Source organism: Miscanthus floridulus, chromosome 19 (genome assembly GCF_019320115.1).
Source record: "Miscanthus floridulus cultivar M001 chromosome 19, ASM1932011v1, whole genome shotgun sequence".
Classification (NCBI taxonomy): domain Eukaryota; kingdom Viridiplantae; phylum Streptophyta; class Magnoliopsida; order Poales; family Poaceae; genus Miscanthus; species Miscanthus floridulus.
Genome location: NC_089598.1, coordinates 91,261,162 through 91,405,340, shown reverse-complemented (window position 1 = coordinate 91,405,340; position 144,179 = coordinate 91,261,162). Strand labels below are relative to the sequence as shown.

Genomic DNA, 144,179 nt, shown 5'->3' with positions numbered 1-144,179 from the left:
AACCAATTCTTTCAAAGTTTTCAGCTTATTGATCGTTAATCAATAAATGAAAGGAAAGAGTACACAAGAGGAAGCAAAAACTCTATGGTAAAGTCTATTATTGCTTCTTCAACCATTATTGACACAAGCAAAGACATTAGAGTAATTAGTATGATGTTTCTAGATAATTTTATGAATAACTAATATAATATAAATGTATATTAGAGTTGAGAATTACTCAAGTTGGTGATTCAAGTAATAGAAGACATGCCTTACCACTCATATAAAGGTATTGTGAGTCAATGTTTGTATGATGCTACTCACGGTCAGGCTAAGCTACATTGAGACCCTTCTGTTTTGACATTTCAGCAGTTGTGTACTCTCATCTTACATATTCATGGTCAATTCAAGACAGAATTGGTGCCATACCACATCACAAATTTAATCTTTTGGATTATGATTCTTTTCCAACTGTATATGTATTTGGTGGACTAGTGCAGTTCAGTCAATAGGCTAAAACAACAGCAATATATAGAACTAAGATGAACAAGCTTCTTTTGGTGTTTTCTTCTTTCTTTTGTGTTCTTTGGTCCTTGTCCTCTTTGGTAAGCCCGGCGCTTACCATTGTAGGGGTAGCTTGTAATGTTTCTCTACTTCCTCTTAATAAAATAAAAGGCGAATTTTAGACACAGGTATATCAGTATATGCAACTGCATGCATGCTACTTCACATATAGTTCTATTGGTCATCATATGTTGCTGGTTTGCAGATACACATGTGAAACAAGCAGCATCTTATATACTACCATGGACAAAAAAAATAAGACTGTAAATTTATAAAGTGATTAAGAGTACATTTATAAAAAAAAATAATGAAGTGTAAGAGTGCATGTATGGATACAATAGTACTTTTTCGTCTCTAATGACAAGAAGCCAGCCATCCTGGGCTACTGATTTTTAATAAATTAAATGGCCTAGCTTGAAATAAAAAAAACTAGCATCCCATGGAGAAAAATAGAACTATTTGATACGAAATTAGCTTGCATGGTCTTAAATTCAGTTCTTAATATTCTAAGACAACCAATTCCATACACTTGAAACTGCACACAAACTACGGTTGTGCATTCTCATGTAATGGTTTCATTGTCTGCAAATACCGTATACTCCACTAGCTAACATGGAGAGCAAATTGTTGTAAATCTTGGTTACATGCTAGAATTATCTCAATTTCATAAGACACAGTGGTTAGCGAAAATAAAAACCAACCAAGTTGTATATTCTACAAATCGGCACCTCATTTTCCCGAAAGAGAGACTCAGATGACAGTACTTGAAAGCAAGCAATCCATTCTGTGTACTCAACAACAGATGCTAACAAATGGGCTTCTCTCATGAAATGGTCTTTCTATGCTCAAATAACTTAATTTCTAGCCATGTTTTGGGTAAAACGAGTGAACTTTTAAACGAAATGTTGCAACATATCAACATCCAAAGCTCCAACATAACTTCGTCCATCAAAATTCAGTAAACACTTTCCCCAAAAAAAAATTCAGTAAACACATGCAACCACTGTAACAAGCTACAATCTACTAATTTATATTGAACCATAGAACTTTATATATCCTCAGAGATAGCATTAGAGCTCATGCCAGTTAGCTAGTAGAAAGAAAAGGGTCTGTGCATGCATACCTTGGTCAAGTAAAATTTGCAAATGATGTTCCCCATTAATTCATGATGCTCAAATCCATATCCTGGGAAAGAAGACGACGACGATGGAAGCAGCAACAGCACATGAGTCACTGAGGATTCAAGAATAGGCGAATAGCCATGGACCACAAGAAATGCATTGTGAATAGGTAGGTCACTCACTGTGAAGTGAAGCCATGAAACCAATGAAACAAAAGGGCAATGACTCTTACCAACAACCCTCTTCATCAGTAACGAGCAGCAGCGTTGTTCTCTCTACCCCTGCGTACGTGCATCTGAGAGGTCGAGGAAGAGAGGCGAGGATATGTTATGAGTAGTAGAGAGAGGAGATGAAAATTCGTGCAGAGGGGGGCAGCCCAAACCATGAATGAAAAGACCAAATGTGTGGACGGTGCGTAGAGAGAGACAAGAAGAAGAAGGTACTCACTCCAACCTTAGATGCAAACCAGATCTGGCAGAAGCAAGTCGAGTCCAGGGTCTTTGCCAAATTTGGGTCATCACATGGTGCCCTCCACGCTCCATTTTTGAGCCAACAGAAGCTTATTAATTAGCACCGGCGGCGCAACAACCACCTGGATCGCCATGGCCGCAGGAGGAGGACCTATCAAGAACTCGAGACGAAGAACCCGAGCAAGCAAGAGCAGAAACAGCGCGAGCTAGCTAGAATAATGGCTACAGTGTCAAAGACGACATGCGCACCATGAGAAAGAAAGGAGAGGGAGAGGGAGAGGGAGAGGGAGAGAGTGAGAAATGATGCGGTCTTTGTTCTGTTAAATCCTTACAGTGCCGCAGTGTACTGTCGGCATGTCATGATTCAGCTCCCAAGGTGAGGTGAGGCAGCAAGACCGGAGTGTGAGGAAGTGGGAGAGAAGAAAATCTTGCATCAGGAGCATGCAAGCAAAAAATAAACGGCAAATAAAACTAGTAGTACCAATCATTTTTCAGTGTACCACAAAACCTACCACGAACTGGCTCCTTCCTTGGAAGTGATTTTTAGTGTACTGCGAAACCTACCACATGAGAGGCGTGGAAGTACTCTTGGCTTGGCTGCTCCTGCTCCTGCTCCTCTCTATGGGCGGGCGGCCTCATCCTCTTCCTCGGTAGTAGCCCCCGACAGCCTGACCGAAAGGAATCAAATTGAGAGAGAAAAAATATGGGAAATCTAGAAGATAATGAGGCGACATGTCCTTGGTGCCTGCAAAAGCCGTCGTCCCCTCGCAGCATGCGTGTCGTCCATCTCTGCGACTGCGCATCCTGGCACAGTTTCCACCGCGCGAGCGCGTGGCGTCTCAGCGTCTGCCGCCCCACTAGCACCAGTAGCCACACAGCAGCTGCTGCCCAGATCAGAGCAACAAGCCTCGGCGGCGTCGGCCCAGGACGAAGAGAGGCTGACAGAAAGAGAAGCGAGCACGCGACGGGGACGGCATGCGCTCCATGCCGGCCGCCGCGCCGGGTGCTCGCTCTCTTCTGTCAATCTCTTCAGGGCCTAATCCACCGCTGCTATTTCCTATTTCTGCAACTAAATACAGTACAGTACGTACGAGTAATAAACACACAATCAAAACATGGAGCAGTTCGTCGTCTTGGATAGGAGACCGATCGAATCCATCGGCCGTTCTTCTTGGATCCGGTGATGAGCGGCGGCGGCCGTACTTGGAGCAGGAGGAGGAAGCTAGAACGGAGAGAGTGGGTGTGGGTGATGGCCTGCCGGCTGGATGGGACGGGGGCTTGTACCTGGGCTTAAGGCAGTACTACGCTGAGCTTGAAGGGGGTGAGGCCGCTCCGAGATTATTTATTAAGCACGTAGTACGCTGACTGGATCAGCAGCAGAATCAGCGGGAGATTGGATCAGCAGCAGAATCAGCGGGAGATTGGGGCATGCAATGGACGGCTTGCTAATCAATCTGACACACTAAAAGGGTGTTTTGTTGCCCCTCCTAAAATTTTAATCGTTGTCCCATCAAATGTTTAAATATATGCATGGAGTATTAAATATAGATTAATTATAAAATTAATTACATAATTTGTGACTAATTTGCAAGACGAATCTTTTGAGTCTAATTAGTCCATGATTTGATAATATTTTGCTACAGTAAACATGTGTTCATGACGAATTAATTATGTTTAAAAAATCGTCTCGTGAAGTACTGACGGATTATGTAATTTATTTTTTATTAGTATTCGAACACCCCATGCAATATCCTCTCAACACACTTTCTATATTTTAGTAGCCGGATTCAAACATCCTGCCACCATCCATCCATCCCCCGAGGACAGAAAGCCGCCCGCCAGCCCAGTGCTCCAAGGACGGCGAGGGGGGGTGCATCGTCCTCTCGACCTGAGCCGATGACGTTTCGGCCGTTGGTTTGCCTGCCGTCGCTTGTGCTTGTGGCATCGAACTGCGTTCATGCGGCACGTCGGCCTCGGCCATGTTGTTCTCAGTCACTGCTGTAAGCCACTGTGATTCCTCACCATTGGACTTTTCGAAAACTCATCACCATTGGTCTAAGAGAGCATTTTTAAGGGATCCGCTAGCTGTATTTCAACTGTATTTCTGGTGCCTGAAATTTTTCATCTAATCAGACAATGACTCTCATTCATTGGATCTAAATCAGATGGCTCTGGAGCTTCTTCCTTGATTTCTTTTGTTCGGTTGTCAAGTGCAGTGATGAAGCCAGCGGTGGGGCTAGGGGGACCGATCCTGGGAACGTGGAGCTTCCCTAAGCCTTTTTTTTAAATTTTATGCATATATGTATTAGATAGGAGGGGCTAAGGTTAAGAGAATATAAAAAAGCCTATATTCTTTTATTCAACCTCTCCTAAATTTTTTTCTGGCTTCGTCACTGGTCAAGTGCCTTTGGTTTTGCGTTTTCAAGCACCAGCACTCTAGGCAGCGTGCATTTTTAATGTTATGGGAGTACTTTCTTTCTTCTTGTCAAATCTGATACTATTTCATCAATAAATATGCACTATTATAATAATTTTATCACCACCGATTTTGCTCGTATTAATCGTTGATTTTATAATCTTATGATAAGAAGCCAATAACCTTGTCAAGAAAAAAAAAACTCTATCCTAGACAGTAGTTACCGTTGTCGCCCTCACCCACTGCCTAGATCCGCCGTCTGGAGAGGGGAGTGGATCGCCACCACGCCAGGAGAGGGGTGGCCCCTCACCACCATCATGCCAGGAGAGGATAAATCTGAGCCGGCGGGCCACACTGCGTATCGCTAAGGATAGACTCAAGAGGTCGTTGCGCCACCAGGGAGGGGAGCAAAGAGGGCAGTGTCCGGTGAGAGAGAGAGTTGGCCGAGGGAGTGCACATGGGTAGGAGTAAGAGATGGAGCCAGGAGAGTGTGTGTGAAGGAGAGAGAGAGAGTGGGCTAGGGTTTGTGATCACTTATATACTCTTGACCGGCTTTTATGGTTAGTTTATGCTTGAACCAACGACGGAAACCAATCCAGCAAATTGACGTATATAATTATTTTCATCGCGGATTTGTAATGAACCAGCAGTGATGATGTATCATTGTTGATTTTAATACAACCGATGGTGAAAATTGCATTGTAAAAATGGTTTATATAGTAGTGGTACACCTTGATACAATTTTTTGGCACTTATAAATGTTTGCACATGTTGTTCTCTCTCCGTGCACTAATGTACGGACTTCTAGGATTTATATGACTAGTTAAACATGATACAAAAAGGACTCAACTACCTCTTGTTAAAGCTAGGTACCCGGATTCTGATTGATCCACTAAATCGAAATTATCTTAGCATATCAGTGCAATTGAAAGGCTTCCTGCTAGAGGATACAGAGAAGTTCTTATATGTACTAGGTCCCTTCTTAGACATAGGCTCTGTTCGCTTGTCTTATGAGCCGTACTGTTTCAGCGAAGGAATAGTATTTTTCTTTCACAACAAATCAGCGAACAGTACTTTCAGCCATGACTTTTCAGCGAAGCGAACAGGGTCATAGCTAGCTCTTTACAGCTTCTGCTTTACCTGATATTTTATCATCCATTTATAGAGACGGGCTGAATAGCGATTGAGCCGCCTCTGTAGATAGATTGTTACACAAGGTTCTATCAAGGCGGCTCTCGATTGAGCCGCTTCAATAATAAAAGTGGTCACGTTTCTATACATACTTTTTGTGGTAGTGATATATTGTAGCAGGCACTGTTTATAAACCTATTTTTCTCTCTTTTCTTCGAAACAACTAAAATCTGAGTGAAGCTACTTTTTAGGCTCTCTTTGTGCAGCTCACAGTGGTTTCCGTCTCTCCCATCATATCGTCTCTCACGTGTGCAACGGGACGAGCGGACGAGCCAGGCCTAGAGAACCCAGGGGTCAGGATCAGGTTAGTACTGTAGAGCACGGGAAGGTTCGTCATCGTTTTTCAGTTACTATAATAAGGCCTCGTTTAAAGGTAGGTATAAAGTTTTGGGTATTATATCGGGTGTCAAATAAATGTCGCATGTGGTGTTTAAATACTAATAAAAAAATAAATTATAGAATCCGTTGGTAATCCTCGAGATGAATTTATTAAGCCTAATTAATCCGTTATTAGCACATGTGTTACTGTAGCATAACATTACCAAATTATGAACTAATTAGGCTTAAAATATTCGTCTAGCGAATTAGTCACAAACTGTGCAACTAGTTAGTTTTTAGTCTATATTTAATACTCCATGCATATGTCAAACATTCGATGCGATAGGAAGTAAATTTTAGAGAGAAACTAAACAAGGCCTAATTTAATTAGTGCAGCATTATACAGCAATCGTGGCTCCGTTCGCTTCGCTGAAAAAACAAGCCGAAACACTCTTCCGGCTGATTTGTTGTGAGAGAAAAATATTATTTCGGCTGAAAAAATAAACTAAAAAAGACGGATTATAAGAGAAGCGAACAGGGCCGATATGGCGATCCCACATTGGATGGGAGCTGGGAGGCCCTCTGCATGCGCCAACCCTCGGGCATGTAAAATCTTTACTATTTTTCTAAATTTAATTAAATATATAATAAAAACTAATGTTTATATTTTTTATTAATTAATGTCAATAGATTAATTATGACATTTTTATAATAATTTATTTGGAGATATAAAGGTAGATATTTTTTTATAAAGTTAGTAAAACTTAGAAAAATTAACGTTTCAAGAATGAGATGCTCTAAGATCTTGTTTAAAAGAGCTCTAGCTATGTAAAAACAGCTCCAGAGCACCAACTTCACAATAGAGAAACACTACTCTAAATTTGATGGTCTACCAACATAGACAAAGGGGAGTAAGAGTTTTGTTGGGGACCGAATAACGGGGTATCCAAAGAGGAGGAGCTAATAACCATCAAACGTTGATGTTTCCGAACAGACAAGAACGCAACTACACTTCTTGCCCAAACGACCGAAGGTTGGCTCCGCCTCGCCCGACCCCCGAGGGCTAGACTCCGTCTTGCCCGACGTCTGGGGGCGGACTCCGCCTCGCCCGACGTCCGAGGGCTGGCTCTGCCTCGCCCGACGTCAATGCGCTGCTCCTTCATAACTGCGCGTGCAGATAGAGCAGGGCACTCAAGTCAACCACAATACCGTGGACCATACCCTGCACACCTGCAGGAGAGTACCATCGGGATATGACCAGACGGGCGCTTTAAGCCCTTTTAGGCATGTCAGAGCCCAAACAATGTTGTGGGCTCCGACATTTGTCCTATAGTGTTATGGGCGCCGGCATTTGCCCTCGGACACGAATCCTGACGGAAACATACGACAACCGCTACGATCCAAGAGAAAACTCATGTCATCTACAGTAACAACGTGGGGGCCTCTACGCCATCTGCTCCTCATAGGGTCGCGGCTCGTCACCCTGGCGCGCCGCGACGCCCGTCAGAGCGGGATGGGACGTGACCACTTGATGGACAAAGTCAAAGCATGGCCCTATCAGGATCACCGAACGTGCTATCCCTGGCACCGTCTGCCGTGTTAGCAGGGCAGGCTCAAAGGAAAAGGAAGACCCGGCACCTTTGAAGGACCTTCTTTGCCTCTGGTTTTTCTTCTTTCTCCCGTATGTAATCCCTGCTCCCTTTTGATCTATAAAAGGGAGGGCAGGGCACCCCACTAAGGGGACGGATCAATTCAACATACCACGCATCAGCTGACACATAGCTGAGCAGCACCCAAGCTCTCAACGCCCTTTCAACCTTTCCATCAAAGACTTGGGACATGTCCCTCTCTTGATCGTTTGTACCCCCTACTATGAACCTTTCAGGGCTAATAATACGAGCAGCAGCAGTAAACTGGACGTAGGGACATTCTACTATGAAGCCAGATAGGGGACCTTTGCGCGTTCCGACGTTAACACTAGGCCACGGTTGGCTAGCCACAGAATTAGCTGGGTCCCGGGTGCACACGTGCTCTTTGGAGACCTAGACTTCATTATCACGGTGGGAAGAGAGTTGGCGTTGGCTCACGTCGCCATCCAACCTCTCCCCTCCATCGGCCTCAACTACGAGAGGCTTGAGCGTCGGCTTGGTTTCTCCCTAGGACCCCAGCTGTCCAGGGAAGACCAGCGTCGTGTCACCTTTTCTAACACCAATGAAATGGTGCGGCTTGTCGGAGGAGAACCTCTCTCTCTAGAACACCACATACGGAGCACCCCGATAGTGCTTCCATTCGGTCTTCGCAACACTGCGGCGACCGTTAGCCACCTTATGGCACGACGTATGGTCCTGCCGCCCGTGAACAACGAGTTCTTGGGGGTGATCGAACATGTCACGGAATCTCTCCACAACCTCCTCATAAAGGAGCCGGGGTCGTCCTCTGGCACTGACTCCAGCAGGGGGAGTCATCACCCCTCCTAGGAATGCTTCATGACGGGTACCCCCGAGGGACACATCAAAAGTGTCTCTGAGGAGGAGGCTACCTCGGTGAACAACCTCGGCGACGAGGCCGAGGGGGAGACAGCGGCCCCACCTCGTATGAGGGTGGAGCGGCTGAAAGCCCGACACCAAGAGATCGAGGAAGCACGACTCTAGCTTGTGCGGGAATGCACAGAGCTCGATCGAGAGATTGAGCGTCAAGGAGATGGTGGGCGTGCACGAGCCATGGCCCACGACGTGTATCGGAGGATCATTGCCGATGATGAAACCCTTCCTCGCTTCGCCCGTGCAAGCCAGAACATCACTGCTGCAGTGGCCCTGCTCCATGGCCTTCCAGAGGCCGCGACGCCCGAGGACCGTCGTGCCCACCATGAGATTCGCACACTACTCGAGTGTGCGGCAGCGTAGTAGGCAGAAAGTTTGTTGTCTCGGCGACGCGAGGTCGACGTTAGCCAATGCACGCTCTCCGAGCGGCCCGACAAGGACGCGTCGGTCCACCAGGTACCGCAGGGCGGCAGGCAGCGCACCGTGGTCCAGGTACATCAGCATCTCGGCTGCAACTGCGACGCACGTAGCACCCTCGACGCCCATAGACGTACCTACGATGACACGAGGGAAGGAGCCCGCCGCGGCTATCATCCTCGTCGTGACGGACGCTACGACAGCGGCGAGGACCAAAGCCCGAGTCCTAGCCTCCTGGGCCCTCAGGTCTTTGGTCGTCACATCCTCAACGCTGCTTTCCTGCCAAGGTACCGACCACCGACCAATATCCCAAAGTACTCTAGGGAGACAAACCCCAGATTATGGCTCGAAGACTATTGGCTTGCCTGCCAAGCCGGTGGTGCGGATAATGGCGACTTCATTATCCGCAACCTTCCACTATTCTTAGCTGATTTGGCACGAGCGTGGTTGGAACACCTATCGTCCAATACAATCCGGAGTTGGGCAGACCTGACGGAGATCTTTGTGGGGAACTTCTAGGGCACATACAAGTGCCCTAGGAACCCATGGGACCTCAAAAACTGTCGTTAGAAGGCCGGTGAGACCCTCTGTGGGTACATCTGGCGCTTCTCCCGGCAGTGCAACGAGCTACCTAACGTCGCCGATACCAACATAATAGGAGCTTTCCTATCCAGGACTACCTACGAGTCTTTGGTTCATAAGCTGGGACGCAAGGGCTCGCGAACCTACAAGGAACTCCTAGACATCGCCACCAGCCATGCCTTAGGAGAAGAAGCGGTCGGAGTGATCTTCGATCGTCTCGAGGGCAAGGCAAGGCGGGACAAGGGTGCCAGCGAAGGCGCCTCCAATCATTCTGTCAAAAGGAAGAATAAGAAGCAATAGCGCGAGGACTCGCTCATGGCCGCTGCTGACCGCAAGGGTGGTCGGAAGCCCACGGAGGGCACTCCGAACCACTTCAAAAAACTACTCAAGGGGCCATTCTCGAACCATGCTTTCCCAGTGAAGCATCTGTACAAGGACTACAGCCTCATGCGGTGGTTCTTGTCCAAAGGTTCCAACAAAGGGGAGCGTGGAAAGGACCCGACCCCCACCGCGGACGATGCCGAGGAGAAGGACAATGGCTTTTCGACACGAATGGTTGCCTCATGATCTTTGGAGGATCGGCGGTCTATGACCAAACGCTGTCAGAAAGTCACACGTCGTGAGGTCTATACGACCAAATCGGCCACACTTGCCTTCCTCCGGTGGTCAGAGTCCACCATAACATTCGATCAGACTGACCATCCGGAGAGCGTCCCACATCCAGGGAGATATCCGCTCATGGTCGACCTGATCGTCGATCTGAAGTGGCTCACCAAAGTACTAATGGATGAAGGCAGTGGCCTCAACATCATGTACGCCAAGACGCTCAATGAAATGGGCATCGACCGGACATGCCTCCGCCCAACCCGAGCACCTTTCCATGGCATCGTGCTTAGAAAGCAGGCCATGCCACTTGGGCAGATCGATCTACCCATTACCTTCGAGGATCCATTCAATTATAGGACGAAAACACTCACCTTCGAGGTGGTTGGGTTCCCCGGAACCTTCCACGCCTCCTGGGACATCCATGCTACGCGAAGTTCATGGCCATCCCCAACTATACATACCTCAAGCTAAAAATACCAGGCCCCAGCAGGGTCATCACCATTGGCACCTCCTTCTAGCGTGCCTATGAGTGCGAGGTCGAGTGTTACGGTCATGCCGCAGCAATCGTCGCCTCCGGAGAGCTCATCGTCATCAAGAGGGAGGTCACCGAAGAAGCGCCCGACACCAAGAAGTCGACTGGGTCCTTCGAGCCAGCAGAAGGCTCTAAGGAAGTCCTCATAGATCCTGACAGCTCCGAGGGCAAAATGGTGCGCATTGGTACCATGCTTTCCTCTAAATAGGAAAGCACGCACGTCGACTTCCTCCGCGGAAACAAAGACATCTTTGCGTGGAAACTCTTGGATATATCAGGCATTCTGAGGGAAGTCACCGAGCATACCTTGAAGATCCGCCTAGGCTCCAAGCTGGTGAAGCAACGCCTGCGTCGCTTTGACAAGGTGAAACATAGGACCATCGGCGAAGAGATAGCAAAACTTTTGGCAGCCGGGTTCATCGAGGAAGTATACCACCTAGAGTGGTTAGCCAATCCCGTTCTTGTACAAAAGAAGAGTGGGAAATGGAGGATGTGTGTTGACTATACGGGTCTCAACAAGGCGTGCCCAAAGGATACGTTTCCTTTGTCGTGCATAGACCAAATAGTCACTCTACCTCGGGGTGCAAAACCCTCTGCTTCCTTGATGCGTACTCTAGGTACCATCAAATTGCGATGAAAGAGTCCAACCAGCTCGCAACATCATTCATCACCCCCTTTGGATTGTTCTGCTACGTCACAATGCCGTTTGGTCCGAAGAATGCTGGGGCTACATACCAGCGTTGTATGCTCAAGGGTTTTGGGGACCTCATCGGGCAGACCGTTGAGGCCTACGTGGATGACATCGTGGTTAAAACCAAATAGGCTGACCACCTTGTAGCCGATCTTGAGCAGACCTTTGCCAAACTCTGAGCAAACAGCATCAAACTCAATCCCGAGAAGTGTGTTTTTGGGGTCCCGAGGGGCATGCTGCTTGGTTTCATCGTCTCTGAGCGTGGCATCGAGGCCAACCTAGAGAAGATATCAGCCATTACAAGGATGGGTTTGATTTAGGATATAAAGGGGGTGCAGCGAGTTACAGGGTGCCTCACCACACTTAGCCACTTCATCTCATGCCTCGGCAAATGAGGTCTCCCCCTTTATCAACTTCTGAAGAAGGCTGATCACTTCGAATGGATGTCTGAGGCCTAGGAAGCACTTGACATGATTAAACAGCTCCTGACAAAGGCCCCAATCCTAGTTCCTCCCACCGAGGGAGAACACATTCTGCTCTACATTATGGCCACCACACAGGTGGTTAGCGCTGCCCTGGTAGTGGAGCGGGAAGAAAAGGGGCATGCCTTCAAAGTACAGTGCCCTATGTACTTCGTCAGTGAGGTCTTATCTGACTCAAAGACCCACTATCCCTAGATCTAGAAGCTCTTGTACACTATCCTCATCACAAAGAGGAAGCTACACCACTACTTCGAGTCACACCCAGTAACAGTTGTGACATCCTTCCCCCTCGGTGAGGTCATGCAAAGCCAAGATGCCACGGGGAGAACCATGAAATGGGCACTTGAGTTGATGGATAAAGGCATTTCGTATGCCCCTCGAACGGCGATCAAGTCCTAGGTGTTAGCTGATTTCATCGCAGAGTGGACCGAGGTCCAAATGCCGCCGACGGTCGTCGATCAAGAGTACTGGACGATGTACTTCGATGGATCGCTAATGAAGAAGGTCACCGGCGCAGGGCTGGTCTTCATGTCGCCCCTTGGGGTACGCATGAGGTACATGGTTCGTCTCTATTTCCCCTCATCCAATAATGTGGCTGAGTATGAAGCACTCATCAATGACCTACGCATTGCCATCGAGTTGGGCATCCGACGCCTCGATGTCTGGGGCGACTCCCAACTGGTTGTCGACCAAGTCATGAAAGAGTCAAGCTATCACAACGCCAAGATGGCTGCATACTACCGAGAAGTCCAACGGCTGGAGGACAAATTCAACGGATTCGAACTGAATCACATCCCGAGGCACCTCAACGAGGCGGCCAACATGCTTGTGAAGGCAGCATCCAGCCAAGAGTCAGTGCCAACAGGTGTCTTCGCCAATGACCAACACAAACCCTTGGTGCACTACGAAGGGTCAAAACAGGTCAATGATGGTCTGCCCAATCCAGCCTCGGGGGCTAACCAACCGACGGCTCCGTCCAGGCCCGAGGTCATGGAACTTGAAGAAGATCCAGCGATAGAGCCTGACCCTTTGGTTGACTAGAGAACATTCTACCTCAACAACCTACTCTATGATGCACTGCCAATAGATAAGGCAGAGGCTCGATGGCTCGCAAGCCACGCCAAGCCCTTCGTTCTTGTGGAGGGTGAACTCTACAAACGAAGCCACACCGGGATCCTACAGTGCTGCATCCCCATTGAGCAAGGGAAGCGTTTGCTGAGCGATATCCATGGTGGGGTGTATGGTCACCACACTGCGCCTAGAACCTTGGTTGGAAACGCATTCCGATAGGGTTTCTACTGGCCCACTATAGTAGCCAACGCTGAGCAGATCATGCGCACATCTGAAGGGTGTTAGTACTACGCTCGGTAAACTCACCTCCTAGCCTAGGCACTCTAGATGATCTCCATCCCATGGCCCTTTGTGGTCTGGGGGCTCGATCTGATTGGACCTCTTAAGAAGGCACCCAGAGGATACACCCACTTACTTATTACCATAGACAAGTTCACAAAATGGATAGAAGCCGATCTTCGTGATCAAGTCTGGGCAAGCCGTACTGTTCTTCCTCGACATCGTCCATCGCTTTGGAGTCTTGAACTCCATCATCATAGACAATGGTACGCAGTTCACTGAAAAAAGTTCCTTCGATTCTACGATGAATGCCACATCCGGGTCGATTGGGCCACCGTCGCGCACCCCCGAACGAATGGGCAGGTCAAGCGTGCAAACGGCATGGTCCTATAGGGCCTCAAGCCCAGGATCTTCAACCGGCTGAACAAGTTTGGTGCACGGTGGGTCGCCGAGCTCCCCTCGATACTCTGGAGCCTAAGGACAACTTCCAGTCGAGCCACCAGCTACACGCCCTTCTTCATGGTCTACGGTTCCAAGGTCATCCTCCTAACCGACCTCGACTATGGAGCGCCAAGGATCAGGGCATATGATGAACATGGAGTCGAGACATCCCACGAGGACGCCATCAACTAGCTAGACAAAGCACGTGACATCGCCCTCCTCCACTCGACCAAGTACCAACAGACATTGCGACGGTACCACAGCCAACGGGTGCGGGGCCAAGCCTTCAATGTTGGAGACCTGGTCTTTCATCTCGTACAACAAGGACTGCCACAAGCTCTCCCTACCCTAGGAGGGGCCGTACATCATCGCGAAAGTACTCTGGCCAGACGCCTACAAGCTAAAAACCATCGACGGCGAAGTCTTCACCAATGCCTGGAACATCGAGCATGTACGTTGTTTTTACCCCTAAATAAACACATGCTTTCTCTTATCAGTTTTGTTATCAAAATACTTGATCTTTCATGACATCCGACCCCTACAAACATCAAAGGGTTGGACCTCACTCGAGGACTGATGTGAGCTCGTTTATCCGACAAATATTCTTTGCGCATGCCCTCCCTTTTTCATGTTAATTCCTAAAAGATTAATTTATGGAACAATTCTTGAGTATAACTAGTAGGACTGCGGGAAACCCATGCCTCGACGGCTATGGTCTCTTTGCTCACTAGCGTGATCAGAATTGGCTCGCCCGCACTGTGAGTTTTTGCAACCTTAACCATGGAAAGGGTCGGGATGCGCTAAACCTTTTTTACACAAAAAAGGGGAGAACAAATAAGAAGCTATTTGCTATAACGAAATATTGAAAGCTTGTCCATCTGTTACAAGTTTTGCCACCTGGCTTCCCTGCTTAACTAAATTCCTGCGCGGGATGTCCGCATCCTTTACAATTCCTAAGTATAACTGGTAGGACTGCGGGAAACCCATGCCCCGACGGCTACGGTCTCTTTGCTCACCAGCGTGATTAGAATTGGCTCACCCGCACTGTGAGTTTTTGCAACCTTAACCTTAAAAAGGGTTGGGATGCGCTAAACCTTTTTTACACAAAAAAGGGGAGAACAAATAAGAAGCTATTTGCTGTAACGAAATATTGAAAGCTTGTCCATTTGTTACAAGTTTTGCCATCTGGCTTCCCTACTTAACTAAATTCCTACGCGGGATGTCCGCATCCTTTATATCCACAGGGAATTTTTGTTTTAGCAGGTAGCCCGAATCGACCGAACGGCACAACGATTGCCAGGAAATGGATGGGACAAGCTTCCCCTTCCAAAGTGATTTCATCACGAAAAGGGACTGATGTATTCATGAATACAAAAAGTTGTTCACATGGGGGCTCCCCCATAACTTAAATGGTTACATTTACTGACCACTTCTACTCTAAATACAACTGCGACCATCGTGCCACGCTCTACAATACCGAGGTACCCAAAGAGGAGGAGCTAATAACCATCAAACGTTGATGCTTCTAAACAAACAAGAACACAACTACACTTCTTGCCCAAATGACCGAAGGTTGGCTCCGCCTCGTCCGACCCCCGAGGGCTAAACTCTGTCTCGCCCGATGTTTGGGGGCGGACTTCGCCTCACCCGATGTTCGAGGGCTGGCTCCGCCTCGCCCGACCCCCGAGGGCTAGACTCCGCCTCACGTGAAGTCTGGGAGCAGGCTCCGCCTTGCCCGACGACTAAGGGCTGGCTCCACCTCGCCTGATGTCCAGGGGTAGGCTCCGCCTCTCCCGACGTCTGTGCGCTTCTCCTTCATAACTGCGCACGTAGATAGAGCGGGCCACTCAAGTCAACCGTAATACCGAGGACCATACCCTACACACCTATAGGAGAGTACCAAAAGGATATGACCAGATGGGCGCTTTAAGCTCTTCCAGGCATGTCAGAGCCCAAATAGTGTTGTGGGCGCTGGCATTTGTCCTACAATGTTATGGGCGTCGGCATTTGCCCTTGGACATGAATCCTAACGGAAACATACGACAACTGCTACGATCCAAGAGGAAACTCATGTCATCTATAGTAATGAACGTGGGGGCCTCTATGCCATCTGCTCCCCGTATGGTCATGGCTCGTCACCCTAGCACGCCGCGCCGCCCATCGGAGCAAGATGGGACATGACCACTTGCTGAACGAAGCCAGAGCACGGCGCTAATAGGATCACCGAACATGCTACCCCTGGCATCGTCTGTCGTGTCAGTAGGGCAGGCTCAAAGGAAAAGGAAGACCCAGCACCTTCGAAGGACCTTCTTTGCCTCTGGTTTTTCTTCTTTCTCCCATCTGTAATCCCTACTCCCTCTTGATCTATAAAAGAGAGGGCAGGGCACCCCACTAAGGGGATGGATCAATTCAACACACCACGCATCACCTAACACATAGCTAAGCAGCATCCAAGCTCTCAGCGCCCTTTCAACCTTTCCATCAGAGACTTGGGACCTATCTCTCTCTCAACCATTTGTACCCCCTACTATGAACCTTTTAGTGCTAATAACATGAGCAGCAGTAGCAAACTAGACGTAGGGACATTTTGCCCGAACTAATATAAACCTTGTGTATTTTAGCACACCATCCAGGCCCAACGTGCAACAAAATATAAATTTAGTAGTTGGTGTTTACTCGAAACACCGACAAGTTTAAACATCATGGGATAGAGATAGTTGCATGTGTAGATGATAGGATGACACCATCAAGAGTTCTAAGGCTAAGATGTGTCAGGAGAATATAGGATGGCACAACTAAAGAGTGAATGTACATCTATAATGTGAAGGTAAGTTATGGCAAGAAGAGATGTTGATATAATTATTGGATGATGGCCTAAATTCTAAGGTAGGATGGCTAAAATAGTTTCAAATATCAATTAGTGCACTATTCCATCACACCTCCTATTCTTCAAACGCCTGAAATATTCTCCAATGAATTTAGAACATAGAAGAATAATGTCAACGGTAGTGACCATCCATCATAAATCATCAACATAACTTGAATAAATGCATAAAAATGATCACCAACATAGGCTTAGGGGTTAAACTGATAATTTCCATGAGTTTTGGTGAGTCTATGTTTTCAGCAGGGTTTATCTAGAAACCTGTCAAGGAGGATCAAATCGTCAAAGTAAATCACGCTTATCCATAGCGAAAACTTCCCCAGAAGGTTCCAGAAGACTCAAGAATACACCACACCGAAGCGGAGGCCGAGGCACCGCCAGGTGGGGCCGGTAGGCCGTCCGGCCCCTGGGGCCCACCTATCAGCCCCTCCTTCGAAAATTGGTTCTCCACCTCCACCTAGATTGCATCTATGCCGTTTATTCAAGTCAGTTTGATTCGAGGGCTTCGGATTGACGCTCCGGCCTATATATATCAGTCCCTACCCCTCCCTCAAGGAGATTTGCCATAAGTCAATATCAGACCAGAAATTAGGATTTCTAGAGAGAAGAGATTAGAGCTCCAATTCTTCAAAGTTCTAGTATAGGCTAGCTAGCAAGATTCAAGTAGAGTTTGGGCTATTGCTCAGGATTCTAGATTCGTCGTCTAGAGGCCGGTATATCCATTGTATCCCTCTATGTTTTGATATTATGTCGCTATTTATTATGTTCCTAGTTTGCTCTAGTTATATGCTTGATATAGTCATGATTGATAATGAATTTATGCATATGTTCGCAAAAGCGTTTAGCTCAATACTCGAGTAAGTTAAGTGGTCAACATTATGTAAGCGTGGTGCTTAAATATTGTTTACCTGTGGATGCATTCTACACTCTAGGTCATGTGGTAGATCGGGAATGTGACACTCCCGTTGAGTCCTTTGTAATCCACTCCCCGTTTGTAGAGCAAGTAGAACACGGTTGCGAAGGGAGACAAGCTCTGTTATTAATCTTCCTTAGTAATGTTCCTTATGCATAGATACAGAGTTAATTATGCTATAGATGAGAGTGTATATACTTGGGTGTACAAAAGACTTAGTAAATAAGGAATGACTTTGGAATCTTTTGCTCTTAACTAATCTCCTGCCTAGCCATACTACATTTATGGTACCTATTTCTATCTCCGGATTACTATCAATGCCTTACACTTATCATTTATTTATCATTTGACTTACCCCTGCTATAGCATGAAAATTAATGATCGTGTCATAAGTATCCATATTTGTTAATATCTCTATGCCATCCCATCGCTCCTCCCTGTGGAAAATATAAATAACAATACCCGGTATACTCCCAGGTGAAATGCTACAATGGTATATTATCTGTGCGCTTGTGGATACTTAATATATATATAAATTTACAAGTGTCCTCAATAATTACCAACAACGCATTTCTGGCAGGAGTGATGCTAAGAAATGCCAACAAATACAATAATGTCACTGTCGGCCCCTCAATTTGAGAGTCCTAAGTGCATCCGTATTTGCGCTAGGATCACGCACAAATACGCACCAACTCACACACCAACTCACAAGAATGGTACACAGATATATAATAAAAGGTTCCGAGCTTTATTGATGTCTAGAAATAAGGTCTTACAGCAATGGCCCAACGGGGCACGGTCATAGGCTACATGACTAGCGGAATACTACGGTCATGAAACGACATTATTGGTGGTCTCTAGAGCAGGATTATTATACAACGAAGCGGTGTCCTATTCCACAGACAACTTGAGCGTGGCTAAAACCCTAGCCTCGATGTCATACTCCTACGAACGTATTTCCTCACGGGAATCCTAATCCACGTGGTACGATTCCTCGTCGAAGTCATAGTCTTCTTCCATGGCGAGGTCTGTGGGTCAATAACGGGTGAGTACATACGTACTCAGCAAGCCCTAACCATAGGGTGGAAATAGAAGTGTAGTGGTGATTATAATTAAGAGTTGGGCCCTAACGGAGTATTACCATTCCCACTAGTACCCGGATTAGCATCAATTACATTACTAGTTTCATTACACATAATGGTAAAACTAATCATAGTATCTCATCCTAACATTTGCCCATTCCAAGGACGTGACTATTCGAATAGGTTTAAGTAACTCTACAGAGGTGTAGAAATTTTCCTACACAATAGGTGCAACCTCATCCATGATCAGTGGACGAAATAGACCTAATGAGACCTCGTACCTATGTGTGACCTTAGATGTCCATATAATTCTACTATGACTTCTCAGGGGTTGGAAACACAAATACCAGGAAGATACTTAATCTCCCCAACGTGATGATACCAAATCATCACAAAAGAAAACATGGCTTGAACACGGCAAAAAATAATCAAGGGCTCGAACATGGCCAACAACCAAAAGCTTAACGTGGAAGATCATATAGCATCCACACCAACCGGACCACGGAAGAAAACCTATCCCCGTGTCGGCTCCTGATATTCTGCTACCTACACCGGCCTCCTAGTAGAAATTATACTTCTATCTAACGGGGTGTGAGATCCAGCCTACCCATATAGACATGTGGTTGTACATAATATCTCACTAGGCGAGAGGTACTTTATGTGACCGAGGCGAGTACCTCCCATAGGAATCCTCTCCAAGCATCTCTGTCATGGTAAACTATCTCCATAGTTTACCACCACTCGCCCCATGTCGGGGTTTAGTTTTAGGTTTAACAAATTTTAAATTCCATTATTATCCCTATATCTATCCATAGCGTTGAGCTCATAAAATAACAAGATAACCATTTATCTTAATCTAGCAACCGAGCTCATATTCTAGGGTAATAATCTCCATAGTCATGTTTTAGCATTTTAGTGGTTTAAAGCAAAATGGTAGGAAGGGGAGCTAGGACTTGCCTTCGTCGTTGTCACCTTCCGGCACATCTACAAAATTTGGGTACTTGTCCTCCTGACAATTACCGTCGTCTGCTGGCGTATCGATCAAAATAATACTACCACTAACCACAAAACAAAGGGCAAAAGTAGACATAGAACAATATGGTGGTACTAGGTGCAAATGATAGGGTTGGATTTTAGATGAATTCTAGAGGTGGTTTCTTGTGAAAAGGAGTTATGGTTTAAAAGTTATATATTTTAGAAGTTTATTCTATAGCTATTTAACTAGGTAGAAATTTATGTGCATTTTCTGGTGCATGAAAATATGTGCAAACTACATGGTTAAATTCCCTAATGCATCTAATTTATTTACAAAATTTCTTGGAATTTTTCTAAGCTAGGAAGATGTATTTTTAGCTCTTTGTGTACACTAGCCGGGTGTACCCAGCATTTTCTAAAGTGTACCCCGCGCTATGTGTGTGGTGTGTGTGTGATAGGTGGGCCAGCCCGCCACATCAGCAGATGATGGTGGCGTCGGCGTTATGGCCTCGGGCCCACGCAACGGAGAAGGAAAGGGCGAGAGAGGTGACGGACGGGGACGGTGTGGTGACGACAACGTCGTCTCCACCTGGTCCCACATGACAGCGATAGAGAGGAAGGGGAGAGGGGAACGATGACGGATGGTGGCCGTGCCAGTGATGGAAATAGGGGAGGAGGCGCTGAGCTTGCCGGAGTGGGTTACGCCAGCGGCGTCAGCCCTCGGCGGTGACAGATGAGTGGTGGACGGTGCTCACGGGGTCACGCCGCAGCCGGTGGCGGGGTCTCCGACGGCAGCGGGTGCCCACGATGGTGGTGGCGGCTCGCCGGAGAGGTTGCGGCAGCGCCGTGCGGTGGATTCGGCCCTAAAGGCCCTAACCTAAACAACTAATTGTGTGTTCGTGTGTGCGAGTGAGTGGGGAGTGTAGTGGTGGTGGTGTAGTGCCCGGCCAGAACTTGGTCGACGGTGGCCATCGGCCACGGTGGCTTAGCAGGCACGGTGCTCGACGGCAACGCGGCACAGAGGCATAGTCTATCAACTAGCTACCACAAAAGGAAAAGGAGAAGCTCGGGGACTCACCGGTCACTCCAATCAGCCAAGGGCGCGGCGGAGAAGAAGAGGGGAGGTGGTGCTAATGGCGCCGGCGAACTCCTGAATTGGGGGAAATCAGGGAAAGGTGGAGAGGAAGAGGGGGAGGTGGAAGAGAGGGGGAGATGGGGTATTCCCGTCCTCGACGGAGTGGATGGTGGGGAGGGCGAGGCGAGAGCTTCGTCGGCCGGGCCTATTTATTGGTCGGCTAGGTCGGTGTCCTGGCAGCAAGATATTTTCCCGGCGCTCTTATCCACCACGCGCGCTCATGGTTGACCTCGTCGGGTCACTTCGCCACAGCTGGTGCTTGCCCATGCACACGGCGAAATGCCTTGGCGACTACTCCGGTAGCTCGGCGCGGAGACGACTATGGCATCGACATTGACGAGTTCACAGTGAGGGAGGAGAAAAGAGGGCGCCGTTGGGTCCCGTGATCGCATCATGTCGCCGTTTACCTCCGCTGGCACCAGGGTGGAGCTGGCGGGGCGTTGACGCACGGCTGCCGGCAACGAGGTGGACGACGAAGTTGACGTGCGGGCCCTGAGCGTCAGTGAGAAGGAGAGGAGGAAGGGAGGGGCGCGGGCGCGCGTTGGGCCGCGGCTGCTGCGGCCGGCTCACTCGGGAGAAGGGAAGGGGAGAGGGGAGGGAATGGGCTGCTGCTGCGGGCCAAAAAGGGAGAGAGGGGAGAGATTGAACCCAAGTGACTTTTCTTATTTTCCTTTCTCTTTTCTATTTCCCAGATCATATATGCATATGTTTAAATGATTTTGAATTCAAATTTGAATGCATGGGTATGCAAAAGTGTACAACCATAAGTTCAACAAGTCAAGCAAACATTCACACACCAAGTTTTACACATCAAGTTTTGTTTCCTATGTTAATTTATTTAGTAAATATTATCTATGTTGGTTATATACTCTAGTTCCTATGCAAAGTTTTAAAAAGTTCAATTTTTTTAGTGATTTTTAAACTACGTCAAATTTAGGGTGTTACCGTCACCAATAGACATGCTAAGAGATTAGAGTTTCGAGGTTAAGGCTCTAGGATTACCAAGGCAGAATTGGAGTCTCCAGGCTTAGAGGAGGCTGTTGGGTAAGGAGCACCAGTGACTCTGGTGGATTACCGTGAGGTGATGCAAGCCAGCGTGCACAGACGGCAGTAGACAACTAGATAGAAAGGGCGGGTGGGGAGGGGCTTAGCACAACGGGTAGTAATATAGTCATATTGACTTGAAGGCCGCTAAGGACAAGGTTTCACCTAAGGGACATAGGACAAGTGCAATAAATGAATAGATGCATGCCATTGTTGACAAATGGAGAAAGAAGATTTATCACCTATGATTTATCACGTGGAAAAAAGTGGTACTTGTGCGTGTATGGTTTTTGGGAAGGGTGGCAGGGTAAGTAGCTTAAAAATATGGATAGTAAAATCTGGTTTCATTCTTATAAAGACAAATTCAGGTAATTTTATTATAAACTTACATCAGATGACAGACCGAGTTTACGTTAATCTATATCCATCTATATCTACTATACCTAATACTAAAGATGCAAAATTTCTTTGAAACAATTTTTTTTCGTCCATCACCTAATCTCCTCCAAATTCACGCTTAGATTGTCTGATTGTGATTTCCATGTCCAGATCGTACCTCTGTTCCCAAATACTAAAGAGGCAAAATTTGTGGCACTATTTTCGCCATGTTCGTTTGGGCTGGTTTGATGTGAGAGAAAAATACTGTTTGTTGGTTGATAAGACATGACTTATAAGCTAGATACGAGCAAGCCAACATGCTATTTGTTTCGTCCAACCTATTCACTAAGACCCACGCCTGTTTTTTTTTTCTGTGAAAGCGAGTCCGTGCCCTTTGCCAGATTGTTTTTTCTGTGAAAGCGAGTCCAGGCAAAGCGCGGATGTACTGTAGCTGTAGCTGGCTTGCGCAGAGTTCCGTGCGCCACCGCAGGCCTGACCGCCGGTGCGTGCGCCAGGCCGGCCGGACTCCGGACCGGAGGACGACGACGTACCACGTACGCGCGACGTTATCCCATGGGTCGGTCGCGCGATGGACGCTGTGGCCTGTGGGGGCAGACGACGGGCAGGCAGTGGCCCGTCGATCAGGATCGCTACAGTGGCAGCGGGCGTGCCCACGGTGAGCCACGTGGACGAGGGGCTCTGGGCGCTGGCTGGGCCTGGGCGGCTAGGCGCTGGGCGCCCTTGCGGCATCGGCCGCGGTGCGAGCTCTGCCGTGCCAGTGCCACCCACCACCTCCTCCCCAGCGGCCAGCGATCCGGTGGAGTGGAGCGCGTACTAGCTCGGTACGGTCGGGTTGTCGTGCATGTTTGCAGATAGCCGCGGAGGGCCCTGCGCCTCTCATAGCTGGCACGTACGTTTTCATCCAGAACGTACGCTAGAGGCATTGGCCTGCGGGAGCTTAGCAGCCATGTTCCAACTAGAGACGGAATGTGGTATGGGAACAAGAACTTAGGATGTCATTTTATAACGTGAACGTAAATATTTTCGAATCAAGGACATCCACATTACTAAGACGACGTTCACAGAACGAGGAACGTATAGCTGCTATGAGCTGGAGCCGTGCGATCGCGCGAGTAGTGTGCTAGCAAACTTTTTGTTTTTTTAGAAAGGACGGCAGATGCTTTGTCATAATTTTTATTAGACGATAGAAAAGAGAAGAAATAAAAACGATTTACAAGTATTTACAATACTAAACCAACCATTATAGAGCTACCACCCCTGAGCGCGACTACTGAAAATAGGAGGGACAAAAGAAAGACTACTCAAGAACGAAAAAAACAACCAAGGCACCAAAGGGACAACAGGGAAAGAAAGCAAGCACTCTAAAGATCCTAAATATCATCTGCAACTGCCCTTGGTGCCATGGCGATCCTGTACCTTATACTGTCATCCTTGCATAGTGTGTCCACATGAATTGGGTTGAGGGCCTTCTGCTGAAAATGTCTACTATTTCTCTCCTTTCAAATAACTCTCATTCTTATCAAATTTGTGTCTGCATCTCCACCAGAAGCTATATAAGGAACCTGAGGAATTTACCGACCGTATCGCTGTTAACTACAACCACTGTTTTAGGATCTCCCACACTTCCTTGGTGTATGGACAATCTTTGCATAAATGCACGGGTGTGTCATTCCCACATAGCTTGCAGTGTCTCATTTGTCCATCCCCGATAGAGCAAATTGTTTGCTGTGAGAATCCTTTTATGTAGGAGAGTCCACGCAAAAAAGCGATACTTAGCTTCGGCTTTGGCCTTCCAAATGGCTGTGATTTTGATTTTGGAACATCTTCCGGCAAATTGATTGAGGTAAGCGCTTTTTGTGGAGTATTCCCCATCTGTTGTCCATCTCCACCTTACCTCGTCTTCTACCGCCTCATTTAGTTTGTTCGGCTGGACTGAAATGGGCACTGTTCACGCTGGATTTTACTGCTCATACTAAAATTTTATGAGAGAAAAACACTGCTCCGACTAGAAAAAAAAAGACGAGCCAGCGAGCCGAAAACGACCAACCGAAAACGGCCTCCCAGAGTTTAATGAACTCTCTTCTTCGGGTGATGTCGGAGGGAAAATATAATCTATCCATTTGCGGTTCAACAGTCCTTGATGAACTTTTGTTTTTCTTTCTTAATTCATTTAAAAAAAGCTGCTGAGTTCGAACACGTGTTCAACAGTTATTAATAAGTACCGGACTGTTTATAGCCGGACTGTTTCTTGTAACCATACGCTCACCCGGTTCTAAATTGCAGGTTATTTCGTTTTTTCTAAATAAACACATAGATTTTATTATATATCTAAATAAAATATAAGTATCTAAAAATATAATTTGAAAATAGACAGAGTACTAGTACTAGTAAATTAAAGCCCAGTGGCCAAGTTTATCCTTGCAGCCACTCAAACTCCGTCGCCAATATTTACTACATCATCCATCAAAATAAATTAAGCCCGTGTTCAGTTCCAAAAAGAGTTCCAAAAAAGTGCTACAGTACCCGTCACATCGAATCTTGCGATACGTGCATGGAGCATTAAATGTAGACGAAAAAAGCTAATTGCACAGTTTGGTTGGAAATCGCGAGACGAATGTTTTGAGCCTAATTAGTCCATGATTGAACACTATTTACCAAATAAAAACGAAAGTGCTACAGTACCCAAATTCCAACTTTCCCTCCAACTAAACACAGCCTAACTTCTAAAGCTATTCTAAATCAAACAATTTAGATTTGACCATATTTATTAAAAATAGCACTAATGTTTACGACACAAAATTTATATATTAGATTAGATTCGCCATGAAATATATTTTTCATAGTGTACTTCTTTGATATCATACATATTAGTGTTTTTTCTATAAATACGGTCAAATTTAAAATAGTTTAACTTAAAATAACTCTAAATATTGGCGACAAAACTGTAAGATGAATCTAATGATTTCATGGCAACAAAACTTATGTATATACGTTGCTCATAGAATTAACTCTTGGCTGCAAAACTGTTTGTGTCGGTTGGGTAGGTATAGTACGTAGAGCACACTAGAAAACATATGGTGCACGTCATAATAGTTAGTTTATGTATTTCCTGTACAACAAGGGAGTCCTATATTATTATATTTTTTGAGACTCAATTCACCCTCCGGGAATCCTAGATTTAAGTTTTTAGAGACTCAATTCACCCTCCTCTCCTGGCGTCATGTGGTCTAGGACCACCAGTTCCCTTCATCAATACTCTAATATATGTATGGAGGTTGTGGTCCTAAATAGTTTTCATAATCTGAAGAGAACGTATATATAAAATATGAATACAACAGCTGTGGCCCTGAAATGGACCGAAAAACAAACACACGTCATTCCGACGTTAGGACGACGACGATGTAGCACCTATATCGAGTATTGACGGCACTTGATGTTTCTTGCTCATGGAAAGACGGCACTTGAAGATGGCATCGAGTATTCTATTCCAGTGGGGTTTTTTTGGTTGAATCTTCGATGTCTTCGCCTTAACGCTGGACATCCGTACTGGTCTGATGTAGGAAAAGATGACAACTCCTTTTTGCCAACGCTCGAGTTTCCATTTGTAAGACAGAGTTAAGAAAATGGTAGGCGTGTCCGGAACAGATGGAAACATGAAGACGACGCCCCACCAACTGAACAGCGTGCCTGAAGTCAAGAAGCCAAGCCAGGAGCGTCTGATTCTGGACCACTGGCGCAGGGCACTAGGGCAGGGAAAAAGGACAGCCACCACCACTCCACCAGGCACCAGGAGCAGCCAATCGAGTGGACAAAATCCCTGTTCGCTTATTCAGAGCTACTTTTCAGCTATACAACAACGTTTTCCTCTTACAACATTTCAACATAAACATAAGCATAAACCAAATTTCAGCATAAACAAACAGGGTTTGAATTTTATCGGTAATCAAGCAACGTCACGAAACCCACGGGTCCATTATTAATCTGAGATTCACTTTCAGGTCCACGGCTCTATTTTGGACGCAAGATGCTACAAGCACATGGTTACAGGGGGTGCTTCGTTGGAGGTATACGATGATCCATCTTCTAAATCATATCTTTCTTTTTTCAGAAGTGAAATGCATTGGTTTGTCACCACACCCATCCGGCCATCGTATTACAAGCACATAAGCTTATAATAATGATAAGAACACCCCATGACAGACCATTGAACTCAAGATATCAGGCTTTTACATTTACAGTGGCATTCATAATGTCAAAACCTAAACAATAATTTTACACGACATAATTACTTAATAATAATGTTACAAGATTACAACACGCTGCAAAGGATCTGCGGTGCCTGCGGGTCACAAATCGGCAGTACATGGTAGGTTCGCTGGGATTTGCTAATGAAAATATTGGCTCTACAATAGGATCCACAGCGGAGTCTCCGAGATGCCAGCTTCACTACTCAATGTCAAAACCGGAACAGTTCTAGTTGTATTCTACAAAACACACAGCTTATGACGAGCTTAGCGAGAGAGCACCAGAGGCAAATAGAAGGTTCCTCCGAGAAAACTGCAATAGCCAGAAATACGCAAATTCTTCAGTTTTCACCACATAGTACCACCATAAAAACAATGATGCTGAATAAAGGAGAAATTTCTCACCCGCAGGCTATAAACAGGAGTTGATTTTGTAGGGAGAGCTTTAAGCAGTCTCAGTCGGTTAGCTGAGCTGCCTTTGCTGTTTCAGAAAAAAAAAGGTGTTTTGCAGTCAGAGCAAAAGAATTAAGTGAAAAAAAAACAAGGGTGTTTTGCAGTCAGAGCAAAAGAATTAAGTGTATGCTCGAATGGATGAGAATCTTAACATGTCAAACTTACACGTCCTCTGTCTTCAGGGTTTTTGTGCTGGAAGCAACATCCCAGAGCTTTACAGTACAGTCAGCCGATCCTGATGCAAGCAATGCTCCTTCACAACTAAAACAACAGCAGGATATATTAACCAAGAGCATATTTCAAGAAATCATATAATTAAGCAAATCCCTCAAATTACAAGTAAATGCAGTTCAACCTTGTGTCACAGGACAGCACACATCATGAACGGTCACAGGAAGAAATAATATACCCCCTCCATCGCAAAAAGAGTGTGATTCTAGCTTTGAATCTGGACAAGCGTTTGTACAGATTCAAAGCTAGAATTGCATTCTTTTTGGGACAGAGGGAACACATTTGAGGCCTTACACTGCAACTTAAATAAAGTGGAAACCGGTGCAAAAGGAAAAAGGGGCAACCTACAGCAGGGTTTAATCTTTACATGCTATATATCCCACTGGTATGGGTTGCTAACTTGCAGTAAACCAATGAGTGCATTGCCATTTGCAAAGGTTCTCCCCCAAAAGAAGGTGCATTGCTGCTAGTGTTTTAAGGACTTGCCTATTAGTATAACAGTAATATCATGTGTCAGTATGTTGGAGAAGATGAAATTTTGTACTGCTGCTCAAAATATAGGGATCCATGGTATATTGAAGTTGTATGACAAAACTTATCAAACACTCCACCATTCTGGCTTTTCTAGGTACATTGTTTTTGCTATGCACCTAGATATAGATCATGTCTACATACATAACAAAAGTTATGTATCTAGAAAATCTGGAACGACTTATAATTTGGAATGGAGGGAGTACATGAGAGTGATTAAGGACCTCCGGTGTACATCCAAAAGGCAATGAGAGAATAACAAAACAGAGAGCGCTAAACCCAAAATAGTACTATGCTTTGAAGCCTAGATGCTAAGTTTGGCTAAAGATATTTGAATCAGATTGCAAACCTGGGTGAGAAAAAAAATTCAAATGTTCTGTTTAAAGAGCTCATAGGACAAGTATCAACTTTGATCAACTAAAAAACTACAGCAAGCAGGAACAGAGCAACTTTGCCCTTTTAGCTGATGCCCATAGACTCGTGTATTCTGAAACACATCAGAATCTGTGAGACCACCAGTTTCAAGACATCATTTCATGAGATCAAATTACATGATCTTCAAATTAAATACTATCAACAAGGATTAAGAAATGTTTAGCACTGATTCCTTGATACAGCACTATTGTAAAATTACATGGTCCTGCTGATTAAACTGGTTGAGTGGCTACTGGACTTGCCAGCTTATCAAGCCATGTTTTCCTTTTAACTACAATGAGCACTTGCTCTTTATGCAAGCTCACGCAAGAGGTATTCAGATAAAAAGAGACTTGGCGTGAACTAAAAAAGTTACAACAGCGTATAATGATTACCTGAAAGCAAGTGTCCACACACAAGAGCTGTGTCCTAGTAGTGGTGAAACACAACGGCCAGTCGAGAGATCCCATATCATGATTGTTCCATCTTCATCTCCGGAGGCCATGTATCGTCCATCAGGTGACATTGCCAGTGATAAAACCATACTCCTATGACCAATAAACATCCGTATGCATTCACCCGTCTGAACATCCCAGAGTCTTACAGTTTTATCGCTCGAGCCGGTGGCAATGTAGTTACAGTTTACATGCCACTGGACACACTGTTATGCAAAATATTTCCAGGCAGAAGGGAAAAAAAAAGATCAGCCAAGGCATGCTGGCATCAATACATGGCATTGATAAAAACAAATAGATATCCAAACATAAAAGAATTAAAAACACCAATAATCCAATTTAATCAAACCATTATTCTCAAATTATATTAACGTATTGAACCAACAAGTTCACTTACATCAACATCAGAAAGATGCCCAGCCATTATTCGCAAAGGCTGGATTTTATCCATTGACCAAATTCTAGCAGTCCTGTCGTGTGAAGCACTAGCAAAGTAATGGCCAACTGGGCTGAACTGTAATAAAAATATAAACAAAGAAGGTATCAACAAATAGTATAATGCATAAGGAGTGTTAAAATCTTTACAAATACAAGGTCAACATCATAAATGGCTATTCACAAATTCACATACTTGGACATCCCAAACCGGGTAGTTGTGTCCTTTGTAACAGACAAGATTGGCATTCAGCTTGGTGCTCCATAGTCTTACTGTAACAAATAAAATAAGGATAACAGTGATAAATTTAAAAGACAGCTAAAAAGAAAAGGATTGCTACAAAATTTAAACACTGTCTACGATGTGAGATGTCTTACTTGTCGAGTCTGAAGATGATGATAAGAGGAAATCCCCAAACGGGCTAAAGGCCGCAGAATAAACTGGTCCAGAATGGCCTTGAAATAGTGTATAGGTTCTTTTCCCTTCATCTAATGTCGATATGCGCTCACCCTGGGAAGACCCATTCTCACTCTGTGAACTTGCTGAAATTCAAAGTTTATTGAATTAGCAAACGCCATCAGTATTCAACTAGAATATTTCAATGCTAGAATTATTCTCATGTCCATAACAGGCTTTAGAGACATAATGCGATTGCAAGCTACTCCCTCTGTTCCAAATTATAGTTCACTCTAGCTTTGTCCTAAGTCAAACTACCCTAACTTTGACCAAGTTTAAAGAAAAATGTATCAACATCTATGATATCAAATTAGTTTTATCAAATTCTCCATGAAATATGTCTTGATAGTACATTTATTTGAACTTGTGTCGATATCTTTTTTTCTAAAAACTTGGTCAAAGCTAGCAAGAGTTTGACTTATAGGACAAAGCTAAAGTGAACTATAATTTGGAACGGAGGGTGTAGTCGAGAATTGAAAAACACAATCAACTTTGACTTTAAGATGATATATTGCACTTTGTGTTTTTAACATAAGCTGATTAAATTTTCAAAACATTATGTCAAACATGACCCTGGCCTAAACTAGATGCAAAATTATGCATGTAGTTCAACATAGCAAACATTAAGAATATGAAGATACAGAGTGAGAATTGGTAAGGAATAAGAAAGTGTCTAACTTACACATTTTTGCTGGTTGGCCAATCTTTGACATATCCCAGACCTGTTGGAAACCAAGGACATTTTACCAACTAAAAATACAAATAGCATGAAAAAGAAGATACGGCATTTGACCTGAATGGACTGACCTTCACTGATGAATCAGAAAACCCACCAACAACCAGCGATCCGTCGTGTGATATTGACGAGCAGTTTAATCTGTGTTCCACATGATGATACTCAAACCACAGTATTAACAATGAGGTCATAAGTATTTAATAACAGTTATATTTACCCATTATGTGTATTAACAAATGTGTAGAAGCTGACAGATGGCAATGCCACGCTACTCAGTTGTGCACGGTTTCGCAGGTCCTCAAGAATCGATTGTTCAACTTCAACAGGCCTGAAACATAAAGACTTTTCATACTCGTACATCTCAAGGTTAATTAATTTGACAGAAAAAAGTGTGAAACAATAAAACCAACACAAACCTCAGAACTAAACAATTAAACGTTATAGACAGAACTATTTGCCGTATGAGTTCAAACTGCATATTATAATGTATTGTGGCTATCACCATAAATGGGGAAAAGGCTTAAGTATGTGAGCCCCAAAGCATTGAGCACAAAAAGGGTTAACAAACAAAGCAAAAGGCATCATTTGGTCTGTCGTGAATTATTCAGGGCCTTAATTTTTTATGTTGTCCTATAAAACGAGCTTCACTTTCAGTTCTATTACAAAATAAGCTTCCTGATCACAAAATCAAAATTTCTAGCAAGTAGATGAAATTCACATGTGGAACCTGGGGGTACCTTTCAGTGACAAAAATGACATTCCTGAAGGAAGCCTAAAGTATGGTATTATTTGGCACTTTGAAAAGATTAGGCACACTAACAGACAACACATGAAAAATTGGAAGGACAATTTACCATAGATAACCACAAAGGAATTACAAACATACGTTGCTGGGAGAGTTAGCTCCGGTTTCACTCGAGGTGCCACAGAAACCATGCTTGTTTCAGTTCTGACATTTTTTCCAGTCGCACCTACAAGCTTGTCCTTTTTGGCCTTCTTAAGAGAAGCACCTTGCTTTCCACCTTCTGCGTTTCTTTTCTGTAGCAAAATGTAATGAGAAAACTTATGACAAGGAATAGTAAATGAAATATGGGTTGCAAAGACACCAAAATTCCTATGACCAGGAACACAGGTATGCACAGTCAAACCAAGCAACGAGCGTTTGCTATTAGCTACAGCCTAGCGCAGTTGGGCTGTTGGGGGCACATTCTCAGACACAGAGTAAAACAAAGGTCAGTATTTCAATGGCAACAGTACAGATTAGAGAACACATAATGAGAAAATTTTGATATTACAAAAGAGTTCCTTGCCTTGTTATCTTCTGCATCAGCATCCTTGCTTTCAGCTTCTATTTTATCAGATTCTGCTAGTGCCTTCTCCATTCGCTCTTCAACAGAATCTTCAAGCAACTGCAAAACATGATTTTAGTTGAAGTGCACGAGAGCATATTGAACAGAATATATTAACTTGGCTGGCAATACATCAAATACAAAGTATTTAATCTGCAATGTTGGCTATTTAACACAACTTAAGTGGAAAACAGACCAACAGATGCATAACATACCCCCCAATGTACTTCCTTCTGATTTATCTGTTTTGCCAAGTCCTTACTTGTCCCAATCAGAGCAACAACGTCAGCATCATCAGAGATTAATGAGGGCTGCCCAGCAGATACTGCCAATGTAGCGTACATAGAAGTGGTAGAGAAGATTGTCAGAAGTGAAAATGCAGAAGTATAATACAAAATTACAAATAGGAGTACATTTCAAAAGATCATGGAATTGTACCTTCAAAAGTTATGTGCTCATTGATTACTCCAAGCACCACAAGAGCTTGTGTTTTCTGGAGATACTGGAGAAGCAATTCATACGAATACTGCAATTGAAAATAAGGTAAAAAAAATAGTTGGGGGAGCTGATGTTTTTATTCCAAATAGCAACACCAAAGCTTCCAAGAAATCAAATCACAATAGCTGTCAAGGAATGCAGCAGAAAGATAAAGAATAATGGTGTGCTGACACAAAAACGTGAAAACTTCAGCAGAGAACAGTGAGCTTGTTCTTGCCTATAAAATCCATAACACAGAGCTGCTATAACTCCCAAAATATAACAATATGAGACCTGTTATGGCAAGTGTTGCCGGCCCATGGGGGGCACATGGTACTTCATCGCGTGAACAGTACCGCGAATTGCATTAGATTAGATTAGATTAGATTGGTTTGGTTTATTAGGAAAGAGATAAGTTAGATTGATTCTGTTAGATATTTGCTTAGGAGTCAAGTCAGCTCATCTCTATAAAAGAGACAGTTAGGTACCAATTAGAGGCAAGCAGAAATCGATCTAAGAAGCAGCTCAGAGCCTCCAGAGGGAGGGCGAGTTAGCATATCTATCTGTTGTTCTTGTATCCCGTTCCCCAATCAACCTACCACAACATCTTTGGTATCAGAGACTTCAATCCTCGGTCCTGTGCGCCAACAACCACTGCCTTCCATGGGTGATTTAATCACCATCTATGAGGGCTTTGACCACATCTCTGCGGGGTATGATCGCATCTCTGCGGTGATCGATCAGATCTACGAGATGGTCCTCGAGCTTACCAATCGGATGAAGGTGTTGACGCCAATTTGGGTCACACACACCGGTAGGGGCTAGATCGCCCAGAGGCCGCACACGGTCTAGCACGCAGCGCAGGGAGATTCCAACGATGAGGCCGACCAGCAGGTCAACGAGGCCGATTAGCCACTCGTTCTTCGCCCGATAAACCCACTAACGCCTCCCGAGAAGACCCGTCGGGGAGACGCATGGTGGGGGTGTCCAAGGATTGGCAAAGCCACCTAGAACATCCACAAATCCCGTCGAGGGACATGTAGGGCAGCAAGGGGGTTTGGAGAGAGAAGGGTAAAAAGTGGGTAGATTGATAAAAGATCGATTGTATAGTTGGATCCCTCAATTGGCTGTCACCCTTTGTAATTATAGGGCGGCTGGTCTTTCCTGCAGCCCCTTGTTAGGAAACTTAATTTACTACATGCGACTAATCTATCTGTACATGGCCAAATATGTTAGTCGACCGTGCATGAGTATATCTCTAACGGTCGGACATGTACTCCAATCATCTCTGGTCATGGCGTGTGCACTTTTCTTTATTATTCTAGCTTCTCTTGCCTCATCTATCCATGCGAGGAGCACCTGGACTTCATGTCTCTCCTATCCAAATATATTAAACAATCTTTCCTAATCGGCAATGCAGAAAAGCATTACACAACTTTTTTTACGCGTCAAATATTTTATCTCCATAAAGTGATCAATCTAAGCACAAAACATGGGTAAGCTAACAAGCACAATTCAAAAGGGTAGTTTAGAAAAGGAGGGATTAGTAATGCAGTTACCTCGCATAACTTAATTTTAAATTTATTTTTCCTAAAAGATCGGGCCAGTTCCATTTCCTGAAAATTATGGCATGCAGAAGTTAACTGCACAGTTCTATAATGCTAAAAAAAGGTAAGATCAATTATATAAAACATGGGCCCATTCACAACATAATGGCATAGTATAGTGCAGAGGTAAATAACCTCCAAGTGTGAAGGAGAGAGGACGCCTTCCAGCTTCTGAAGATCCCTTGAATGCATCACCTCATGATCTTCCCGAAATGTATGGAAAAATGACCGCGCTGTGCGAGATAGCATCAAAGAAAAAAAAATGCTGTGAATAAACTAAGGTAAATAACAAAAACACAGAAAGTCTATCAAATCAAAATATATCCAAAATAACAAATACCTTCCTGCATATGTCCCTCTGCAACTAGATCCATGAAGATATGGATAAAAACTGGGTAAAGGACGCGAAGTAATTCGTGCTACAAAAAATATCTGAATTAAGAAACATGAATTATATTGCCAGGTTTAAGAATGGAATGGTGGACCGCAAGTAAAAAAGATCAGATCACGGCATTAAATAGTTCGCCTGCCATAACCAAAGGCCCTTTTGAAAAACTAGAATTACGTAAGTTGTCAAGTGCAAAATCATGCTTATATGACAGATTTGAGATTCATAAAAGGAGGTCTGCCATGTAAATTTGTGCCATAGAACACAGAGGATTCAATTAAATGTGTCACTTGAAGGTAAGTAGGTAACAGTACGAAATAATTTGAAGGTGTCATATGCCTTGGTTGGGAAAAAAAAACATTTACAGAATATGTGAATATTAAGTACAGTTTATCTACAAGCAGTGCACCTTATATTGATCAAGAGAACTATATGCCCATGTTCTTAATCTGCTATATCCATCATGGTATCTTGCTGGATCATTGTCAGACCTGTTATTGAAGAATATAATCAATCAAAGGATGTATACGGTAAGATTACAAGTGAAAATATAACCACTTCAGAATCTGTGTATACTAAGGCATTAGGAGAATATTTGTAGGAAGAGTGAAAGACAATGACAAAACAACTGAACTTTGATTATTATATATCAATAAAGCACCACTGAACCAACAAAGCAGATTGCTTCACCAATCATCACATGCAAGCAGTCCAGAACACACTGTTTTCCAAATGGCCACACACAGCAGGCTCCAACAACTTGATGTCATGGAAATTTCAGGCAACTATTTAAACATTGAATTTGCTGTAACTTATCCCTTCCCTTCCCTTCCCAAGCGATAGTCCTGACATCTAAGCAACATGTAGCCCATTTCTTCCTCTCCACAGAACAGATGTCTGATACATGAGTGGAAACAATATGAGAAAACAAACTATGGCACTTGCTACCAAAAGAAAAGTAACAGTATCTTTTTTTCCTCGAACATGCAGGAGAACTATGTGGTGTTTCTTTTTTTCCTCAAACATGCAGGAGAACTATGTGGCGTTGTATCAGGATTCAGGAGATAGAATAAAACGGTACAATTGCAACAGCCTTCGTCAAAATAACAGTGTACCAAAGTTAAGCATTTTTCACAACAAACTTATTGCAATTTTCAATTAGTGATAAAATTCCAATCAGGGTTGCTACCATGATAGGCCTGAACAATGGCACGTAATCTGCAGGTGGCAGCCACTTAAAACATGGATCTTCATGAAAACTGAATCACCACAAATTTATACCATTCAATACACAACATGAGTGCCGATTCACCCTACTCGACTATCTAAGCAATCAGTTCACATCCAAGCAACCAAACTAGTCAAATCAACAGTCACGTGAGAGCACCGAGACAGAGGTTCACACACCGAGCAGCCAAATAAAATGCACCAATTCGACTTTACACGAGTCCACTAGATTTCCTCATACAGAAGCTACCGCCACTGGCCAAAACGACTAGGTCAGAGCTACGGCCCAATCTAGCTAGCCAGGGAAGCGGGCGAACCTACCGGGCAAGCGCAACGTCGGAGTTGGCGGAGGTGGAGAGGCGGTTGCGCTCCTCCTGGAGCGCGAGCTCGGTGAGGCGAAACCCCTTGCGCTGCAGGTACTGCTGCACCTTCTTCTCCATCTCCTCGTCCTCCATTGCCGCCGCCAGCGCGGAGCGAGCGAGCCGAAGCGGCGAGCTCTAGGGTTTAGGAGACTGGATCTCAAGTGAGAGGAGAGGGGCGATGCTCCAAAGCGCGCAGAAGATGTCGGAAGCGAAAGGGCTGAAGGCGGCTCGCCGGCGAGGCGTAGGAGTGAGGGCGAGCTGCGAGTGTGGCCGCCGAGGCCGTGGCGTGCGGACCTGATAGCGAGCGGTGCAGGTCGACGGCGCGACGAGGGAACGCCTCGAACGCGGCGGCGAGCGAGAGCGACTCCCTCCAGCCGTAATGGGCCGGTCAATGCGTCGGGTCGAGTATTGGGCCCAACTGGGCCGTGTGCTCTACAAGGCACTCACCAGAGAGCGGGCGCCGGATTTGGCAACTGCGCACGCAGGTGATGATGGTTGTTGATGGCTTCTCTCTACATGCCACCTGGGTTAAAATTAAAAAAAAAATAGGAACCGATAGGTTTTCAGTCCACCGTAGCCTTCATGGCATGGTATGAGTATGACCCTGTGGAACGGGGCCTATGCGCCGGGTGCGAGGACTCCAGCAAAGTGCCGACAATTTACTGTCATGTTCGCTTAAGCCATGGCTGAAATTACTATTGATTGATTTGCTGTGAGAGAAAAATATTATTCATTGGCTGAAAAAATACGGCTTATAAGCCAAACGAACGGGGCGTACATCTCTCATCTCAAACTCTGTGTTTTCTTTTTCGGCGTGACTAGCGCTCCGTGTCTGCCCCACCTGCTACACCCGTCCCGTATTCTGCTAAACTTGCCCTACCTGTCCGCATGCAACTGTGACGCCTGTACATCCACTTTCATCTGCCGCATGCAACTACTGCACCTGCATGCTGCACGCTCGCACCCGCATACCGCCTGCACGCCCACCCCCATATGCTAGTGCACGTATACATGCAGCTGCACGCCCCAATTCCCCGTGCTTCCTGATGCGCATGCAAGTGGAGACCACCCACGCTCATTTCGCTTGCTGCGCACGTGGGGACTGCTGCGCCCATGGGGACCACCTCTGCATGCGCCCGTTTCCTATGTCAGCTAATGTTGCAACATGAAGCACTCTGCAACCTACCTCTATAAACAAGTGAAACATATGCAACATCTAGATAAAACACTTACAACATACGCCAGAAACAAATAAAACACTTTGAATAGATGCTTGCAACATATGTGTATAGCCACTGAAACATATGCAACATCTCGATAAAACACTTGCAACGTACGTCTGAACAGATGGAACATTTGAAACATACACTTGCAACATACGCGTATATCTATTGCAACATATGCAACATCCAAATAAAACATATATCTGAAACGCATGAAATATACGGAGCTTAATACCATGGAGTGGCAGAAAAATTTGGGCCAGCACTCAGCTGCCAACAGTCAACCGTCATGAGAGCAGCAAACGGCGCATGCAAATACGAGCCTGCGCTCCTCTCACAAACTCCCGACGCAAGTTCTTCTCTCTATGTATTCTTAGCGCATGCACGGACCCCACGTGCTACATACACCCCACGCCAAACGAGTGGAAGCATGCGCTCACATGCGCTGCCCCCGCATTGCATGCACCCCAAGCCGAACGAGTGGCCGCATGGGCTCCCATGCGCTGCACCCCCAACTGTGCGCCCTCTTCTTTTTATTGGTCATCGCGCGCGCGAGGGTCGGTCCGACGGACAAATGACTTGAACCAATCATTATCGTTTCTTTTTCCTCGCTACTTCCTATTTCCTGGAAGCCACTTTTATCGTGTCTATGCCCCCGCCCCGCCCTCCTCCTCCATCTCCACTGGCTCCCCGCCGTCGGATCTGCCGCCATCCACCGCTACCACACTAACCTAGCTTTGCCGAGCTATCACCATGACGCCCCTAGCGCTTGCCCCGCCCAACCGCCTTCCCGTATTGCCGCGCCGACGACGCCACCGCTGTCCTGTCCACCGCCGCGCCTGCACCCACCACCAACACTAGTTCATCCGCCGGCCCCAGATCCATGTTCCTTCTAAGCGCGCCGGGATGTGTGGACTCTAACTCGCCGGAGACAAAGATAACACGAGGAAGAAGCGAGTGTTGGTGGGTCAAAAAGAAACAAACAAGTGAATGGGCATGTGATCTAGTGGTAGGGTTGTCTAGTAGGACGCTACCCACCAGGGTTGATCGCACCTTTTTTCTAGAATTTTTTCCATAAATTTTAGGGTACACGCACACGTGCTCGTTTGGTGGTACTACGCGTTTCCTGCGGACTAGAGACAATGCCTCCCATCTCTTCTTTGCGTGTGTATAGACGAACACACATGTGTGTGCTTATGGCGTGAGTATGATGTGACGCGCTCGAACCGGAAGATTGGCGGTAGAACGGACCGCGTTTTGGTGGGTCCAAATGATATGAGACTTTCCCATGTCCCCCTCGTACCCACCCACCCCAATAGAGGTTCTATGCGTCGGTTCCAGAAGAGGCGCCCAAATCAAACTAGTTCATCACTAACCATGTTATCTCAAAAAAAAAAAATACTGCTACCATGTTAACACCTTTACATCCTTTACATCGGTATCACAGGAGGGTCAGAACACGTTGACAACAAAAGAGATTACACCGGCGTTTCTTAAGACAACCATGGAAATCATGTCCATGCAGCACCTCCAAGAGCAGTTTCCATACCTGTATATAGAGGAGGGGACTACATAAATTTCATCTACATACAGTGTTGACCATCTCTAACAGCAACCTTACTACATTACAGTTTGCCGAACAAATACATGCAAGTGTTTCACAAAGAGAAGCCACCAATATTACGTGCATATAAGTTATTTCCCCAAATTCTGTTTTTTTTTTTGTAATAATAAAAAGATGTTTCACAGAAGGAAGAGAACTTTACATTCGGTAAGCATAAATTCACCACCTTAGCATGATTATTTAGCATTCACCTGATATGAAAAGGCATGATTATTAATATTCACCAGAATAAAGATACTTTACTAAATAAAGGTATCTAAATTATGACACCGAAGTCCAAATAAGTAGATTAGAGAAGTTACAAAAAAAGAAACAAGATCAACTACTCATTGTTTTGCCGGTTGCAATAAAAGGAGACTTGAAATGATGGAATATCCTCAAAGACTTAGCCTTAGATAGGAGTGCTTGGAAAACAGCTATTCACGTGCCTGAACCTTGATTGCTTCTGCTGGGTTTCAACTCTAGCCTACCCCAACTTGTTTGGGACTTAAAGGCTTTGTTGTTGTTGTTGTTGTTGTGAGTCTCTTTTCACTTGTGTATGTATTCAACAAACATGGAAATCAACATTATACATATATCATTGAAGTATTGTATTAATGTTATTGCCTATTTGCACTTCAGGTGGAAGAACAGTCTTTGTCCTGGGCTGTCAAGTCAAAGAATACTCACGCGTATCTCCCACTATATCACGTCACAAAGAATAATGGAGGTTTTGCATTATTCTTCCAATAACCTTATGGCTCCAGAGTTGTGCTAGATTAGCACAAAATTGAAGCGAGATTGCAGCACCCCGATAACAGGACTGCTTGGGAGTAACTATGTTTTCAGACTGCATGCTTATTCCTTATTTGGATCGCATTATATTTGCCATGCATAGTGGTCACACAGATATTTTTAAGCGATTATTAGATTAGTAATGAAAAATGCAACCAAACCAGACCCAAACTACCTAAATAGCTATCGCCTAAGTGCAGATATTGCAAGTACCTCAATTCTTGTTGCCAAACAATTTCTCCCGCAGAAGCTTCAGGCCTATTGCATGCTCAGCTTTCAACTCATCAGTCATCTCCCTAGTGTCCATGCTCATGAAAGAGTTGTATGTTTTCAGCATGGCAGCCTCCCTCTTCAGCCTTGCCGCCTCGACCTTTGCATCAGAAACTCGCAGCTGTATCTCTATGAATTGATCATGACGTTTTTTAGCAGCAGCCTGAATATCCATGTACTTCTTCATAGCTTCACTCAAATCAGTGTCACTATCTCTGGCCTTGCCTTTGCCATTGCATTGTTTCTTGAATTCTTTCACTACTATTGGAAGTTCCTTTTCTTGGGTATCTTCAGGTGTGGGTGTGCTGTTCCCCACCTCCCCCTCATCACCCAATTTCCTTTTGTTTGATTTCTCAAGGTCCTCCAATATTGCATGCCACTTCAGTTCGTCACGAAGAACCTTCCAGCAATGCATAACTATGAATGGGCCTTCTTTATAGTCGTCCAAATAAAATTGCAGAGCCTTTTCTATCAATTGGTCATCTGATTGTTCACTGACATCACTTGATGCAGCCTTCTTCAAAGACCAGCAGAAAAAACCTACCCATCTCTTAATCTTTTGAAACCGGTCTTTGAGATGCTTCACTTTCCTCGTCCGTTTTGTCGATGTAGTGCTATTGTAGAATGCAAGTACATCTCCCCAATATTGCTCTTTCTTGCCATTACCGCTGAAAGGGTCATTGGAATACTTTAACCAGGCGCGCACCTACAATTTAGCTTACAACGTCAGAGATAGCTTGATTCTTGGTCAAGGCCAATTTAATGATTTTATTACTTACCAATCTCAAGTCTTCATCTGGTTTCCAAGACAGGCGCTTCTCAGTCCTAACATCATCCCCATCGTCAACGTTGATGGCAGGTTTGCCTTGTGAACCCAACGCAACATGTTGAGTCATTGAACCAGGTGGTGGTTGTGGAGGCCATGGTGGTGCAAAATAAGCATGACCATTTGGGGGGAAGCTTAGAAAGCCACCAGGCATACTGCAATCAGTAGCATAGTAAAATGAGGAAATCCATGCCATGCATCGCCAAATGATACAGCTGGTACATACATTCAGAATGTGATTTCACTCAAATAGGAGAAGCAATGAACAATCCTAACTGTCAGCCAGGGCATTATTAAACAAAAAGCAAGTTCATCATTTTTTTTATGTGTCCTTAGACTCTGATCGGTTAATCCTTAGCAAGTTAGCAATCATTTAAGCATGTATAACCTCTAGTATAAGTCGGTGTCAGAAACAAAAGAACAGAAAGATATCCAGGCATGAACAGTTCAACATTACAGGATACAAAATTTCGAAGGATCATTAACACTGAACATTAGCATCTAATTACTTCCAAGCAAAGATCAGGCTGCAGCCTATATCAACTGGAAGTCACAGGACTTCCAGGTGGAGATCTGAGTAAAAATTTGCAGCTGGTTTATCGATTCATACCTCTACAAAACTACAATCATAAGTGTAGCCCATCTCCGTCCCCAAACAACTAGAGATATGACTGAAATGGCAACAGATTGCGGCACTGGCACTTGCCACCAGCCGAGACGAGCGGGCCGTAGCCAGGGACCCCACGACAAGTTGGGGAAAGCGGTAAAGACTACCTGGCCAGCATGTGCGGGGGCGCGGAGGTAGGAACGCGGCTGCGGTCTCCCTGCACCGCGACCTCGGCGAGGCGCAAGCCCTTGCGCTGCAGGTACTCCTGCACCTTCTTCTCCATCTCCTCGTCCTCCATTGCCGCCATGGGGCGCCCAGCCAGCAAGCTCTAGGGTTTAGGGCTCGGATTCGGCGAGCGAGGGAGACGGAGGCGGGGAGGAAGAGGACGGCGAAACCCGAGACGACGAAACGGACACAGAGAAAGAGAGAGACAGAGGAAGAAAGAAGTGGTTTGGGCTTCATGTTACTGTATGGGCCGTTACTTTTTCCCTTGATTTATGAGCCTCGGAATGACTGGCCTGTCAAAAACCTAAACGGACTGAGACTTAGTTTGGGCTGTTCTGCAGCAGAAATGATTGGGCCAGGCAACGGAGAGAAAAAAAAACGTTTCCGTTGAGCAAAAGGCCACTGGATCTGAATTTAGATTGTGAACAGAATTATAATAATTTAGATTATATGGACTAAAATAATCTATATGTTATTTGATCTTTTAGGATCACGATAACCTGTTAGTTGTATACTTGTATCACTATACTCTAAGGCCACGTTCGGCTTACCCCATATTCGGCTTGTTCGGCTTCTTTTTTCAGTTAGAACAGTATTTTTCTCTCACAACAATTCAGTCAGAACAGTATTTTTCTCTCACAACAATTCAGTCAGAACAGTATTTTTCAGCCAATTTCAGCAAAAATTCAACCAGCCGAACGGGGCAAACATAAACTAGGCTATCTAAGATTGTCTAGTGTTTATTTTGCTATTAGAATCTAAAATATAAACTCGGCTATTTTAAGGATTGTCTAGTTATTATCTTACATGATTACAATAATCTAAGGTGGTCCAAACAGACACTGACATAGTTAAATGGTACCGTGACTTCCAGATGGATAACCACTTTAGTTACCAGCTGTCCAGGTTAAATAGGTGGATAGACAAAAACACCCTTTTACGGTTCACTAGAAACGCGGGCGCAGCTTTGCCGCACCTTTCCTTCCGATTGGTCCAGTAGCAATAAGAATAGAGAAAGAGGTTTTGATTGCTGGGTACAACACTGGGGTGATTGCCATTCCATATATCAAGGTTTGATACAAGGATAGAAGCATTATCTTCTACAGTGAAATTTTATTCTGTTTTTTTCCCAAAGATAACGTGGAACTCGTATCATGCCCAGTCACCAAAATATTTGTGCATCTTCAAAATGAGTAGTCAGTAGCTTTGGACATCGGTACCTGCAGGAAAAAGTATGAAATAATAAGTTACAAACACATAATAGTTATTGCTTACATCTTACTCTAGATTACCTATTAAAGAAAAAATAATAAGTTACAAACACAGAATTTCTATTGGTTGGATCTTATTTCAGAGGCTATATTCAAGTAGCACAATAAGGGCACCTGAAGTCTAGATGGTTGGGAGCATATTGTCTAGGGAATCTAGAAAACTTTTTTAGAAGCCACCCAGTATATGTGCATGTTCATATATTTTGTATCAAAGAATAACATTGAATGAGAATGAATATTTAGAGCTGAAAAAATGTTAGTGGAAAGTGAAAACGACAAAGTTGGTTTGGTGATTTGTGTAAAAGATGAAACTGAGATATCAATTATGAGTTCAAAACTGAAAAACCAGATGTTACACACAATTGTTTTGACGGCAGTGGTGATCATAGGGAAGAACAGCTGTCTGATTTTAACAAAGTTACAATAAGATTTAGGAGGACCCACGTCTCAAAACTGTACCATATATGGATTTTTTAGTACTCAAGGTATAAGGTGCAAGCTTAGCATGGGCATAAGAGTACCAAAGCAAAACATAGAAATCTAAACAGAGAAGGCATTAGTTTGAAGCTGTGTAAAAGATAGGAAGGCTTGCCATATGAACTGATAGCACAAATCTTTTGATAATAAAGTATTGTTGTAGTTGGCATAAGCGTAAAAAATAGTCTTCCATATATGTTCCCAGCACTTGATAGTGGAGAGAATCACCAATAAAGATAAAGTGGTGTTGTTACTGACAATGAAAGAATGAACTATATCAAACTGAACCCAAACTGGAGCTGATGAATTCGAGAAATAATTTAGAGAAGGAAGGAGTTTTTGGCCAGCAGCGTTGGAATTTCCAGTAAGAACTTTCAGTTAATACTTAATATACTTTGCCCCTCAAATGTATTAAATTAGTAAATGGTCTATAAACTTGATTAAACTAAGCCGGAATGCAGTAAACGATCAATGTTATAGTATTGAGGTATTGAGTTCTGCAACTTGAAAATAGGATAAACATTATGTAGATATTTCAGCAGTGCCCACTTTGAAGGTCATTACAAATCAAACCATAGTACCAAACCAAGTATGAATTGCAGGAATTGAACTGAGATTTTATAATTGGTAAATTAAAAAATGTTTACCTGTTATTGCTAACAACATTATTCACACTCTATTCAACTCACTATCTAGCACGGTAGATAGTCAAACTTTAGGACGCTTCTCCGGCCGAATCCGATCAATGGCTAGGCCCTACGTTCAGATCTGTGTGGTGTCCATGGGTTATCAGTAATTGCTAGTATAATAGGCAGTCGCTTCGCTCCTTTATAATAGGTGCCCTCCTTGGAGCACCTACGGAGTAACAAATTGTTTTGGATATTAATACATTGGCTTATGAGCAAGGAAGCAAACCAATTGTCGATTCATATGTTTTCAGACCAAAATTCACCAGTTCATAAAAAAAAGAAGAGGATTAAAAAATCATCCTGATTATTAGTGAGCAAGCAAACAAATATTGCTGCTAGTGTAAACTCTAAAGCGAGTGTGAGTGAACTCAAATTGCCAAGATCACACTGATTTTGGTTCAAGAGTCATGGTTGGCATTTATCAAACACTTGCAAGCAATCATTTTATAGGCCAGAGCAGTAGAAGCAAAGGAGCAGCAGTGGCAAAGACCAACCTTGGGGGAGCTTACAACTGCGGTTGATGGTCCACGGCTGCTAGATGGGCTTCGTCGCAGTCTTGCTCCACCGGCTTGCCAGCCCAATGGAGCCCCCATCGTCGTGCTCTGTGCCGTCTACTGTGACCGCCAGAAGCCGCTGGCCAGAAGAAGCCATCGTACCTGTTCCTTGACACACATGAGTACAACCCGGCGCGAGTGCATGGCGCAGCGGTCTCGGCCACCATGGCGCGGGCGTGGCCGCCTCGGCCACCTCGCAGCGGGCCAGGGGCGCGGGCACGGTGGCTCCGGCCACCACAGCGCGCGCGCGCGTGTGTGTGTGGTGGGTGGGGGGGTGGGGGGGGGGGGGGGGGGGGGGGGGGGCGCTTGTGGGGGCGGGGGCTCCCCTCCCACGGTGTCTCAGGCAGGCGAGTGCTCGGCCGTCGGCTCCAGGGCACGTGCGCGGCCAGCTCCCGGGATCTCTCGACTTCTTCGGCGCGGCTGGGATGCGAGGAGGGGATGAGCTCCGCGCGGTTTCACGGTTGCGAGCTCAGGGCGAGGCGCCGTCCAGCGCGGGCAGCGGTGGTGCGTGCGGTGGGCGCGGGCACGGCGGCGCCTGCTGGTCCGGCGACCCCGGCGCCGGGTGGGCGGGGGGTGCACGGCGCGGTGGCCCCAGACACCCTGGCGCTTGCGGGGGGCGCGGCTGGGGCCGCCCGCGCCGCGCCGCGTGTTGCCGTGCCGGGGGGGCGCCCACGGCCGGGGTCGACGGCCGCGCACAGCGTGAGGAGGCCGCCGCGGTCGGGGCCGGCCGGTGCGGCGCCATGTTGTGAGAGTGGGAGAGAGAGAGAGAGGAAGGTGCCGGCCACGCCGGCGCGCCGCCCGCGAGGTGCGGCCGCCGCCGCCTGGGGAGTAAGGGAGGACGCCACCTGACCTTGGGCGGACAGGACGCCGAGCGGAGAAAAGTGCGGCGCGAGGGAGGGGCGGAGCAGACGCTGGAGGCAGGGGGAGGCGCGAGGGAGAAAGGAAGGGAGAAGCCGAGGGCGGCGGGTTGATTTCGAAATAATCTGAGGTGTTTTTTGCAAAATATACTGAGAGGGCCTCTGAAGCGCGGGTTGATTTCCGAAAAATAGAAGGGGTTTTACGAAAAATGACCGCCGCTCGCCCGATCTGGGCCGTCCGCGCGCCCGATCGAACGGACGCGAAAAGCTGGTGACGTGGCACGCTGTCTGCCCGCGGTTTGGACGCAGGTTTCATATAGAAAGATGGGCAGTCGGCATGCACATTTTCATTTTATATTATGGTTAATCTCCAAAACAAGGGGATTAGAGGGTCCCTTAATCCCTCGGATTCTCCAATATCCTTAAGGGCCATTTAGATCCTTTCATTTGAAGTTGAAATGTACTTAATAAATTAGTTTATTTGTCTTGAAATTTGGCATTCCTTCACTTTCCAAAGTTCACATACAAGTCTATCTCAAATTCATAGGGTGTGAGATAGAAATTAATTCTATAGATTATCATTCTATGTTTCTACTTTACAAATTATAACACGTTTTTCAACTCACTCTCCTACGGTAGAAATACAACACATAAGTATCTCTCTCGTATAGCCAAGAATAATATAGAAATATAATCCATACACAACCATATTAGCTTAATTACTATGTGCCTGAATTATGATTATTAAAATAAATTCAATTCCAAGATCCAAACGGGGCCTAAGCGAAAACAAGAGAATCGGTTTATATAGGGGCCGTTTGGTATGGCGCCCAGGGCAGCTCCCGGAGCCGTTTTTCAGCTCGGGCTACCAAACGGGTCCAGGAGAGGTGCTCCTCGTGCGCAGCTGCCGAAAATCGTGCTCTCACAGCGCGGTTTTGGAAGGTGGAGCCAGAAAATGCAGCTCTCACCGGCTCCTTGTCAGGCGCGCGTGGATTTGGCCGTGGATACCCCTGCCTTCTTCCTCCTTGCGCATGGGCACAGAGTGGCGGCGCGCGGCGGACCGGCGGGCCGGAGCCGGAGCAGACGGCACGCGGTGCGGGGGAGCGACGGATCGTGGCAGATTGGCGGGCCGGAGTCGAGCGGGCGGTGGGTGGGAAGAAAGGATCTCGGAACTGACGTGCTGTGCCTGTGCTGTGGTTGAGTAGATAAGGTAGCAGATAAGATTGGGGAGAGAATAGTAGAAAACAAAAATAAAGAAAAGAAAAAAGAAAAACAAGAAAAAAAAGAAAGGGTATTATGGATATTTTCTCCTTTTCAATGACCGGGAGAAGCTGTTTTGTCAAACGGTTCAAAAAATAAAACTATTTCAGCTCCTCAAATAAATCTGCTTTGTTTCTGCCAGAGTCAGAGCTCTACCAAACCGGCCCATATAACAAGAATAAGAGGCCAGGATCACACAGCGAATGCACATGCGCGCACGGGCAAAGCCGGAAATACACAAAACGTGATCGCGCGCTTCAGACGGGCCAAAGACAAACAAGATCAGTAGGTCACAGGTTTACCGATGTGAAGCCGCCCCTGGAGCCTGGATTGACGGCCGACGGCCGACATCAAGCGAGCGCCGGCGCCGCGGCACACAGACGTGCTGGCGGGCGTGTGGCACACACGTGGGCTGTGCGCGAGGTCGGGCTCGGCCCAACCGATCCTGACCGAACCTTTGCGTTCCGGCGCCTGCCCTGTCCACCTTTGCGTTCCGGGCGTTGGAGCTGCGAGCGTTGACCGCCAGGTGGTAAATTCGTTCGTCGCCTGCCGGTGCCGGTGCTCCGTATATCATCGGTCTGACTGAGACTGACCGGAGGCAATGGGCCCGGGAAAAAGCAAGGACCCCGGTGTTATTTGACCTCAAAAAAGTCGCCCACCAGTGTTATCAGACAGAGCGGCAACCAGGCACCACCAGACCTTTCGTTCCATGAGTGCGCTGGCGTTGACCTGCACAGTCGGGAGAGGCTAGTTGCTTGCCTGATTTCAAGGGAGTAGCTAGTAGAGCGAGTGTGGAAACAGGAATTTGCAGAGAGTGACAACACCTTTGAGGTTGACCTTGTGCGTGTACATGCTGTACGGAGTATATGTGGATATGATCACGGGCCATGCCGCGCAGTCAGAACCAGTCGAGGGCGCACGGCGGTACGTCGCCACCGCCCAACTCGCTCGTCAAGGTCAACCCGGGAACCAAATAGCACGTCGATCAAATACTACCGGTTTCTTCCGTTGGTCTGGTCAGTCCTCGGTTGCAAGGTCAACCTTCACCAGGCTAGGTTGATACGGCGTATAGGTGATAGGATACTAGTAGTAGTACTACACACAAACGAAAGGGAACCTGTGTATGCGAAAATAGAAGGAGAAAACTTCAACTCATGTTCTCGGTAATTCGGTTGACGTTTCGCCGGATCATCAGAGAAAACTCTTCTAGAGAATTCAGCACGCATTTGAGTATTTGACCAATATCTTGTGTTGCACAGTCGTACAGAAGGAATAGTGGGCCCGATGGATGCGAGGGAGACGACCAGCTCCTTCGAACAGCAGGGTCAGCCTTTGAACAATCAGCCTCATGCCTTCCTGAGCTGCTTTAGTACCATTCTATGATTCTAGCGCCCATTTCAAATTTCAAATTTCAAATTATTATAATGCAATGGCCACACACCACGATCACGAAGAATCTATAATTCACATCCTCTTTTTTTTTTTTTGGTTGTCCCCGCATGTACGGCACTACTGCTGAATCCACAAATACGACGATGTTAATTAAACAACTAAACTAAACAGTATGCAGTTGTTCAGCTAGCATACTAAGTACAGGCTTTATGAAAGATGTAGCGCACAGGTTTCACGTGCTCCGCGACTCCGCGAGGAGGAGCCCGGCCGGAAAAATAAATGGCATTCAAGAATTGAATTTACGAGCATATTGGATGCCTTGCCACCGACACCGTTATTGATCCCGTTTTTTTATTTTTTTTATGGAGGATCGATCCTGCTGGTTGTTGGACGAGCACATTCGACGTTCCCTCGGAGCGAGTGGCCAAACTGAAGGCCGCCGCCACCAACCGTATTCTATATGATTTGCTGGTCATGATCAGTGGCCGCTTGCACTGCAAGTTTCTGCGTTCACGCACTTGTTTTTGTTTATTAACGCCCGACACCAACTAACCAGGAGAGGTAAGGGATGACGTTTGCTTTGCTCGCGCGCACATATAATAAAGTAAAGCAACACCAACACGTGATGATGTTTCACATTGGTAACGCTGTTCTTCCGTATATACTAGTAACTGCGTAATAGGCTATGATCACCGTTTAGAGAGGATATAACACTTTCTCCTAGTGTGCTAGGTTCTTGGTGCGTCATTGTAACATTCACTATTTCTTAATCTTAATACAGAGATGTGCAAGCCTTTTATGTATTCGAGAGAAAAAAAAAAACTGTGCATGTGCTCAGCTCGACGTTAGCTCGTTTTGCAGTTGCGGTGAGACTTGCAGTTGCAGTGCGAGTCAACGTCGCAAACTACTGGTAGTAGAAGAAAAGGAACCGGGTCTGCCTAGGAATCCAAACGCAAGTGTCAAGAAATCTTCTCTAGACATCATCCTGAATCTCGGACACCAGTGCTTAGCTTTTCTCGGTCTACACGTCTCTAATTTCCCCCTCTGTGTACTCTACGTACTTTACTCCTGTACATGTGGACTGAACTGAACTTCTAGTATAGTAGTACTAACGGATGGACAAAATATGTAAAACAGGCTGAAAAATCGAACACGGGTCGACGGCACACGTCGCCGTCTCAACCGGACTACTCCAGCAGGGTCGGCTAGCTCCAGCCTTCTTTTTTTTTCTTTCATCAGGCTTCAGTATCCCAGTCCGTCCCCGGCCGGTCACGGTTAGTTTAGAAGGACGTCTCACGTCAACGACGACGGGCGGACGGACGCACGAGTGCGAAAACCAAACCCAGGCAACAAATTGAAGGAGAGCGAGCGGACGAGAGCGATGGCATGGCCGCATGGGAATGGGAGGGAGGCAGCGGGCACCCGGCCAGCCAGCCAGCCAGCCCCAAGCCGCCGCAGGAAAAGTAGGGGCGAAATTGACACGGGTTGAAGCTGAACTGGCGCGGAGAAAAAGAAACCGAGCCGCCGCCGTGTGAACGCACGCCTCCACCTCCACTGTCCACTCCACCACCCTCCCCGCCCCGCGACGGCGGCTACTACTCCCCGGCTGTCGCTTCCTGCGGCTACTACTACTAGACTCTCTCTCTACTAGACGTAGAAGAGAACGGATCGTAGTTGGCTGCCCACCCACCGCTAGTAGGCATGCATGCAGCTGCACGCAGACGCACTTTTCCGTCCTTGCATTGGATTGGATTCTATGACGACCCGCGTGTCGTTGTCATGCATTCGTACGGTCCCAAGTGTTTGCTTCACTGGATAGACACCGTTAGTGTTAGTCGCCCTAGAAAAGGACCAAATTGATTAGTAGTACTAGTTATTTGTACAGTGGGGTATGTATATCTGTAAGTCAGGACTCTCGTGCGCACGTGGTCTCGTTGGTGATTCCTTATTTACGACAGTGCTACAGTACTTGTCAGTATAAAATTACCATGTAATTGTCATCAGTAAGCATATCGGAGTACTCTTGTTCCGCAGAATGTGCCAAGCTAGTATCCCGTAACAATCTGGAGGAGGAGTGGCTACAACCACCACCAAGCTTACGGGGTATTTTAGAAATAGATTGTAATCATGTTTATGATCACAATCTGGTGGAGGAGTGGCTAGAACCACCACCAAGCTTGCGGGGTATGTTAGAAACAGATTGTAATTATGTTCATGATCGATGAATGAAGCTCCGGCTGTTCAAAAAAAAAACGCCAGGACCAGGAGACTAAGACGCACTATAAAACTCGATCCGCGGTGGCTAGACAGCCTCCAGGTATTCCGGTTTAAGAAGAAAATTATCTAACGTAGATCGAGAAAACTCTCGAACCCCTGTCCCACCCATACATAGCGGCACCATAGCTTAGTGAGATGAGCTAGCCACAGACCTGTGCTTTGGATGTGGAACAGACGAGGGAGTTTTTTTTCTCCATTGGTCACTGCGGCTGAGTCCCTCGAGACTCGAACTTTGACCACTCCAAAGGGGAAATATTGAACGTGCACTGACCACTCGCTCGGCCAGACCGTTCCCAAGACGTACTACTACGGCCCCGTTCGCTAGTCTGAAACTTGGCTCAAACTGACTGATTCTGTGAGAGAGAAACATTGTTCGGCTGGTTTGGTGAACAGTAAATTGTGAGGGGCAGCAGCCGGCTGGCTGGTCTTTCCAGACCAGCAAACGTCTCCTACTTGTCAAAAGGTTGATCCGATGAATCACGTACTCTGGTCCATGTAATGTAGGCGCTTGACTAATCCAGTACGATAATTAGCACGCAACGTGCGTCGTCATCGTTGTCGTTGGAGGAGTCGCGTTTGAGCGAGCGAACCTGCCTGTATTGTCTTAACCTTGAATGCGTGCAAGACAACATGTAAGTATACTACTTGTCGGTGCAGAAAGTGATCAACACATAAATATTTGTAGTTTTATCGTACGTTGTGATCGGATATGGCCTAGCACTCAATGACACATGGTTTATACTGGTTCAGGCAACGTGCCCTACGTCCAGGCTGAGTCGGTCGGAGACTTTATTCCTGAGCCCAGGTGCTCAAAGTTTGCTGTGGGGTTACAAACGAGAGGGAGTAAGATGGGGGTGCAAGAGGTCCGGTCGGACTCTGGACCGAAGGGCCGAGAGAGACGGGAGCTCCTACGTGCGCTAAGTATTTGAGCATGTGCTCTGTTGGGATCGTTCGAATCGTAAGTTGTTCGATCCGTTGGTGGTTGAATCGTTTGTGAATTGATCCGTCCTTTTTGGAGAGAGCGCATCCCCTTTTATAGATGAAGGGGATGGCTTTACAAGAGAAAGAGTGTGAGAGAAAGAGAGAGTGTGTGCTACCTAGTCTTGTTGCCCACGCCGTTGGGTACAAGGTAGTTAGTCGGCGCCCACAACACTATTGATATCCGGATGCATGTGATAGGCTCCATCGTGATCTTCTGGTATGGCCGATGTCGGCGCCTACCATACTGTAGGATAAATGTTGGCGTCCATAATACTATTGCTGTTCTGACATGTCTAGAAGGATATAAAGTGCCTTTTGATATGATCTGACAGTACTATCCTACAGGTGTGCAGGGTACGAACCTTGATATTGTGGTTGACTGGAGCGCCTTGCGTTACTTGCTCTGTTCGTTTCCTGGGTCTTTACCGAGCGGGCGTTCCCGGTCGGTCTTTCCCTAGTTGGCTCCGGCCTCCTGGTCAGAGAAGAGCTGTAAGCAGAGGTTTAGTGTACTCTTGGTCGGAGAAGCGAGTTGGAGTCGAAGGCGAGCGTCGTCCCTTCTTGGCTAGGCCTTCTAGTCAGAGAGGCGGGCCAGAGTCGAAAACGAGCGCCGGAGTCGGAGGCGAGCTGGCCAGGCCTTCCTATCAGAGAGGTGGGCCGGAGTCAGAAGCGAGCGTCGTTCCTACTTGGCCAGACCTTCCGGTCGGAGAGGCGGGCCAGAGTCGGAAGCAAGCGTCGGTTCTCTCTTTGGCCAGGCCTTCCGGTTGGAGATCGCCCTTCTAGCCTGTCGTTAGGTTTTTAGGCCAGCCCAGGAGTTGCGCATCGTTCGCAACACCGTCTGCTGGGCCGAGCTTCTCGCTGGGAAGTAGGTCCATGAGGACCCTGGGTTTATGAACCCGACACTACTGTACTGCACAAAATATAACGCCCGTTGCCTGCTAATCTTGAATTCACACAAGCCCTTACTATACGTACAGTGTCTCTAGGAACATGGAATTCAATCCGTTGCGCGCTACTCCCTCCATCTCAAAATAATCGCACGTTTGTGATTTAAAATTTGTCATAAATTAAGTGATCAAATGGCACAAAGGTTCCATGCATGTATAGCCAGCAGGTGGCAGAGCACGGTAGAATAGCCAAGCAAATGGACCAGTATACAATGAAGACCAACGTACCCCTCGGCATAATCTTGGTGCCACTGCCTTCCAACCCCACCCTAGATCCTCCTCGTACGATCTCGCACTCCTCATCCGGCGCCACTGCCTCCTCACCCAATCCCAATTCATCACCCCACAATCCCGCCTCCTCTCTGCCCAATGTCTCATGTCCGCCTGACGGGGCCATCCTTCGACCATGCTACATACCTTCCGTCCAGTCACCCTTCCTTGGGGTGGCCAACACTGGACGGATCGGTTGTTCCTCTATCCATGCCAGTGTTGTGCTACATGAAGGAAGTTGGGGGCAGAAACAGAAAGGAACATGGTTATAGGTTGAAAGAGCAAGAGAAGAAGATATTTTTTTTGGAAGGGTTGAGATGATTTAGGAATAGCCTGGGGTTCCAAATAAAAAATAGAGGTCATGTTTTAGGCAGTAGCGATGGAGAGAGTAATAGAAAGGAGGGCTTAGAAAACAGATGGGCTACGTAGATAGACAAGTGGGAAGCATGTTTTAATTTAGGTAGTGCCGTTGAAGATGAGTAAAAGAGAGAGTTGTCCTAAATCGGTCCTAAAGTGGTGGTTATTTGCATGACATAATGGAAAATAAAAAAACTAACTATATGAGCTCCTAGACACAAATAGGCCATGTTCGCTTCGCTGAAAAAACAAGGCAAAACACTATTCTGACTTATTTGTTGTGGGAGAAAAACACTGTTCTGACTGAAAAAACAAACTAAAAAAGACGGATTATAAGAGAAGTGAACAGGGCCATAATCGGTCTTAGTCGTGCCATGGATTTTGAAACACATATTTGTTGGCTTGCTAAACTCTCGTCTAGCTCTTTTCCCCATATGTCACAGACACATTCTCTCGCACTAAATTGCATCAAAAGTATGATGATCATTTGTTCATCATACCTTTTACGGTAGACATTATCTTCTTTACTTAATGTCGGGTTCATAAACACGGGGTCCCTCATGGACCGGCTTCCCAGCAAAGACTCGACCCAGCAGGCGACGTTGTGAATGATGTGCAACTCCTGGGCTGGCCCAAAAACCTAACAATAGGACAGAAGGGCGAACCAGCTTCTGACCGGAAGACCTGGCCAAGGAGGAACGGCGCCCGCTTTCGACTCTGGCTCGCCTCTCCGACCGGAAGGCCTCGCTTTTGACTCCAACCCGCCTCTCCGACCGGAAGGCCTGGCCAAGGAGGAATAACGCATCGCCTCCCACTCTGACCCACATTTTCGACTAGGGATGCACCAAACCCTTGCTTACAGTTCTTCTCCAACTAGCGCAGTCAGAGCCGACTGGAACCAACCGACCGGGACGCCCGCTCGGTGATGACCAGGAAACGTACAGAGCAAGTAAGGCAGGCACTCAAGTCAATCATAATATCAAGGACCATATCCTGCACACCTGTAGGATAATAACCGACAGGACATGTCAAAAGGGTGCCCTGCAACCTTCTAGGCATGACAGAACCCAAGCAGTGTTGTGGGCGCCGACATTTTCCCTATAGTGTTGTGGGCGCCATCAACTCTCATACCAAACAAGCATGGTAAAGCCCCCCCCACATGCCTCTAGACATCAACAGTGTTGTGGGCGCCGTCATCTACCATACATGGTGAATACGGTAAAACCTCCCACATGCGTCTGACAACAACAGTGTTATGGGCATCTACCATCATCTTGTACCCGACGGCGTGGGCAACAAGACTTAGTAGCATGCGTACTCTCTCTCTCGCTTGTAAGGCCATCCCCTTCATCTATAAAAGGGGATGCGCTCTCTCCCAACAGATAGATCTCTCAGCTCACTCACACACCACAACAGAACCACTAGGTTCAAACCTCAAGCACACGCTCGAACACTTAGCACATAGCGGAGCTCCCGTCACTCTTGGCCCATCAGACCAGCGTCCGACCGGACCTCTTGTACCCCTATCTTTCTCCCTTCCGTTTGTAACCCCACAACAAACTTCAAGCACCTAGGCTCAGGAATAAAGTGACCGACCGACTCAAACTAGACGTAGGGCCCATTTCCTGAACCAGTATAAACCCTGTGTCATTGAGTGCTAGGCCACATCCGATCACAACGTACAACAAAACTACAAATATTTATGTTTTGGTCACTTTCTGCACCGATAGTTGGCGCCATTCATGGGGAAGACGTTGTATGTTCACTCTTTTGGTCATCGAAAGGCCCATTTTTCTGCCACCTTCGCCATGGAGGGCTCAAGCGATACGACTCACTTTGACTCATTAGAGTTTCCCGTACTCCCACCTGTTGGGACGTGGGTTCCACCTATCTTTGAGCCATCCTAGCCCTTCCTCTTTGGAAGCCTGGACTTCGTTGCCGATCGGCTCGGTGTACTACACCTCCGCGAGGAGGCACTTGTCCGGCGCCCGTCGGAGGGGCACCCTCCATCGGCTCTGGGACACACGACGACTTCAACGACGAGGCACCTACGCTTCATTTGCGAGCAAACGCTCTGCTCAAAACCCACTATGAGTAATGTACGTGTTGTTATTTACTCGCTATTTACTATCTTCTGCCGATTATCCGAAGGAACCGCATTGTCCGCACCGCAACCACCGTACGACCAGTTCCCCTATGGCCTCGCATCCACCATGGATGCGTACACTCAGGGGCTCTGAAGGACGTTGGCGCTGCCCCCCTCACATCCAAATTCATGGGAAAATAGCGAGCTATGCTCCCAACACTTTTCACGAACTCCTGGATAACAAGTTTGAGAGAGACGGCTCTAGCATCGGCGATGTGGCACCTAGCCACCGTCTGTCCTAGGAGTGCGCTATGGTGGACGCTTTGGGACAACCGTCGGTGGTAGCAGAGTCCTTGTAGACTCACACCGCTCTGGTCCCTCATATGGGGGCCCTCGCGCTTGCACAACAACACGCCAAGGAGCTACGACAATGGCGGTAGAACCAGCCGCCACCTACGCCGGCGTGCTCGGTGCAGCACGTTGCGCCCCATGCGCATAACCTGATGAGCGGCGCCCGGGGTCACACCCGCTAGGCCTAGTGTGACATCATGGGCGAGGGGAACAACCCCCACAGTTTGCTCGGGCTAGCTAGAACATCACCGCTACGGTAATGCTTCTGTGTGGCATTCCCTAGGAGCGGGCGCTCCACCAAAACCTCTGGGTGCTGATGGAAGTCGTCGCCATTCAATAGGAGGAGAGCTCTGCATCATGACTCCGACTCATGGCCTCTCTCCCCACCCAGGGAGCGAGGACGCACCAGATGGATCGCTTCATCCACTCACTGCTATAGCCACCAGGTGCGGCATAGGAGGTCGCAGCTACGCTGTGGTCTGACCTGGTGCCTGCTCCACACCGATCGCTAGTACTTGAATGGCTCGGTCCGAACCAAGATGCTTGCAGCAACATCAGCAACTGACATCAGGCCTGGCATGATGATGATGCCCATCGGGCAGCGGTGAGGGGAGGCGACACGGGCCCCGGCCGAACCATCGAGGGTAGCGGTGAAACATGCCCTAGGCATGGTCGCTGGCCAGACGATCAGAGTCCTAGCCCAGATGGCCCGGGACCATGGGCCTTTGGCCGGTGTATCCAGAGAGCGCCGTTCCCACAGTGCTTCTGACCGCCCACTAACATCGCCAAGTACATCGGGGAGACGAACCCTGGTATTTGACTCGAAGGTTTTTGGCTCGCCTGCCGAGCCGAAGGGGTGGATGATGACCATTTAATCATTCAATATCTCCCCATCTGTGTGGGGGAACATGTTTGGGCATGGCTTGAATTCCTCCCGCACAACAGCATCCGTGACTGGGCGGACCTCAAGAGGATCTGTCAGTGCAAAAAGTGACCAGCACGTAAATATTTGTAGTTTTACCGTACGTTATGATTGGAGGTGGCCTAGCACTCAATGACACAGGGTTATACTGGTTCAGGCAACGTGCCCTACGTCCAGTTTGAGTCGATCGGTGACTTTATTTCTGAGCTCAGGTGCTCGAAGTTTCCTGACGAGGACATCACTACTTCATTGCATACAAGCCAAGTAGAGGAGGACGTCCAGCATGGGCGTCCAATTCATCTTTTTCGTGGTGGAAGCCGAGTCCAACTCAAGTTCGAGTCCGGTTCGGGCTCCAGAACCAGTCTGCCTTAAACTGGTCACCCAGGACGCATCTGGACTCCGTTTTCGATGATCCACATATGGATGGAAAGCTAATTGGATAAGGAAACCAACCCAATTGGTTTCACGTCAAAAGGCCTTCAGAATCAACAGGAATCGTCGAATCAAGTCTGCGTCCAGAATCTGTCAGGGTGCTGTGACACCGTCTTTTGGTCCGTTGGACCGTGTATCATGTTTGGGCCCATTAGGGGGCATGTCCAGGGGGTGACATCCAAGACTCTATAAATACCAGCCGTCGCTCTCCTTAGGGTTTGAGTTTTGTTTAGTTCTTGATTTCCTCATGAAACAGACATCGTTTTGCTGCAACTGTCGCCGCCAAGGCCGCTTGCTGTGAACCAGGGCCCCAGTTCTTGATCTTGTTCGCCTATGGCGATTAGTCCTTTTGAATAAAGACTTGAACCCCTTCTCGTTATCATAAGCCTCATATTTATTTGCAATTTCAGATTGCGTTCATCCCGTTCTTGCTTGTGTTCTCGATTCGCTTGCAGGAAAGCCTTCTCGACGAGGTCAATCACGTTCGCGTGGTTGATAACCAACAGAGCAGTGGTGTAATGGTTGCGGGGGTCCGAATCAATCTTGGTTCGAAGCCTAGATCGTGAACGTCGAGTCTCCACCAATCGACGCTATCATACCTTTCGGAAGATCGGGCCTAGTCTACATCAAGTGGTGATGAGGACATCACTACTTCATCGCATACAAGCCAAGTAGAGGAGGACGTCCAGCATGGGCGTCCAATTCATCTTTTTCGTGGTGGAAGCCGAGTCCAACTCAAGTTCGAGTCCGGTTCGGGCTCCAGGACCAGTCTACCTTAAACTGGTCACTCAGGACGCATCCAGACTCCGTTTTCGACGATCCACATATGGATGGAAAGCTAATTGGATAAGGAAACCAACCCAATTGGTTTCACGTCAAAAGGTCTTCAGAATCAACGGGAATCGTCGAATCAAGTCTGCGTCCAGAATCTGTCAGGGTGCTGCGACACCGTCTTTTGGTCCGTTGGACCGTGTATCATGTTTGGGCCCATTAGGGGGCGCGTCCAGGGGGGTGACGCCAAAGACTCTATAAATACCAGCCGTCACTCTCCTTAGGGTTTAGGTTTTGTTTAGTTCTTGATTTCCTCGTGAAACAGACATCGTTTTGCTGCAACTATCGCCGCCAAGGCCGCTTGCTGTGAACCAGGGCCCCAGTTCTTGATCTTGTTCGCCTATGGCGATTAGTCCTTTCGAATAAAGACTTGAACCCCTTCTCATTATCATAAGCCTCATATTTATTTGCAATTTCAGATTGCGTTCATCCCGTTCTTGCTTGTGTTCTCGATTCGCTTGCAGGAAAGCCTTCTCAGCGAGGTCAATCGCGTTCGCGTGGTTGATAACCAATGGAGCAGTGGTGTAACGGTTGTGGGGGTCTGAATCAATCTTGGTTTGAAGCCTAGATTGTGAACGTCGAGTCTCCACCAATCGACGCTATCATACATTTCGGAAGATTGGGCCTAGTCTACATCATTTCCAGTGGGGTTACAAACGAGAAGGAGAAAGATGAGGGTACAATAGGTCTAGTCGGGCTCTAGTCAGAGGGGACGAGAGTGATGGAAGCTCCGCTATGTGCTAAGTATTCAAGCATGTGCTTGTGGCTTGAACCTGGTGGTTTTGTTGTTGTGTGTTAGTGAACTTGATCCATCTTTTTGTTGGGAGGGAGCGCATCCCCTTTTACAGATGAAGGGGATGGCCTTACAAGTGAGAGGGAGAGAGTACGTATGCTACTAAGTCTTGTTGCCCAAGCCGATGGGTATAAGATGATGGTAGGCTCCCATAATACTGTTTAATGTTAGATGCACGTGGGAGGTTGCGTTGTCTTCTTCTAGGATGGCAGACGTTGGTGCCTGCCATACTTTTGATGCTAAGAGGCATGCAGGGGTTTTACCATGTTCGCCTGGTATGGTAAACCGGCGCCCACAACACTATTGATGCCTAGAGGCATGTGGGAGGAGCCTTACCGTGTTTGTCTGGTATGGGAGTTGATGGCGCCCACAACACTATAGGGAAAATGTCAACGCCTACAACACTGCTTGGGTTCTATCATGCCAGGGAGGTCGCAGGGTACTATCTTGTAGGTGTACAGGATACGTTCCTCGGTATTGCGGTTGACTTGAGTGCCCTACTTTACTTTATCCATCCGTTCCCTGGCCCTTACCGAGCGGGTGTCCCCGGTCGGTTGATCCCAATCGGCTCTGATTATGCTAGTCAAAGAAGAGCTGTAAGCAGGGGTTTGGCGCATCCTCGATTGGAGACGCGGGTCGGAGTCGGAAAGTGGTGTTTGGCCAGGCCCTCTAGTTGGAGAGGCCATCCGGAGGTGGGCCGGTGTCAGAAGCGAGTGTTGTTCCTTCTTCGTGAGGCCTTTCGATCGAAGAGGTGGGCTAGAGTTAGAAGCGGGCACCGTTCCTCCTCGGCCAGGCCTTCCGGTCGGAGATTAGATTGTCCCTCTGGCCTGTTGTTTAGGTGTTTTGGGCCAGCCCATGAGTTGCGCATCATTTGCAATGTTGTCTGCTGGGCCGAGCCCTTTGTTGGGAAGCCGGTCCGTAAGGGACCCTGGGTTTATGAACCCGACAGGAGCCCCCGGGTAATTTGGGTAGAATCATCTGGGGGATTTTTGTCTTGACAGCGGGTGCGCGCGAGCGCACTTGTGGGTGTAGCCCCTGAGCCATTAGGTGATTCAGGTAGAATCGTCTAGGGGATTTTTGTCTTTGACGGCGGGGGACATTTCATTTCATTGGTGGGTGCACGCAAGCGCACCCGCGGGTGTAGCCCCCGAGCCCCGGGCGATTCGGGCCAAATCGCTTGGGGTTTTTTTGTCAGCGGGCATGTGTGCATGCATTTTAGTCAAGATAGAGTCATCAACCAAGGTGTTGTGCGTAGCCAAGGCAGCTATTTTTAGGGATCGGACGAGACAGAGCTCATGGATCCTAGCATTGGGCGTAGCCGAGGAATCAAAATGGACTCACGGATCCATGCGTTGGGCATGCTAAGCGATTTGGGGGAGTTGGAGTCATGGGCCTTGGTGCAGCTGAGGTGTTTTTTGGCATCTTGAGCCCCTAAGCCCTATTGGCCTTTGGCTAGGGTTGATTTTGAGTTTTGTGCATTACCTCGTCCTCGGTTTCTCACAACCAGAGGGGTTGAGCTAACGCGCTTGCCTTAATCACTTGGGCTCGAGTGATGTGCTCGGTGAGCTCGCTAATGGGTATGATCGAGTGAAATCTAGGTCCGTCGTTCATGACGAGGTCAGCTAGCCCCCTTGTGGCATTCCACTGCTCCTTAACCTACAACCCGGTAGATGCCTGGGTTGTTCTGGAGACTAACCTAGGTGGCCCGCTGGCCTCCCCTTGATGGGGATTCAGTGGGTTTAGCGAGGTTTAGGATCAAACAAGAAGGTTGAGATGACCCTATCCGCTTCAGGGTAGACTGGGCGAGGGCCGCTCGGGGCTCATCTATGTTTTCTCCCCTAGCTCTGTTTGACATGAGGCGGCCTCGAGCCCTGGTCAGTCGTTGCTCATGTTGCATGAGGCAACTGCCGCTTCGTGATGCAACACAGAGCGTTGTGATGCATTTAACTGCATACGTAATGCTTTAGCCCATGAGCCCCTAGGTGATTCGGGGTAGAATCATCCGGGGGCGTGGGTGTATGGAATGAATGCGTGTATGGATGTATGAATGATTATAAAGAATGAGCGGGGGTCAGTAATATTACCTTGATGACTCGAGTGACGGTATTTGAGGAGCTCCAATCAGAAATGTTCGACCAGGATCTGTGCTCGTCGTTCATGATGGAGTCGGCATGGCCCACATTGGGAGTCCCTCTGCTCCTTATCTATCTCTCGATGTTTGCCTAAGCCATTAGATTAGACTCAGGAAGCCCATTGGTCTCTCCTGGCGGAGATCCTGTTGTTTGGGTTTTTCCAAGTCCTGCTTGGGAAGGCGGAGAGCCGCCTGTGCGTGGTGGTGCTTTGTTTCTTGCGTCCGGCGTGCGGTAGTGGCAGGCCAAACCCTGGCCACATCCCGTTTGACCAGGCATCGTTTCGTTGAGCAGGGTGTGTCCCATCGGTCAGGGCGCATCCCATCATATCCCATCCGCATTGAATGGGGAAGGGAGAGGGTTTTTCGCCCCCGCCATTTTGCCTTTCCCCGATCACCATGCCTTTCCCAACTGTTGTGCCCCTTTCTTTAAGTCAGAGAAGGGAGAGGGCTTTCGCCCCGTTCCCTCACCTATTCCTCATCTACCGTCTCTTCTCTTTCTTCCTTCTCGCCAAGAGCGTCTGAGTGCCGCGGTGGTTCCTAGGAGAGAAAAAGGGGAGAGCGAGGGAGAGGGGAAAACTCACAAATCCATTCGTGAATCCGGAGCAAAATGTTAGGCTAGAGGTATTCTGTTGTGATGGAGTCGGTGCTGGAGGCCTTCGCCGAGAAGGGGTTTCTGCCGCCAAAGGAGGTAGCGCACTGGAGGGCTCCTAGGAGGGAGGATTTCCCACAACCTCATGCCAGCGAGGTTGTTTCCTTCCTTGCCTTCCATGAGCGTGGGTTAGGACACCTCGCACACTGGTTCCTATGTGGGCTCCTCAATGAGTGAGGCCTAAAGCTGTAGCACCTTAATCTGACTGGGGTGCTACAAATCTCTAGCTTCATCACCGTGTGCAAGGCCTTCCTTAGGATGGAGCCGTACGTGGACTTCTTTCGGTAGATGTTCTCTGGGCAAACTTTGTCGGTGGGGAATTTGCCCGAGGCCACACCGGTGGGGGGCTTTGAGCTACAGAAGAAACCAAGCATGGGGGGCTCGTACCCTGTGTATACCCCCTATGATTCCAATCGGGGGTGGCACGGGGAATGGTTCTACATTAGGAACCCGATGGAGGTGCCGTTCCCTTATTTCACCGGTAGGAGGCCAGAGATGCTGGACAACTGGTCGTGGGGTCCCGCCAGTCGGTAGAAGTATAAGGTGGAGATTATCGAGGTAGAGCTCCAGAAGCTCGTGCGGCGTGGCCTCGACGGGGTGTGGGTATTCCATACCCTCTTCCGCCATTGGGTCACTCTATTGGCGGAGAGGACATGACCAATGTGGAAGTACAATGGCCTAATGGACCCTGACCATATGTCACCAGAGGAGCTACCGAACGACGATGTCTGGAGTCGCCTTGATCAGGTGCTACAGATGAGGCCAAGGGAGGCCCTTGATGGAAAGCCTGGACCTCTCAACTCCACGGTGGTGTCCAAACTGGTATGCTCTCCTCTCTTTTACTCCGTGCTCTTTTTCCCTCTGCTCTCCTATTATTTGATTTTGTCGCCTGTAGGGACTTGGAGTTTACAAGTCCCGACCGCACCTTTCGAAGGGGCCAGAGGGTGCGGCGTGGCAAGCCTCCCAGAAAGAGGTGGTGGATGCCAGGAAGAAGAAGAAAGCCAAGGAGGCTTGGCGGAAGCAAGAGAAGGAGAAGGAGATCACCCAACGCATGCGGGCCAGGTAAAATAGGAGCGACGTCGAGTCAGAGGACCCCACAAAGGTGGGGGATGACATGCTTTTCTCCAAGGAGGAGGAAAGCCAGGAGGTTGTTGCAACCTCGGCGAAGCGTTGTGATCCTGTGGCCACACACGTTGGCAGTGAGTAGGTGGTAGAGAGGCGTGGCGATGTTCCAATGCCAAGGAAGCGTGCTGCAAGTGCGGACGCCATCGAAGAACGAGAGGTGAAGCGGACATGGTCATCGCGCCCTTCTAAGGTGTCACCGGCCTCGTCCCTGCATGTAGTGGGCATGGCGGGACAGGCTAGGTGGTTAGAGGAGCGGGCTCACACCAGGACGTCGTAGGGACCGGTGCCGGCACGTGACTCATAGTGGGAGGATGCCCCGCTAGCTACTCCAATTAGCGCGCCTCGAGCTGAAGGTTGTGGTGACTCGTGGGCTGGGTAGGAGCCGGTTGGGTCGACTCTGCCCTCGGCTGAAGTGAGGGGGCGTGGGCCATAGCCTAGGAGCGGTCCTTGTCCTATGGGCCCGTTGATGTTGGGTCGTCATTTCAAAGTCGTACCGCTTACATCTCGACATGCCTTTCTTTGTTTCTTTTTTATCTTCCCGTTGAGTTTTTTGGAGTGTGACTGACCCGTACCTTTTTTTACAGCGGCCGGATGTTGTTGGGGCTGAGTATCGCCCCAACTCACGTGCGGGAGGATTGGAGGCACACCTTATAGCACGCCGTGGTGAGCAGCGGGGAGAGTAGGGTGGTGGCGGTGGGTCCTTCCCTTTTGAGGGCGGTACCCCCAGGCCGATCGCTAGTACAGTGGCAGCAACGACGATGGTGTTGGCGGCAATCCCGGTGGTGACGGTGGAGGCACGTCGGAGGTGTCCCTTGAGGCCCCTCCCCTACCGGCTACGGCAGAAGAGGAGAGGGAGACTAGGCTCCCTACCTTGCCAGGTGGAGGACTGTGCGGCTCACCTTCCCGATCAGCGCTGGAGGTGCCGGGGGGAGGTGCGGCTAGGACAGAGCTAGAATGCCTGTCGGTGGCCTATGAAACTGAGGTGGTGGAGATCCCCTCCGACGACGAAGCAGATGATGTGGTGGAGCTATCGACGCCGTCGTAGGAGCTGGCGATGGTCTGGTCAGGGGCTGGGCCTTCCAGCAGGCTGGAGGAGACTAATCTAGAGTGGCCCTATCCTGAGGACCCGACAAAGGTTTGTTTCATCCTTCAGGATTCATAGGAGTGTCAGCTCTGGGACATCCTTGGGGGGAGAGGACTTGCCATGGAGTCTGATCTCACCAAGCTGTCGGTGAAGCTTGAGGATGCCTAGGAGCGGGTTGAGTCTATCCAGCGGTTGGTTAAGGTCAACCTATGTCGTGCCGCGATGGTGAGTTTCCCACGCTCATCCTTGACCCCTTGGTCTTTCGTCGGTTGCCTCCGCATGCTTGCTTCTTGTTTTTGTAGGGTCTAGAGAAGATGTCGTGCTGCAAGTCCTATTTCCTCTAGATAGAGCATGCCCGGATGGTTGAGCTTGAGCGTCAGCTAGAGTCCACCCGCCGTGAGTCCTAGGACCAGGCGGCAGAGGTGATCGAGGTACGGGCGGTAGAAGTGCTTGCTGTGAAATGAGCGACTGCCGCCGAGCGAGGGCTTGAGGTGGTGAAGGCCCACTAGGTGGAGACCAAGGCGGTGCTACAGAAGTCCCTGGCGGACATCGAGGTAGCACTCCAAAGAGCCCTAGATACCCTAGATTCGGAGTGGAAGGCCCTGGAGTCAGAACAAAAGGCTCGATCGGAGGCCAACCAGGAAGTCCTCACGCTTTGGGGCCAGGTGATGGGGACGGAGGAGGCGAACGCTCGGCTACACAAGCAGGTGACCCGATAGGCAGAGGGACTCTCCATCCTCGAGAACACCTACCTTGATAAGTACCTTTTACGCTTTCGACGTGTTGGTTTCTTCCTTTAGCTTGATTCTAAGCTTATCGTCCTCTTTCCAAAGCTAGGTGGGAAGGTGGAGTCGTTGGAGTTGGACCTAGAGATGGCCAAAGTGATGTTTGGCTGGAGTGCAGAGGCGCTGGCCAAGTCACTTGAAGAGGGACATGTTCTCGAGGAGGAACTTGACCAGATACGCAATGTTGCCCAGCTCATCGTCTCGGAGGTCTTTGGGTCAACGCCATATACCAGTGCGCCCGCCATCCGGCTGGTGGAGGTTCTAGATGAGGTTATGGCCCTCATCACCGATGAGCTGTTCTATGGGTCATCGAGGGTGTTGACTTTGGTGGCGACGTACCACCCGGACCTAGACTTCACCACCATCTATAGCGGGTATGCCAATGGCTGTAGCACGGAGGACATCCAGTCTCTTGGGGAGAGCTTGTTGCCACACGCAAAGTTGTTGGCCGAGAAAGTCTCCACACAATGGGTGATGGATGCCCGCTGTGTGGACATGGCTAGAAGCATGCGTCAGGAGGACGTCACCTAACCTACGGATGGCGTGGAGCCTAGGTTGAAAGTGGACATTGTCCGCCTCCAACCGAGCCAAATGTTGCCTAGTCGGAGGACGAGCAGCCCCTTCCCTCGCCGGTCGAGCCGGTAGCCGATGCCGTCATGGAGCCATAGTAGAAGTAGTAGAAATACTTTAACAAATGTAAAAGATAATGTCATGGGGGAGCCCCCTGTGTAAAGCATTTTTATGTGTACAGTAACTTTGTTTTTATGATGGAACTACTTCGTTCGGGGAAACTTGTTCCGTCCGTTCCTTATTTTTACCTTAGCATAACTTTGTTTTTTATTCTCTCCTTTTTTGCACCTGCCCATTTGCACCATAGGCTGCAACCTTAAGAGCCTAGGCATGGCCCATGAGGCTAAGTCGCTCATAACCATAGGTAGAGGCAGGGTGCGATCGGTCAGAATATTTTAAGCAAAGTTACGTAAGGTAATTAAAGGAATAGACTGCCTTTTCATTCGGGGAAAATGTATTTATCATATGAAAGTAAACAGAGGGGTGACATTGCATCCCTGTGGAGCCCCCGAGTGACCTATGCCGAAAGTGTTTGGGTCGGGGCGCTTTATAGGAGCGAACGTTAAGTAAAAATGATAAGACTAAATTTTAGAGAAAGAAACGACGTAGTTGTTCGCTGTTCCAAGTGTTGGTTAGAACGTTGCATTGTCGTCCTTCAGTCGGTAGGCGTCCGGTTGGATCACCTCGATTGCCATATAGGGACCTTTAGTCATCCAGATCCTTGCCCGCTACGACCCTTTCTTGGCCGCTGCTTCTTTGCCTTTTCCTTCCTTTGGCCCACCGGCCTGTCGCAGAAGGCGCTTGAGGAGCTCATAGTCCTTATAGAGGTGTTTGACGGGGTAGGTGTGGTTGGTGCATTGGCACTCCATGAGCTTGTTGAAGTGGTCTAGAAGGCCCTACTAGGGCTGCTTATTTGTCTGATCAGCCATGGTGACCAACACGGAGTTGGCCGGTCGGCGACGAACTTCTTTGTTCTTTTTGTTCCTCTACGTGGAGGGGCCCTCGTCCTGATCCTCATGCTTGGCCTTGCCTTTGCCTCTGCCTCCATTGAAGCGCTATAGGAGCAGCGCTCTCTGGATGCATTGGGCAAAGGCCCATAGTCCTAGGCCATTCGGGCTAGGACTCTGGTCGTCTGGCCGGTGACCACGCCTAGGGTGCATTTCACCACTCCTCGCGATGGTCTGGCCAGCGTCTGTGTCGCCTACCATCATTGTCGCTCAATGGGCACCATGATCATGTCAGGACTGATGCGCGGTTACTAACAACGCTATGAGCATCTTGGTTTGGTCCGAGCCGCTCACGTATAGGTGGTCGATGTGGAGCGGGTGCCAGGTCAAGCCCGGGCGCAGATGCGCCCTCTTGTCCCGCGCTCGATGGCTGTAGTGGTGAGTGGGTGGAGCAATTCGTCTGGTGCATCCCCACTCCCCTAGTGGGGAGAGAGGCCGTGAGTCGGTGTTGTGATGCGGAGCTCTCCTCCTGTTTAACGGTGGTGGTTTCCACCAGTGCCCGGAGGTTCTTGTGGATCCCTGTTCTTAGGGGTCGTTCGGCTCAGGAAGGCCACGTAGAATCATTGCCGCAGCGGCGATGTTCTGGTCAGCCCAAGCGAACTATGGGGGATCGTTCCCCTTGTCCGTGATGTTGCGTTAGACCTGGTGGGCGCAACCCCAGGCACCGCTTGTCGGTTTATGCGCATGGGGCGCAGTGCGGTACATCGAGCACACTGGCGCAGGTGGCGGCTGGTTCTACCGCCGTTGTCATAGCTCCTCGCCATGCTCCCATGTGAGCGTGAGGGTCCTCGCACGAGGGTCTAGAGGGGTGTGAGTCTGCAAGGACTCTGCTACCACCAGTGGCTGTCCCATAGCATCCGTCATAGCACACTCCTGGGACGAACGGTGGCTAGGTGCCATGTCGCTAATGCTGGAGCCATCACTCTCAACATCGTCATCCATAAGGTCGAGGAAACAGGTGGGAGCATAGCTCACCATCCCCATAAATTCAGACGTGAGAGGGGCGGCATCGGCATCCTTCAAAGCCCCAGGATACGCATCCACGAGGGACGCGAGGCCGTAGGGGAACCGGTCGCATGGCCGTCATGGTAGGGACAACAGAGCCCCTCCGGATAATCAGCGGAAGATAGCAAATAGTGAGTAAATAATAGTATGTACAATACTCACAGTGGGGTTTGAGCAGAGACTTTACTCGGAATGAAGCGCATGCGCCTCGTCATTGAAGTCGTCGTGTGTCCTAGAGCCGAGGGAGGGCACCTCTCTGATGGGCGCCAGAACAAGTGCCTCATCGCGGAGGTGTAGTACACCGAGCCAGTCGGTGACATAGTCTAGGCTTTTGAAGATGAAGGCCTGGGATGGTTCGAAGACGCGTGGAACCCACATCCCAATAGGTGGGAGCGCAGGAAACTCTAGTGAGCCGAAGCGAGTCATATCGCTTGAGCCCGCCATGGCGAAGGTAGCGAAAAAGTGGGCCATCCGATATGTGCTAAGTATTCGAGCGTGTGCTTGTGGCTTGAACCTGGTGGTTCTGTTGTTGTGTGTTAGTGAACTTGATTCATCTTTTTGTTGGGAGGGAGCGCATCCCCTTTTATAGATGAAGGGGATGTCCTTACAAGTGAGAGGGAGAGAGTACATATGCTATAAGTCTTGTTGCCCACGCCGATGGGTACAAGATGATGGTAGGTGCCCACAATACCGTTTAATGTCAGATGCACGTGAGAGGTTGCGTTGTCTTCTTCTGGGATGGCAGACATTGGTGCATGCCATACTTTTGATGCCGAGAGGTATGCAGGGGTTTTACCATGTTCGCCTGGTATGGTAAATGCTAGCGCCCACAACACTTTGATGCCGAGAGGCATGTGGGGGGAGCGTTACCGTGTTTGTCTGGTATGGGAGTTGATGGCGCCCACAACACTGTAGAGAAAATGTCGGTGCCTACAACACTGCTTGGGTTCTGTCATGCTAGGGAGGTCGTAGGGTATTGTCCTGTAGGTGTTAAGGGTACTTTCCTCAGTATTGCGGTTGACTTGAGTGCCCTACTTTACTTTCTCTATCCGTTCCTTGACCCTTACCGAGTGGGCGTCCCCGGTCGGTTGGTCCCAGTCGGCTCTGATTGCGCCAGTCGAATAAGAGTTGTAAGCAGGGGTTCAATGCATCCTCGGTTGGAGATGAGGGTCAGAGTCAAAAAGTGGTGTTTGGCTAGGCCCTCCAATCGGAGAGGCTGTCTGGAGGTGGGCCGGTGTTGGAAGCGAGTCCTGTTCCTTCTTCATGAGGCCTTCCGGTCGGAGAGGCGGGCCAGAGTCAGAAGCGGGCGTCGTTCCTCCTCGTTAGGCCTTTTGGTCAGAGACTGGATTGTCCCTCTGGCCTATTGTTTATGTGTTTTGGTCTAGCCCATGAGTTGCATGTCATTTGCAACATTGTCTATTGGGCCGAGCCTTTTGTTGGGAAGCCAGTCCGTAAGGGACCTCACATTTATGAACCCAATAGGATCTTTGTTGGAAAGTTATAGGGGACATATGTCCGCCCTGGTAACTCCTAGGACCTCAAGAGCTGCCAGTAGAAGCCCAACAAGTCCCTATGGGATTACATCCGTAGGTTCTCCCAGCGATGCAACTCCCTCCCTGATGTTGTCGACACGGACATCATCAGCGTATTCCTCTCCGGGACAACCTGCGAGTCCCTGATCCACAAGCTTGGCTGCCTGAAGCCCTGTACCACCCGCGACCTTCTCAACATCACCACAAACCACGCCTTCGATGAGGAGGCAGTCGGAGTGGTCTTCAAGGGAGGATGGGACAAAGGCAAGGCCAAGCACAAGGACCAAGACAAGGGCCCCTCCATGTAGAGGGGCAAGAAGAACAAAAAGGATCGGCGCCAAATGGCCAACACCATGTTGGTCGCCGTAGCTGATCGCGTGGGCAAGTAGCCCTAGCAAGGCCTGCTTAGAGGCAGCAGCCAAGAAAAGAGGCGCGGTGGGCAAGGATGGGGATAGCTTCCCCAAACCTGAGGAATGCATCAAGATCTTCGGGGGATCTGACACCATCTGCTCCAAGCGCCAGCACAAGATACGCTATAGAGAGGCATGTGCCGTCGAGATGGCCATCCCCTCCTTCCTTAGCGGGTCAGAATCTCTGATCACCTTCGATCAGAGGGACCATCCCTCCCATGTCGCTAGGCTAGGGCGCTACCCGCTCATCGTTGACCCCATCGTCCGCAAGAAGCACCTCACCAAGGTGTAATTAGACAGAGGCAGTAGCCTCAACATCCTCTACATCGACACCCTCGATGCCATGCGCATCCCACGGTTGAAACTTCGCCTAGCGGGCTATCCCTTCCATGGCGTGATCCTAAGAGCGTAGGTGTACCTGCTCGGACAGATCGACCTGCCCATCACATTTGGCAACCATGCCAACTTCCGCTCGGAGATCCTCACCTTCGAAGTGGTGGACTTCCTAGGGTCCTACCATGCCATCTTGGGGTGGCCATGCTATGCCAAATTCAAGGCAATCCTGCTGAGGACATGGCACCTTCGGATATGAACAATGATTATAAGGTGCGCTCGTTCCTACATTTGTATAGTGACTTTGGTTATAATTCACTTGGTTCCACATGTACATGTCACTATTTGATTGTAGGTTCAAATGTGTTTCATAATAGAAGTTCATCAAAGTTGAACTTTCAGTTCGTCGGCAGCCCGACAGTGCCTCATTGGGAAGGCCATAACTCATCCATCCAGAGTGCGATCGAGATCAATGAGCACTTGATGGAAAGCTTGTTTGATAAGCTTTCAAATAGATCTGGTTCCATCTCAATATCATGTCGGCAAGGCCTCCAAATCACCAATATATTCTGTCGCTATTTTTGGCGGGAGCTACACTGTCGTCATGGGCTTGTTAGACATCATTGGGACCCAGACCCAAGTTGGAGCACACCCCAAGAAGATGGAGAATGCCTAAGAGATGGTCTTGGACGTCCTCCTCCATGGCCACCACCTTAGGAGGCCAGCAAGGACGTCCAAGCCAAGCCAGAGGCCCAGTCCAATCTGAGTTCGAGTCTGCCTCGGCCGTCAGGACCAGTCTGCAATAAAATGGACGCCCAGGACGTATCCAAACTCCATTTTTGATGATCCACATATGGATGGAAAGATAATTTCATAAGGAAACCAATGGAAGTGGTCCCACATCAAAATTCCATCAGAATCAATGGCAATCGTTGAAACAAGTTGACGTCCAGAATCTGTCACGGCGCTGCGTCGTCGTCTTTTGGGCCGTTGGGCCTTGTAACGTGTTGGGACACCTTTAGGACGTGAAGAGGGATCCTTGGACGTCCCTTAGGCTATATAATTAGTAGACACCACCTACATTAGGTTTTGGGTTTTGTTTTAGATCAATCTGTCATTGAACAGTCGCCGTTATCGGTTTGCAAGACCCCAACTTCGAGTGCTTAATCATTCATCGGCAATTGTCACTTCAATTGAGTTGCGTTTTATCTTGTTCTTGCTTGTGTTCTTCGATTCGCAGTAGGGATTAGCCTTCTTGGCGAGGTCAACTGGATTGTGACACGGTTGATAACCAGAGGAGACGTGGTGCTAAGGTTGTAGGGTTTGGGTCTTTGTGATCTGAAGCCAGATCGGTGTGTCGCTCTCTGAACAAATCGTTGTTTATCTTGAACCTGACGGAAGATCAGGATCCCCGTCCCCATTAAATCCCCAACTACACCTACCTCAAGCTAAAGATGTTAGGACCGAACGGTGTCATCATCGTGGGTAGTGCCTTCCCACACGCCTTCACATGCGACCGCAAGCATTTCGAGCTCGCCACCATGGTCATCAACTCGTTCGAGCTCCCATAGTTCGGGGAGTCGTCGACCCCAGTAGTCCCGGACTACAACAAACCCACCTTCTCGATGGCCTTCCCCCCACTCAAGGAAACCAATGCGGTGGGGATCAACCCCACTGACCCAACCAAAATGGTGAGGATCGGGACCCAGCTCCTGACCAAATAGGAATGCGAGCTCCTCGACTTCCTGCGCACCAATCGCAATGTCTTCGCATGGAAGCCATCTGATATGTCGAGCATACCATAGGACGTCACCGAGCATGCACTACGCCTCATCCTAGGCTCAAAGCCTGCTAAGCAATGCCTGTGTCACTTCCATGACGAGAGGCACAGGGCCATAGGCGAAGAGATCACCAAACTCCTGGCAGCCAGATTCATCAGAGAGGTATTCCACTCCGACTGGCTTGCCAATCCTGTTCTTGTTAAAAAAAGACTAGGAAATAGAGAATGTGCATTGATTATACTGGCCTCAACAAAGCGTGTCCAAAGGATCACTTTCCTTTGCCACGCATAGACTAGATAGTTGACTCCACCTTGGGATGCGAGATCCTCTCCTTTTTGGATGCCTACTTAGGCTATCACCAGATTGCGATGAAAGAGTCTGATCAACTCACAACCTTGTTTATCACCCTGTATGGCTCATACTGTTATGTAACCATGCCTTTTGGTCTGAAGAATGCTGGCGCCACCTACCAAAGGTGCATGCAACAATGCTTCACCGACCAAATCGACCCGCTAGATCAGCCAATCAAACCAAGCGGTCGAAACCAACAATCGTCGTCTATGTCGATGACATAGCGGTCAAAATGGCTCAAGCTTGCGACCTAATCACAAACTTGGCCACAACGTTTGTGAACCTCTGAAGGTTCAACATCAGATTGAATCCTGAGAAATGTGTTTTTAGGGTTTCGAAGGGGAAGCTGCTTGGATATATTGTGTCCGAGTGCGGTATCGAGGCTAACCCCCAAAAGATCATGACCATATCCAACATGGGCCCTATATGCAACGTCAAGGGTGTCAAAGGCTCATCGGTTGTATAGCTGCCCTGAGCCGATTTATCTCCTGGCTTGGCGAACGGGGGATGCCACTCTACAAGCTCCTCAAGAAGACGGACGCCTTTGTCTAGACTGAGGAAGCTTAGCAGGACCTAGAGAGCCTCAAAGCATCACTGATGTCGGCACCAATCCTCGTCGCTCCTGAACGGGGAGAACCCCTCTTCCTCTACATCGCAACAAGCAACCATGTGGTGAGCGCCGCCCTGGTCATCCAAAGGGAGGAGCCAGGACACCACCTTAAGGTCCAGCGACCCATATACTTCGTTGGGGAGGTACTCACCGACCCAAGGTCCGGTACCCCTAGGTGCAGAAACTCCTATACGCCGTGCTGATGGTGACCCGAAAGCTCCTGCACTACTTTACTGACCATGAAGTCGAGGTCATCACTTCATACCCGCTCAGGGACATCATCCGCAACTGTGATGCCATGGGATGGATCTCCAAGTGGGCACTCCAACTCATGGGCCATGACATCAGGTATATCCCCCGTACCACTATTAAATCTCATGCTCTCATGAATTTTGTTGCCGAATGGACGGAGGTCCAGCTACCGACCCCGGACGTCACCCATGAGTACTGGACAATGTACTTTGATGGGTCCATAATGGCACCCGGCTCACGGGATGGAGTGGTTCTAATCTTATCAGATGGGAGAAGGCTCCGCTACGCCATCCGCCTCCATTTCTCGGCCTCAAACAACCCTGCAGAATACAAGACCCTCATCAATGGGCTGCGCATCGCCATCGAGCTCGACGCTACATGACTCTCTATCCGCAGTGACTCAGAGTTGGTCATTGACCAAGTCATGAAGGAGTCCTCCTACAAAAACCCCCTAATGGTAGCATACTGCCAGGAGGTGTGCAAGCTCGAGAACAAATTCTAGGGGATCGAGTTGCATCACATCCCCCAAAAGGACAACGATGTCGCTGATTTTCTTGCAAAATTGGCCACTGGGTGGGATCTGTCTTCGAGAAGGATCTTCATCAATGATCTCCACGAGCCGTCCACCTGCATCCTAGAAGGTCCGATCCAAACACACCGCGATGCCAAGCCGGCGCCTGGGGCTCCGACCCCGACACCAAGCCGATGATTGGGGGCTCTGCCCCCAGTGCCTCCATGATGATATCGCCCGCCGATGTCACCATGTTGGCACTCGATCAAATCAACTGGCGAGCATTGCTACTCACCTACCTCCTCGAGGAGGATCTCCCACCCGAAAGGACTAAAGCCCGATGGATCGCTCAATGCACCAAGACCTTTGTCGTGCTTAGTGACAAACTCTACAAACAGAGTCCATCGAGGGTGATCATGAAGTGCATCCCTACCAACTAGGGGAAGCAGCTCCTCCTTGAGGTCCATGCCGAGATCTATGGACATCACGTGGCCCCGAGGTCGCTGGTCAGAAAAACCTTTTGCCAAGGTTTTTACTGGCCCACCGCACTACAAGATGCAGAGGAGGTCGTCCATAGGTGGGAGGGATGCCAATCTACGCTCAGTAAACTCATTTGTTGGCACATGAGCTTCAAACCATCCCCATCCCTAGTCGTTCGTGGTCTGGGGCCTCGACATAGTAGGACCCCTCAAAAAGGGCCCGAGCGGCTTCACTCAGCTGCTCGTAGCGGTCGACAAGTTCACCAAGTGCATAGAGGCCAAGCCCATCACCAACATCCGCTCGGAAGAGGCGGTCAAATTCTTCCTCGACATCATCTACTAGTTCGGCGTTCCTATCTGTATCATCACTGACCACGGGACTAACTTCACCGAGAAAAAATTCCTAGACTTCAGTGATGGATATGGCATCAGGATCGACTGGGCCTCGGTCGAACATCCACGTACTAACGGTCAAGTCGAGCGTGCCAATGGCATGGTCCTCCAAGGACTTAAGCCATGCATCTTTGACCGACTCAACAAGTACATCGGGCGATGGGTTGCAGAGGTCCCCGTGATCCTCTGGAGCCTAAGAATGACCCCGAACTGATCCACAGGGTTCACACCCTTCTTCCTAGCCTATGGAGCTGAAGCAGTGCTGCCCTCTGACCTCGACCACGGCGCCCCAAGAGTGAAGGCTTTTGACCACGACCGAGTCACGAAGGCTCAGCAAGACGTAGTTGACCTGCTTGAGAAGGCCCGCGAGATGACCATGATCCTCTCCACTCGCTACCAGCAAACTCTCCGTAGGTACCACAAAAGGAAGATCAGGGGGAGGATCCTCGAAGTCGGTGATCTCATACTCCGGAGGACCCAGTCAACAAAGCAGAAACACAAACTCTCTCCAACATGGGAAGGTCCCTATACAGTGACCGAGGTAATTCGACTGGGCGCCTACTGACTGAAGGATGACAACGGCAACGTTCTCACCAACACTTGAAACATTGAACAGCTACATCGTATTTTCCCTAAATTCGGTCTTATCGTTTTTTATTCAACTCTTGCTCCCGTAAAGCACCCCAGCCTGAACACTTTCAACCTAGGTCATTCGGGGGCTCCATGAGGGTACAATACTACTTCTCTTTTTTACTATCACATGGTAAAAACTTTTTCGCTCAAACAAAAGGGCATTCCATTCCTTTGATTATACTACGTGACTTTGTTTTTTCTCTCGACCGAGCGCACCCCGCCATGACTTACGGTTACAAATAGCCAAGCCTCGTGGGCCACGCCTAGGTTCTTAAAGTTGCAGCCTATGGAATGAATGGGCAGGTGCAAAAAAGAAAGGATAAAAACAAAGCTATGCTAGGATAAAAAATAGGAACAGATAGTGATTCTATCACAAAGCAGAACTGATGTATTCATTGATTCAAAAATTGTTCACATGGGGGCTCCCCCATAAATTTAACGATTATATTTGCTGACTACTTCTACTCCAAATGCTACTATGGCCGCTCGATGGCATCGGCTGATGCCAAAGGTGAGGCCACGGCACATGCCGCCGGACATAACCACCACCGCAAGGGCCCTGCCTGGTTCCGCTCCCTCGACTTTGATGAGCGCAACGGGTACCTCAAGGGCGTCGCACCCATAGATGCTCAGCAGAAGAGCATGGAGCTCTTGACCTTCTCATGCAGTCGAGGCAGCTCCTAGATAGGGACGCTGACCGCTGAAGTACGGCCGCCGTGGATGAAGGATGCCTCATCAAACTTGATGAACTGACCGACCTAAGTGGCTACAAGGACGAAACCTCCCACCAGCGCAGTCCTGAGCGGCTTCCCCTCTAACAAGACTCACCCAAAGAAGATTCACTGGAAGAAGTCCATGTGTGGCTCTATCCCAATGAAAGCCTCGCAGACGGTGATGAAGCCGGCGACGTGCAGTACCCTCCAGTGCACCACCTCCTTTGGTGGAAGCAGCCCCTTCTCGACAAAGGCGGTCAGCACCACCCCATCCATGCTGGATGACCTCCACCTCAACATTGCGCTCTGAAATCATGAACGGGTCTATGAGTTCTCCTTTCCCTCTCCCTTCCCCTATTTAAGGAGGAGATGTAGCAGTTGAAGAAGGGCAAAGGATTGGGGTGAAAAACTCTCTCCCTTCTCCCATTCAATGCGGATGGGAAACGACAGGACGTGCCCTGACCGATGGGACGCACCTTGCCCGACGGAACGATGCCTGGTCAGACAGGACGTGGCCTGGGTATGGCCCACCACTACCGTATGCCGGGCGTAAGAAACAAAGCGTCACCACACGCAGGCGGCCCTCCACCTTCCCAGGCGGGACTTGGAAAGACCCAACTATGGGATCTCCGCCCAGGAGTGACCATCGGGCTTCCTAAGTCAATCGGATGGCTCAGGCAAAATGCCAAGAGATAGGTAAGGAGCAGAGGGACGCCTCATGTGGGCCATGCCGACTCTGTCACGAACGACGAGTGCGGATCCCGGTCGGACATTTCTGATTGGAGCTCCTCAAACCTCGTCACTTGAGTCATCAAGGTAACATTACCAACCTCCACTATTTCTTTATATAATCATCCATTCATCTATAGACGCATTTATTCATTCCATACAACTGAGGCATCGGATGTGCAGTTAAATGCATCACAACGCTCTGTGTTACGTCACGAAGCGGCAGTTGCCTCATTCAACACGAGCAACGACCGATCAGGGTTTGAAGGCCGGCCCACGAAGGGCTCGAGGTCGCCTCACGACAAACAGAGCTAGGGGAGAAAACACAGATGAGCCTTGAGCGGCCCTCACCCATTCTGCCCCGAAGCAGACAGGGCCATCTCAACCTTCTCGTTCGATCATAACCTCGAGCCAAACCCATAGAATCTCCATCGAGGGGAGGCTAGCGGGCCACCTGGGTCGGTCTCTGGAATGACCCAGGCATCAGCCGGGTTGTAGGTTAAGGAGTAATGGAATGTCACATGAGGGCTATACCGACCCCGTCATGAACGACAGACCCAAATTTCACTCGAACGTATCCGTTAGCGAGCTCACCGAGCGCGTCACTCGAGCCATTGAGCCAAGCGACGTTAGCTCAGCCCCTATGGTTGTGAGAAACCGCGGATGAGGTAACACACAAAACTCAACTGACCCGTACCAAGCCCAACAGGGCTCAGGGGCTCAAGACACCCAAACGTCTCAGCACGCCCAACGCCAGGATCCGCTACTCCATCTTGTCCGATCCCTAAACTGCCTCGGCACGTCCGACGCCAGGATCCACGACTCCGTCTCACCCCATCCCTAAACTGGCTCGGCTGCACCCAATGCCAGGATCCATGAATTACGTCTTGCCCGATCCCTAAACTGCCTCGGCTGCGCCCGGCGCCAGGATCCGTGAACTCTGTCTCGCCCGATCCCTAAAAACTTCCTCGGCTGTGCTCGACGCCAGGATCCACGACTACATCTCACATGTTCCCTAAACTGCCCCGGCTGCGCCCGACGCCAGGATCCGTGACTCCGTCTCGCCCGATCCCTAAACTGCCTTGGTTGCGCCCGATGCCAGGATCCGTGAACTCCATCTTGCCCGATCCCTCAAAACTGCCTCGGCTGTCCCCGATGCTAGGATCCGTGACTCCGTCTCGCCCGACCCCTAAAACTGCCTTGGCTACGCCTGACACCAGGATCCACAAACTCCGTCTCGCCCGATCCCTAAACTACATCGACTGCGCCCGACGCCAGGATCCGCGAACTCCGTCTCGCCTGATCCCTAAACTGCCTTGGCACGCCCGACGCCAGGATCCGTGACTCTGTCTCGCCCGATCCCACAAAATTGCCTCGGCTGCGTCCGATGCTAGGATCTGCGACTCCGTCTTGCCCAATCCCTAAAACCGCCTCGGTTGCGCCCAACGCTAGGATCCGCGACTCCGTCATGCCCGATCCCTAAACTGCCCGCTGATAAACCCCCCAGGCGATTCTGCCCGAATCACCCAGGGGCTCGGGGGCTACACCTGCGCGTGCGCTCGCGCGCTCCCGCTGACAAAACACAAAATTCCCCCGCTAGCAACATGAAAAAACCCTCGGACAATTCTATCCGAATCACCCAGGGCGCGGTGGCTACACTCGCGGGTGCACTCGCACGCACCCGCCGTTAAGACAAAAATCCTTCAGACGATTCTACCCAAATCGTCCGTGGGCTCGGGGGCTCCTGTCGGGTTCATAAACCCAGGGTCCCTCATGGACCGGCTTTCCAGCAAAGGCTTGACCCAGCAGACGACGTTGCGAATGACGCGTAACTCCTGGACCGGCCCAAAAACCTAACAACAGGACAGAAGGGCGAACCAGCTTCCGACTCTGGGCCGCCTCTCCGACCGGAAGGCTTGACCAAGGAGGAACAACGCACCGCCTCCCACTCCGACCCGCGTCTCTGTCTAGGGATGCACCGAACCCCTGCTTACAGCTCTTCTCCGACTGGCGCAGTCAGAGCCGACTGGAACCAACCGACTAGGATGCCCGCTCGATGAGGACCAGGAAACGGACAGAGCAAGTAAGGCAGGGCACTCAAGTCGACTATAATACCGAGGACCGTACCCTGCACACCTGCAGGATAGTAACTGACATGACATGTCAAAAGGGTGCCCTGCAACCTTCCAAGCATGATAGAACCTAAGCAGTATTGTGGGCGCCAACATTTGCCCTACAGTGTTGTAGGCGCCATCAACTCCCATACCAGACAAGCGCGGTAAAGCCCCCCCTCCACATGTCTCTGGACATCAACAGTGTTGTGGGCTCCGTCATCTACCATATATGGTGAATACGGTAAAATCTCCCACATGCGTTTGATAACAACAGTGTTTTAGGCGCCTACCATTATCTTGTACCCGACAGCGTGGGCTACAAGACTTAGTAGCATGGGTACTATCTCTCTCTCGCTTGTAAGGCCGTCTTCTTCATCTATAAAAGGGGATGCGCTCTCTCTCAATAGATAGATCTCTCAGCTCACTCATACACCACAACAGAACCACTAGGTTCAAACCTCGAGCACACGCTCGAACACTTAGCACATAGCGGAGCTCCCATCCCTCTCGGCCCTTTAAACCAGAGTCCGACCGGACCTCTTGTACCCCACATCTTTCTCCCTTCTATTTGTAACCCCACAGCAAACTTCGAGCACCTGAGCTTAGGAATAAAGTCACCGACCGACTCAAACTGGACACACACAGGACACGTTGCCTGAACCAGTATAAACCTTGTGTCATTGAGTGCTAGACCACATCCGATCACAACATACAGCAAAACTATAAATATTTACGTGTTGGTCACTTTCTGCACTACACTAACAAGTCAGTCGCGGTAAAGTTATTAGGTATCGACCAAATTTAACATGTCTGCGGAGTGATCGGGGCTAGGGTCAAGGCATGCATGTTCCATTCATTCTTCTGCTCCAACCTAGCTGCTTGACAAAACAGAATTATTAGGCGACAAAGTGCGTGTTTCCATTTCCACTGTCTCAGCTTTTCCCAGTAGTGCTTTCGCCCACAAGAGTGTCAAACTTCCCCTTCCAGAACGTGAGGTAAAGGTAAGGTAAGGGAAGAGACCAGACCAGGCAAAACCGAAACACTAGCTGCAGTCAGAGAGCGACCCTGCTGCTAAGCTCAGTGGTTTTGATGCCCGGCCCACGGATTCATTCACGCCCGGTCCATGCGCGCATCGAGTTCTTCCATGATGATTTGATTTGATGGTTGAGGTGAGAAGCAAGCACCACTTTGCCCAACCGTGAAAAAGATAGTCCAGGCGAGCACTCTTTCAATGCAAGAGACTAGAGAGCCAGCTAGCTGCCGGCGGCGTGAGGAAAATGGAAAGCTTGGTCGTTCGTTCTTCTCTCTTCTTTCCACTCCATTTTCTCCTCGCCACGGCACTGCATTCATTCACCTTTTTCTTTTTTATTTTGTCCAGACACACACTATGCCTTGGACGACGACGATGCATATCAGTTCGGCCAGGACTCGCATACAGAAGCTAGCTGACTGGAGTAGCTCCCTAATAATTCGCCGGGCGGCCGGCCATGGAGCTGTTAAAACTGCATTAGCGCGCCCGCCATGTCACATGCATGCATTATTCTCGATCGTACCCACTACGCGCGGCACCATCGAGTGTCTGTCTACCTGTCATCTGCATGCTGGGTTAGATAGGAGTTTTGATTTGCAAGGGTTCGTTGTTATCTTGGAGCATCTCTGAGTCTGACGCTCTGACCTTGTTGCCACAGTCAAACTGATTGACTGACCAACCTCATGAATCAGGACTACTACCAAACTATACCTATGGTTCAGGAATATGTAAGTAATTAAACCGTGCTTGTCTCAGGCAGTAGTTGGTGCCGATTCAATCCTCATATGTATATATATATGCAGCTGCTTTTAACATTTGTATATAGAAGTATGCAGCAAAACCTTATAAGTCGAACAAAGTTGTTCTTTTTTAATAACTGGTCCACATCTTTTTAGGAAATGAACCAAAACATGCATCATATTCTTCAAGGTACCGAAATTGACAAAGTAACCATGAGAGAAGCTAGAAGCTCTGACTTAAGGTAGTGCGTTCCTACCTCCGTGCCAACGATGATGTTTTTGAGAAAGAGAACAAGCTATTTTAACTTGTTTTCTTCGCCCAAAACCCGTCACATGCTATATTCTTCACCAATAAACCCGATTTTTTTATAATTTGGCCCTTTTTTTTAAAGATTCTCATAAATGGACCACTGGCGGAAAGAATTCAGGAAATGGACCCTTAGCTCGGCGCCAGAGTGACTGGCGCCAGCGTCTCTGGCGCCGAGCTGGCGGGCACGGTGGGGTGGCCTGCCAGGGAGCTCGGCGCCAGTCACTATGGCGCCGAGCTCGGCGCCGTAGATCTTGGCGCCGAGCTCGGAAATATCTATCCGACCCGCGCCTCTTCCTCTTCCTTTCTCGCCCTAGCCGCCCCTGCCCGCGCCGTCGCCGCCGCCCTTGCCCGCCCCACCGCCGCGACCTCGCCACCGCGCCCGCGCCACGCGCGCGCCACGCACGCGCCGCCGCCGCTGCTCCGGCGGCCGAGCCCGTGCCCTCGCCGTGCCGCGCCGCCGCCGCTGCTCCCTCGCCCGAGCCCGCACCGCGCCGCCGTGGCCTCGCGCCGTTGCCTGTGGTTGGCGGCAACGCCGCACCGCCACGTCCTGCACCGCCATCCTCGCCTTAGCCTCGCCTTGGTCTCCACCGGCGGCCTTGGCCTCGCCCCGCCTTGCCCCCCTCCACCGCCAGCCTCGCACCGCCTTGCCGCCGTCCACCGTCGGCATGCCTCCCGTGCCCGTCGAGCTGGACTCACCGCGCGGAGCGCCAGGCACCCCGCGCCCGCCGTGCGCCACCTTTGTCGTCGGCCGCGCCACCGCGGGTCTCGGATCTTTGCCTTGACCTACGCCCATCGTCCGCTGACCCGGAAAGGTAAAAATTATGAATATGCAATGTACCTATTTAGTTGGTGTTTGTTATTTACTAGTTACTGTGATGACTCAGTTAGTTGATTTAGTGAGATATATATGTAGATAGATAGAAACATAGATACATTGGTAAATAGATATAGTTAGAAAGCTACTTAGATATGTAGTTATATTTGTAGTTAACTACATATGATCTAGCTATTTAGTGAGTACACTATAAATATATACGTAGTTATTATCTTGATTACTTAGTTTGTAGTTAGAAAGTACTTGTTAGGTACTATCTATCGTCTAATTTGGACTAAAGGACATGTGTTTCGTTACGTTTTTGAAATAGATGGACAACCTAGTGACCATATATCATGGAGGCACGGTTGAAAGCGATCGCTATGGATATGTTGAGTTTCTTGACATGCAAAGCGTGCCTATGCTATTCAATGATAGGCCTTCATTTAGTGAGATGGTTGCAAGGGCTCAGGAGGAGCTGCATTGTTTTGGAGATGGTAACATTGCAATTGATGGTGTACTGCACCTAGGTTGTTCTCTGAACATCTTCAGGCGAATGATCTCAATTGGTTGTGCGGGTCAATGGGAGAACTATGTGAGATCGGCTATGAAGAGCCAGCTGCAATGTTTGGACGTGGTTGTACGTCGGGTGTTAGTTGATCCAATCCCTCATGGGTTTACCCTAGCAATGGATCATCAGGCACACATCGACCCTCCCATTCCAGAACCTTACCTGCATGTGCAGATTACGCCTATGATTCCTGATGCTCAATCTGCCCCCAATGCGGTATTTGGAGATGGTCGTCATACTCATGTTTTCGTGGCAGATCCTCCTTATGAGATCCCTTTGACATAGAATCATCTGAGTAAGTGTCTTAATCGCATGGTTTTTGGGAGCTTACCCTGTTCCTTACATCTATTTATTTCATTCTTTCCTCATTTCTGTAATGATGTTACAAGAGACATTCCTGAGAATATGGATGTGCCCCATGTTGCTGCGCAAGTGCACTTTGGAGATGGATTCTGTGGCTCCAATAGTGTTGAAATTATGCATGATTCGGAGCCATATGAGATGCCTAGGGCTCTTGATTCTGATGATGATCATCCTGTTGGAGAGCTGATGGAGAGTGATGTTGAGATGATGAGGCGTATCTTTCCCGGCCGCCGTGATCCTAGAGTTCATGAGTTCAGTGATCTTGCTCATTCCGATTAGGCGTTTGCAGAAGGACGTGATGATGAGCACCTAGAAGCTCCTGAGGCCGGTCCTAATATGGTAATTGAGGAGGGGAGGGTGTTCAATGACCTCCCTGCTTTGAAGAGGTGATTGCAGGCTTTTGCAGTGATACGAAAGAGGCCTTATAGGGTATTGCATTCATATGTGGAGCGCCATTACACAGTTGTGTGTGACAAGGAACGTTGCCCATGAAGGGTTTGTGCAAGGAAGCAACAGGTGACCGGAAAATGGAAGATCACAAAAGTTGTCGGGCCACACAATTGTGCTGACCATGAGCTAACACTGAGGCATCGACAGTTAACATCTACCCTCATTGCCAAGCGGTTGATGGGAATTTTGCAGGGAGAACCCAACATGAAGGTGAGAACAATTATCAGGACTGTTGAGGCGTTGTATGGAGGATATGTGATAACTTATGGTAAAGCATGGATGGCTAAGCAGCGAGCATGGAAGATGATATATGGGGACTAGGAGGATGGGTATGAGCAACTGCCAATTCTTTTCAATGCAATCAAAGCGGTGAATCTAGGCATGCATTATGAGTACATCCCAAAACCTAATGCATGGAAGGATGGGAGGCAGATATTTTTCCGTGCCTTCTGGTGCTTCCCTCAGTGTGTCGAGGCCTTTAGGCACTATCGTCCCATCTTCTCCATTGATGGTACGTTCTTGATTGGCAAATACCAGGGCACACTTCTTATAGCCATATCCTGTGACGCGAATAACAAGTTGGTTCCTTTGGCATTTGCTTTGGTTGAGAAGGAAAACAATGACAGTTGGGGATGGTTCTTGAGGCTAGTCTAGATACACGTGGTTGGGCCTGGCAGGGAGGTTGGTGTCATATCTGATAGGCATCAGGGCATACTTAATGCTGTGCGAGAGCAGTTAGAGGGGTATGCACCTTTGCACCGTCATTGGTGTACTCGACACCTTATCGAGAATCTACTCTGGAAGGACGGTGTCAAGGGTAACTTTGATCTATTCTAGGAGGCTGCTCGACAGCTTGAGGACAAGTACTTTAGGGAAAAATTAGAGCAGGTCAGAACCGCATCAAATGCAGAAGGTAGACAATGACTCACAGGTTTGATGAGGGATTTGGAGAAATGGACGAGAGCTCACGACGCCGGTGGCTGGAGGTACAAGTTTCAGTGCAGCAACATGGCAGAGTCATTCAATAAGTTGCTATTAGGGATACGTGGTATGCCCGTAAATGCAATTGTTCAATTCACCTTCTATAAGCTTGTTGCCAGGTTCAACGATAGACACGCCCATGCATTGTAGTTGAGGAGTGATGGAGAGATATGGGCTCCGAAACCAAAGGCACACCTAGAGAAGGCAAGAGAAAGGGCTGGCACATATGAGGTTGCATGCTTTGACCACGCCATAGGGACTTATCAGGTCAAGCATAGGGGCGGTACAACATCCGATGGTGAGGTCCGAGAGTCGAGGATACATGTGGTTGTCCTCCAAGATTTCGAGTGCATTTGTGGTAAACCAAGGCAATACCACTTTGTATGTTCTCATTTGGTGGCAGCAGCTAGGCATCGCAACTATAATATCAAGAGAAGGATACCTCACAAGTTTAGTGTCAACACGCTTGTGAACACATGGAGCCCCCGCTTCGTGTCTTTCCAAGACCCTGGAGAGTGGCCTCCATATGATGGGCCGAAGTACATTGTGGATCCAGCTTACCGTTGAAACAAGCGTGGATCAAGGCAGAGGACGAGGCACAGGATGGTTATGGATCAGATACCTAGAAGAACTAGGCGTGGGAGAGGAACTCCATTTGTTACTGATTCTGAGCAGTACGAGTGCGGCAAGTGCGGTAGACTTGGACACAACTCACGAAGTTGCCGTTGGCAGATTAGTGAGGTAGGACTATTGGTTTATAGTATTATTTTATAGTTGTCTTATTCATATATTTAATTATGCATGTCTCAATTTATGCTTGTATTTGTGTCGATTACATATACATTTATAAGTTCATGTTTCATTGTACATTGGAATTCTAATTCATTCAACTTTTTTGTAGGATGGAGCAATTCCACCTGCTCGACCCGACATACGAGGAGACCCACCGAGGACGTCTCGTTGCGCTGGGGCAGGTAATAATCTATAAGTTTTATTCATACATGTGTTCATGAAGTAACATGTGACTATGTTTTATTCGATGCAGGACCTTCCGCACCTTCGTTCTAGGACCCACAGTAGGTTCTTGGACATTCGGTACGACTATAGGTACACTCCTTTCCTGCAAAGAGCTGGCCTGGATGTCATCTCCTTTCAGGTTCATCGTGGGTTGCCCAAGTTCAAATCAGCAGTGATAACTGCGTTGGTAGACAGGTATTAAAATGAATCATTGCCTTCATTCATGGCCATTTGTTCATGCGATTGACTTTTTGTCAAGTAATCTTACTTTGTCTTAAATATAGGTGGCAGCCAGAGACTCATAGCTTCCACCTACCTTTCGGGGAGATGACAGTCTCGCTTCAGGACTGTCAGAAGATGCTAGGCCTAAGGATTCATGGGAACCTAGTCACCGGGCAGTGCAGGTCAGAGGGCTGGAGAGCATGAGTGGAGGTCTTCCTTGGGCGTGAGCTTGGTGAGCAAGGGGCTCGCACTTCTGGAGTTCCCATCTCATGGCTATGCGCAGAGTTCGCACAGTGCCCCGAGGAGGCAGATGAGGAGACGGTTGGGTACTACTACCGGGTGTGGATCCTACACCTTTTTGCTTGCGTTCTCTTTCCTGACGCCACGGGTGACAATGCGTCCTGGATGTGGATCCACTGCCTCAGTGACTGGGACCAGGCAGGTCAGTACAACTGGGGCTCTGCAGTCTTGTGTTTTCTATACCAATAGCTGTGTGAGGGGTGTCGTCGGTCTACGTCTAACCCATCACTTGGTGGATGCGTGTACCTGTTACAGCTATGGATGTGGGCTCATTTTCCAGTTGGTCGTCTAGAGGTTCTGGCTCGTCGTGAGTGGTTCTAAGGTTAGCCACCAATTCGCTAGCCGACGTGGGCGTACCTTTGGGACCAGGTCAGGGTTCCGCACACAAGGATAGACCGGGCGTACATTGAGTACATGAACGAGCTAGATACGCTGACGGCGTCTAGTGTAAGTAAATTTTATTTTCCATGCTGCTTTAAAAAGGATTAGTATACCATCTAACATCTTATTTGGACATGTTGCAGGTGGAGTGGGAGCCGTATGGTGGAGAGGACGCACTTCCTTTTCAGCTGAGCAACGTCTGTGGGGCCGACGACTACTTCTATAGGATGAGGTGCCCTCTAATCTGCTTCTATGCTGTCGAGTACCACCTGCCAGATAGGGTTGCACGCCAATTTGGAGTGAGACAGCTTTGGCCTATGCCTCTGTTCTCGACTGGCGTTGACTTACACAAGTAAGTGTTTTGATATTTCAAATGTCACATGATGATGGTCCATTTCTTATAATATAGTGCCATGTACGTGGATTAATATAACGATGACATACGTGCAGGTTGGATCGTCAGAGGAACAAGAAGATTTTTTACTAGGAGAGGCACCACCAGTCCTATATTGAGGAATGGGAGGAGATGCACGACAACGTGGATGGCAACAATGAGCCACACACGAACCGTGAGTTCAGGCGGTACCAAGCTTGGTACTAGCGTGCGACATGGTGTAGGCTGAGGCTACAGTGGACCAAAACTGACTATGCCGACATCAAGTCCTCCGACGATGAAGACATGGCGTACGACTAGTCGACTCATGCAGGAAGGCAGGTGGAGGCAGGACCGATCTTGGACAGAGTGGTAAGCCAATCGCCTTATTTTGTTACGTTGAGTTACATAACAATACATTCGGCGTTCTTGGACCGACATTAGGAGTTCTTGCAACCTTCGAGCCGTATAACCCTTATAATAAGTTATATTCTTGTACAAAAGAAAACAAAACTAAATGCTATCTATTCAAAAGTCTTATTATTGAGAACTTTGTTGCAAGACAATACACTAAAATGCTCAGTTGAAGAGATCAAGCGCGTTCGGCCGAGAGTCAATAACGACTACATACTTGGCTTTCTAGACGTAAGATTTAAAATATTCTTTCAAACATATCATTAATACGTTATATTCTTTCAGTTAACATAGTTTTGTACAACAGAGGCTGTCACGTCATCTACGCCGTGCGGCTGGTCGTTGTGGTTGCAGGACAGACACGATGCAAGACGTGTATGTTCCTTCCGTAGGAAGAGGAGGCTTGGGTTCCTCTAGTCAAGTAGCTATAGGGGACGGGGACGAGGACGAGGAGGATGATGATGACGATGACATGGACAAGAGGCACGATGGGCTTGGCCCCTCTCAGCTCCATGACGCTCCATCGACTCATCCTACACCGCCTCTAGGCACTAGGCGACGCCGTCCATGTGACCCTTACACTCCAGGCACTAGCGCTCTGGGTCACAAGGGTAAGGGCAAGAGTAGGAGGCAGTGAGGGACGTGGTAGGTGTTACTATGAACTATTGTGAATTTTGTATTTACTTTTCTGTAACTATTCAGGACTGTATGGACATTGTGGACTATTTGGACTTTGCATGACATATTATGTTGGTTGTGATATTTGTTGTGGTTGCATTATGCTCGTTGGATGATTAAATGTTTGGAATATATATTGATGTCTCCGTTTGTAACTGTGGATGCTCCTAATACAAGACCGTATCTTGCAAATTTTTTGCGTGAACCTTTAATCATACTACACTTGTACAAAGGCACAAATGTAGTACACAGATTAACTATAAATTTATTACAACGTGTATAATCTAGAAAATATTGTACATACGCTTTGTAGATGAATCTAGGATTACCAAGCAACAGTGAACGAATCTATGCTTTTCAGACAATAAACATAGACTTTTCATATACACGGACATCATCGAATTATCACATCACTGATATAGTACTAGCATGCAAGGAAGCACAACTCCACTCTATCTCCACCATCCATCTTATTACTGTTTGATCCAAGGGCTGAGGTGAAGAGGCACACGGATCGCTGACATGGCACATTGAGAGGCCTCCATTCCTCCTCTCAACCTATAAATAACCAATCACTCCCTCTCATTCACACAAACAACAAGGAAGAAGAACACTCCTCAGCATTTGCTTTTGTTGCAGTACCAATGTCTAGAGGGTCATCCAGAGGGAGAGGAAAGGGGAAGGAAACTACCTAGGGGTGGGAGGGTCCTCTTGGTCCCGATTTCTTTAAGGAAGCTCTTTATGAGAGATTCCCAGTTGAGAGCAAAAGTGATTTCACCAAAGAGACACCACTGAGAGGATATGATGAAAGGAAAGAAGAGTGGCCAAAATGCATGCATGGTGAGGACTGCCTAGTGTAGATGTTCACCAAGGGAATAGATGGAGGTCGTCGTTTCTTCAAATGCCCATGAGCATGGGTAATTGCTATTACTATTTGTTTCTTCAATATGTTTGTCTTGTATATCACTTACACGACATACTTATTGTAGTCTTCCTTGGCCGAAGAAAACTGTGGGTTCAGTAGGTGGGTCGATCCTCGACCTATTTATCCGCATACGGAGTACATCTACTACCTACAGGACCGTATCTTCGATCTAGAAAGGGAAGTTAGCAGCGGTTACAAGGACGACGAACAGGACGACAACAACAATAGTGCCGATTCATAGGAGGCACTCTACAATGATCCATATTGCACCTGCCCTAACCACAAGAAGAAGGGGCCTCCCCCGTCACCCCTGCCACCACCACCAACAACAACGGGAGGCTACTATGGAGAAGGTGCAACACAATTTGCTATGTGGCCACACTACTAGGATGACTTTATCATTTTCACATGTACCCAGGTTTAATTGCCTAAGGCATGTTAGGTTTAATTACCTAAGGCATGGTTTAATTATCTAAGGCATGTTAGGTTTAGTCAAAGAAAACTCTGTACCCAGGTTCGGTACATGTAGTCACATGCCATTTAATGTGTTTCGTATGTTGATTTATATAATGCCGTACGTCGTTAAGTTTTTTTGCAGCACGTGTTCAAATTTAAATACGTCTGTATCATTAAGCGGAATATTAAGACCATAGATAATGAAAACAACCACATAATGAAAAGTTCGATACTATGCCACATTACACAACATATTAATACTACAACTACATGCCGATAGTAGACATAGGGGCAAATGCACTTCCAAATCCTCAGTCTGAAACGTACTGAGTAAGCAACTCATCATCCGAGTACCAGTCCTCTACTACAACCCTGTTGTTGTGGCTAGGCTCAACTGCGTTGCTCTGACCTGCCTGTCGCTTGTAGTAAGCGGCCTCCACTTCATCTGCGGCCGCTGCGGCCTGAGTGAAGAATGCGTCATCCTCCTCCTCTGCCTGTAAGCTCGCCTCTGCTAGAGCGATGAGCTCGCTCAGTCTGCCAGTGTCGTCATCAGCCTCCTACGCCTGAATGCCCGCCTCTACTAGAGCGATGAGCTCGCTCAGTCTGCCAGTGTCGTCCTCAGCCTCCTACGCCTATATGCCCGCCTCTGCTAGAGTAATGAGCTCACTCAGTCTGCCAGTGTTGTCCTCATCCTCGTCTCCATCATCACACAACACAATCGGTGATTGAACGGTGCGACCAGCTCGTGATCTATGGCCATCTAACTTCTTCTCCACATACCTTGCGCAAGCCACCTCTGCAGCATGTTCCCCGCTGCAACCAATCCCTTCATGTATAAAATACAATCAGTTAGCAATGCGATTATATTACATTTAAAACCAGGCAACAAAAAAAGGTTTTCAAGCACTCACTGGCACATAATGTAGCAACATGCTCATTCAAGACCTGCATCTGTACCCTTGTCTCCTCCCTTGCCTCATTCCTTACCCTCTCCTCCTCTAACGTCATCCGCATCTCCAATCCCCATTTGTTAAGCCCAACATCGATCGGGTTATAAATACCGCGTTGTCTAGCAAACTCACGCATCTTTTCTTTCTGATGTTTAACGAATAGGTTGACGTAGTCAGGTCCATATCCCCTCTTCCGTGCAATTAGTTGCCTCTTCTTCAGTTCATCCAAGAACTTAGCTTGACCATCATAACATTCCCAACTGCATTTCCTAGTGCTCTGTTCAAAAGAAATATTATATCATATATGTCTTAGCAAAACAAACAAAATACGATTTCATGTTTACCAGAAAAATAACGAACCTCATCATACTCAGTCATATGGCCGCAATAATGGCCTATTCCAAGCTCTGAAGGGACTAGGCCATAGTTGGATTTTACACCATATTCGCACATGACAGGAGGTGCTTTGTAGATTACCCGTTCTTTCTTTTTTTCCTTAACCCTCCGCGGTTTTTCCGGCCATTGGTTCTTAGGACCATACAACAACTCCTTGAAACGACAATTCGCCATTGAATACACCTAAATAATGAGACATTAGTACATGAACACATATAGCTCAAGATTTTAACACATATACTTTGCACTTACTTCATGCTTGTTTGGACACACAAACTCCAACGTATTCTCAGGGTTTATCACAGCTCGATCTCCGCAATCGCACAGAGGAGGTTCCTCGAGTCGTCTAACTACGGCTAGGTGCTTCTCCTTAGCCGTCATTGCTGGAGGGTTAGGGGGGTGGAACCCACTGCTTGAAGTGCTCACGTGGATGTCTCCCTCTAAACCAATCGTCGAAAAAGAGGTACCTAGGATCAAACTTGTCTGCACCATCGATCCACTGAAAGAAAAAACACCTCTCATGGTCCTACACAACGAGATTCCAACAAAATATTAGTACCATACTTAAACAAATAAAGAAAAAGGATAGTACAAACAATTTCTTATATTAAACCGACTACATGTGTAGAAGCAACGCGCGGCTGTGTCCGGATGTTTTGATTGAAAAACATGGGCCGGGAAACCACAGTCACAGACGCGTCGGGGTATAATTCTCGAGGACGACCCTGTTTTCGCCAAAACTCCTCCCGAAACATTTCTTGCATCTAACAAAACGGATGTAATTTAACAAACATAAATCAAAACATCACAAAAAAATATCAATGAGAACCATAACTACAATACAACCAATTTCGTTCTAAGAACCAAAAGCAGTTAACATTATACCCTAAACCTAGGGTTTCTCATTTCATCCACAACAATGAACCCATAACATAACTATATGTGGCTTGGTTTGCTAGCTTTTTCACGCCTTAGAATCAACCTACGGTTGTATAATACATATATTGAGGGATACAATGAAACCCTAAGTGATGACGATTCTTAAGTTCAAAAATCCGACTAATATATACCGAATCGATGCGAAAAAACAAGGAGGTGAGCGAGTATACCTTGCTCTCGAAGATCTACGGATCAAATCAAGGTTTTCAAGGTCCAATATGTCGATTCGTGAGGTAGGGTGAAGTGGGGAGAGAAAAACCCGAGAGGGAGGAGAAAGAAGAGGAAGAACGCTCGGGGAAGAATGTTGGGCTGGGGTTAAATGCAGGGGGTTCGACGCTAGAGTGACTGGCGCCGAGCTCGGCGCCAGTCACTCTGGCACCGAGCCCCCTAGCAGGCCATTGCCCCGTGCCCAGGAGCTCGGCGCCAGTGACGGTGGCGCCGAGCTAAGGGTCAATTTCCTGAATTCTTTCCGCCAGAAGTCTATTTGTGAGAAACTTTCAAAAAAAGGACCAAATTTTAAAAAATTCGGCCAATAAACAGAGGAGTCTTCCGTACAACGCAGAAATTTGACACTGAGTTATTAGTATATAAATCCACATATTAGTATATTATAGTAATTCAATTATGTTGGATATTTGGAACATGTACATGTACCAAAAAAAGAGAGTATACCATGTGGGTGGTACAACGAAGAATATACCTTTCCTCATCAAGCCCACATATAGCGACCATTTGTATTAAAATTGGCGTACAGTACAGATTTATTACTACTGGAGTAGGAGTACTACGTAAGACGCAGGAGTGTCTGGGAGCAGTCACTACGTAGTATATAAATTGGCGTACAGTCAGATTTATTACTACTGGAGTACTACGTAGTATATAAATCGACTTTCGCACGCGGTCCCCACCCACCAAGCTTCCGTCATCCAATCCGTGCCCCACAGTTGCGCACGTGACTGGGAGCAGTCGGACAAGTCGCCAGTCACTGGCGGCAGTGGCAGCAGTAGAAATTTGACGAGACCAGCAAAACCAAAACGGAAGAAGAATCGCACCCATCCTCCGTCAGCATCCACGCCCGCATGCGCATGACTCGACTCCATGCACGGGCGGGCCCTGGGACCCGGAGATATCGAGCCGGTCAAGGTCCAGGACCGACAGGTCGCTGACGGACGAACCAACGAGCGGCCCAAGTCCCACCTGCCGACCGGAGGCCGATCCGTGCCGTGGCTCTAGTAGACTCCGGCCTCCACGCGACGCGCGGCGACTAGGAGCAGTGGCTTTTCCCGCGAGGCCCAGGCCCAGGCCCAGGCGGCGGCTGCGGCCTCCGCTCGCATCATCGACGGGGTCCACGCGACGGCGACCGCATCCGCATCCGCATCCGCATCCGAGTTGCGACTGCGAGTGCGGCCCGGCCGAACGGGACGGGACGTCAGGACGGCCTGCGCGGAGGGGCCCGGCGACTTCGTCTCGCGCGTGCGTGGAGTACTGCTCCTTGTTTTTCACTTTCGTCTGGGTGCGGGGGGGGGGGGGACGGTCCGGTTGGCAGGAGGATATTATTGTCGCGGTCACATGTTCCACGTGCCCCTTTTCCAATCGCTCCAAACAGAACAGGGGGCGCTCTGCTCTCCTAGTACCGTAGTGCGCTCAGACTCACTCTTGGAGAAGCGCTTTTTCATGAAGCATGTGACCTCCATGTGGGCTAATGGAGCACAACATTCGTGTGCTTAATTCACAACGACACGATAAGCATGTTGTTGCGACACTCCACGCTAGTGCACGATACCACATGTTCTCCAAGTTAATGGTAGTATATGGACACAAAATATTACCACTCCCACCGTTTCTTTCCGCAAGAGACGTGCACGGCCTAGGGTCCAGAGGTTATAAATATTTTGGCTAACAACACTACTACAGAAAACTTTATGGAAGTGGGCCAGATTGATTAATAGAGACGGACATGGCAACCGCCTCCAATCAAAGGTCATGGTTAATGTCAGATTAACGGAGGCGGCTGTTTTGCCCGCCTCCAAAATTAATTAAAAAAACAAAAAAAAGGAAAAAGCCACAGCCCGAGCCGGGCCTGGGCCTGGATCTGGGCTGCACGCTGCCAGATCCACCCGCGTCGGGGCCAGATCTGCCGGCGCCAGAGCCGGATACGTCTGCGCTGGGGTCAGATCCGTCGTGGTGGAGCCCGCCGCCCCCCAGATCCGCCGTGGTGGAGCCCACGCTAGGGCCGGATCCGGCCTCCCCGTGCACCGGCCGAGCTTGAGGAAGACGGATGCGTCGCCGCGGAGGGAGAAAGATGCGTCGGCAGCCTCCCCGTGCGTCGACCGAGCTCGGGGGAGAGAGATGCGCCGCCAGAGAGGGAGAGGGATGCGCCGCCTGCCACCCCGTGCGCCGGCCGAGCACGGTTTTCGTGGGGGAGATGGAGAGGAGAGGGAGGTGCGCTCGCCCTGCACCAACCAAGCTCAGGCTCCGTGGGGGAGAGGAGGGAGGAGTCTCGGGTGGGGGCTACCATGGGAGAGAGGGAGAGGGACCGGCGAGGGAGGGGCCAGGGTGCGGAGGCGTCGGGTGCGGGGGCGTTGACTGCGACTGAGGGAAGGAGCGACTGAGGGGCTGTGAGAGAGATAAGTGAATGAAACCCTAGATCTAGGTTTATATACTACGAGCGTGAATCGGGTCGAGATGGGCTGCCTGGGCTAGGAACTCATCCTGTATTTTATGAGGCGGGCTTTATAGTGTGCCCGCCTCTATTTTTGGAGGAGGTTATTTTAAGGTGTCTGCCTCCGTAAATCTAATTTTGGAGACGGGCATTTCCTGACCGCCTCCGTAAATAAAAAACGACTGATCCGTTAATCGCCAGGTATTTTAGGAGGCGGTTGTATTTTGTGACCGCCTAGGTCAATAAAAATACACTGTCTTGCAAAATGATTTGTGTAGTAGTGCAAGTAGCCTGACAATTTGTAGACCGTAGTACGTGTACGTACCACGTACATTTGGAGCCGCCATATTCATACATGAAAGTGCTCCCATGTCAACATAATGCATGTCACAAGCAAAGGTTCCGTTTAGAGCTTGCACTTCCTAGTGTAAGTCGTGTTATATTCTTAGTGCTGTTGTTAGTCACTCAAGTCCGTGCGAGATTGTCTTGATGCAATTATGCATTTAAGTGTTAGAACCTTTTTCTTTTCGCGAGGCTATTCGAAGGAAAGATTGTTACTCTCTCCGTCCCAAATTAGTTGACGTTATAGGATTCAAAAATAAATTCATAAATTTGTATTAATTATCACTTTCCGATGCATCTTTCTCTTCTACCAATACTTTCTTTCTTTTTGTCATAAATCTCTATCTCTATATCTCACTCCTTGTTCTCTGTACACCACACCTTTTCACTCATCCTAAATTCATGTGTCCAAACTTAAAACGTCAACTGTTTCTGAAAAAGGGATACTTAATATTTACAAAGCCTTTCATACGAGACAAGCATATCAAAAGCTCTCTTTTTTCTACTCCCTATATCCTAAATTATAAGTTGTTTTGGCTTTCTACGTACATACCTTTCGCTATGCCCTGAGTACCTCATAAGTTTTGATAGAGTATACCACAACCGATTTTATTTGACACCAAAATCAGACAATATATGCTATCCCATGGTAGAGGAATGGCCTCGAGAGATGGTTAGAATAGCGGAGACAATGAAGGGCGAGCAAAGAAATGATGTGGTTATAGGTGGTGATTGTTGAAGGATAGCTGTTGAGGGTTTAGGGTTGTTATGGCTTGTTTGACTATATTCTTATTCACCTGAATCCATGTGCGTTGAAATGGATTAAAAAAACTGGACCTGCGAGGGTATGACCACCCCCAGGCATTGCATTAAGAAGAAGACCTTCTCACGTAGGCTCAGAAAACCCCCGAACCTATGCTCCACCCTTACACAACGGCACCGTCACCCTGTGAGAATGGACCGGTCCTTAGACTTGTGCTTCGGCGTGGGACAGACGAGGGGATTTTTTTTTAACTCCAGTCTGAAATTCGCTCCCATGAGGAGTCAAACCCAGGACCTGAGGAGTGCCGCCGGGACGCTGTAACCAGTTGGACTAGAGGCCCTTTGGCTTGAAATGGATTAGAGTGAACTTCAACACACGTGGATTAGGATGAATATAAGTACATCTACTCCAACACACGTTGATTGAGATGAATACGAGTACAACAGAACGTGACTTTACTAGTGATATTTTTCTTAATGAAACCAGCCGCTAGCAACCGGTTATACCCTTTTTTTACTCTCTTCATTTTCAAAATTTTAAGTCGTTCTAACTTTTGTAGATATATATAGTTTTACTATGTATTTAGTTATACATTATATCTAAATAATAGTAAAATAATCCATATGTCTAGAAAAATCAGAACGACTTATAATTTAAAACCACGGAGTATCTATCATGATATAGACTTTTTTGCTAGTTGTTTTCGCGAAACATGTGTGCTTGAAAATGAGCCAGCAGTAATTGATCCAATGCAAGAAGCTAGGTAGGGCAGGGCGACTAGTAACAATGCAAGTGCACTGAACGTGAACCATTTCCGTGATGGGCGTGACAACTTCACCCCTAGGGCATCTACAGCAGCTAGGGGTTGAACAAGTGAGTCACCGGATAATCCAGGTAGCCTCGGATTCTGTGCAGTGCCGCTCGTTTTTTTCCACTCGATCGTGGAACAGAGTACAGAGACCCCGATATAGAAACCTAGAAAGTCTATTATTAGGTGGCCTGCATCGTGCCAAAAAAACCCATGCAGACCATCACTAGATTCCTGCTGACTTTAATTTGCGGCGGCGTACCAAATGTGGGAAATGTGAAGACGGTGCTGCAGAGGTTAAATTCGGTTCATGCACCACCTCTCCGCAACCAGCAAAAATTCAGATTTCAGAACAGGGCCGTCGCAGCTGTGGCGGCTGCGGTCCAGTTCACATGTACGTATACGTGAGCAAAAGGGCAGCAGCAGTTCTAGTCCGATACAGCTTCTCTTGCTGTAAACTGCGGCGATTAACTAGAACCGGATCCTGTTGACTCCGCGCCTGCAAGTAACTAGTCTGGTCAAGTTAGGAGAAACATGGAATAGTACTTTACTACCACGAACCATAAATTTGTCTTGAAAAAAAAATCATTTTTTAATGTATAGCTATAGGCACGACCACGATGTGAGATGAATTTCTTCACGGTTTCTTCTACGCCACCGATGATGAGAAGGGCCTTCGGCACGAATTATCGTCGTTGCGTCTGATTTGTAGAGCTAATTTATTATGAGAGAAAAATATTATTTTATAATTGAAAAAGTAGAACCGATTCGGGTCGATAAGCTCAAGCGAAGAGACCCTCAGATGCCGTCCTGCTCTTGTCAAAAAGCGGAATTTGCTCCGGCCAATCCAGTCCTCTGTTTTGAACATCATGGGATCCCGTACTCGGACACTACTACCTTTTCTTGTGGATAATGTCAAGACCTACTTGCCCTGACTACACATACGGAGCATTTGGTAATCTGGCCTGCATGCATTGATATGATCTAGAAGTTCAAGAAACGTGGCCCTTTTTTCAGGAAAAGATCAACACGTCCGACCTACAGTCCCTGGTTTCCCCAACTTTACCCATTCCGTGCTGCCTGCAGCCTGCTTACCTTCCCGCGAAGAGATCAAGCCAACTTGTTCTTGGCAACCAGCAGGCCCCGCGCCAGGTCCAAGTCCTGCCTGCAGGCTGCAGTGTGTCGTCCTTGTCGTCAATCGGGAGTCTCTCCGACTGTCCCCTCTGCCTGCGTGCCGCCGGGTCCAAGTACAATGAATATTTCGTGCCAACATCAAACCGCAAGGCTGCTCTTCTTTTTCTAACCCAAATCAAGAACCAGCCAGGCTAATGACGCACGTAATTAGCATTGCTCGTCAACGATCACCTGCGAGGTGGCAGGTCGCGACCACCTGAATATACCTGATCAGATCACTCCTGGATTTTAATTAGTTTGGGGAGAGGGAGACCCTGTGTTGGGAAATGCACATTTGGGCAGGCAGCAGGCATGATCGAACCCAACAAATATGTGTCTGATTTTATATACCCTATACGTGCCCGCATGGCCAATTGACCGAGTTTTAGGGCGTACTCCCAGGCAAACAAGCTGCCCGCCAGGACGTACAGCTAGGTGCTAGATGTGTGTGTCTGTGTTTTTTCTTTTCAAAAAAAAAAAAAAATCCTGATAACCGAGTTGCAGCACATGTAGTCTCAAATAAGATAAGTGAAACATAAAACCTTTTGGAGTTCATCGACGTGAAACCCCACTAATGGGCCAAGTTTGACCGGTTTGGTGGGCTGGCCGAATTACCGAGTCCTATGGCGATAAGGTGATGCGCGCACTGTAGCATTGAGGAACACTGTAGCTCGGGAAATTTAGTCATGAAGGGATACCGAACGAACTTAAAAATCTCAGTCTGGGAAACTGTTAACTCCGGTTTGAACTTTTTGCGCCAAGCGATGATAAAAACGCAAGAGAGTTAATTAGCAGGTGTATGATCCATTCAACGTGTAGAGTGGATCTTAGTCGTCTTTCCGAGCTGGGACGTTACAAATGATATTCAGAGCCAACTCTTGCGGTTTCACGGACGTATGGCTTGGACAGGTTGCGCATGGAACTTGGGGCGATGAGCTGGGAATATGGACGTGGGCCAAGAGAGTCGATCCTGAACATTTGTCCCGTTTGGGTAGGTTGGTTTGGCCCTCGACGAGAACGTCGAGTCTTAAGAGTGGGTGTATGTGAGACCCTGCTAATAGGCCGGCCTGGCCGGCTGGGCCGAATTACCGAGTCCTGTAGCGATAAGGTGGTGTGATGTACTGTAGCATCGTGGAACACTGTAGCTCAGGAAAATTAGTCACTGCAGGGATACCGAATCAACTTAAAAGTCTCGGTCTGGAAAACTGTTAACTTTGGTTCGAACTTTTTGCGCGAAGCGATGATGAAAGTCTTCGTGGGCTGGGGCGTTACAATCTAGACCTGGTTCCCAGCTAATGTACACATCCTACATACGGTTAGACAGAGACCAGCCAACAAGAAGGGGTGACACAAGCAAATCCTCCCAAAATGCGAGCTAAACCCGGGACTCGGGAGTGCCAAATCGCAAGCCTCCCCCACCTGTAATCCTTTTGACCCCGGCGACCCTTTCCGTCGCCTGCTTTTCCAAGCGCTGGCCTGGCCTGCCCTGATGATCCAGTCCGGCCGGCGGGTCCCCGCCCGCCACCACACTGCAGTCCAGAAGAAGAGATTAGTTTAATTTAAGCGACTAATTAAAACTCGCGCCACGCCTAGATCACTTCGACGGACGCCGGGCGTATTATATTCTGTCACGACCAAGACGACGACGACGACGGAGGAGGAGAAGCAGGCCTCCCAAGATGCTTCGTCTCCCACCCAAGTCCCCCAGCCGCGGAACTAGCCGTCGCTCTCCGCCCAGCCAGTAGCCCCTCAGTTCAGCCAGCCAGCCAGCCTTCCCACCAAACTTGCAGCACGCACGCACATGTGCCTCCTCCACATTCCGTCCTCCGCTGCCTATATATTCGCCTTCCTGGAGTCATGCCCTCCCTCATCCATGCACAGCGCAGCTACTCCTCAGCTCCTCCTTCCTTGGCTTCCAGTACCAGCCGCTAGCGCGCGCCTCTGATCTGTTCTTGACGTCTGGGTTGTACGCTATTGAGGGGCTAACGATTCTTGTGGGGGCGGCGGCGGCGGCGGCGGCGGACATGGACCCGTGGGTCGGGCAGCAGCCTTCCCTAAGCCTCGACCTCAACGTCGGCCTTCCCGCGGCGAGGCCGGCGGCGACCAAGGTCATGGTCGAGAAGAACTTCTTGGCCGTCAACAAAGACCGAGAGGTATGTAGCTAGGCGCACGAGTGAGCATATGCCCTCTGCAGCTCATTCGATCCATCGCCGGCTGGATTACAAACGTAAGCACTTTGCTGACTGGGGAATCGATCGCAACTTGCTGGTTATATTACAGGTGGAGGCGCTGGAGGCGGAGCTCCGGCGCGTCGGCGAGGAGAACAAGCGGCTCAGCGAGATGCTGCGGGCGGTGGTGGCCAAGTACACGGAGCTGCAGGGCCAGGTCAACGACATGGTGGCCGCCGCCGCCAACCACGGGGCGTCCACGTCGGAGGGCGGCTCCGCGGCCTCGCCGTCCAGGAAGCGGATCCGGAGCGGCGACAGCCTCGACACCGCCCAACACCACCACAACCGCAAGCCGTCGCCGTCGCCGTCGTTGGCGGCCGCCGTCGCGGCCCACGAGCGGACGGAGTGCACGTCGGCCGCCGTCAGCGTCACCGCCGCCGCCTTCCGGCGCGCCGTCCGGGAGGAGTGCAAGCCCAAGGTGTCCCGGCGATACGTCCACGCCGACCCCTCTGACCTCAGCCTCGTAAGTAACGGATCGGATGCCGTAATTAACCATCGCTTTTTCGCGCCGAATTTACGGTCAATTAACTCGTGCTGCTTTAAACAAAACAAAACAGGTGGTGAAGGATGGGTACCAATGGCGGAAGTACGGGCAGAAGGTGACCAAGGACAACCCATGCCCGCGCGCCTACTTCCGGTGCTCCTTCGCGCCGTCGTGCCTGGTGAAGAAGAAGGTGCAGCGCAGCGCGGACAACAACACCATCCTAGTGGCCACGTACGAGGGCGAGCACAACCACGGCCAGCCGCCGCAGCACGACGGAGGAAGGGCCGCAAGGTCGACGGCGGCGCCGCCGGCGGGCGAGGCCGGCGGGCGACCGGCGGCGGCGCCACTGCCGCTGCAGCACCAGCACCAGCACCACCAGCGGCAGCAGAAGCAGAAGCAAGAGGCGGCTGTGGCGGCGACGACCGGGCCGTCGTCGGAGGCTGCGAGGAAGAACCTCGCGGAGCACGTGGCGGTGACCCTGACCGGGATTCCCGGGTTCAAGGCGGCGCTGGTCAGCGCGCTCTCCGGCCGGATCCTCGAGCTCTCCCCGACCAGGGATTAATTTAACTAGTAGACAAACATGATGATATATTAATTGACGAATTAGTCCGTAGACAGCGAATTTATTCAGAATCATAGCTCAGAATTTTGGAATTCCACCAGGCGAAGAAGTGAATTCGAGCTGCTGATTGCGTATATATGCATGTCCATTCAAATATCAGTTGGCGCGCGGCGGCGCGGGCCATTATTGAAGTTGCTAATTCAAGCACGTACGCCATTCAAGGTTGAAGCTAGATGATGATGAAGGCATGAAGCCTGGGGATTAACGGTATATATAATTATATATACACCAGTAAGTAGTACACCTGATTTGTTCCACGTACGTAAGCATATATGTATGTCGCCGGACGCTTGGATTTGCATGCTAGTCTGCTAATGCATGGATTATCGAAGAGATCAAGATCGAGAGGACGACCCGTCGCCAAAAAAAAAAAAAGATCGAGAGGACGACCGAGTATGTAGATCGATAATATCATCGCATGTGCATGCTGTAAGCGACAAAGAAGTTCGTGCAAATCTCTCTGGGTGTAAAATTCAGGGTGATCTGTCCCTGCTGATATAGTATTTCATCTGATCGGGTTGCTATTTTTTCACAGAAGTACCAACCTTTCTTTTCTTCTCTTTTTTAATTTTATTACACAAGCACGCACATTCTCTAGACCTCGGATTCGAAATTAGTTCAAAATACGATTACAACCAGTGGGTATATACAAATGAAAACGAGGGTCAACACAGTCACATCGCCAAGATAAGAATATTATAGGAGGCTAATTACATGAACTCATGTAATTCCGCCTTTCGGAAGTCAATCTATCTCGCAAAATAAATCCTACATTAAAAATATACCATAGTTCTCTAAAAAAATGCATCGTCCTAGCTATTTGGAACATGAGAATTTCATAGGAACCATGCGGGGATTTCACATGAATCAATGCGATTTTGCAGGAAAAACACAGGAATTGAAAAAAAACGTGTCCAAAGAAGACCTTATAATCAAGGTTGGGTTCTGATCGAAACACTTGTGCAGCTCAAACTTTTATATCTCTACCCATATAATACATCAGTTCAAATTATTCTACGTCCACCCAACAATTACCCTCTCCACAGAGATGATCTTAACTACACCCACACCACTAAATGTACCCAGAGATTCACCATTATAGAAACGTATGCACCCGATCATTTCTCTTTCATTCTCTCTCCTTACTCAACCATATCCAACGGTTGATGTTCAATGGATGTGCAGTGTCAACCCCCACGCATCCCTACCGCCCACCCGCGCCCTCCCTCCGCCCCCGGTACCCACACCCACGCCCACGCCCAGCGGTAGCGGTTCGATCCCTCACGGGAGTGTTTTTTCTCCGGGAAAAAAAATTGAAACACAATCCGCTACTTCCTCGCCCTGTCTTCCAGTTCCAGCCATGACGGCGACTCCTCCGAATCCTTCCCTCTCTCTCACTCGCATATGGAGCCGGGAAGCAGGGCAGCTGCGCGGGGGTGCCAGCCGAGGGCGCGCCCCAGCCGTGGGCGCGGGGCCACGGCGAGCTGAGGCCGTCGCCGGCCGCGTGCCCAGGATCGCCGGCTCGGGCTGCCATGGCGAGGAGAAGGCTTCTCGCGCTCGCGTTCCGAATCCATGGGAGGCCTCATGCGACGCGGCCGTGGGGGCGACCCCTGCCCCGGTTCCTGTCCTCAGCGGCCTCCAGTTTCGCGCGGCCGGTCACTAGGAACCCGCTTCCTATCCATGGGATCGGTTCGAAGGTTAGGGTTTGCTCTTCCACTCCATCCGTCTTGGTTTACCTTAAAGGCGTGTTTTTTTACATCTCGAAAAGTTTAGATCAGCGGATTATTTTAGGCTACTGTGCTAGTAAGAGATACCTATTTCATCGGATAGATGAAAATAGTTTGTATCGATGAATTTGACAAGATGAGACCTGAAGACAGGTAGGCATCAATCAATTTATATGTTTATATGTTTGGTGAAACTAGAATAAACATATTACATCTCCTTTTTTGGTCTGCTCTCGAAACCACATTAACACAGTCCCCGTTTTCTTATGCTATTCCAGAGTTGCAATTCATGAGGCCATGGAGCATCAGACAATATCTATTGCCAAAGCTGGCATTCCAACAGGACTCAATTCGAGGACTTCAGTTCTTGTAGCTGCCAATCCAATTGCAGGACTCTATGATGATCTTATGGTTGGTAAACATGTTTTTATTGACTCAATAAGTATCCATCTTTTTAAAGTATAAACTGTTCAGGCGACTGTTCTTTCATGATTTGGTCTAAAGTTTATCGTCAAAGATATCAGAATGTATGATCAAGATAAGTTATGAAGCAAAATTATTTCTACAGCTTTTCTATTCTAGCTACTGAGTACATTGAGTACTTTTAATTTTAGAAAAATAAAAAAAATCATAGAAGGTTGGAGATTTTTGTTGGCTCATTCTGGCTATATACATAGTGGAGCAGCTTATCTGGCATTACGAGGTTTCTCTTATCATCTTTGCAGTCATAGAGGAGTCACCAAACTTTAGGAGAAATCAGCCATCGTCGAGGCCTTCCCCGCCGATTGCATGACATATTTTAGTTTTATGATTTATTTTTTCTAAGCATGATTTATTTTAGTTTTATGATTTATTTTTTCTTGATGCCATCGTAGCGTTAGCACAGGCAATTTACTTTTAAGAAAAGGTTGCATTTTCATGTAAATTTAAAGTGTCGGTTTGGAAATATGAACTGATCTTTCATCATGATTTCCATGTGTTCAGGTTGTTGAAGCTGCACTTATTTCAAGAATACAAAGATTGGAGCAGAGACTAATGGAAATTGATCCTCATGTGAGTCTCTGCGTCCTTAAACTTTTTATATTACATATAACTCTTGCTCTTCTTGTAGAAAACTGTACACGATGATGTGTTTTTTTACTGCATACTCCATTTAAGCATTGTCACTTACATGCTTCTCAATCATTGGCTTCAAACCTTTAAGCTGTTACTCCCATCCCGTATTTCATTGGGATTCGAATTTAGTCAACTTTCATCATAGTGCACACAGTGGAATTCAAACAACAATGCTTCCAGTTATTTCCATCTCTTATATGCCTTCCAGAAGCCCTGACTGCAAATGAATATTTCACACATCTGAGTTTTTTTCATCACATAACAGTATTTAGCACAGTATTTAGTAGTGTATAGACTACTTTTTTGCTGCTCTTTAATCTAATGAATATTTTACACATCTGAGTGAAATATACATATTTCAGCTGTTTGTTCTCCGTCTAAAGATTGCCTCTTGAAAGAAAGCCCGACAACAGCTGATTTCTTCTTTTGCCTCCTTGTTCTCCATCTGATAATATACTGTCATTTTGCTTTGTGCAGGTTGTACCGGTTAGCTTGGGAGATATGCTGATCAGGTAATGTTTGTTGACCTTCCTTTTTTAACCAAACCACACTTGAATTCCTGATCTAAGCAGTAGCTACCATTCTTGTGCTTAATCCTACCTAATCCATCATATGTGTTCCGAGTATATCCTCTTGTCTGTTATGCTTGTCCAGGCAATGCAAATTTGCAGTGCCAGCCTGCTAGGTGTTAGTGTTATCCACCATTTCCCTTTCAGTCATCATCTGTGCTTGTGTTGAGTCTATTTGGAGGCTAGGCTACCACCCTGTATTGTCTCCTTGAGCCAGCGTCAGTTTCAGTTTTGGCACTGCTATATATTTATCTGATTGCGTGCTTCAGTTTTAGTTTCAGCGCCAGTACCAGTTTCAGCCAGTCCCACCAATTTGTTTAACACATATCATGATTAATACAGTAATACTTGCCAATGTGCAATTGTTTCTGTGGGCAATACTCCACTATTAAGAAATTTATCCAAATTGGTTCTGTTGCCCATGTTGCAGGATTTAAAAGACGCATGATCAAGTCTGAATGGAGGCAACCGGTCTGTATCTACATCGATGTTCTAGGAAATTCTTGAAGATTTTTCTGACAGCTGTAGCCAAATGCTACCAGAAATGTATTAATAAATTAACATGTTCAATTTTCTGACGTGTAATGGATTGGTGTCTGACATGTATTCAGGATCTGAGATGTATCTGACAGCTATGATGACTGCCATAACGCTAAAACAGGTGCACCTGACACTAAAGCATTTTGTGGGCGTGTTTATTTTTTCTATGTGAGAAATGACCATTCTTTGCGAGACAATGAATTTGTGTTTCTTTCATAGTTGATTTATTTTTAGTATTACGATTAATTTTAGTTTTATGATTTATATTTTTTTAGATATTACCGTAACGTTAGCACGGGCAATATACTAGTAATGGAACAAGGTTCCCGCCTCTACATCGTTTGCTAACATACCGTACACAACTGTTCAAAAACATACCACGAGCTCTAAGGCTCATACTACCGAAATACATCGAAAAGATAAGATAGATTAACATGTGCAGCTCAAATACATACATGAATTGATTAACATATTTTATAAAAAGTACAATCGATGTGATCTAAGTATAACTTTGTGATTTTATTAGGGTTCTTTATGATGGAACATGTTGGTCCAGGTTTAATTTTTCAACTTGGCATGGACTCTTGTATTTATTCTGGTACTTGACTATATTATTTATTCAGTAGTAGTCGACAATGGCCGTCAACAGTGAGGTATTTGTTGTGACTTTGTTTTTGTAGTGGCCGGTGACATGTTATTTGACAACAAGACATCTACGATGATTTGGCCAATCTTTAGGTCTGTTGACTTAGTTTGTTGCCAACAAAGTATCTATATACTGGAAACACGTGCTTTGTCGAGGGTATGAGGCTTTGTCGAGGGCCAAATCTCGAGCACTCGGCAAAGACACTCTTTGCCGAGGGCCAGCCACAGGAGCCCTCGACAAAGAACGGCCCTCGGCAAAGAGACCTTTGCCGAGGGTCCGGCTCTCGGCAAAGACAGGCCCACGGCAAATAAAATCTTTGCCGAGGGCCGCGGCCCTCGGCAAAGATGCCCTCGGCAAATTAGGCCCGTTGGGTCACGGCGGCCATTCCCGTCAAGCTTTGCCGAGGGCCACCCGTTAGGCCCTCGGCAAAGGTTTTTTTTCTGTGAAACCAGTTTTTCGGCAATTTTTTTAAAAAAAGTCTTTGACGAGGGCCCCGACCAGGCCCTCGGCAAAGATTTTTTTTGGAACCAGTTTTTCGGCCAAATTTTTTTTTATAAATCGTCTTTGCCGAGGGCCCGAGGCGAGGCCCTCGGCAAAGAAGCCCTTTGCCGAGGGCCAGGCTAGGCCCTCGGCAAAGATTTTTTTTTGGTTTTTTTAGCCCAGTTTTTTTGTGGTGCTACAATACATTGTTTTGAACTCAATTTTAAAATTTAGGCCAATTTTGACTTTTTTTGGTATATTTCCTTAATTTATTTTGATTCGTTGATTTTTTTCGAATATGTCAAATTTGAACTGCATGTGCATGGAATATTGCAATGTAGTGTTTCAAAAAATGTTATTCATGTTAATTGGTGCATGTTGAGTCCATATCCACGAACTCGCATCAAATTTCGCGCATCTTCTTCGCGTAACATGACGACCGACTTGCCGGAAAAGTGTTTTAAAATTATATAAAATCCATACGAAGTCCGAAAATCACGAAACTTGGCGAGATGTCATGTCATCGCATGTGTAGGCTGTGGTCAAAAAATGAGAAGGTTTCGAGCGAGTTGCGACATCGGATGCCTGAAACCCAGACATCTCCTGCAGTTCAAATTTGACATATTCGAAAAAAATCAAAGAAACGAAATAAATTAAGAAAATATATAAAAAAGTTAAAATTGGCAAAAATTTTAAAATTAAATTTTAAATAAAATATTATAGCCCCACAAAAAAACTGGGTTCAAAAAACCAAAAAAAAATTACCGAGGGCTCTTTGCCGAGGACCTGGCCCGTGGCCCCCGGCAAAGAATTTTTTTAAAAAAAATAAAAAAATCTTTGCCGAGGGCCCTGGATCTGGGCCCTCGGCAAAGGGCCCAAACCTAAATCGGGCCGCCAGCCCAAATTCCCGATCGAAATCTTGTCAAAAAAATTCCCGATCGAAACCACATCTCCCTACCCACGCGCCCGCTCGCGGCCGGCCCCCGTGCCTCCACCGCCGCCGCCGTGCGCTCCACCGCCGTGCGCGCACCCTGGCCGCCCTGCGCCTCCACCGCCGCCGCCGCGCACCCCGCCCACCGTGCGCCCGGCCGCCCCGAGCCCGACCGCCCCGCGCGCCCCCACCGCCGCGCGTGCACCCCGGCCGCCCCGTGCCTCCACCACCGCCGCCGCGCACCCCGCTGCCGCGCACCCGCCGCTGCGCGCCTGGCCACCCCGCGCGCCCCACCGCCCCGCGCTCGGCCGCCCAGCGCGCCCCGCCGCCCCACCAGCGCGCCGCCCCACCACGCCTAGTGGCGGCCGAGGTCATGCCCTGCCTCCCTTCCCCGTCTCCGTCGAGCAAGGGGAGGTCGGCCGCCCCGGCCGGCCCTCCGGTGGCCCCCCCCTCGTCGGCCTTCCCGCCCCGACCCCAGCCCCCAGGCCGCCCCTGTCGCCGGCTGCTGTTGGAGGGGAGGAGGCAGAGGGTGAAGTTGGAGGAAGAAGAGAAGGAGAAGAGGAGAAGGAGGAAGGGGAAGAAAAGGAGAAGAAGAGGAGAAGGAGGAAGGGGAAGAGAAGGAGAAGAAGAGGAAAAGAAGAGAAGAAAGGGAAGAGGGGGAGAGGAGTACTCCAACGCCGCTCGACCTCGCCGGAGAAGAAAGTGACCCCCGCACCGCGACGCCCGACTCCACCGCAACCCTAGGTAAAACTCTCGTTGTCGGCCTTCGTGCCGTATGTGGTTGTGTGGGCCTTCGTGCCGTAAGTTGATATGAGGGCCTTCATGCCATTGTGGTTGTCGGCCTTCGTGCCGTTGTGAATGTCGGCCATCGCGTCATTTTTTGCAGGTTTTGGAAACCTCCCCGTGTAGGGGAGGTGCTGCCGAAATTTTGAACAAACAATAACCTATTGTCTTTTTATGCAGGAGAAGAGTACGTCGGAGGGGACCCGGAGGACCCCGATCGTCTTCGTCGACGTCGCGGTTCTGCCTGCACTGCGTCGCCTCGCCATTGCGTCGATTCGCCACTGCCCCGCTAGCCTTACTTCACTGACACCCTAGGTATAAATAACCTCTTTTTCCGCATGTCTGTCGTAGCCCGCGCGTAACCCAGCTAGGTGTCTCCCGTCCGAAAGAGATATGGTCGTAGGTATGCGGATCTTTGCGTATCTGCGACCGTATCTGTTTTGGATTGTCCACGTTTTTTGGACAGCCCATGGATGCGTAGATGGGTTAGTTTCCATGGTCCGCTCCGGTCCGAGAAGGAGTTTTGGCAACACCTCCCTGTTGTTCTTCAGATACACACTCTCCCTTGCAGGACGTGTATCGGGAGAACAGCGGGGAGGTGCTGTCGAAATTCTGTCTCGGAGAGGAGCGGAGAATGAAAACTGACCTCATCTACGCATCCGCGGGTGGGATTATGACCTATCCTCACCTATTAGACAGTAGGAACACCGCATAGATGCAATTGATGGTCACAATACTCTATGATGTAAATGTTAAAGGATGGAGGACCGTCAGTGGATGTACATGGGCTGGAGAAGCGGGAGTGACTACGACTATGAATGGGTGAAGGGGATAGATGGTTTCTTGAAACATGCATTTGGCCTAGGAGCAGGAGGACATTCTCTAGTTTGGTGTCCCTACAACAAATGTGACAACAGGAGAAAAGTAGACGAGAAGACCATGGGTAGACATCTTGTGTTCAATGGTTATACGCCTGGCTACCAGCAGTGGATCTACCATGGTGAAGCAGATCGTATAAGAGCGGAGGAGGTGAGACCACGCCTCGAGGCTTTTGATGATGATGCCGGGGGTAGCAGACATGCTAGATGACGCCCACCAAGCTCACTTCGCTGAACGACGTGAGAAGGAGGAGATGGAGGAATCCGCAAAGGACTTCTACAAAATGTTGGACTCGGCACAGAAACCCCTTCACGAGCGTACAATGATTTCTCAGCTGGATGCGATTGGACGCGTAATGGGGTTGAAGGCCGAGTTAAACCTGAGTCGAGAAGGCTTCGATAAGATGTTGGCCGTGTTTGGCACTATGCTACCGGAGAAGCACACTTTGCCGACGAACTTGTACGAGGCAGAGAAACTCCTTCGTATGCTTAAGATGCCGTATGACAAGATACATGTTTGTCCGAAGGGGTGCGTCCTATTTAGGAAAGAACACAAGGATGCAAATTACTGTCCGAAGTGTAAATCCTCTAGGTACCTGGAGGTAGACTCTGGTGATGGTCAGAAGAAGCAGCTTCCGATCCCCGCGAGAGTGCTATGGCACCTTCCTTTCCTACCGAGGATCCAATGGCTATTCATGACTGAGGAATCTGCGAAACAGATGACATGGCACAAAGATGGCAAACGGTACAATCCTGGGAAGATGGTACATCCGTCTGATGCTGAAGCATGGATGTATTTCAATGACAAACATCATGACAAAGCAGCTGAGGCCCGTAATGTATGTGTCGCGCTGGCAACAGATGGGTTCAATCCTTATGGAATGATGGCTGCCCCATACACATGCTGGCCTGTTTTTGTTATCCCCCTCAATCTCTCTCCCAGCATCTTCTTTCAACGTCATAACGTATTATTGTCGTTGATAATTCCTGGACACCCGAGGAGTAATATGGGTGTGTTCATGGAGCCTGTGATTGATGAATTGATCCACGCTTGGGAGAAGGGGGTATGGACATACGATCGAGCTACAAAGACAAGCTTCAAAATGCATGTTTGGTACCACTACTCCCTGCATGACTTCCTGGCGTATGGGTTATTCGCCGCCTGGTGTGTTCACGGGAAGTTCCCATGCCCAGTATGCAAGGAAGCCGTGAGGTTCATTTGGTTGAAGAAGGGTGGCAAGTATTCGTCATTCGACCAGCATCATCAGTTCCTCCCTCTAGACCATGAATTTAGAGAAGACATCAAGAGCTTTATGAAAGGTGTCAAAGTGACAGACCCTAAACCGCACTTGAGGACTGGTGCCGAGGTTCGTGTTCAGATAGATGCTCTCGTGCCCAATGAAGAAGGTGGTTTTGTGGGATATGGTGAGGAACATATGTGGACTCATAAATCCGGCTTGACGAGGCTCCCCTATTTCGATGACCTTCTTCTGCCACATAACATTGATGTAATGCACACTGAAAAGAATATCGCCAAGGCACTTTGGGGAACTCTCATGGACACTGACAAGTCTAAGGACAACGTTAAGGCTAGAGTGGACCTAGCGACGTTGTGCGATAGACCGAATCAAGCGATGTAGCCTCCTAGTGGCTGAAACAAGAACTAGAAAAGGCCTAAGGTTAATTTCGTCTTGCAAATCGATCAAAGGAGGGAGGTACTAAAATGGATCCAGATGTTAATGTTTCCAGATGGATATGCAGTGAATCTTAGTAGGAGAGTGAACTTAGGCACTCTGCGAGTCAACGGGATGAAGAGTCATGACTACCACATATGGATTGAGCGGCTTCTTCCGGCGATGGTCCGAGGCTATGTCCCTGAGCATGTCTGGCAAGTGCTGGCAGAGTTGAGCTTTTTCTTCTGCCAGTTTTGTGCCAAGAAGATATCTCAGACCGTCGCTCAGGACTTGGAAAAAGCGGCACCTGTGTTGCTCTGTAAGCTGGAGAAGATCTTTCCACCCGGCTTCTTCTTACTGATGCAACATCTGATTGTGCACCTCCTGTCCGAGGCACGTTTGGGGGGGCCCGTGCAGGTCCATTGGTTCTATCCAATCGAGAGATGTCTAAAGACTCTTCGCAAAAATGTACAAATAAAGCCAGAATTGAGGCTTCCATTGCAGAGGCATGCCTTCGGGAGGAGGTGGCAAACTTCACAACACTATACTATAAGCCGAACCTTCCTAGCAATCATAATCTACCCCCTCGTTTCAATACTGGCAAAAATGAATCGACCCTGAGCCTTTTCCAAGGCCAACTCGGCAGCGCAAGTGGATCAACCCCGAAGCTATTAGGAAATGAAGAGTGGCGTAGTATCATGCTATATGTGTTGAATAACCTCACCGAGGTGCAGTCGTTCATCAAGTAAGTTCTCAACGAACTTGTTTCAATACGCTGTCACTATTCTGCATCCAACCCCATTGATTCTCGTTCAGATAGGGAATTTGTTCATGAATTCTGGCATCAATCAAGGGATCCTACCTCGCATGAACAAGACACCCTTGTTTCGCGGGGTGTGGGAGCGGGGAGGCCTGATTTCATTTCTTGGTTCAAACAAAAGGTAATGTCCAATTTAGCTCGTACGTTCGATCGTCCAAGGTGATCGTACGTTTGATTAATATAACGATCTATCATGCTTCACCTTGCAGGCCCAGACCGGTTCATCCATGAGTGATGAGTTGAAACAGGTTGCAAACGGTTGTGACGTTAGGGTGAAGTCATTTACTGGCTATGACGTGAACTGATATCGCTTCCACACAACAAGTTACGAGCAGATTCAGCTCAAACGAAAACCACAAATAGTGGAGTTTGTACGCCCGGCACTGATGGCCTCGACTATCATGGTAGAGTTGAGGAAATCTATGAACTCTCATTTCATGGAGACAAACCTCTTAAACCTATCATGTTCAAATGCCACTGGTTTAATCCTCGATCAACGAGACGAACCCCTCATCTTAGGCTAGTCGAGATTCGAGAAGATTCCATCTATCCTGGAAAAGATGTCTACATTGTGGCTCAACAGGCCGTGCAGGTGTATTATACTCGATACGCCAACCAAGACAAAGAGGATCTTAAGGGTTGGGCTATTGTGCACCAGGTATCTCCACACGGTAAACTACCTGCCCCAAACGATGATGATTACAACTTCAACGCAAACACATATGATGGACAGTTCTATCAAGAAGATGGGCTACCAGGCACGTTTGAGATAGTCTTACCCGAAGCAATCGAAATGGAAGTAGACAATGAAATGGTTGATGGTGAGGTCGATGGAGATGTGGTGGTAAATGCCAAGGACATAGCAATGCTTGAGCGATTACTTCTAGGCAATGACTACGATGACAACATAGAACCTTCGGATAGTGTTGCTCATTTGGACAATTTTGACAGTGATGATGAGACCTATGATCCCAATCATGAAGATTATTCCTAGTACATGTAATACTATGTTTTTTTAATTTGTGTTTTGTTTATATATTTTGAATCTATTTCTAATATATGTACTAATTAGTCTTGTTCATTCTTTGTGATTGCAGGTGATTGAACAAAGATGGCGAGCAGACGTCCACGCCGTGACATGCCCTCGGTTTACAGGAGAGACCACCCTCTCCTTCGAGGTGAGGGGTCGTCATCTGGGGCAGCGTCCGTAGGAGGTGACGAGAGGACGACCAGGGGCAGCAGTCGCAGGAGGCAGTGGTCTCCTCCCTCGCCACGTGACGAGGTACTGGAGGAGGAGCACGTGACGGCCACGGCCACATCCTCGTCGGAGGATGAGAGGGGTCAGCAGATGGGCGAGGGAGGCGAGGCGCTCGAGGGTGAGGGAGGCGAGGCGCTCGAGGGTGAGGGAGGCGAGGGGCTCGAGGGCGACGGAGGGGGTACCGCTACCCGGACTCCCTACGAGCGAGGCCCCATGAGCCTCCCTCCGGTTCCGCTTCCTCACAACCGCCCAGTGATTCGGCCTATGTCAAAGAGGTAAGTAACTATATATGTTATCACAACTACTTCATAAGATATGTTGGAAATCATAAGAGAAACTGATACATTTTCTTAATTACTTGTGCAGGTCCTGGTTGGTTTTGTTAGGTACTCCAGCACGCACCCCCGCGAGCATCCTTGGTGTTTTGTGTAGGAAATGGTACCCCGGCATTATGCAACTGTCCGAAGAGCCGGTGGTGCGGGAGCCAGCCTCCAACTGGGATAGGTACGCGCTGGTCACGGATGACACTTACCGCAACAAGCAGGAGCGGATATTGGCGGAGTTTTGGGTAAGTTTCTCTCGCACAACATTGCTTAATACATCTCATTCATTGGTTAAATGTTTTATTGAAATAATGAATGGATACATCGGTTTTGTATGCAGAACTTTTTTAAGCCCAAAGAAGGACTTGAGGCCCAGGCGGATCGGGCGGCTGCCGCAGCTTGTAGGAAGTACGTCACCGAGATGCACCACCATGGGCGCATCCAAGCCCACATAGACTACTACAGGTCGGTACTTAAGCGGTCCCTCCCCAAGCCTCAAGCAAGATTGATTACGCTAACCCGGGACTAGTACCTTGAGGTAGGCGAATAACATTCATAATGATTCGTTTTGATATTAAGTAGGTTCAATTTCATCTTCTTATATGTCAAATACTCGATGACTTGTAGGTGATTCCTTGGTGGTGCCGATCGTATCCCGAGTGCTGGGCAATGATCATGGACAAGTAGTTATCACAGGACTTTGTTGGCACGCACAAGAGGCTACGGGAACAGCGTCTGATGAGGCAAGGTCCAACTCACCATCAAGGCAGCCGCAGCCTTCCCGGATACAAACAAGCATACGTAGGTGATTTCTTTCATTTATTTTGATGCTCAATTCTGCTTGATTTCTCACCATCTTCCCGTCTTTCTCGCAGGAGGCTGCGCACCCGGGCGAGGAGGTCTCGGAGTTCTCTACGTGGGCTATGTCCTACATGGGCAGGGCGTCGTCCTCTGTCTCCTTCGACCCGGCTGCCCCGCCCCAGGTGTACTCCGACCCGAACATATACACTAAAGTCTAAGAGTACACGTCCTCGGTAAGGGAGATCTATGGGGAAGATTACAATGTGTGCACTGAGCCCATTGATGCAGAGACGGTCATGAGGCTCGGAGGAGGCAAGAAGCACGGGCGGCTGTGGATTGCAGACGGCGCCATCGACTCCACCACTGTTCCCTCCCTCGATGCTATCCGAGCATGGAGCACGAGCTCTAGCCAGCCCATATGCTCACGGCCTTCTCTAGCACTGTAGTAGGTCCAGGCACTCCAGATAATTCCTGTTTTACTCGTCGTACGTTGATATTTACACACCTAAATTATATTTACATTACTGATACATTGGAGTGAAATATTGCAGGCCGAGCTGCAAGAAACAAAAAGGCAAAGTCAAGAGCAGAACGCGGAACTGACCGCACAGCTGTAGGCCTAGCAGGTCGCGTTCGAGGCTGCGCAGAAGCAGATGGCGGAGATGATGGTGATCATGTAAAGTCTTGGGCAAGCATCGGGTGTACCTGTGCAGTTTTCAGCTCCTCCTCCACCTACTCCTACAGCTACTCCTGTAAGTATGAAAGTTCACTTTTTGCTTGTGTTTTGCATGTATGTCGGCGTTCGTGCCGTTGTGGATGTCGGCGTTCGTGCCGTTGTTTCTTGCAGGTTTTAGAAACCTCCCCGTGCAGGGGAGGTGCTGCCAAAATTTTCAATTGAGTCTAATCTTTTTGTATTCCTAGATTACTAGATGCAATCTCTAAGTTCCAAAACTGTTTTCTCGGATTACTCACACATGCAATATCTGCTCCTTTATGCAGCCTCTGTCCGCGGGTTCCAATCAATTTGGTAGTGCGTCACTAGGTGATCCCGCCTTTCCTTCACCACCGTCTCATAGGCTACCTTGATCAGGACTAGTGCTAGGTGATGTAGTTGGACTTTATTGTAATATTTGTGGTTTATGGTTCTGACTTGTGCTTGAATTTCATGAACTTGACGTAATAAACATGTGAATGATGATGAACATGTGACTTGTCGTTGTAATATATTGTGATTTGTGGTTCACAATTATGGTTGTGATATATTGTGAGAAAATAGGTTCTGTGTGATATATATATGTGATGGTTGATATATATATGTATATATATGAAATGCTTGTGTCGATGGAATGCAAAAAACAAAAAAAAAATTAAATTTCTGCCTCTTTGCCGAGGGCAATGACCAAGGCCCTCGACAAAGAAGGGTCCTTTGCCGAGGGCCGTCCCATTGCCCTCGGCAAAGATTTAAAAAAAAATTCTACAACATTTCTTTGCCGAGGGCCATGGTTGGAGGCCCTCGGCAAAGACTTTTTTTTTTAAAATAAAATTTCTTTGCCGAGGGCCTACGTGGAAGCCCTCGGCAAAGAGTTTAAAAAAAAGAATAATTCTTTGCCGAGGGCCGTCCCATTGCCCTCGGCAAAGATTTTTTGGAAAAATTCTGCATATTTCTTTGCCGAGGGCCATGCTTGGAGGCCTTCGGCAAAGATTTTTCAAAAAAAAAATTCTTTGCCGGGGGCCCTCGGAGACGGCCCTCGGCAAAGACTCCGTCCCAGGCGCCGGCGCCGTGACGACTATTTTTCTTTGCCGAGTGCCGCTTCAGCCCTCGGCAAAGACCCTCTTCGCCGACTCAAAATTCTCCGAGAGCTCTTTGCCGAGGGCGGCCCTCGGCAAAGAGGCCGTCTCCAGTAGTGATGGTGGCTTTGTTAATCTTGAAATTTGTCGGATTAGTCTTTTAGAATCTGAAGTGCGTGTGTTCGCTGTAGCTTTCTCTGGCTGCGGCTGCATCCGTTTAGGGTTTAGGTATAGACAAGGAGTGCGTTTGTTCATGAAGGTGAAGATATGTTTGTGTTTACAAGTCTTCTATAGTCATAAGCAATTACAGAAATAGGACACCTTTATATGCACGTGTTCATAGAGGTGTGAATACATGTATATTTGTGAGCTTTGTACTATGATTCAAAAGAAATACCATATATACTAGTACTGTACAACGCAGAGTCGTCAAGATTTTAAATCATTTATTTACATGTTTTGTAATTTTTTACAGTACATTCTTTAATGTGAGACGATCCGAAGTTACATTTTGTTCAACTGAATAGATTGTACTACGTACACAAAGTAGCATTTCATCACTGACTTTAAAAGAAGTGGTTGGAGGTAGTCATGGTTCCGGCTGCTACGGGAGTTGTTCCAGCAGTCAAGCATCCGGGTCATACCCTCGGCGTCCAAAACTGTCACGTCTCCGATGACGACGACGACGACGGACGTGAACTCCGAGCAGAGTGCAGAGCAGATGTCGCCGCCGGGTTCGGAATCGGAAGACGGCAAGAAGCAGGCCGTTGAGAAAAATGCGTGCGGTGGGCCCCCCACCGTTGAGAAAAACGCGCGCGGTGGGGCCCGGGAGTCGGCCACACCGCCCCCACCGTTGAGAAAAACGCGCGCGGTGGGGCCCGGGAGTCGGCCACACCGCCCCACCCGTGGTCCACGCGCGCGGGACAAGTAGTTGTGTGCGCGTTCGCTTGATCGTAAAAGATAGTAAATTTTTAGTTAGAATAATATTTTTCTCTCACACTAAATCAGCCAGCAGTAATAATACATGATCGTATCAGCGCAGGCTGCGTGTGCTCTCCTGCTCCCCTCTCTCTAAAGATGGCAATGGGGACCCGTGACCCGATACCTGATGGGTATTTACTCTATTAGTGTCTAAATATGGACTAAACACACTACACATGGGTACGTAAATGGACCAAACCCTTCCTCCATCGAGTACGTGGGTATGGGTATGTTCCAGCAATCTTCGTACCCGTTTACCCATGGGTGAAAAATACCCGGCCAAAAACTAAATAAGCCCACCAGCCCATGTAAACCCCTAGGTTCACCCGCCGGTCCCGCTTGGCGACTTGGCCGCTGGAGCCCTCGACCGCTCGAGGGAGGCTCGACACCTGGCCTCCCGCCGCCGAAAAAAATAGGAGCGTGAGTAAAGCGCGTCGTTACCTCGTCTCGGTGCTGGTAGCCTGGCACCGCAATCACCACTCGTAAACAAAACACCGGCGCTGTTGAAAAAAAACTACACCGTCCGCCCGCCCCTCGTGACCTCGTCTCGGCGTCTCGCGTATTCGCATCGCATCGAAGCGCCAGGAACTCGCTACGCCATGTCGGCGATGGAGCAACTCGAGCAAGAACGGTGATTGCCCTGTTCCCCTTCCCCTAATCCCTTCATATCATATTCTTTGCACTTGCAAGCGCAGCACTGCAGAGGCGCTCGGCCATCCACGCTCCGTGCCGCGCTCCTTTGCCTCTTTCCCCCTGCACTAACCAACTCCTTCACTCTGGCGTCAAGGGATTTCGTGGAGGTCCTGGAGGATGGTGACCACCTGAAGCCGCCGGATCTCGAGCTCGTCGACGCCGTGAACACTCTGAAGCTGCAAGATCCGGAGGTCCAAGTTGAAGTAGCTGCCGACGCTCCTGCAGCGGATCCAAAGAACGGCGTCGGTGCCGCCAGTACTCTTGCATCTAAGCCCAAGAACGGAAACGACGCCGCTCATACATCCAAGTCCAAGAACACCACCACCAAGGAGAAGAAAAGGACCGGGGTTACTGCGGCCGTGGAGAAGATGAAGCAAAAGGACGGCCGACCCCCTCTTTCTCTGGCTTCATCTCGGGAAGGTGCTGCTGCTCCTTCCGGCCACCGCTCCTCTTCTACAGCCACATCTTCGGGTGGAGGTGGTGCAGTAACTAATACTCGGCCTCCTAGTACTAGCAGCAAGTTGCTGCAGCCACTGATGTAAGTAAACCTAAGAACAATAGTGCTAGTGCCAGATTGTATTTATTTTGACTACATGCTTCTTCTAGTTTAAATGAACCAAAGCATGTCCTGCCATGCCATGTCTGTCAAACCCACCACATCACCATGTCTTTACTTTCAGGTTTTGTTTATTGGCATGCCTAAATTTTTTATTTCATCTTGAGATACACAAACATTTTACTATGGACATCATGACGATGCATGCATATAGGCAATATAGCATTACCATCAGTTAGTATACCGCTAAAATAACTTTATTTTTCCTATTTTCAGTGACATAGCTATCTAGCTCCTCAGTTGTACTGTCGTGTTGTGCGATTACTAATTCTCCTATTACCATATGTAAGCAGTTCAAATAGAACAAATTGACAGATTTTGTCTGCTTCCCATGTCCTGCCATACCTGTTATGTTTGATATTTTTTTATAACATATCTTTTTTTTATTAACATTCATTCTTATTATGTCATACAGATTGAAAAAAATGAGTACTAGTCGTGATAGCTAGGATGGACCGGTCGGGTGTTGAATTGTTGATTTTCATGTGCGTGAATAAATTATTGGTGGGTACGGACGACCCGTTGGGTATAATTTACCTGGTCGGGTATGGGCCTAGGGAAAATTTCTCACCCATGACGGATATGAATATTTTGACGGTACCAATTTTTTACGACGGGGATGGATCTGGAGTGATCATACCCCCCCTGGGAATTTCCCCATTGCCATCCTTACCTCTCTCCGAGCCGGCGCCTCGAGGCAGGGCCCACGGGCGCGGTAGCAGACGGGGCCAGGAAGGAAGCCGAAGCGGGCGGAGAGGCGCGTGGCAAGGAAGGAGCGGGCCCCACCCGGTCACTCTGCTTTGCTGGACGGGCGGGCAGATTAGTCAAACACGTGAGTGGCGGCGGTCAACACGTCCACGCCAGCTCGTCGGAGAGAGCCAGAGAGGAGAAGTAGTACTCGGGTCGTCTCCTTGGTTGCGCTGCGACGGCGAGAGTAGTCGTCGTTGACGTAGAGAGAGAGAGATGATCCCTCTGGCTGGCGTCTCGCTCGTCTCCCGAGAGAGAGAAGCTTCTGAAGTCGCGGCCGCGGAGTCGCAATCCGCGGACAGCAGAAACGAACTGAAGCAGACGGATCCTGATCCGGGGGAGGGGGAGGGGGCTCGAGTCGAGTGCTCGCTCCACGAGGTGGACGGCAACGCATTGTTTTCTCTCCTGCTGATGAAGCTGAACTTGACCGGATTACCGGCCCCTGCTGCATGCGTGCCCTTTAGTAGTCTGCAGCGCCAGGTAGCCAGAGAGGGATGCCCATAGATTTTCGAGCCCGGCTGATGATTTATGTGGCTGATAAATCGGCTGAAGCTAATTTATTGTGAGAGAAAAATACTGTTTAATAACCGATAAGCCAAATTGATAAGTTTAAGCGAGTAGAGCGGATTCATCGCGAGTTTAGCAGGAGTGTATGGGCAGCTTGGAGGCTCATCGACAGGGACACGATGGCTAAGGTAACAGGATGGAGTAGTTTTCATGCCATGTCTTGCATTTGAAGTGAATTTGTAAAAGAGTGGGAACGTATGTTACAAATAGTGCTATTAAATCTGGGAGTATGTTACAAATAGCTGAGCATGGCAATTTTGTGGAATGTGGAATGATCCGGCTCCAGCAATTGCCACGTCAGCAAAGTCAGTATAAGTTATCAGCCTGTTCATTTATTGGTTTCAGCCAGAGTTTATCAGTCAGCCATAGTGTTTTTCTCTTATAATAAATTAGCATTAGCCGAGCTTATCAGCTCAAAAATCAACTGGAAAAAGGCTCTGTGACTGAGGATAGCTGGTTCGTCGGAACGATAGCTGGTCCCAACGGTTTACCTTAGATCTGCCCTTGTATTTTGGGGAGAAATTTTTAAAATCGACAATTAATTCGTGAGGTTTTCAAGATTTGACACGATGACTCACATGTCAATGACTCAGATTGACGCCCACATTCCATTGTGAGATGAGTGTCGTCAAATCTTGAAAGGCTTGTAAATTGGGTGCTAATTATCAGAATCTCTCCCTTACAGGTGGCAAATTTCTTGGCAGTTTCAGCGTGCTTGTATTTGTTGACTGCAATCATAAAATGCTTTTGAGAGGGCGCGGGCCGGGATTGATTAATTATTAGGTTCCGTAATAATAAAATGCCCTTTCCACAGCTGTCAGTTTGGGAGTTTTTTTTTTAGATCTCGGCAGCAAGCGCTACTCCTCGATTTCTCTGAGGCCCAGTTTGGTTACCCAAATATTTTGCAAAATTTTTTACATTTTTCGTCGCATCGAATCTTTGGATGCATGCATGAAGCATTAAATATAAATAAAAAATAAAACTAATTACACAGTTTAGACGAAATCCACGAGACGAATCTTTTAAGCCTAATTAGACTATGATAGGACACTAATTGTCAAATAAAACGAAAACGCTACTGTGTCCATTTTGCCAAATTTTTTGCATCTAAATAAGGCCGTTGTTGCCTGTCACTTTCAGTCTCCCCGAGGAGGACACGGGCCGGAACCCGGAATGCGTTGTTTTTACCGTCGAGTCGCGCTGAAACCGTTTGAAATAGCCGTTTACTAGCCGTTCTACTAGTACTTTTCTTATCGAAAATCCTTGTCAAGCCCGTGTTTAGTTGGCTGAAGTTTGGAATTTGGGCTACTGTAGCACTTTCGTTTTTATTTAGCAATTAGTATTCAATCATGGACTAATTAGGCTCAAAACGTTCGTCTCGCAATTTTCCATCAAACCGTGCAATTAGTTTTTTTCGTCTACATTTAATGCTTCATGCACGTATCGCAAGATTCGATATAATATATATTGTAGCACTTTTTGAGAAATCTTTTTGAACTAAACACGGCGCAAGTTCCATCATCAGAAGAACAGTACCTTGATCACCGACAGGCGGGCGACAATTCACGACCTCCTCGGTCCTCGTCCGCATGCGTTTTTCAGTTCAGAAGAAGTGACAGGGCTGACAGCCTTCATGGTGCGGGCCAGCAGGGTGTTGACGGGTGCTCGTTCAGAGACGAGAGATCCACGTTGCTCCGCTGGTGTCTCACCATGAATCTCTCTCACCGGAGAAATGCGCCGTCCAGACGGCACGCGCGCACGTGCGGCGAACGGTTGCGCGTTGCATGCATGGTGGACGACGACGAAGATAGATTTGGTGTCAGAAGTGTTGCTCGCTCGCTGTCGGTTGGACATTTCGAACGTGTGCTGCTCCGTTCGTGTTTTCCCGGGAAAAGTTGTTTTCGTCCGGAGTCGGTGAGTTCGATAAAAGAAAAGTTTGTGCGGACGCGGTGGATGGAGCGATAGTTCGTCTTCGAAAAGTGTTTTTTTTTAGAATCATTCGTCTTCCAAAAGGTGATGAAGAAGACTGAATGAAGAACCAAAAGAAAAGGAAACAATGGAGTTGGCGAGGACGACCGAGAGGGCTGAAAGGGAGAAAGAAAAATAAGCGGCCCAGAATATGAAGGTTGTAGAGGCCGGGTATGGCTATGGCGGGGGTGCATTGCTATTTGGGTCTGAACAAGGTTAGGCCGGCCCGTGTAATTCGCGAGCCAGCTATGCAGGCGGATCAGAGATTGTGAGGCCCGTCAGGTTGCTATTTTGTTTTCCTGCACGGAACATCCGGAGAACAAGTGTTACTGCTATCGTTTATAAGCCCTCAGTTTTATCTGCAGCTGCCCATTCAAGTGCTCAAACTCTTCTAATCCCTGCATAGTTGGTCAATTTTGTATGAAATTCCAAAAAATTTGGCATTGCTCTCTTATGGAAGCAAAATTATCTAGACCTTTCAACAAGGGCGCAGGCGTAGGCTTCAATTATGGGACGCCAGGTCATGACAAGAGTTCTAGATAATACAGGTTTGACGTCACAATCACACGAAAATCACAGGAAATCAGAAGAGATTCTTTCTTGCTCAATGCCGGAATTTATTCTTGTCTTCATCAATTCATCATCATCACAATAACGAAAAGACCAATGACTCCGTCGTACTCAATGTATGGCAACATCATAGAGACCTACACATAAACCTTTTCCAGTGCACAAGAATTAATTCATGTGGACCATTTTCAACTTAAGAATCCATAGTTCCACTAACGATCACGAATGTTTACAGATTTACTGTGGTTCAATCAGGGGGCAGTACCTACAGAAGCAGGTACAAGCTAAAGTCCATCTGCGCACATAGTCGCATGGATTCACCTAGAATTGTGCCATAACCACATCAATTTGCTTGAACTCCTATAGTTTCATCGTTGTGTAAGTTATATGGCCGGAGGCCCAATCAGCTTCAGGCCAGCAGCAAAATTTGCGATGGACCAGATCTAAAGTCCTGGGCCTGCACGAACGGATAACAAAAGCTAAATTTCCATCCCCCTTACCAAACCTGCAAGCCTACACTGTGTCAGATACTTTTGGAGCCCAACATAGATTACGAGTCAGTAGGACTCGTAGTAGATGTGGCCACAGCGTTTTCTTTGGCATCATCTTTCTCCTGACCGCCTACATTTCTTTCGTCGTTCCCCGTTTCCTTCTGGCCAGCCACAGCATTTTCTTCCTTCTCCTTCATCGTTTCCTTCTGCCTAGCTGCAGCATTTTCTTCCTTGTCCTTCGTCGTTTCCTTTTTCTCAGCTGCAGAATTCTGTCTATCCTTGCTGGTTTCCTTCTTGCCAGCCACAGCATTATCTTTGTCTTTGCTCTTTTCCTTCGGGGCAGTGACAGGAAAATCTTCCTCCGGTTGCCTATGCCACCGGAAATTTGCTGCTTCAATCCAGCGTAGGTGGACCAAGAACTTCTTGTTGTCAACACCCCAGCGGGCCTTCTCTGTTCCCAGATCCACAGTTACAACATGGGTGACACTAGAATCCACATCTGTAGAGCAAACGGCACCCAGATACTCGGCCATCTTCCAGAACATCTGCTCCTGTGGGCGAGTATTGTTTGGGAACACCCGACTGAAGACTATTTTGCAACCTTGCAGTATTTCCTTCCGTACCGCCTTGATCACCTGTATAGGGGGCATACAAACACAAGAAACAGCCAATTACAAATGAGATCTGTAAGCCACACCACATACAGGATATATTAAGCAAGCTATAGTTCAGTTATTTTAAAATTGATAAAACACAATTCACCTACTCTTAAGAAAAACATAAATAGTTCTTAAAGCATAAAAGGCAGCGCGAAGGGTATATGCAAAGCCTACCTGTCTTACATCCCGTGAAGAAAGATCAGTTTCAACAGCCTACATAAGAGAAGTACAAGGACAAATGGTTAAAAATGAAATACTTTTGTCCTTACAAGATTCCGGTCTACTGTGACGAATAGAACATAGAAAAAAAGAGTGATAATGTGATAAAACTTTGAACTGAATAAACCATGTCAAAGAAACTCGCGTGTATGCGCTTCAAGACATCTAAAACAGTAGCCAAAGCACCATCACTCTCCCTTTCATCTTGCATCGACTCTGCCAACGACCTAACACCAAAACCAAATTGGCGGCAGCTTGAAGCAAAGAAATGATATCTCTCCATCAGAATCAGGTTTTCTTTATGCTTCTGCCATACCTGAAACAAAATTCCATTTTTCAGGCTGGCCAGCCATGAATGGCAAATGACAATAAAAAACAGAAATTTTGATCACTCTAAGCACGAATAACATGGTCCTACCAGCTTCTACACATTGAGGATAATCATTACACTTTGATAATTGAGGATAGATGTTTCTATTTTTAAATCTATATGTTGGAAGCAAACAGGAAATAAAGAGCAGTTACTAACCAGGAACACTTACGAGTGATCAGAGTATTCTACAATGAGACATTTAAGACCGAGCTTGGCCAATGAATTCATGTCAAATAATGTGACTTTTGGTTGCATAAAATAAAACTGTTCTAAATCAGCTTGCCCTATTTTGGATAGAAAATGCGCATACTTATGAAAATAGTCATTTAGGGCCTGTTCGCTGGTTGGTTTCTGGACTGATAAGCCCAGCTGGTGCTGGTTTGTTGTGAGAGGAAAACACTGTTGGCTGGCTGATAAGCCCTGACTGAAACCAACAAGCGAACATGCTGATAATAACACTTACATACTCAGTGTCATCAAGAATCACTGCAACACTTTCAGCTCCAAGAATCACATCAAGACCTTTCTGGTGTTGCTGAGTGCAATCTGAGTTTGAAATCACTTTCGAAGGAAAATAGATGTTACTAGGGTCAAGAAGCTTCGCAATTTCAATTGCATAAGGTTTGTCACCCATGGTGTATATATACATCTCAAACATATTGCTTGCTTCTTTCAGAAATTCTCGGACAAATGGTCTCAATTTTGTGAGCATCTGCATTGAATTTAGTGAAAAGATGCTTCTGTTTGGATCATCTGCATTTAGAAAATGAGGGGTTCACTAGCTATGTTATATACATTCATGGATAAGCCACAACAGTTTCAGCAAGGGTCAAAGGACATGAAACATAGACAACTGCAAGAAAATAATCATCTGTAATTATATAAAAGTTGTTAATCATTATTACTCTGCTTAATAGGATAGAAGTTAGAAAAGACTTGTAAAGTTCATTTATGGGTAATACCAACTGATGCTAACTGCACTGAGCCATAAAAATGTTTGTCTGAGAACAAAAGATAGAGGGACTAGAGGGCCCTAAAGTTCTTAATAATTTCAATCTGTAACTAAAACCACATTATGCAGGAATAGGCTAAAGCATATAGACATGCCATGAGTAGTGGCATTGAACTTCTATTTTCTATTGTGAAATGCTAGCTGCTTATACAAATATATTGGCTCTGCCCTAGTGCCCGTCACTCAGTAAACTGTATGCATTCGAGTCCACATTCAAACATACATGCCATCTTTTTATTTCCATTGTCTAGCAAAAGAGGCAACATTGGCCAGTACCCACTACTCTATTTTCAAACAGAACTTTGTAAACAAATAGAAATTTTATGATGTAATAGATGTATAAGAGAAAATGTTACTCATGCCATCTTTCAAATAAAATCATGTAAAAATCAAAAGTTGACAAAATATATCATGACAACATAATGGCATCTATAGTTGCAATCAGAGGTGGTACCTTATGCTCATGGTAATAAAATATAATTTCAACCAAAGATGACTACAAGTTCTCAAAACTTATTATAATTATATAATATTACCTTTTGAAGCAGCAGTCTGAATACCCAAATCTTTTTCAGCAAAAGAAATATCTTGGAGTTTGGTCGAGTTGATCAGTGTGTGATCCAAGTCCAAAATGAGTACTAATTTTCTTTCACGCAACAGATTCTTCAAATCAGCACCACGTAGTCTGTCAATTTCTGAGGTACCTAGCCTCAAGCCCTGCATTTTAATAATCCTCCTAAATTTGTAAAACTGCTCAGAGACAAGGCAATGTGCAAGTGCAACTGGAAATGAAAATAAAATGGCAGTACAGCGCCCACAAATTTGCAAAAGTGTGCCCAAAAATACAGGTGCCATAAGGGAACTCCACATTCTGAAGTACCTTGTGGATGTAACCAAAAGCAACTCCTGAAACATTTTCCTCGTCTTGTGGCTTGCCACATCTAAAGCAAAGTCCACCAAAATATCCAGGATGTGGACATGCCTCGACCTGGACATTTTTAGATGCACCTGAAAAAATGTATTCTCAATAATTTAACATGCCATCTATCACACACGAACACTTAGACACTCAATGCTCAATATATGATGAACTAAGCCCAAGCCAGTTGCAACAGAAGAAAGAAATGAAGTTACACAACATTTAGGGATATTCTAAAAAGAAAATATAATAGCCACCGGCAGCTGGATAATTTGTTGTGATTAAATTCAGAAATATAAATGACAGAAAGTGGTTTATATTCTACAACTCTGAAAGGGCAACCATCTGTACAATTAGTGCAACCTACGAACAAGGTAGCGAGTCAACCGTGCAACACAATGCAGAAAAATATAATTTAGAACACCACATTTGAATTTTGAATTAAATGCATAATCATGTCCCCTTAGGTTGCAAAATGACACTAACATATTTGCAAAGTGAGACTAAGAAGCGTACCAGTGGGAATTTTGTCAGGCCTAACTGATGTTCCTTGATCTTGAAGCTGTTCCTCCACTCTACGCCTTTTGGTACTGCATTTTGCATGCAGTTGACAGCAGTCAGATTCATAGTACAAAATCTACGAAACAAGTAACGATTAGTTCTTTCTTAACACAACTTCATCCCATGAACTTTGTCCCTTCGTTTTCTCCGAATACTAGAGTGCTCTCCCCATCCTCAATGATAACTGAAAACTCTTACTACCCAGCATGGAAAGACACCGCACTTGATACAACATCTGATGCAGCATTTTTACACATGTGCACTTTTCGATACAATCAATACCTCCATGATATCATAACTGCTGACTTGCAATTCTATTGATATCCCATTTGTTTTTAGCATCAGAAGTTTGAATTTCATTTCATGTGAATCAATGATCTAACAGCTTTTTTGGAAAGATATTGAACACCAGAAGATCAAGCACAAAACAGCAAGGGGCAGCCACCGAGCCAGCCTAGTCACTAGGCAACACCAGTAATCCACCTGACTTTTAGAAAACTGACTAGGATGCAATGATTCTCCCTCCCTCCCTGGATTAGAAGGGATGAACTAGGATTTTAATTATATTGAACTGAACCTCAATCCATAAGCAGGTGTCTTACTACTCTAGTACAAGACAAATTTACAACTACTAGGCCCAAAAATCAAAGGCAAGGGAAGGGGTCTATTTAGTAACACAAGTTTACATCAAAAGCCAAATGAATAAATCAAGCAGGGTACACATTTCTTAAAGGAAAAGATAGAACAGACAGTAGCTAGGAGTGCTCGAATGTTTGTTTGCTTTTGGATTCTAATTGACTAGGATTCACATTTCTCACTAGGATTGTCATTTAAATAGGCCTTGCAGCAACAGAATGCAAGAATTATATCATTTACCACAACAGAGAGGATAAGCTACGAGCTAAGGCACATGCTTGCATGTCTTGTGATAGGATCCTTGATCCTACTGCGACTGCGAAGAGCATACGGGTATGAGATGGGAGGACGAGGGCGGAATTCACGGAGGCGCTGTGGCTGTGCAGGGAGCGGCGGCTTGCCCTAGGGAGTGCGTGAGAGAGAGAGCAGGGAGGCAGGAGGGTCACGTAGATGACCCTTGAGGCCAGGCAAATACTATTGCCTTGCTTAATTAATTCCCAAAGAGTCAAGGGGTATTTATCCCCTGAAACTTACAAGCAAATCAATCACAAATCCTATAATTATGGAAATAGCAAAAATAACTATAGATAGCTGATCCACAGCGCCTGGGCCCCTTGCCGCCGGTGTGGCCTAGTCACTGGGCCTGGGCCGGCGTTGATAAGAGATGCCCGTCAAAACATCTTGTCCTAATTTTAGCCTGTATCCATAAGCAAAAGATGAAAACATGACAGACATGAGTGCAAGAGTTCAATCATTTATTCATTTACCACAACAGAGAGGACAAGCTACAGCACATGCTCGCATGTCTTGCCCTAATTTCAGCTTGTATCCATAAGCTGAAGATGAGAACATGATAGACATGAAACTTGCATAACACAAGAGAATGGATGCCTTCATGGTACTCTATAAATGGGGACTGAAGATTAGAGCAGTGCTATCAAATCTATTGGTTCTACGAATTTCAGATTTGGCATTTCACATAATAGAAAAGTCGATTCACTAGTCAATATGGTTAAGTGCGCTCAGTACACGAGCAGTAGGAACTTCAGTAAATATGCGGGGGGGGGGGGGGGGGGGGGGGGGGGGGGGGCGTGGTGGTGGTAAATCCTTTTAGAAACACAACTGCTGCAGTGAGGATCCTCCTCAACGCATATGGCTTGCACATTTTCTCCGTGCAGGAGAAGGTAAATGCATGAATTGGTCATCCATTTCTTTCTACATGAATCACATATCCAAGAAACCATTAGTCTTGATCTACTCTCGGTTTTCTCTATTTGGTCCAAGTTGCTAGCTGTAACTTGAGGGTCGATTTGGAGGGGAAATATAAAAAAGGAGGGAGCAAGATCAGTTGCGAAGGGCGGGCCTGGTGCAAGCGGTAGAGTCTTACCGCCTGTGACCGGAAGGTCCCGGGTTCGAGTCGCGGTCTCCTCGCATTGCACAGGCGAGGGTAAGGCTTGCCACTGACACCCTTCCCCAGACCCCGCACAGAGCGGGAGCTCTCTGCACTGGGTACGCCCTTTCAAGATCAGTTGCAGGGCTCGAGCAAAAGACTTGTGCTTCAAATCCTGATAAATAAATACATTCCATTTTATGGTTTGTATTATAAGTCGCAGCGCTCTCCGGCTGCCGCGGCGTGCTGTTGCCAAGCCCATGCTAATGAGCCACTCTGTCACTTGCGTCACTGGTACATGACGCCAATCATAACAGATTCCATAGTTGTTTAAATTGCTATTAGTTGGTTGATTCGTTCTTCTGTTGGGTTTCAACTCTAGCCTACCCCAACTTGTTTGGGACTTAAAGGCTTTGTTGTTGTTGTTGTTGTAGTTGGTTGATTCGTTGTTTAAATGATTTGTGGACTTGTCGTGAATATATTTCACTAAATGATCAGTAGTGGTATATCTTTAGGCCATATTCTCATGTAGGCCCCGTTCGCTTGTCTTAAAAATGACTTGTTCGGCTTCTTTTTTCAGCCGGAACAGTGTTTTTCTCTCACAACAATTCAGCCGGAACAATGTTTTTCAGCCAGTTTCAGCCAAGTTTCAGACCAGCGAACGGGGCCGTAGTGGTATGAAATATTATACATGAAACGATACTTCCCATACCATATATAGTACTCCCTCCATCCAAAAGTCTAAATCATCTTAGTAAAATTAAATTTTCCTTAAGTCTAAATCGTCTAGCTTCTCTCTCCTATTTTGCTTGGTTTCTGGCGCTCACAACTCCTCGTATTCCCAGCTGAATTAACGCATGGCTGCCGTTCCGTTTAGTCCGTTAGCCATTTATTTCTTCTATCTATCAGGTCCGTTTTCTATCTACTAGGAGCCTCCGCGTGCACCTCCACATGCAACAACGTTAGCATCCGTTTACATGGGAAAACAAACAGACGCTCTAAGGATTAACGAGAGCATGGTGACTAAATGAAAATAGGCACGCTTGATGTTCTCCTTGGTCACCGTGCCCAAGGCTTATATGATTTAGACTTTTAGATGGAGGGAGTAGCTAAGATTGAGTATAAAATTTTGAACTCCTGATAAACTATTATTTACAGGAAAAGGTTAGCTGAATAGTTACTCTCTGCTGTCAGTATGTACAACAAGCAAAGCTAGCAAAATCATTGCTTCACCAGAAAGTTTTTGAACTTTCAAGCATGCCTGGAAGTCTGAAATTGGTCAGAATTGTAGACCTCTAAAGAAAAATCAACAGGTATTGTTTTCTGAATTTGTATTTTATTTGAAAATAAACTACCAAAAGTGGTACTTAGTGGTGGTAGGAGGTTGTGGTCTTTAGAATGTATCGGCCTCCTGTACAAGGAGTCATTAATTTGATGCCCTGATTAACATCCCAAGTAAAGTATATCATAGCATCAGCATCCCACATCACAAAAGGCCTTTGCTGCCCTGAGCCTGATGAATTCAAGGCACACTGACACAGACTGACAGTTGCTATTTGCTCCAAAAGATGTTGAAAGATCTTATTTCGGCCTAGACATGCATACCATGAATATTTGTATTGTTTTTAATTTGCATGTTATTTGGGAAGGTCTACTATCTCGTGTAAATTTTGTATGGCCCTTGCAACGCACGGGCCATCACCTAGTGAGGCATGTAAAAAAAAGCAAGCAAAACCCTGAAGCATATGTTTTACCCGATGAAACACGAAACCCTAATAAGCTCGAATCGGGGCAAATATGCTTATCCCTAATCCAACAGCGAGGCCGATCATCCAACTCTAAATGCGCGTGGAATTCAAGGTTATAATAATCGCGTGGCCGATGCCACCAAACCCATGGAGTCGTCTAGCGGTGAATTAAGAGGAGGGAGGACCAGGCAGGCGGCGCGTACCCGTTTTGTTCTATGGGGTCAACCTCTGGCTCCTCCGGATCCTCATCCTCATCCTCGTCCTCGTCCTCGTCCTCGGTGGCGGGGAAAGCGGGGGAGGGGTCACCAGGGAAGGCGGAGTCGGCGCCGGAGGCGAGCTCGAGCTCGGAGTCGAGGAGGGCCGCGAAGTCGTCGCTCCCGCTCGACGACGACGGGGACGGCGACGGCGCCTCGGCGAGGCTCATGGGCGCGGCCGCGCGGCGCCGAGGGCAGGCAGAAGGGTGGGGTGGGGCTAGAGAGCGTTTGGAAGGAGCGAGGTCGAGATGTCAACGGGGGGTTATCTCGCCCATCCCCGTCCCCGCGACAAATTTCCCCCCGTTCCCGTTTCTGTAAAGACTCGTAGGAGCACTTCTTCCCCATCCCCATTCCCGCTTGAGGATTTAATCCCCGTGGGGATCCCCATCCCCGCAACACGTGAAGCACGCTCGCCGCCGCCGCCGTAGACGCCATCGACGAGCACGCGGCCACCTCGCCCACGGATCTGACCACCACAGTCGCAGATCCGCCTGGAGAAGCCGTTGGAGGCGCTCCTCGGCCAGATCCGTCGTCGCTGGAGGTGCTCCTCGGCCAGATCCGCCACCGAGCTCAAGGGAGTGGGAGGATCCGCCACTGCTGGAGGTGCTCCTTGGCCAAATCCGTCGCCGAGCTCAAGGGAGAGGGAGGATCCGCCGTCGCTGGAGGTGCTCCTTGGCCAGATCCGCCGTAGAGCTCGAGGGAGAGGGAGGATCCACCGCCGGGGGTACGCCGCTGCCCGCACCCGCGAGAGGGAGGTCGTGCCGCCCTGCGCGACGCCGCCATGGGTGGGCAACCACACCGAGGATCTGCCCAGGCCCGGCCTGGATCTGCGTTGCCCCGCCATAGATCCACCCGGCCTCAGCATGGATCTACGCCGCCGAGCGCTGTGAGGACCGCTTCGCCATGATCCGCGCCGGAGGTGGATGAGAGGTGGAGCGAGAGCGAGAGGGAGTGCGGGTGCGGCGGCGGGGAGGCAGGGAGCGAGAGGGAGTGCGGCCGTGCGGGTGAGCGAGAGGGAGTGCGGCGGACTAGTGAGCGAGAGGGAGTGCGGGTGCAGCGGCAGGGAGGCAGAGCTAGGTTTTTCCATATATATACGTGGCATTCTTACGTGGGCTTTGGGCTGATGGGCCGACGGAATGAGTTGGACTGTTGGAGGCTGTGATGAGCAGGTGAAGAAACGGGGATGCGGGTTAACAGGGACGGGGGACAGGCTCCCAAACCCGCCCCTGCCAGACCCCACGGGGAATGATTTTCTCCCATTTAGTTCCCCGTGGGGATAAATTTAGTCCCATCCCCGTCCCTAATAGGGGAATTCTCCGTGGGGAATCGGGGATCGGGTCCCCATTGACATCTTTAGAGGGAGGTGAATCAAGACTGGGCTTTTCTTATTCTGGTGCAGAGAGTAGTACCAGGTAAATTAGTTGGGCTGGTGGTGAGGACTGATGAATGGATGAAACAAGAGTTTTTTTATATGTACGGCCTCGTAAAAAATGGCTCCTCTAATTTTTTTAACTTACTTGTATGGCTCTGAAACGAACTTACATTCCTTTTATGGCCTTCCGTCTGTTTTTGCCACTTGACGGTATTAAGGCAAGGATAAAAAGACCGTTTTGCCTGTAGCGTAAAAAAATAAACTGCAGAGTTTTGTTTATTTATTATATATTTGAAGTAATATTAAGCAAATAAATTCACATATAACAGCAGTACATATTTTGAGCATGTAATACACATAACAATACATATTTGAAGTAATATTAAGCAAATAGGACACATAACAGTACATCCCCGTTCGCTTGCCCTTAAACCCGGCTTGATCCGCTTCTTTTTTCATCCGAAACAGTGTTTTTCTCTCACAAATTCCTCCAGCATTCCTCCAAACCATCCAAATTCCTCCAGAATTCCTCCAAGCGAACAAGCCCTAATGTGCTCTAAAAATTTTCACACATGCATTGCAATTAACTGAGTCTCACATAAATAAGGTCTCACATAAATCCACCATAGTTTTAGTCACACATAAACAAGGTCTCACATAAATAAGGTCACACAAGAGTGTGAATTTAAATATACATTGGTCTCACATACAACTAGCAAATTCAATAAGCATATAACAAATCAAAGACTGAGCCTTCTTTTGCTTCGTGTGCTCATGGCAGGGCTGCTAGAAGTACTGCCTTGCTTCTTGTACCCATCGATGAGCTGTCAGGTGGCACCTTCGAAATATCTACGCCTTTTTTCTTTGGAAGACCTAGCTTCTTCTTGATGGGTGTCCGCTTCCTTTTAACTTGAGCAGGTCGATCTTCACGTGAAGCAATAGAAAGTGTTTCGGACTGATTTGACCCACTTATTGACCTACAAATGTTATACATTGACAATGGTTTAGATAAGAGGGAATAAATTGGATTCATGTAACTAAAATTCAGAATTAGAAAACGTACAATTTTGAACGTCCAGAGTTGGAGTTAGTGTGGTTTCCCTTTTTCTTACTTGAAACTTCCAAGCTGTGGCTGTCATGGTAGTCAAATAATGAAGTTTTCAAAGCAAGATGTGATGATATAGAGAGATTTCAGCAATATATAAATTACCTTTTAGAGGTTTCAGGTGTACAATCATCACTTTTCCTCTTTTTAGAAGATGTTGTTTCCAAGTTTTGACTACGATGACAAATTAGTTGGTATTTAGAATCCATCAGAAGTGCGAAATAACCATGTGAGAAAGGAAGAAATACCAAACCATGGAGAAAAAGACATGGATGCCGCTGGTGCATCTTCCTTTAAAGGCATAATGGAACTTTGGGTTGATTTGGTGTTCCTTGCTCTCTTATTTGGTTCTCCCTTGAAATAAGAATAGAATCAATATCATGTATTTTACAAAGGAAAAAACATAAATAATAGAGAAGACTAGACAAGTTATTACCTGATTGCTTTCATAGCTTCAATGTCTTCTGGTATGTGGTTCAGGATTCATAAGGTAATCATCCTCATCTACATCATCATTGTCTATGTTGTCATTGTCTATGTTGTTCTTAGGTTGGGTACCCACATGTGGGGGTACGACCCCGGATACCCACGACAGACTACATAGGCTGCGCCACCAGGGGTAGTCCAGCCCACAAGACAAAGACTTACGGTGCAAGGTACTGATCGGTGTGTACCGCAAGACATCAAGGGCGATATCCTAAAGATGCTACGAGATGTGTTAGGATATGCTCGATCCCGTGATTTTTGTAATCTGTTATTACTTACTGGTTATCTCCTAGATCTAACCGACTTATAACCCTACCTGACTATATAAGGCAGGTAGGGGACCCCCTCAAAACGCACGCAATATCATACGATAGCCAATATAAACTAACAGACCACAGGAGTAGGGTATTACGTCGTGCTAACGGCCCGAACCTGTCTAACTCTTGTGTCTCTGTTGCCTTCTTGTTCTTGATTACACGTACCTTTGCTGATTAATTTATCTTCATGGGATACCCCTCGGAGGACTGCTGATGATATTCTGTCGACAGTTGGCATACCAGGTAGGGGTGTGCATGCTGTTTCCATGACGAACAAGATGGTACACTTTTTAGGCTCTTTGTCCTCTCCAAAGCCCGACCAGATCTTTACGGTCGGATCAATCTCTTGGGTCATCAATGCTGACGGAGACGGAGAGATCATCAAGTCGATGCAGATCGATTCTGCGCCAACCACAACAACGTCCGTGATAGCAGATCCAATCTCGGAACCGCCTCCGAGGTTGTCTTCACCAACAACTCATCGCCTGCTACCCTGCTACTCGAGGAAGCAGGTCAACAACAATGATCTAATCGCATCCATTGACCAGGTCAGCCAAAAGCTCATTGACTGCCTCTTCCTCATGGAATCAGCCCTGACCACTCTAGTTCAGCGCCGACCACCTTCCGGTTCCAATCTATCAGAAACCAATCAGAAAACTCCAGGGGATATGGCCACCATCCATTAGGATGCCCTAAGGGACAAATTCACCGACCAGATTGGAGACATCTATCCTCTCGCCGACCCAATCGCTGACCAGCTCTCACCGACTGTCAATATGCTACAAATCGGCCAACATCCCAAAGAATCCCTCCACACCATCCTAGAGGAAAATCCAGACTCTGAGTCCTAGGGCCCTGTGGAGATTGTCGCCGAAACCGCTGCCATCCAACCTCCTTTTCCACCTTTCCGCGGAGGTGGGATTTTTAATGTCAGCATCGATAGCCCTCCGTGGGATGGAGAAACTGATGAGGACCGCACAGCTCATGTCAACAGAAACACCAACTGTGCACAGCGCCGAGCGAATGAGTCCGCCATTGTGCTAACCGAGGCTGCTCGCAACGGAGAACAACTCGACTCGCAAGGGAGGCCACACCCACTTCACCGCAACCTCGACGACAAAGTCATCCATGTCGACGGCCACGATGTCTACAAGACCCCAAGCACCAACTTGGCCATGGTCGCTAATGAGCTCACTCGGCTCAAGCAAACACCAGAAGTCGCCAAGGTCGTCGTAATGCTTAAAGCTGCGCACTGGCAGGTCAATGAGATCTCCCAGGATCAGGGACCTTCCTACTCGACAAGCTCGAATCGCTGATCCACCGCGCCAAGATCCAATCATCGCCCCGACAGAAGCCATTTCGCCGACCAACATTGTGATGATGGACAACCCCTCTAGGGGGGAGCTAGGGGAAACCGTATCAACTACCCTCGCCAACTTGACCAAGAAGTCGATCAAGATGTCCGAGCACACATCAACAATCTCCGGGATGCACGACGTCATATCGATGGGCACCATTTCTCTCGGCATGAAGAGGAAGTACGCCGGCGTGAAGAATATGAGCAAGAATTCAGTAATCCGGATGCAGCCCTCCAGCCACTTAACGCCGGCAATGCCACCAATCTAGACGGTGGTGATCCCGAAGGGCCCCCAAGCATTCATGAGAGCACTCTGAACACTCTAGTGGCCTCATGGTTTCAAAATCACTGGGGTTGAGCCCTATGAGAGATAGATGAACCCCACACAGTGGCTACAAGCTTATGCCACCACTGTGCGTGCCACCGGGGGAGATACCAGTGTCATGGTGAACTATCTTCCTGTCATGCTCATGCCGACCGTAATGAACTGGCTCACGAGCCTCGCCCCAGATTCCATCGAATCTTGGGAACAGTTGAAGAAGGTCTTCACCGACAATTACATGGCTACATGTACTCGGTCGGGCACCAAGCACGATTTGAATCGTATTTATCAAAAATCGTCCAAGCTTCTCTGTAGCTACATCAGATGTTTTTTCGAGATGAGGAATTCTATTCCTAACATCATGGAAGCAGAAGTCATCACCGCCTTTGTCTGAGGACTCCATCATCGTGACCTCCGCTCCAAATTCAATCATAAGCCACCAAGGGGGATTGGTGAGATGATCACGACCGTCGATCAATACGTCGATGCTAAAGAGGCCAAAGTTCATTTCAATGAGGATGTGGGCACTCACTGCTCAACTCGCCGTAGCAACAATCGCCTCGATGAACGACGCCACAGTGACCACCGCTACGATGACCGTGACCACCATCAGGACAGTGGCCGCGATCAGCCAGAAGGGTCTAATGCTGGTTAGTATCGCCGTCGCTGTCCAGACAACATCATCACCACCATTGACAAACCTCGCGCCAAACATAACTATGACGAGCAGTACCAGAAAATCCTCAAAGGCCCGTGCCCCCTCCACAAGAACAACAAGCACAAGATGAAGGACTGCCTTGGCTTGGCTAAGGAGTTCCAAGCCAAAAAGAAGGACGACGACGCCAAAGGTCGCCGACCACCTAGGGACAACAATAACGCCTTCTAGGATCACGACAAAGTGGTCGTCACTATCTTTGGGGGCCTCACCGCCTTAAAAATAGAAGAGATCAAAAACTCACCGCCCGCCGGGTGCTCGCCGTAAACACAGAAGACGCTATCACCGACCCTAGCTATCACTCCTGGTCTGAGGTCCACATCACCTTTAGTAGGGATGACCAGTGGATGGACATCCCTCACACAGGGCGTTTCCCCCTCATTCTCGATGCAACCATCAAGAAAGTACTCTTCAGGAAAGTACTCATCGACAGCGAAAGCACCCTAAACCTGCTCTTTGTCGGAGCCCTAAAGGAGCTAGGCCTTGGAGTAGAAGACCTCACTCCCTCTGACTCCTTCTGGGGGGTGGTACCTGGTAGGGCATCCCAACCGCTTGGAGAGATCACCCTCTCGGTACAATTCGGCATGGCCAACAACTTTTGTATCGAGCACATCAACTTCTACGTTACTAACTTCAACACCGCCTACCACGCCATACTTGGTTGGCTAGCTCTGGCCAAGTTCATGGCCATACCGCACTACACCTATCTGGTATTGAAGACGCCTTCGCATGCAGGAGTTTTGGCCCTACAGGCCAACCTCTCCATCGCCTACGCCTATAAAACAGAGAGTCTCTCCCTCGCCGAAGCCACCGACCTCTCCATCTAGATGGCCAGCATGGTCACCGACGCCAAGACGGTGCCCGCCGATGACCTAGAGATCCCAATGCTAGAGCCTCCTCGTGCCTCCGCCAAGTCTAAGAAAATAAAGGAGGTCGGCCTCGACCTCGACCACTCCACCAAGATCGCCAAGATTGGGGCTCATCTCGACCCCAAATAGGAAAGCATGCTCGTCTCCTTCCTATGTGCCAATGCCGACGTGTTTGCTTGGAAACATGTAGACATGCCAGGGGTACCACGGGAGAAGATCGAGCACTCCTTGAATGTCTCACCGACCGCCAAGCCGATCAAGCAGAAGCTCTGATGATTCACGCCAGACAAGGAGGCTATTAGGGTAGAAATAAAATGGCTCCTAGCAGCTAGATTTATTAAAGAAGTGTATCATCCTGAGTGGTTGGCAAACCCAGTTCTAGTTCAAAAAAAGAATAAAGAATGGAGAATGTGTGTTGATTACACTGATCTCAACAAACACTGCTCTAAATACCCCTTCGGTCTGCCTTGGATAGACGAGATTATAGACTCCACCACTGGTTGTGAACTCCTCTCCTTCCTCGACTGTTACTCTAGCTATCACCAGATATCTCTCAAAGAGGACAACTAGATCAAAACATCGTTCATCATGCCTTTTGGTGCGTATTGCTATACCACCATGTCTTTCAGACTCAAAAACACCGAGGCGACCTACTAAAGGGCCATCTAGATGTGCCTTGACCAACAAATAGGTCGCAACGTAGAAGCTTACATCGATGATGTGGTCGTTAAATCCAAAACCGCCGACAGTCTCATTGTCGACCTCGAAGAAATGTTCGCCAACTTGAAAAGATATAGATGGAAGTTGAACCCTTCAAAGTGCATCTTTGGAGTTCTATCTGGCATACTTCTGGGCTACATTGTTAGCGCCCACAGTATCGAATCCAACCCCGACAAGGTCTCTGCCATTACCAATATGAAATGACCGACCTACGCAAAGGATATACAAAAGCTCACAGGGTGCATGGCTGCTCTCAGCCGCTTTATATCATGCCTCGGCGAAAAGGGACTACCGTTCTTCAAACTACTCAAGGCCTCTGAGCGCTTCTCCTAGATGGAGGAGGTTGATACGGCCTTCAAGCAGCTCAAGTTGTTTTTAACAAAGCCCCCGATCGTGACGGTGCCTCAACTAGATGAAACCCTATTGATCTACATCGCCGCTACCTCTCGCGTCGTTAGCACAACTATCGTTGTCGAGCGGGAGGAGGTCAGACATGCCTATAAGGTGCAACGTCTAGTCTACTTTATCAGTGAGGTTCTTAATGAGTCCAAAACTCGTTACCCTTAGGTTCAGAAGCTGTTATACGCCATTCTGGTCATGTCGCGCAAGCTCAGCCATTACTTCGAGTACTACAAGATCACCGTGGTCACTGAATTCCCTCTAGGGGACATCCTTCATAACAAAGAGGCCAATGGCCACATCATCAAGTGGGTAGTCGAGCTTGGCACTTATTCCATAGAATTCAGAAGCAGGCCTACCATTAAGTCACAGGCGCTGGCTGATTTCGTCGCTGAGTGGACCGAGATCCAAGAGCCCATCCCCGCTGCTTGCCCCAAGCACTAGATAATGTATTTCAACAGCGCCCTCAACATCAATGGTGTTGGTGCTGGCATTTTGTTTATTACTCCGACTAAGGACAAGCTCTGATATGTCCTCCGAATTCATTTTCCAGCTTCCAATAACGCCGTGGAATATGAAGCATGTCTCCACGGACTTCGTATAGCCATCGAGCTCGGCGTCAAACGCCTCATGGTATACAGAGAGTTCGTGCTGGTCATCAACCAAGTCAACAAAGATTGGTCCTGTTCGAGTGAGAAAATGGACGCATACTGTGCCAAGATCAAAAAACTCGAAGGAAAGTTTTACGGTATTGAGTACCACCATGTGGTATGAGACTAAAATCAGCTTGCCGACCACCTATCTAAGATAGGCTCTTCTCGTGCCATGATTCCACCTGGGGTCTTCATTCAAGACCTCTTTACGCCGTCTATTAAAGAAGAGAAGGAAGTTCAAGAAATCCCCCCCTTCGCTGAGCAGCTGGTACTCGCAGTACCTTCACCGGCCGTAGATTGGAGGGAGCAGTTTATCAAGTACCTAACCAGTGTCAACGTACCCACCAACAAGACTGAAACTAAATGTCTCATTCGTCGTAGCAAGCATTATGTGCTGGTAGATGGGAAGTTGATGAGGAAAAGCGCCAAGGAAGGGATACTACAGAAATGCATCACCCAAGAAGAGGGAGTAAAATTACTTTTTGAAATTCACTCTAGCTCCTGCGGCAATCACGCGGCCCCCAGAAACCTGGTCGGCAAAGCTTTCCAAGCTAGTTTTTACTGGCCAACGGCCATCTCCGACACAGAAGACCTTGTCCGACATTGTGAAGGATGTCAGTTTTTCGCTAAGCAAATACACATGCTGGCGCAGGAATTGCAGATAATCCTAGCTTCTTGGCCCTTCACATGCTAGGGACTCGACATGATCGGGCCTTTCAAGCCTGTGCTAGGCGGTTTTCGGTACATATATGTCGCCATTGACAAGTTCTCCAAGTGGATCGAATACAAGCCGCTTTGTTTTGGCTACTGCAAAGAAGGCAATCGAGCTCTTTGAAGATATCATCTATAGATTCGGTCTACCGAATACCATCATCACTGACCTCGGAACTACATTCACTAGTCACTATTTTTGGGATTTATGTGAAGACCGATGCATCTTTGTCAAATACGTCTTTATTGCCCATCCTAGAGCCAATGGTTAGGTCAAATGGGCGAACGGCATGATCCTCGATGCCCTCAAAAAGAGACTATACTAGAAAGAGGAAAAGCATCTAGGAAGATGGCTCAAAGAGCTTCCAGCTATGGTTTGGGGGCTGTGAACTCAAGTTAGTCGCAACACCGACGTATCTCCATATTTTTTGGTTTACGGCTCAGAAGCCATACTTCCTGCGGACATTGCCTTCCGAGCACCTAGGGTGGAGCATTATAATGAAGAGCAAGCCACAGCTATTCGGATAGAGGACATCAATAGAGCCGAAGAAGAACACTTGATCACTTGCATCCGCACAACCAAATACCTAGAAGACCTACAAAGATACTACAATCACAATATCAAAGGTCATTCATTTGCGGTTGGTGACCTCATTCTCCGTAGAAAGCAGAAAACCGAAGGGATGCATAAGCTCTCCTCCCCCTAGGAAGGGCCTTACGTGGTCAAAGAGGTTACCTAACTAGGGTCTTACTAGCTATGTGACATGGAAAGAATCGATATCCCCAATTCATGGCACATCGAGCACCTTATACGTTTCTATCCTTGAAACACTCCAGATATGTACTCTTCACTCCATAATGAATGAAGTTTTTGTCGCCATAATTTGTCTCCATTATTTCTCCACTCTAGTTTAATCTCCATTTACAATTACCAGCTCCAAGCTACTCCTTAACAAACTCCAACAATTATACGTGATCTCCATAAATGCTTTGCCCCGCTTCTCCATACTAAAATATCTTTAAGATATTCCACCAACCATCAAGCAGCAAATGTTCCGCTCTATGTTCTTTGGAGATAACCCTATCTCTGATCTCTCTCTACATGTGCTACGAGCTTCAGCGCTCTGCGTTATGGGTGGTCGGCTGTGGTTCCTCGGTCATGTCTGTTCCCCCTACACGTGCATGGGCTCTAGCGCTCGATGTTATGGAATACGGGCTGGCCAAGGCCAAGAGCCTAGTAACAAACTAACTGCTCAGACGCTACTTATACCATGTATAAACGTGTTAGGGTTAATAACATGTCTCTTTTCACCGCAAATGCTAGCAAGCCGCCTAAACATGCATACGACGTCTACTTACAACATTTATACAAATACACAAATGTTTGCTTAGGCCCTCGTGCATCTAACTCCCCTTTCTAGTTGTTCCATACAGGTTCCTCCCCACTTAGGCTATTTGATGAGGACATGACACCCATGCATATGACTATGTTTGGCACAAGGTATGGAGGGATAGGAGGCCAGCAAGGGTGTCCAAGTCAAGAAGGAGGCCCGAGGCTAATTTGGTTCAAGTCCCCAAGGTGGAGGCCCAAAGCAACACAAGTTCGAGTCTGCCTCGGCCTCCAGGACCAGTCTGCCTTAAACTGGTCACCCAGGATGCATCCGGACTCTGTTTTGACGGCGATCCCAATCTTCCGTCAGGTAGAGGTAACTATCGTTGTGGCGGAGAATGACACACTGATCCAACTCTGATACCACTTAATGAAAATGGGGATCCCGATCTTCCATCAGGTAGAAAAAACTATCGTTGTGGCGGAGAATGATACACGGATCCGGCTTCAGATCAAAAGATCGAACCCTACAATCTTAGCACCACAGCTCCTCTGGTTATCAACCAAGTCACAGACCAGGTTGACCTCGCTAAGAAGGCTAATCCCTGCCTATGCAATGAAGAACACAAGCAAGAACAAGAAAGAACACAACCAAATTATAGATGAATGATTAATCTCACGAAGTTGGGGTCTCACAAACCGATGAACGGCGAAACGGTTCTTGATAGAATAATCTAAACAAAACCCAAAACCTAATGACGGCAGCGGCGTATGATTATAAAGGTCTTAGGGTCGTCGCCTACCCTAGACGCGCCCCCTAATGGGCCCAAACACGATACACGGTCCAACGGACCAAAAGACGGTGTCGCAGCATCCTGGCAGATTCTGGACGCAAACTTGTTTTGATGATTCCCATGGATTATGAAGGGCTTTTGACATGAGACCACTTGGATTAGCTTCCTTATCAAATTAGCTTTCTAACCATTTGTGGATCATCGAAAACGGGGTCCGGATACGTCCTGGGTGACCAGTTTAAGGCAAACTGGTCCTGGAGGCTTAGGCAGACTCGAACTTGAGTTGCTTTGGGCCTCCACCTCGGAGACTCAAACCGAATTAGCCTTGGGCCTCCTTCTTGACTTGGACACCCTTGCTGGCCTCCTACCCCTCCATACCATGTGCCAAACATGGTCATATGCATGGGTGTCATGTCCTCATCATCCTCCCCTTCTTGATGAAAAGCCATCTTCGGCGTCGATTGTGCTTGAAACTGATCCTACACAACATAAAGGAGAACGGGGTTGCGAAGACAAAGAGAACTAAAATAAGTGTGAGAAGGAACGTGACCATGTTTCCAAGAAATTTTAGCAAGCATGTAAACTCCATAATCCAAATGCACACGATGTATGTCAATACTATCCTGCAAAAGATTAGAACTAACCAAAGACAATGTAGGAATAGATGGTCTAGCAGACATAGGTAGCCACCAACAATGCTCCCCTTCTTGGAAGTGAACTTGTTTCTTTGAGGAACATGAGAAAATGTTTGTATTATTATAGCTGTCCTCTAAACGATCATAACCTTGTACAACAAAAGGAAAATTCATATTACTACGAATGTATACTCGATGTATCAAATATTGTCCCTTGTTATTATATTTGCCAATAACATGATATGTGTGTTTAGAAAACCAAGGCAAATCAGCATATTTAAAAAGGCTCTCCTCCAAATAATCTAGGTTACACAAAATATCAAATTCAATGTAACCCAAAGTATATAAAGAAGACAACAGTTTGAACTCATCAGTTTTATTATCAATATGAATAACATGTTTATTTTCAGCACAAGTGACTGGTTCCAAAACATGTAAAACTGAAGCATCATCAATCAATTCATCTTTATCACAAGGAACTTCAAGCAGATTATCATGGGATAGAGATAAATCAAGAGAGGGTTCCACTAACAATTGCTCTATGATAGCATGGTTTGTGGAAAAATTTAGTACATTAAAACATTTCTCACCTTCTGTGAGTGTAGCACCATGAGCATTACCTGTGTTCTCAGCGGGAGTAATAGGTGCATTGTGAAGTGATGGTTCTAAATTTGCATATAAGGTTGTGAGCTCCTTATTTTTTTCTATGTCATCCTCTTGCTTATGAACATTATCCTACAGAAGGTTAGTCATAGCAAGAGGAATAACAACAGACTCTTCCTCTAAATGGTGCACCTCAGCATATGAAGTCAAAACATGAGGTGGATTAACAAAGGTTTCTCACATAAGGAGTTTCATATCATTCCAAGTTTGAGGTTTATCAGAAGGATCTAAAGACTCCCACCAAGATAAAGTAGAATGTCGCAAAACACTAGCTGCATTTTTACCTTCCTCCTTGGACACATAAAGCGAGTAGCAAATATGTTATCTATAGCAATTTCCCACTCCATGTACTCATCAGCACCTATACCATCATAAGTCGGTGGATACGAACAACCTGTCATTGTTAGAAGACAGCAAAAGATAACATAAAAGTATTATCCCTATCAAATGATTATGTGGTTGCAGTGGTGTCACTTTTCACAGCAAGTGGAAGCATCTTACCAAGCTCTTACAAAGTTCTTACCAACATAAGCAGTGGGCGGTACAACCGACGACTGGTTCATGATACCTGTGAGGCAGTGGTACCGAGATTGCAAGGCCCTTTTTCTGTACTAATCTGAAGAGTTTGTGGAGCTTGGAAGGCACACAAAGAATAATATGTATATCTAGAACACAAGTCAGTAACAGAAAGTAATGCTGAATTATAGTCCAAAGTACTTATTCTCGTTGCTGGTCTAAAATGTTTCAAGTACCAGGTGTGTGACAAACAAGTATGGTGGATAGCAAGGTAACAGGTGTGTGTGAGACAAGTATGGTGGATGGAAATAGCAACACAAACAAGGAACCAAATAGCACATGCTAACACAACTCACTTTGGTCTTCTCTATGTGCTCCTCTAGATATTGTTCCTCTTTTGCCCCTCTCTTTTTCTATTTTTTGGGCTGTCGTTGTTTTTTTGGGAAATTTCTACTTTTTTATTTTATTTATTTTTTGATATTTTTCCTTCACTTAGGAGCACAAAAGAAGTAACCACAGAAAATATGAGCTTAAAAAAATGAAAGACGTGGCCTGTGGAAATTTCAGAAGACATGCTTAAAATCGACAAAAAGCTTGTGACCACGAAAAGAGGATCTTGTGACCAGTTTTGACCAATTTAAAATTTTCCAACCCTAGTAAAGTAAGGGATGAACAGATCCGAAATTTTTTTCTAATCGATTTTGATATATGGAACGTCGAAATTGGAGTCCGTATGCGAAAACTAGATCAATTTTAAGAATTGGCTCTGAATTAGAGGACAAAATGGGAACAATGTGCGCAAAATTGGTCACAGCAGCAAAGATTTGATGGAAACGATAGGGGAAAACACACAAACTAGACTCTAACTTGACCTAACCAGCAACAAGACCTCGACCCGGACACAAACTCAATACGACAGACTCTGAAACTGAAATATGCAAATGCTATGGCGCGGAAGGTTCTAGGACAAGAAATAAAAGTATGGCACTGGACTATGGGACGAATGCAAAATACTCAAAACTAGGGAATAAATGTGAACCTGATGGTATACCTTAGCTCTGATACCACTTAATGGAAACGGGGATCCCGATCTTCTGTTAGGTAGAGGTAACTATCATTGTGGCAGAGAATGACACACCAATCCTGCTTCAGATCGAAAGATCGAACCCTGCAATCTTAGCACCACAGCTCCTCTAGTTATCAACCAAGTCATGGACCAGGTTGACCTCGCCAAGAAGGCTAATCCCTGCCTACGCAATGAAGAATACAAGCAAGAACAAGAAAGAACACAACCAAATTATAGATGAATGATTAATCTCACGAAGTTGGGGTCTCACAAACCGATGAACGGCGAAACTGTTCTTGACAGAATAATCTAAGTAAAACCCAAAACCTAATGACAGTGGTGGCGTATGATTATAAAGGTCTTAGGGTCATCGCCTACCCTGGACGCACCCCCTAATGGGCCCAAACACGATACATGGTCCAACGGACCAAAAGACGGTGTCGCAGCACCCTGGCAGATTCTGGACGCAGACTTGTTTCAACGATTCCTGATGATTCTGAAGGGCATTTGACATGATACCACTTGGATTAGCTTCCTTATCAAATTAGCTTTCCAACCATTTGTGGATTGTCAAAAATGGAGTCCGGATGCATCCTGGGTGACCAGTTTAAGGTAGACTGGTCCTAGAGGCCGAGGCAGACTCGAACTTGAGTTGCTTTGGGCCTGCACCTCGGGGACTCGAACCGAATTAGCCTCGGGCCTCTTTCTTGACTTGGACACCCTTGCTGGCCTCCTACCCCTCCATACCATGTGCCAAACATAGTCATATGCATAGGTGTCATGTCCTCATCACTATTGAGCTTAGCCGTCACCGTCTCCCTCACCGAACAGATCGACATCGCCGACCAGCTTCCTCGCCGCGTCCTCCACCTCATTTTTCAGCTGCTTCTCCTTCGTCGTAGTCGTCCCTCTAGTGAATTCGGCCCCTTTTGCTCGAAGATTGATTGTAGGGTAATGAGACTGGACCACTGCCACGGCATGCATCACGATGGAGATAGCGGCGTCGCAGTTGGAGCCTTTGAAGTTCTCCCACACCGCCTTGCACCTGTCAATGATGGCATTCAAATGGGGCGGCCTATCATTGGGTTGAGGAGCTATCTTTGTATCAATACAGTTGAGCACCAACCTGACTCCGGCCACCACAACATCAAAATTTCCCCTCTAGATTTTTGCCTCTAGCTCTAGCATGTTGAATTGTGCCTTGGTTCTTCAATGGTATTCTACAGACACCAAAGGCATCTATCAAATGAAGAAATCATTTCAGCAACAACTCCGACCATGAACTACTCACCTTCTAGATCCTTGACCAGTTTCTTCGCTCACACAGATGCCTTCTCCTTCTCTTGGAGTCGACCGACGACTTGATGTAGCTGACCAAGCTCCACATCTTGCTCTGCAAACACAGTAAACAGCGGCTACATTATGATCGGTCGACAATGCGGAACAAGCTCACCGATTGGGGATACCCTTTTTCTGCTCAGAGATGCCCTTCCGCTACTTGAATGTGTCCCTTAGCTGCACGGATATGGTTCTCAACTGATCGGACAGGGTCCCCTTTTGGTACTCTAGGTCCTTGGTTTTGATTCAGCAAGATCCCTTTCGCGCTGGGCCCTCTAGAGGTTCTTATCCATCAGTTTCATTATCTCCCTCAGTTTCTTGTTCTCCTCGGCGAGGGGCTCCATCCTTTTAATCAACTGTGAAAGCATCTAGGCCCCTAGTTGGGTTTCGGTGATTAATGACAATACGTGATTACTATGACTAATGTGTGTTTTGCATAGGCAATTAAGTTAGGTCACGGTAATGGAGATCGATTGGGCTATCATGGTGGTCATGCCCCTACGATGGAAATCGTTTCGGTTTTCAAAGGATGGACGACAAGGTTAAGGATGGACTAGTTCTAAGTGTCGTTTGGTGTTGAGGAGACATTTAGAGTAGTTTAGGACTTTATTTTTCCTTTGGCCATACTATTAAGGGTGGTATGGACGGGTAGCTTGACCTAGGTGAGTCTAGTGAGTTAGGTGTGGTGCACACTTGCTAAATCTAGCACTAGGTAGCTCCTAAAAAGCCCTTAGATCCATTGGAGCAAACTTCATTCATGTATGATTGAGAGTTGGAAGTGAATGGAGGGTCAAATACTGATCAGACGCTGGTTCTGGTGTGACTGGACGCTGGCGCGGCAGAGTCTGGTCAGTTCATTTGATTAAGGTGAAGTCATCTGGACATGACTGGATACTGAGAGGTGAGTGACCGGACGCTAGGTGCCAGCATCCGGTCGACTCCAGTAAGGGTCCAGAGAGGGAAAATCCTGATCGGACGCGTCCGGTCAGTGCTGACCGAACGCTGGTCAGGTTTCGACTACTGACCGGACGCTGAGCAGCAAAGTGACCGGACACTGGGTTCCAACGTCCGGTCAACATCAGTAAGGTTCTAGAGGGCAGATTTTGTGACCGGATGCGTCCGGTCAGTGCTGACCGGACGTAGGCCAGTGTCCGGTCATAACTTAAACTACACAGAGGCGGGTGAACTGACCGGAGCGTCTGGTCACCTTGATCGGAGCGTCCGGTCACCCCGTAGAGGCACATAACAGTTCGTTTTGAACACGGGTGTATAAATACTTCCTCCATTCGTGTGAGTGGGCACTTTTACTCATTCCAACAGCTGAGAAACACCCTGGAGAGTGCCAAGAAGAGCAAGGTCCTAGTGAGGTGATTGAGATTTGAGAATCCAAGAGTGAGACCTCATTAGTGAAAGCAAGAGTAGCAAAGTGTGCATCCACCCTTCTCATTAGGCTTGCCGTGGTTAAGTGAGAGTTCATGCCTGTTACTTTTAGTGATCGCCATAACCTAGATGACTTGGTGGTGATTGGGAGCTTGGTGATCATCCGGCGGAGCTTATGGATGACCCAACTCAAGTTGTGAGCGGTTGTGGGTGATTCACCGCGACGGAGTGTCAAAGAATCAACTCATAGAGAGCACTTGATCCTTGCATGGATCAAGGGGGAGCTATACCCTTACGCAGGTGCTCCAACGAGG

The 144,179-nt window shown here is 47.7% G+C and overlaps 4 protein-coding genes and 1 long non-coding RNA gene across 9 annotated transcripts; 2 read left to right on the top strand and 3 right to left on the bottom strand.

Annotated features, from left to right (window-relative positions):
- Positions 1-26,290: 26,290 nt before the first annotated feature.
- Positions 26,291-35,887, bottom strand: LOC136527562 (transcription initiation factor TFIID subunit 5-like). Its single transcript, XM_066520337.1, has 19 exons — positions 35,458-35,887; positions 34,319-34,400; positions 33,862-33,940; positions 33,657-33,754; positions 33,474-33,530; positions 31,876-31,963; positions 31,653-31,762; positions 31,399-31,497; positions 30,975-31,126; positions 30,306-30,416; positions 30,160-30,229; positions 30,035-30,074; positions 29,274-29,438; positions 29,092-29,168; positions 28,858-28,974; positions 28,401-28,666; positions 26,995-27,090; positions 26,782-26,857; positions 26,291-26,689 (listed from the first exon to the last, which is right to left on the bottom strand). Exons 1-19 carry the CDS (start codon positions 35,589-35,591, stop codon positions 26,633-26,635), a joined length of 1,974 nt encoding a protein of 657 aa, XP_066376434.1. The 5' UTR covers positions 35,592-35,887; the 3' UTR covers positions 26,291-26,632.
- Positions 35,888-38,106: 2,219 nt separating this feature from the next.
- LOC136527563 (glutathione S-transferase T3-like) lies at positions 38,107-41,216 on the bottom strand. Of its 4 annotated transcripts, none has more exons than XR_010776847.1 (5): positions 40,990-41,216; positions 40,169-40,370; positions 39,333-40,095; positions 38,488-38,536; positions 38,107-38,270 (listed from the first exon to the last, which is right to left on the bottom strand). XR_010776847.1 is itself a non-coding variant. In XM_066520340.1 (5 exons), exons 1-3 carry the CDS (start codon positions 41,127-41,129, stop codon positions 39,334-39,336), a joined length of 1,104 nt encoding a protein of 367 aa, XP_066376437.1. In that variant the 5' UTR covers positions 41,130-41,216; the 3' UTR covers positions 38,107-38,270; positions 38,512-38,536; position 39,333. The 4 variants fall into 4 exon arrangements, 3 of the variants coding, with proteins under 3 accessions (XP_066376437.1, XP_066376436.1, XP_066376435.1); XM_066520340.1 differs by having other exon boundaries at positions 38,512-38,536; XM_066520339.1 differs by lacking the exon at positions 38,488-38,536 and having other exon boundaries at positions 38,109-38,270.
- A 42,948-nt stretch (positions 41,217-84,164) lies between these two features.
- LOC136527379 (uncharacterized) lies at positions 84,165-84,707 on the top strand. The gene is made up of 3 exons (XR_010776772.1): positions 84,165-84,233; positions 84,311-84,519; positions 84,618-84,707. It is a non-coding gene; the product is annotated as an uncharacterized lncRNA (long non-coding RNA).
- Positions 84,708-96,938: 12,231 nt separating this feature from the next.
- LOC136528720 (WRKY transcription factor WRKY28-like) lies at positions 96,939-98,806 on the top strand. Its single transcript, XM_066521695.1, has 3 exons — positions 96,939-97,199; positions 97,327-97,737; positions 97,832-98,806. The coding sequence occupies exons 1-3, from the start codon at positions 97,071-97,073 to the stop codon at positions 98,318-98,320; spliced, it is 1,029 nt and encodes a 342-aa protein (XP_066377792.1). The 5' UTR covers positions 96,939-97,070; the 3' UTR covers positions 98,321-98,806.
- A 20,217-nt stretch (positions 98,807-119,023) lies between these two features.
- On the bottom strand, positions 119,024-127,409 carry LOC136528233 (RNA polymerase II C-terminal domain phosphatase-like 4). Of its 2 annotated transcripts, none has more exons than XM_066521164.1 (8): positions 127,067-127,409; positions 123,045-123,118; positions 122,490-122,617; positions 122,146-122,326; positions 121,061-121,350; positions 120,352-120,540; positions 120,180-120,218; positions 119,024-119,981 (listed from the first exon to the last, which is right to left on the bottom strand). In XM_066521164.1, the coding sequence occupies exons 1-8, from the start codon at positions 127,285-127,287 to the stop codon at positions 119,406-119,408; spliced, it is 1,698 nt and encodes a 565-aa protein (XP_066377261.1). In that variant the 5' UTR covers positions 127,288-127,409; the 3' UTR covers positions 119,024-119,405. The 2 variants fall into 2 exon arrangements, with proteins under 2 accessions (XP_066377261.1, XP_066377262.1); XM_066521165.1 differs by having other exon boundaries at positions 120,370-120,540.
- Positions 127,410-144,179: the final 16,770 nt, after the last annotated feature.

What these genes read in the sequence shown, in the direction of transcription:
- LOC136528233 (XM_066521164.1), bottom strand. Translation starts at nt 127,287, where the DNA reads ATGAGCCTCGCCGAGGCGCCGTCGCCGTCCCCGTCGTCGTCGAGCGGG. An exon ending in GCCTGACAAAATTCCCACTG is followed by an intron (nt 122,618 to 123,044) that starts GTACGCTTCTTA and finishes ACATTTTTTCAG; the next exon opens with GTGCATCTAAAAATGTCCAG. An exon ending in CTTTTGGTTACATCCACAAG is followed by an intron (nt 122,327 to 122,489) that starts GTACTTCAGAAT and finishes ATTAAAATGCAG; the next exon opens with GGCTTGAGGCTAGGTACCTC.
- LOC136527562 (XM_066520337.1), bottom strand. Translation starts at nt 35,591, where the DNA reads ATGGAGGACGAGGAGATGGAGAAGAAGGTGCAGCAGTACCTGCAGCGC. An exon ending in GGCATCTTTCTGATGTTGAT is followed by an intron (nt 28,667 to 28,857) that starts GTAAGTGAACTT and finishes TTTGCATAACAG; the next exon opens with TGTGTCCAGTGGCATGTAAA. An exon ending in ACCCTGAAGACAGAGGACGT is followed by an intron (nt 26,858 to 26,994) that starts GTAAGTTTGACA and finishes TTTCTGAAACAG; the next exon opens with CAAAGGCAGCTCAGCTAACC.
- LOC136528720 (XM_066521695.1), top strand. Translation starts at nt 97,071, where the DNA reads ATGGACCCGTGGGTCGGGCAGCAGCCTTCCCTAAGCCTCGACCTCAAC. An exon ending in CCGTCAACAAAGACCGAGAG is followed by an intron (nt 97,200 to 97,326) that starts GTATGTAGCTAG and finishes GTTATATTACAG; the next exon opens with GTGGAGGCGCTGGAGGCGGA. An exon ending in ACCCCTCTGACCTCAGCCTC is followed by an intron (nt 97,738 to 97,831) that starts GTAAGTAACGGA and finishes AAAACAAAACAG; the next exon opens with GTGGTGAAGGATGGGTACCA.
- LOC136527563 (XM_066520340.1), bottom strand. Translation starts at nt 41,129, where the DNA reads ATGGCGGCAATGGAGGACGAGGAGATGGAGAAGAAGGTGCAGGAGTAC. An exon ending in CCCCCGCACATGCTGGCCAG is followed by an intron (nt 40,371 to 40,989) that starts GTAGTCTTTACC and finishes TACTGATTGCAG; the next exon opens with TATGCCTGGTGGCTTTCTAA. An exon ending in CAGATGAAGACTTGAGATTG is followed by an intron (nt 40,096 to 40,168) that starts GTAAGTAATAAA and finishes GCTAAATTGTAG; the next exon opens with GTGCGCGCCTGGTTAAAGTA.